At 38.0% G+C, this 144,179-nt stretch overlaps 1 protein-coding gene across 1 annotated transcript; it reads left to right on the top strand.

Annotated features, from left to right (window-relative positions):
• The first annotated feature begins 22,791 nt into the window (after positions 1-22,791).
• LOC140305675 (voltage-dependent T-type calcium channel subunit alpha-1I-like) lies at positions 22,792-141,955 on the top strand. Its single transcript, XM_072384632.1, has 36 exons — positions 22,792-22,898; positions 29,056-29,189; positions 47,212-47,309; positions 58,990-59,149; positions 66,324-66,666; positions 67,842-67,934; positions 74,338-74,677; positions 74,769-75,175; positions 81,279-81,430; positions 83,601-83,786; positions 85,114-85,231; positions 85,619-85,774; positions 87,976-88,063; positions 88,682-88,848; positions 92,114-92,184; positions 92,358-92,853; positions 94,105-94,205; positions 96,534-96,657; positions 97,416-97,484; positions 101,959-102,137; positions 104,359-104,485; positions 105,220-105,345; positions 106,329-106,418; positions 107,715-107,907; positions 108,980-109,131; positions 111,086-111,195; positions 112,987-113,120; positions 115,320-115,390; positions 120,190-120,268; positions 120,562-120,683; positions 121,575-122,027; positions 128,727-128,867; positions 130,471-130,605; positions 132,910-133,084; positions 137,192-137,406; positions 138,954-141,955. The coding sequence occupies exons 1-36, from the start codon at positions 22,806-22,808 to the stop codon at positions 139,617-139,619; spliced, it is 6,564 nt and encodes a 2,187-aa protein (XP_072240733.1). The 5' UTR covers positions 22,792-22,805; the 3' UTR covers positions 139,620-141,955.
• The last annotated feature ends 2,224 nt before the right edge of the window (positions 141,956-144,179 follow it).

Raw genomic sequence — 144,179 nt, 5'->3', positions numbered from 1 at the left:
CATAGATTATTTTTAGAACGAGGCTGTTACCTTCAGAATTTGGATATTCGTTGAAAATAAAAGGTTGTTCAGACCTACATTAATAAATGTCCCAGAAGGGCCTCAATGGGAGGAAAACACTTAAGCATGAACAATTTATTTCCACACCATTAAGAGTTTAGGCAAAAAGAAAATAAATTAGAAACCTACTCATGTACTTTTTGCAGCAAAGGAAGGGGTGTAGCTCATGTCTGTAGCTGATTCAGTCAGTGTTCATCCATCCTGCACTGATGCTGCCTGCTTAAATGCTGCGTCTGTGTAAAATCTAAAACAATGCAATCTCAAGGTGAAAACAACAGAACAAAGCCATACAGTAAAACTAACATTTTAGATCCTTTTTTAAATGTTTTTTTTTTTAATTTTAGATTGTGCTACTTTTGATGTAGCATTGTACAACACACTTTTATGTCATGATACCATTGATGCAATGATTACTTTGCCAAATGTTAAGATTAAAAAACCCCCCAACAAAACAAAAACATTTCCATTTCCTGTCCCTGCCATGTTTTAGCAATGGAACTCAACACATTTTAAATGTTAGGAAGGTATTTCTATTGCCTCTTTGTTTTGATCCTTCCAACAGGTGGTAATTCTAATCGAGTGATAAATGCAACAAAATACAAACATGTTCAGCAAACACATCATGATTTACACTAATTGTGTGACATGCAGGTGTGCACAGAGCTGTTATCAGAAGTCTTCCCAGAGCACTTAGTTGCGATATTCATTTTTAAAAAGTCTTAATTTCCTCTCTGCTCCTCACCAGGCTTTCATGTTAATTTGTTCTGGGATTGTTTTCCTTCATTTGAGATGTGATTGGGGCTCATTTACTGGCATAATCATGTTGTGCCCTCTGCACTCAACTCTCAATAATTGCATGAGCATAGTGAATTTATGTAATTTTACTTAATTTTCTAAAGAGAAAAAAAAACCCAGTTGTTGGGAAACCCAGTGTTTCCACATAAGCAATCTTGAAAGGCATTTCCCTGTCTTCCGAAGCCATTGCAACTCCCTGATAACCTACTAGTAACACAACTTAACAAAGTCCACGTGAAACAGATACTAAGTCACTGAAATGTTTTTCTCATACTTCTTTCCTTCCACTTTTATTCCTATGGCAACATCTTTTTGGTGTTCCACCTTTGCCATTTGGGTTGCATGTTTGTCTTTAGGGCAATATCGAAGATAAAAGAGATTTTGTTATTGTAAAACTCGCTGGTATAATTCCTGTCATTAAAATAGTCCTGCCTTTAGTTTAGTAATTAAGTCATTTGAGATAAATTTACCAACGCACACATTCTAAAACACAGGCAAAGGTTTTATTCGGTTTGACCCTTTCGGCAAGTACTTCAGCTCAGGCTGATACATTAGTAAGAAAGTTTTATGTAATGCAATTTAATATAATTATCTCAGTGTGAAAACAGATATTGAAAAATATGTGCATGAACATAAGTATCTTGAGAATTTGGCTCCATTTCAAGTAGAAACTGTTCTTATTTTAAAGGTTTATGTTGCTAAAGAGCTGAGCTATCTGTCCAAATCCACTGCCATGTATCATCTCAGATGTTCATCTTTACTTGGCAAAGGGGAAAAAAAAAGATTAATAGAACATAGTTTAATATATACTTATTCACATAAAAATTTAAGTTTGTGTGTGTTTCAAATTTAGAACTTTTTCATTCCTTTTTTTGGAATATTTTTTGCTTGTTTCATTGTGTTGTAGCAGGTTTATTGTCAGCACACAAAAACGTGCATGCCCAGAGGACATGTCATTATGACAAGGTGAGGAGAAGGAATGACGCTGTATGCTTTAGGCTGTGTTTCTGTTAGTCACAGTAACTCTTTGAGGTGATCAGGCTCTTTTACTGGTTTAGAGCTGACTTTGGACATCTGCCTGACACAGCAAGACAGTCGTCTTCGCAACTTGTCTAAAAAAGATTTTAAAAATGAGAATGTATAAATAGATAAATCAACAGAAAAGTAAATTTAAATTTGTCTCCCTTTGTTCTTGAGTTCTCGCTGTCAGTTTCAAAACCTCCATGTGAGACACCATAGGTAACAGGCTTGTGTTTCTGTGAAGAAAATGTGAGTTTTGACTATTTACGTTGCCTCAGCCACAGGCTTCTCAGAGATAAATTGGCATATACATCCGAGTCTTGTCCTCCCAATTAATGCCAAGCTGAGCTGGATCTGATTAAAACCTGCATCTACTGGTCCGTCATTTGATATGAGACTGAATGCCAGTTAAACATTTTCACATTGCACTCAAAAGCTATTTGTTAGCTTCCTTCTTTTTTTTTGTTTTAAGTGCAAAAGACACTTTATCTGTCAATGAGCTTTTTTGTGAGTTTAAAGTCTCTCCCCATCTGTTCCGTTTTTCTCTTTTAAGACTGTTTGGTGGCCATGACGAGCGAGGAGGAGGAGGGCCCTGGCGTTGCAACAACACCATCGCCAACAACACCATCGGCAGCAACAATCTCCAGGGTAACAGCAGCCATAACCGGGGGTAGCCATGATGGTGCCGTCTCATCCTCGTCCCCCGGCAGGCCTTCCCCTTACCACCTATCATGTCCCAAGGAGAAAGAGGAGAAAGAGGAGGATATAGAAGAGGAGGGGATTATTCAGGATGAGAGGACTGAGGAGCAAGAAAAGGAGCTGGAGGTGGTGGAGGAGTGTGAGCAGGATGATGAAGATGATGAGGATGGCAGCAGGGATACCAGTGTATTGGTTGTGCCCTATCCTGAGCTGGTGCCTGTGGTATTCTTCTGCCTTAAGCAGACAACCTTTCCCCGCAGCTTGTGCATCCGCATGGTCTCCAGCCCATATCCTTTAAACTGAATCTTGTGAAGGATGATTGTGTTGGTGGTCTCCGAAAGTTCTGTCTTTCCATTTCCTCATCCATTGTTGTGTCAGTATCATACTATATCTGGGGCTAAGGTTAGAGTTACACTAGAAGTTTATTTCCATAAAGTTTTGGATGTTGCAGCTAGTATACATCAGTTAAAAAGCAGTGTGTTCCTTTTGAATACATTTCCCTCAACTTGCCTCCTATGCTGGAGAAGCGCTCATATGTGGCTGGAACTAAGTCAAGGTCCAAATTTACTGTCATCTTTATCTTTTTTATATTAGTTCTAAAACACTGTGCCCCAGAGATAAGCTGGTTTTCTAAGACAAACACACCAAGCTACCGATTTATCATTTTAGCAAGTGTTTGCAAAATGTTCCTCTGTCCTGGCAGCATTGTCATTTAGAGGCTTTGTGTGTTTACATTTTTTTTCAAGGTTACAGGTGAATTCCTTGCTTGAACTAACCTAGGGTGTTATCCTGATGTTAAGAACACACATCTTTATGTATTTGTTTTTTTTATCACACAACAGTATCCACAAACACATTGAGATTACAGCTATGCCTGCATGACAAATGACAGGAATGTTAAATTACACACCAATCTGCCTCCCGGTCCAGCAAGCGCTGCTTATCAAGCTTCTTAAAGTGCACCGTTTACAGTGTGGTGATGTGTGACTCACACTCAGTGTTGGTATAGTCTATCGGAAGAAACACAGCCAAGTATAAAAAGTGAAAAAGAGCGTGGGGAAACCCAGATATGACTGACCAGTTGAAACTCACTGAAATGGAGAAAGGGGAAAAAAACAGGAAAGTGGAGAGATGGACAAAGTAGATGTGGAATGTGTCAGGTAGTAAGAGAGGAGGAAAATTAAAGAATGAAGAGAAATATAAGGAAGGTGTGGAAAGCTGGCATTTGGAAGGCATGAAAAGATAAAACTATCGAAGAGGTTTAAGAAACAGGGATGATATTACAGTATGTACAGTATGTGAGTCTGTGGTCGATGATTAACTGCTGGATTCTGTTTCTGCATGCATGTGAGCATATGAACAGTGATCAGCGATGCCTTTGTAAATATGCACAAAAGCACGATCTTCTGTTGTGAAAAAAATAAGCTTGGAAGAAATGTACTTATTGTGGACATTCTAATGTCTTTCCATTAATGAAGTATCACATCGGCATCTCATGGGGAAAGCGTTCAGAGCTGTTTTCAGTCATTCAACTCAAAATGAAACATTTTCATTATGAGGATATGGTTTTCTCCATTCTTTTCTCCTTTGTCTTAAATTCTTTTGAAATCTTTTCAGCTGTCTATTTTTGTCTCTGCCACAAGCATCTGAGCATCTGAGCATTGTTCTGCCTCTCGCATGAAAAAGCTCACAGCTGAATTTAGTAAAATTTTGTCATCATGCTTAGATCAGCCACACATTTTAAGTGACAATCTTGCACCACACGTGGAGCCTTTACACAGACGAAGTAGAGGTAGTTGTGTTAGGAGAGCAAATAATACAATCTCAGTTGAGGCCCTGCATTCTCATAATGAATATCTCAGACCTCAGCTCTCAGGTTCTCTAACCCTAACCCCTGCTGTTTTTCTAAAAGTCGGATGTTTTCTAAGCTAACGTGAGTCAGAAAAGGCATATTTTGAAGTTATAATAACGGGCTCACTACGAGACACACTATGTCGTTGAAGTAATATGATTTAATTGTTTAAGCCTGAGCAATTAAATCATGCCTTTGCTTTATTTTATTATTAGTTAGGACCTTTGAACATTGCTGTTTCCATTTTTATCACAAGTTTTGATGCTGTGTGTTGTACCCTTCCTACATCGCTAAAGGGGTGTGGTTTTAGACTTTCTGACGAGTTTCTTTGGCTGTAAAACATCTTAAAAGGTCCTTTGATTTACTGGTTCCGTTCTCATGCAGAGCGAGAACAGTCTGCACATCCGAGTTACACACAGCTGATGGATTGCACGTCAATCTCGCAACATTCAGTCAAATGACTACAAGTGAATGTGGGGAAATTTGAGTGAGCATAGGGGTGTGAGCTTGACAACTTGTGCTGACGTGATTGTAAGTCCATTTAACTTCCCGAAAATGAAAGGCCTCGTATTGACCAGGTCCACTCTCCCACATTGAGTGGTCAGATTGAATAGTGCGGTGGATTGATTTGCAAGAGAAGTCCTCTTTGTGTTTATGAATCCATGCAGTCCACTACAGGAACTTCTCTGCATGTGTGTGTTGATGTATTTCATTTGATCCTGTGGAGCGGTGGACTGGCTGAAGTCAACCCATTTTCTTTGGAACCTAATTTCTATTCGACATATTAGTTAGTTTTGCTGATAAACGTAATTAATAATGGATTAATGCTGACAAAACATACTTTGTGATTTAATATAAATAGTCTTTTTTTTCTCCCTAATATATTCTGATGAACTGACTTCATAGTTTGGGTGAATAAAAGGCATATATGCACATTTGGATTCAATTTTGAGAAATGCTTTATGAATTAAACCAAATCGAGATATTTCCCAACCAAGTTATCAAGTATCTTTGAATTTACATGAGCCTTACATTAATAGTATTGCCCATTATTGATATTATTTACAATAGCAATTTCCTTGATTAGAAAATATGTTCATGCATTTTACTGCTTTCAAGAAATGTTCTAATTTAATGTGTATTCTTAAATGTATTGAAACCGCAGTTTCAGCTCTGTTGTTCGCAATTATCACAGATTATGTTCTTACAGACTTTTCAGTTAGCCTGTGATTCAAATTTGGAATAAATCCCTTTACTATATTGTTATTACAACCTTTATTCTAAGCTTCTGACACCAATAAAAAAGACTAGATCAAATCATTAGACAGCCTGAATCTCCAGCATGACATGAATAACATCATATCAACCATGCTTACATTACATTGACTTTGCTAGAGCGAGGCACACAAACATCAGCATAATCTGAAAGAGACATATGCATATATATTGCATCCAATCTATTTTGGTTAAAATGCCTCTTGTATGTGTTGTAAGGAGGCATGGGGTAGCTGAAGTGTAAGGGTGGGAACTGAAAATGTAATGCTGAGGGAAATCAGAGGGCACCAAGAAAATCAGAGAGTACACTTTAAAAGAAGCTTGGTTTTATCAGTGAGATAAAATGGTCATTCACATAAGGATGTGTGCAAGGAGATGAGCTAATGGAAAGAAGCATGGAACAGCTGAGTGTGGGTAAGGGTCTCCAAAAAAGGCTCAGTATTTTAAGGAAAAAAGGAATTATCAGAGCTCAAGGTTTTTTTGTGGTAGCAACTGGCTCAGCTCCCTTCTTTACCTCTCTGATGCAGTCATTCTTGTTCAGTGTTTCTCCTCTGGACAGTAGATCATTTGCAGTTTTCCCTATTTTGAATCACTCAGAATGTTCACAGAGACGATGCCAGTTCAGCAGCCTCTGGCAGTCAGCAGTAGAAAGATGGAACAAACTGTCCTTTTTTTTAATTTCAGATTTACAAAACAGCCACTTTTTTCTTATCAAAGAAACTATCAGAGCAGAATTTGAGAGGGAGATAATGGAGGTCAGTTCTAAACCAAAGATTTTAAATGCTGCTGTCCACATCTAAACCTGCACTTCTACACTGTTGAAGGCTGAAGACAGAGTGTGAGACTCAGCAGGCTGTGTGAAGACAAGCAGAGCATTTGCGGTTAGAATACATTCCGCTCCAAACTAACTCGGATAGGAAAGAAAGGTCAGATTAATAGCTTTCAATTCACTTTCATTTGCCTCTGGACCAACACATGTGGCCCTCTGTTGCACATTCTCACAAAACCTCACATTCATAGATATCTACTGATTTATACACACACTCTGTCATATTTGTTTTTTTAATTTTTTATTTGTTATTCAATGAATAACTGCTTGAAAAGGAAAATCACAAGAGATCAGTTTGATCATCATATTTACTGGTCTGTATCAAATACATCTGCTCACTTTAGACGGATATTTTTAAACAATCATCTTTTCATCAGACTCAATAGTAATGAGAAAAGTTTTATGAGTGTGCTTCTGTTAAAAAGTCATGTGATATAATGTCTGGCTATTGAATGATTTGGCAAATGGCAGCAGTTTAATGACATGAGACTTTGCCACTAAAATGACATGAGCTTCAACGTGCAAACATATTTCAACCATCGGTTGACTATGTGGATGGCTGGTCTTATACTGGTCTTATACTATCAGGTTGTGTGATGCATTTTTTCTCTCTTGTTGGATTTTTCCAGTAGCTGATTGTCAAGAAAATGAGAATCAGCTACATTTAATGCAAATTGACAGCTCTGGGAAAGAGGATGAGATGTCCGTTGGGTGATATGATTAAATAATGATTGGATTAATGCAGCTAAACTGGACTATCTAGTAGAAGTTGTCTGCTCAACAAAATGAATATAATTGCTGAATTAATTTCCTTCTGGTGGCTGCAGGTGTTGCTTCTCAGGATGTCTGATGGTACATTTTTTGCTGATCTTGTTACTTTGTGTACCCTAACTCCAACAAGAACCACTGAACAAATGTATGTTGGGGTTTTAGTCATGAAGAGCCATAGTTGGCATACAGGTTACCACTCTTTTCTAGGAAGCAAATTTGTACATTACCTCATCTGAAAGAGCAATAGCCCAAATAGCCATGCAGGTGTATTTGTGGGTGATTGTAGGCGACACTTCTTTTGCCCCCGAGGCTACTTAAAGGAATGGCTTTTGCCATAGTATTCTGATTAACCTTGACTTGCAAAGCTGTTCATCAACATTGTGTTGCAGGAACAGAACAAAAGTGACTCCAGCTGTGGAGTAAACCAACATACAACAAAACAAAACAAGGGGAAGAAAAAATATTTCAAAATAAGACAGGAAGTTTATATAAATGAATCAACCGTATCATACTGTTAAAAAAAAGTATTGTGATCAAACTTTGTGTTAGGTGTGCGTGTGAGTATCTGTACTTTTGAACTTTTTTGGGGGTTGAGTTTGCCGCCTCTGCATCACGAGACACCCATCCCCATCAAAACTCAAATCTCCAAGTAAAGGTATGCCGTCACTGTGTTTGTATGCAGCGGTCAGTGTTTTCACATGTAGAAAACCAATAAAAATGGTTCTGCTGCCGGTGCGAGCAGAACTGACAGCTAGAATGGACATTGATGAGGCTGTCCACAGCTGTGATGGATGTTCTGTCATGATCCCATTTCTTCAACATCATTACTGTTCTTCAGTTGCTCTTTCTATTACTGCCTCTTTGGCTTTTTGTGCTGCTTGACAACATTCCTTTTTGTACTCTGTTTTGCTGTCTAACCATATATCTCCTTGGTCCCCTTGCTCTCCCAGCCATGGTGCTTATGGTAATGTCATTATGAATAATTATGCTAATTTGACTGTTAATCACTATGCAAATACCACTTTAACTCACTGTCAGACTGGTGGAGAGAGAGCACAGAAACCCTGTGCTTTCTTCTTTTTTTTGCTCTCTCAATTAAATCTTCCTCTATGTTTTTACATATTCAGTCAATCATGAAATATCAGCAATGCTTATTTTGCTTAGTTATTTGACATCATGTGCACCCTATGAATACAATTTTTTCTTTAATTATTGCTTCAATTTATTTACTTTTCTTCACTTTCTGCCTCACTGAACTGAAACTGAAAAGTCACTGCTGAAATTGCTCACAAGCTAAAAGCTTTCAGCCAAAACCATCCTCCTTTTGGGCAAAAATGCACTTATTGTAATACCCAACCAAACAGGCACCAAATGTCACTCCTCTTTGTTTTGCTTGCTCATCCTCCGTTTTTTACCGGCTCATCTTCCCTCTTCTTCTTCTTCTAAAGTGTTTGCTGACACATGTAGTGTGACACTAAGAGTATGTGAACTGTATGATGTATATTTTTTGTCACGATTTTGCTTTTTGAAAATGAAGATGAGGATTATTAATGCTAGGGTGTGAATATGTTCAGAAGGTGTTATGTTTAATATATGAGAAAATGAAAGCAAAAAACAAATTGATTTCTCCCCATGTGTCGTTTTATACTAAAGTTTCTCAGCAGTAAGATGTGCGTGTTCACCTCTGTTTACAGTAGTTAGGTCCCAAGAAGAACATGACTTGGAAGTAATTTCACGATGATAGAAAACAAAGAAAAGGGTAGGACATGCAAATGAGCTGCTTATTATGCATTTGAGTAATTTGTACATGAAGTAAACTTGATAAGTGCTTCCAATTGTATTCTAAAAACTGATTCCCATTCAGTTTTGAATTAAAAAGGTAGAGTATAAGGAAGAAGAGCAGAATTCAACATGAATTCATGCAGCTCTCTTTGACTGGAGCCCTGATTTGTTACAATATTAAATTACAGTTGAGAATGTCAACTTGTTGTCTATACATGAGTTTTGTCTAAAGCTGCTTTATAGAGAGAGGAGGATAACATCTACTGGAACATCTGGGGGCTGGAAGAATAATTAGATTCATTATAAACTGAGTAATATTCTATTTTCTCTCTCTGATCTTAACCCCTTCATGAGATTATCAGGTTGGTGTGGTTGCTTGTCTGTTTGCAGGTTTATTATTGATGGATTTGAGTGAAAATGTTACCAGTGGTTGAGCATGGCCCACATGTAAAACTTACACTTATCTTACTTTCATATACTGTCACCCAATTCACAGTATATATTATTAAAAATAATCATATCTGCCATGACATTGGCAGATGCCATTGTTTTTTTCTATCAGTCATTTTGTAGCAAAATGGACAAAAGAGTTGAGTTATAAGTAACATTCAATGTGTGATTGGAATTAGTAAAGCAAATAAACAAACAAACTAATTTCTTATTTTATTTTTTATCTTTTATTTTAAAAGATAACACTAGCTCTGACCAAAAGGAGTGAATTTAACTAATAATAACAAAACGACTTTGGGATTGGGGACTTAAAATTTCATTAAAGAATTGAACTCATGTGCATTTTTTAGTGCATCAGGTTTATTTTCCAAGTGTTAGACAACTTATTTTACACAGTTAGAGTATCTTCAAGTAGTCACCTCACACAGAGATATTGACCTCGTAGATTAAATTTATTTTTCTTCTTGGCATGTTAATCCATTTTGCACTTACCTCCCATGCTCCAGACAATCCTGTGTCGTTGATGTCACGCATTGCTCTTCTGCCTTCATGCTGGTTGCTGCCAATACATATTACTGTCAGTGTGGCATCGCCCACTGAGCCTGCAGGTGCTGAAATAACACAATGGCTCCTGTGGAGAGATGGCTACAGGGTGTGCAACACCTAGTTTTGTGTAAATAGGTGAGAGGTCATCCAGAGTGAGCAGAGTCCTTCAAAGAACCAGAGACCCAGTAATTAGCACAGCAGGCTCTGTATAGCTTTGGACGTGTGCGTGTCAGCATCGCTAACATAACCGTTGCTGTTTTCCTCATCTGCTTCCTCCTTCATCCCTCACTTTAGCTGTCCTATACCTTACAGCAATCTCCATCACCATGGTGATGGACATAAATCAGGTGATTTGACCTGAGGTCCCTGAGACAGGGGATGTGTGTTTATGTTTTTGATTCGGAACAGCCTGTTTGGCTATCATTAGATATTCAGTGTGCACCTTTTTTTATTCTTCTGAAAAACACAAAGCTTTACTGTAACCATTATGCATTTCAATTTTGTTTTCATATCATTCAGTTTTGGATTGCAGCTGATCTGCAGCAGATAAACACGGGTTAGAGACATTAAATGAGGAAGAAAACAATGGATTAGGTACTATGATTAAACAAAAACTACAGTAGTAGATAACTGATCCTCATTAAACATCTAATTGCTGATAAGGGCTCAAATTTATTTAAATAAACTTATTAAATTAAACAATTAAAGTTGATTAAATTAATATAAATACATATATATATATAAATTGATATTAAGTTAATTTAATCAAAGTTGTACAACAAACAAACAAAGCGCAAAAAGAAGGAATCACTCCATTATTCACTCATTCACTACTCCTTATCCAGCAATATATCTGCCTTAAAAAAACTATAGAAGTAAGATGTTATGAACAGTTGTAACTTTACATAATTTCTCATAGTTTAAGTGTCAACCAGCTATAATATTTGCCTCCATCCGGATATCAAGATTACAACTCAGTTTGATGCTGGACACAATATTTAGGACTGTGAGCAGAAAGTAAATTACACGTATATCAATGACATATGCCGGATTTAATTTTTTATTTAGAGTGTACATTTAACACATACATTGCACATTTGAATAATGGAGGGAGGAAAATATGGAGCAGCAGGAAACAAAAGTAGGCAGAGTGTGCGATGTGAAGATGAAAATAATGAATTTAGGTGTCATTACACCTTCCTCCACACATATTTAGCCAATGTTAAATATGTGCATGTGAACATGATCAGAGGAGATTTTATAGTGCCTTTCTCAGAACAGAAAGTTTCATATATATTTTTAGATAATATATTAATAAACTTCAAGATAAGACAAAGTCAATGAAGCCATTCTCCTAATCTTAGTAAATGATACGCCATTAGTCAGTCATTAGCAGTTGCCTGCAATGATTGCTATCTGCATGGCACTCTTGGGAATGTTGAGGACTCAGATGCCATAATCAGAAATAGATACAAAAATATATACCCAGTGAAGAAACTAGTATGCTGACAAATGCAACAAAAATTAAATAAAAAGTAACTTCATGCAAAGCATAGTTTTTTAGCATGTGAAATAAATATAGATATTTCTGCTTTCATTTCCAAATGTATCAATTTGATTTTGTGCTAGTTTTAACTCAAGTACAAGTACTGTTTCTTATTTCCATTTCTTTGTTTCTTTTTTTACATTCCCACATGCATTTCTGCTTTATCACACAAATGAAGGTGGGCTGTAATTCAGAGTGTGTCTAAGGAGGCCGGTTTTCCAAAACAGCCTCAGAGATCACAAGTGAGGAAAGCTAATGGCTTGCTGAACTTGCAGTAAGAACGATGTTCTAAAATTAGTCAGCTATGTGTAGTGTAGAATTTTGTTCTGATTCATTTAAGAGCACTTGTACTTTGGACAGATCAATTTGTGACTGTGAGAACAAAAGCTGTAGCAATCTATTGAATAAATCTATTAATCTATTTTTGTTATAGCTGCTTGACAGAAAGTACTATTTTTGACACTTCCCGCCTTTTGCTCAATTCTGCACTCTAATGATCAGCCAGTAGGTGATAAGCTGAGCCCAGAACACACTAAGGGCATTGAATGTGCCTTTGCCTACTTGTGGCTGTTGTTGAGATGTAGAGTTTAAAATGGCTTCAGTAAAGTCGGACACAAAGACGAACTCAAGTAGTTCACAACTGTGGTTGATCTCATGGTGGGTTTTAGGGACCTTCATCTCCATCTTAGCAGACACTTCATCCTGAATACATTCACTTGTGTCCTCCTCAGGCCCAAGCTAGAGAAGTCCCACTCTCAAAATGCTGGCTGAATATCAGCGAGAGCAACATTTGAGAGAATGCCATTCTTTCTATAGTCCTTTCTTTAGATTACCATCAAATTTCTTAACCAGGGAATAAAGTGAAAACTTATTGGCAATTATAATATATATATAAACAGATCTGAAAAGGTATTGCAGCTACTTCTTTTCCATTCAAAGTAGCCTAATTGCTATCCTAATCCTATGTATTTCACTGATTTCTTAAAACTGCTCATCTCAAGACTAAAAACATAGTTCATGATCATTCATGATTCTGTGAATGAATTGTTTTGTCTTCATAATCGTGATATTGTGCATATTGTAAATTTTTTAAAGAATAGATGTTCAACAGTTTCAAGCACACAAATTTCTTTTTTTTGTTAGTGTTAAATCTATTTTGCAGAAACCTCTTACGAGAATGAACATTATTATTAGCCTCAGCGTTGATTATTATTTTCACAATGAAGCAGAAATGCATACAGCAATGCAAAAACAGAGACAGAGCAATGTAAAAGAGAAACATGGAAATAAATGTGCTTGGAGAAATAGAACGAGTATGAAATTCAAGTAAAAAATAATAGAATAAAATGCATCTATAAATAAAGGAAAATTACAAATAAGAAATGTATTTTCACACAATACATTGATTCTTGCATAATGTTGCTTCTTTTATTTGGGTTAGATTTATTGGCATGTTAATTTATTCATTGAGCCATGTATATATTTTTGTTTTTACTTCTCATTACGACAGTTTCACTCCTCCATACGGGAACTGTTGATATGCATGTGTTAATGCGTTGATGTGTTGTGTGTAAAGGTCCATGTTTGTGTTGTACTGTGAAGTGAAATAAGCTTCTCAATCTAGAAAGCCTCTCATCACTGCTGAAAGTGATACTTGTCCCTATAGACCCCAGACTTTGTTCTTTTTATTGAAATAATGAATATTCATATGTCACCCTCTTATGCATCAGCCAGATAACAATAATGGCAAACAACACAACAATCTGAATAATTTTAGATACTCAGTCTGACAGACTGTAGGATGGTAGAGTAGGTTAATTGGTGTCTCTAAATTGACCCAGAGAGTGAGAGTGAGTGTGGATGGCTGTTTGTCTCGTTTGTCTCTATGTGACCCTGTGATGGACTGGGTGTGTACTCTGACAGCTGGGCTAGGCTCCAGCCCCCTGGAAGTTGGATAAAGCGGTTGCACAAAATGAACGGATGGATGTTAGAGTAATGAAGAAAGAAAGACACCGTGGAAGAAAACTTACCTATTAAAAAGAGCTGAAGCTTATGAGATTGTAGGAAATTTAAGTTGTTTCTTCTGTTTCAATGTGACATGAAATTTGAATAATTTTTAAATCTAACCTGAATATGCCCTAAATCATTTCTAAGAATAGAAGCAAATTAAACAGTGAGACTACTCAGAATGATGATAGTATATCTGACATTACTTTAGCATTTTAGGTGCATTAGTTAATCACATCAAGTCGTAAACTGTGGTTTTCCACAGTTTTACAGAGCTTTAGGGAGTGTTTTGAATTTGGGTAAAATTCCAAGTGATTGTTTCATTCCTTGAGTACATGGCCTGAATGGACATTGCGGTATTTTTTCACTAAGATGTTTAAGATGTTGATTGGGCTAATACACAGTAAAGGGTAGCAATTCATCCATTTTCCAGTGTACCATGTTATGCATCACTGGTTCATACTGATTCTACTTCTTTCACCAGAATATTCACAGCAAGAACAGGTTGTTGATTAAGAAAGGAACTATCGGGGGTCAGTGGTACCCCTCATTATCTACCTAAATTAGATTTTGATGGTCACTGAAACTTGTGTGGTGATCTGACAGTTGATCAAATTGTAAATCATGGCTAATTCGTAGAACTCTAGTTTTGTAATCTACAACACAATAAATTTCCCTTATTCTATGTTACTATATATGTTACCACTGGCAGAACATGTTCTCTGCATGTTAGGCACATTAAGTATTGCATTGCGTAACTGGTGGTCAGTTTGCTCATTCGGATTTTGTTGTCAGTTACACAAGCATAGCAATGCTGAGAGATGGAAATAGCGAATGAATGTGGTCGTGGGTAGAAGAGGAAGCCTACACACTTACTGGCTGTATCATATTATCACTGTACTACATCACAGACAGTGAGAAAGTGATAGAGGCAAGAAGAAAAAAGGAAAGCAAAATGGAAAGCACAGCAAATCCCACCAGCTGGTCTAAAAAAAGATTCTCTGTGCTTGTTTGGGTCTTTTCCTGTCTTAATTATATGCTTCAATCTGTAATAGCACACTAAGTATTTTCCTATAACTTCCATTCCACCTATCTCACCATCACTGCTTAGAGACACCTTAGCTGGTAGCTGTTGTAAACCAGTAGAACTTTATCTATCTATTCCCCATGCCTCCATGTTGCTGCAGTTTATTGACTTCCATCCATCTCCAGGAGGTGACTGACCACCGAATTGACTCATATATCCAAACCACAGATCTCCCTTTTGTCTGTTTAGTTAAGGTAAGGCAAAGAAACTAATTTTGGACTTTTAGTATGAACTAACTTCCTTCACTAGTGCTATCTTCTCATACAAATTTTACTGATAACATATCATTAAACAAATTGTTACATGTGAGTGAAGGAAAGGAAGCCTCTAACGATTTTCCTTTGCAGACAAGATGTTAGATGATGAACTGAGGATTTGATTGGTCAAAATGTTTACAATACAATTGCACATACAAATACAACATGCATGTATGCACACATCTTCAGGCTCACTGGATGCTGACTGCTGGTACAAGCCTGCTGACTACTTTAAGTGGCATTCTTCTCCACTTTAGCACTTTGGGTTTTTACCATTTTCATTATTCCCTACCTTACTGGTGCTACCTGCACATTTTCAGCAAATATCTAAAGTGTGCATTAAAGCAAGTATGCCTTGAGAGCAGGCTCTTTCTGTGAATGGTCAAGAAGATCTTCAAAGAACATGCTTGAAGCATTTTCCAATGTTACAGGGACATTTTTTCCTCTTAGCCCAGGACTTAAGCGCAAGAAAAATGCAAAAAATGCAAAGCAACAGTGTTTTTTTTTGTTTCCAAAAATGATGATGGGTGCAGCCAGACAGTTCTCTGGAGCTAAAGTAGTGTATGCATGAGTAATGCACACATAACAAAGAGGTTCTTAATATTTTTACAGCGCTAGTTTCCACAGCAACAGGGCTGAGCTTGTCTCCAGGAATCCTCCTGTATGGCAGCTGTGCACCGGCCATCTGCGAGAGAATTGGAGCGGGAGCCGCAGACAGAAAAAGAACTCAGTGATTTGAGGAGGTGGAAAGTTGACATGTTCTTAAAAATAATATATTATATGACTAAACCTCTTATTTTATTTAACTGAAAAGAGTTAAAATGGGTTGGCAATAATGAACACCTGTTTCTAAACACTTTGAGTTCAGATTTTTACCAAATTTGACAGGTTCAAAGAGCTCTCAGCATTTTAAAAGGAAAATACAGCCTACACTTAGAACCCACATTTAAACTCTGTTACTGGATCTCGTTTCCTCTTTAAACTGTAGGGCGATTATTTGAATTATATGTGTCTTTGGCTGCAGGGCCACATGTACAAATGCAATTAGGAGTTACTGAGTTTAATTTAGAGTTGAGGGATATTTCAAACTGCAGCTGAGAACTATTGGAGGGCAGTGTATGGTTCGCAAGCCAGAGATAGATGATGATGGATTATATGTAAATCCCACAGTGTGTTGGTGTACAGGATTTGTTTAAAATGCCTGACTAAGTTGAGGTGGGTTATAAATAATCAGGTACACAATGCATTAATTTTTTAACATGACAGTGATACATTAAATACATTGACAAGTGCACATTTAAAATATAATCTTCAAAGTCTATTGGAATCAACTGAGGGTAGAAACACAAATATATAACTGAATCTATTAACTCAGTGTTATGGTGTTAAAGGGGAACTCCGGTATTTTTAAACCTAGACCTTATTTCTGGCATGAAATACGTTCATCTACTCACCGAGAGCAGTTTGGTGAAAGTCGGCGTCCTTCAGAAGATATTTAGATTCCTCGAGATCCATATAACGGAGTGAACGGGGCTTAGATGATGTAGCCACTAAATAAGGCATTATCTGTCTTTATTTCACCAATACTTTAAGACAAATTAATGAATGAATGCGTTTATTGCACTGCTGATTGCTATAGTCTGTAAGTATCGCAATATTGTGTTGCCTTCCACTCATTAAGTCCTTACAACTGTTCAGTAAACAAAAACAGACAGCAGCAGTATTTCCTTTGTCATTTTTTATCTTTTTTTCCATATGTACTGGCCCTTACTGTTGGTATTATTTGGCAATTGAAGCCCGTTGTTCAAACAAAACTCCTGTGAAAGAGTTCATGGGCATGTCTTTGTAACACACAATTACTTTTGGTAATTTCAGCCATGGGAGCAATGGTCAGATTTTTTAATGATAATTTCAGCCATATGAAACGTGGATTAATGTGCTAATTACTTATAGTGTAAAGGCTTCATTTCATGTCTATGTTTGTTTGTATGGGAGCAGTTCTCTGACCTGACAGCTTAGGGAAAATCTGACATGAGATGCTGTGAAGCATTACCGCGTGATATCCCATGACATTTACTGTCCAACACACACACACACACACATACACACACACCACCCTCCACAAATACACTTCATTCTCCCTTTATCCAGTCAGCTGTAATGGATCGAAGAACCCCTGATAGAAATTCCAGGAAAGTACAGATTTTTCAGCCACTCTGAAAATGATGAAGAGATGGAGAATAGAATGGAGGGAAGAAGAAAAGGAAGAAATGGAGCCAATAACTGAGCCAATGAAAGTTAAAAATATACTTATGTGAGGAGAGATAAAAGTGAGCCATCTTCAAGCAGATGGGATGCTGTTTTGAAAGTAAATCTAAAAGAATGGAGAATGATAACATTTACAAATCATATAACCTTGTACTCAGTTGAAATGGTACAAACACAACATTTCAGATGACAGCTAATGTTTTGTTGTTGTTTGAAAAATGTATGCTAATTTTGAATCTGAGGCCAGAAGGATGTTGTGGAAGAGGAATATTTATGAGTGTTTTGCATCACCCACAGCTTCAGAAGTTCAGGGACTTCTTTGTGATAGTTTTTATTCCATAATGCCCTAAAGTGAGTAATGTGTGTGGATTGCAACCAGGCTAGCTTAGCAGCTCTTTTACGAAGAGACCATGTTGATGTAACACATCCATAATGTCTTACTTATTTACATACCAAAATTAGTAAGTCTTGCCCTGAAACCGACGTTATATTTTTCTCAAAAATAAAACGGGCCACAGGACAATTTTCTACTTTGGCTGAAACATATGCAGGAATGAAAGTATTAGATGTGATGGAAGCAAACTTGCTAGGAATTTCTAAATTTCTAAATTTCTAAAAATCATCTGAATTTATTGTTCAGATGTATTGTAAATAGTCAAATGATGAAATGTTAATTTACTTATATGTTGAGATTCTGCTGTGCTACTTGTGCGGTAAGTGCACATGTGACTCTGCAGATTTGTTGTAGAGTAAGACAGCTGCTTTGTAAATAAGTCAACAATAGTTTTTCCCTTTGTTTGTTACAGGACCATTTATGTTGAAAAATCCAAAATACTTGCAAAAGCTCACTTCTAAGATCATTTGGTGTTGCACTATGTCCTCTTACAGTAGGTTTCAATTTTAGAGTTGTTTCACTGTCTGACAACAGAAACAGAAAGCATTATCTAAATGATTAGTGAGTTCATTGGTTTCCCACATTTGACTTTCAAAGAAAAGGTGCCTTGAAAAAGCATTCATTTGTCCTGCAGGACACCAAGTTGGGATATAAAACCTGTCCTTATATCCCTGTCTTTTCATTTCTAGTCTTGCCCTATTTTTTTTGACAAATTTACTTCATTTGATAGTCGACTGGTTGCCATAGAAACCAGAAGTCGTTTGCCTCCCATGTGTCTCTTTAGAAACAATAAAATCAAGAGAAGGATGGTGAGATAGAAGAAAACAGAGACACTGAGGAAGGTTAAGAAAGAATGATACCATGCAGTGAGGTATTAAGAATTCATTTAGCCCCTGCTGCCGCACACTTTCAGCCTCCCAGCTCTTTCCAGCTCTGTCACACTGATTCTTTGGGTACAATCGCTTCTGGCTGGTAATGGTCCCCAGTTCCACTGAATTCTGGCCTTTTTAAATCTGGGATCTGCCTCCTACCAGCTCTGTGATGTACACAAACAAACTTTTTTTCTGCAGGGTTGAATCAAACTGTGTTGTACCTTTACTCTGCAGGTGTGGAGAACTTAATAAGGTTTCAGGGCTGAATAATCAATACATTATTTACTCTGTTAGTCTCTCAAAGTTTGTTTTCTTGAATAGATAGATTCTTGTCCTTCATATACATGAATGTTGCAAAAACCGTGTTTCCAGGTGTTACAATTTGAGCTGCTCAGTGGCCCACAATCTTGGTATTCCCATGAGTTTGCAGTGGTGATTGACAGCTGCCGGATGAATGCGAAGCAGAGCACGGCATACTAGAAAAGCAGCACACTATTTTGCAATCACTTCTTGATGAGAAAAAAAAAACAGAAATAGACTTAACAAATATTGAGGTGAAACACACATACAACTATTTATGATGGCTACTATCTTTATATACTATTTATAATGCAATCTCTGAGTTAATATTCTTTGAATGTCCTCCCTACAATAGAGTTTTGGACTTTGCAAATAGCTGTGCTCTGTCTGTGTTACAAAGAGAAAAAGACAGCACCAAGGCATCTACACTAATTAAGTAATTTTTCAGGAGTGGTGAGAGACTTACTGAAAGTTTGTTAAAGACTCCTCATGTATAGCTTGCAGGCATCCAAAGGTATTTGGAAATCTGAGCGTTCTGGCACCTAGTGGCGGCTGTTTTTGAAGACTGCCTTTAGCAGTAGAAATAACCCCCAGATAATCCTCAAAGCCCCAAGGCTGTCATCATTACTTAAAGAAAGGGTTGACCTACAGTTTTATCCAGACATTCCATCCACATTCAAATATGTTTCAACCCTGAAAAGCTTGGCTTTGGTGGTGTGTAATGGTGCCAAAAAGCCTGGAGGGTCTCTCACAAGCTCAGTGGCACTTGCACAGATATCTGTGTGTGTATGTTAGCTTGCATTACGTTCCTGAAAACTGAATGATGACATCATTTGAATTTCAAAAAGTAAATAAAAACAGAACGCAACAATTGCAAATCTTGAAAACAAACATTTAGCTGACAATAGAAAAATATCAAATGTTGAAAGTGAGAAATTTCACTATTTCATAAAAAGATATGAGCTCATCTTAAATTTAATGGCAGTACGTGTCTCAAAAGATTTGGGACAGGGCCATGTTTACCACTGAGGAGCATCTCCTCAAATTGTGGAACAGTTTTAAAATATTGTTTATATACAATTTAAAACTGCTGAGCCTTCTATAATCTATAGTTATCACTGTCATCAAAAGATTCTGAGAATCGAGAGACATCTCTCTGTGGAAGGGATGTGGCCGAATGTCAATACTGGATCCCTGTGATCTCCAGACCCACAGGCAGCACTGCAATGAAAATAGGCATGATTATATCTGTCACTGAATGGGCTCAGGAACACCTCCTGAAATCATTGTCTATGACCACAATTTACCCTGTCTGCCATCTACAAAGGCAGTTGAATTGTGCAGACATGAAGCAATTTGGTAATACCATCCAGAAAGGCTGCCATCTTCTCTGGGCCATAGCTCATGAACGGAGGCCAAGTTGGAAATCCCACTGTGGTCAGAAAGATTGAAAATCATACACACCTAGTCTGGGTGCTTCACTTGCCTGCCTGCAGTCCTGATATTTCAACAACTGAAAACATTTGGCACATCATGACACACAAAATCTGACCCAGGTCTGTTAAGCAGATGGAATTATATATCAGACAAGAATGGGACAACATGTCGCTATCAGAAGTCCAGCAACTTGTTCTGGGAATTGCAGAGTGTCCGATAATGCCCAGGCTTACCTGGTGTCCTTGGCTCCCAGACATTTAAAGACTATTGTTAAAAGAAGAGGGGATGATTCACAGTGGTAAGCACGGTCCTATCCCAACTCTTTGGAGAAATGTTGCTGCCATCGCATTGAAAGATCGACCATACTTTTTCATTAAAAAGTAAAATGTCTCACTGTCAACATTTCATGTGCAATGTTCTTTTGTAAAAAAAAAATAGATAAATGTAAGAAAATTTCTGAATGAGATTAGGGACAAAATGTTCTATTAACCCTGGTTAAATTCAACACTCCCTGTTCATAGATCCACATTCACAGAATGAGGAAGAAAGCGATGGTCATTCCCCAAGCAAAACATGCAATATTTAGGAGCACAGATACGTTTTTAAGAGCTTCATAACGGTTGGAGTGGGACTTCCCATGCCTTGTAAACTGGTTACAACAACAATAGTTTAATTAAATGATATGATATCTGGCCTTACTATTGTGATGCTGCTCTGTGGGTTGTGCAGGTTTTTTTCCGGTAAGTTTTCAAACATGACTTGGATCTTCTTCTTTTATTTTATATGAATGTAAATGAAAAGTCTGAAAAATGTGTGCACATATTCTGCAGGCGAGCGATCAATTGTTTATTGTGTGTTTACTAACTGTTGTTGCTTCTATGTGTCTCTCGCTGTGCTGTTGATAACCAGGCAGCCAGGGTTTTCAAAATATCATTCAGAAAGTGTAATCCATTTAAAAAGGTATCCTACTGCGATGTAAGGTTTGGCACTGTGGTGTGAGAGGTCAGGCTGGATAAAGGAGCATTATATGACAAATTTACCTCTTAACCTCTCACAAGTCTACTTTAGCCTGTGGGACATTAATATTAAGCATGTCTCCCTGCAGGGTTGAATATTTTACTTTAGATGATGCCCTTAAGCTGACACACACTGATATAATATGAGACTCAATGCATCTAAGTGTGTGTGTAAGAGAGAGAGAGAGAGAAAGAGTGTGAATGTGTGCTTAGGTGTGGGTGGGTGAATGTTAGCGTTTATGTATTTGAACCTGCTGGTTGTTTTTGCACGTGTGTGCTTTTCTGCTCTTATGAGTATTGAGAAGTGGGTGTTTGCGCATGTGTTTATGCGTATGCATGTGTTTTGCCCACTCATAACCTATCTTTATCCATGCTGCGATATCTACAGTAATCCATTCCTTTGTTGGAAGGTTCAATCAGGGCCAAAAGAAACATGTTGAGAATCCTATCTTTTCCAGGAATTCTGTCTGTTCAAACCTTTAGTGTCGTACGATGAGAGAGGAACAGCTTCCCGATTTTTCTTCTTATATTTCTAGCTGAGGCTGCTTCCCTCCTGTAGGTTGTATGTCGTAGGTAGCTGGGGGTGTATTTAAGCATCTTGGGCTGCATGGCCTCGGGGAGGGATTGGGCCTCCTGGGTTATTGCAGCAGATCCTCCTTCACACGCTTGTTAGCCAAGCAGTGTCCTCCCTCCCTGCACAATGTGTACTGAATCACTCTGTAACTCCCAATACTTTTTTTTTTTTTTTCTGACACACAGCTTGAGACCCCTTGCATGTCTTGCCCACTTTGTTAACTTCTCCTCTAAATAAGTGCTGTTCATGCCCTGGTACTTTCAGAATATTTGTCGTCATTACTCTTGTTCTTTGACTTTTGCTGCACTGCATTTAGTCAGAGGGAAATGTGATTCTCCTAATAGGAACCACTGAACCAACAAGGTTTCTTTGTCTCGCTCAAACACACTCTGAGAGAGGACACGGTAAAATTCAGATCTCTGAAATGTACCTGTTGCATCGGTAATAGCTCATTTATATGTTATATTTGAGGCGTATGTGAGAGTGTCTGGGGACTGATAAAGTTAAATAGGAAATTGCTTGCCTCATATTGTACTCATCAGAACCAAAGTACATTATACAGTAGGTGTCTCTGCTTTTTTCAAACTATGCCAATGTTAAAATATTTGTGCTCTCAGAGAAGTCATGGTATGCCTTAAAGCTTGACTTTTTTGTCTCAACCTTCATTGCTTTAATTTAGTTGGAGTTTCAGCAAGAAAACTTGTATTGACTTATAATAAGCTGCACTGGAGACTAGTCTCACTGGAGAGTAGTCTCAGTGACTGAGAGATCTGGTTACTGTCTGGCATTCTTCAGTCATATTGAAACTGTGGGACACTAAAGCAGTGGAGTGGTTCATGAATGCATTTCTTTTCATTAATTCTTCAAATGTTTGAAGTTGAGAGTATGTCTGAAATCCTTTTGTTTTGCTATGTGAACCAATATTATCTTTAACTAACTCTGTTTCTACATGGTTCGAACGTGTGAGTATGATGGTGATCCTGCTGAACTGTGTCACCCTGGGAATGTACCAGCCCTGTGAAAACATCGACTGCTCATCAGACCGGTGCCAAATACTGCAGGTACACAAAACACACGTTTGTAATAATGATTTTGCCATCAATGATCTCCCATGAAGTCTCAGAAGATGTATATCTGTGCAAATACAGTACAGTGCAAAAGTCTGGACCCTGCCTTCATTTTTTTATTGTATTACCAAATAAAGAAAAATAAAAAAGATCAGCAATACATAATAACATTTGCAAACATAAATGAAAATACAGTATATGCAGATTGTATAATTCTAACAAGCTTGAAAGTCAGTATTTGCTATGGGCATCTTCATTCTTTAACGCAGTATGAACCCTCCTAGACAGGCTTTATTCAAATTTTTTTGAAGTTGTCTTCAGGAATAGTTTTCCAGACTTCTTGAAGGACATTTCAGAGCTCTTATCTTTATTCTTTATTTAGTCTTCTTGATATCCAGCTCCTTGGAAGCAGAATATAAAGAAATGAGGGGTGGCTTAAGACTTATTTACTGTACTGTATTTCAAAACTCCCTGTGATGGACTGGCGACCTGTCCAGGGTGTACCCTGCCTTTCGCCCGATGACTGCTGGGATAGGCTCCAGCCCACCCGCTACCCGATTAACGGACTGTCGGTATAGAAAATGGATGGATGGATGGATATTTCAAAACTGGTTTATGTTTATGCCATTTTCTCGCTACAATAATTTTGAATTTTATAATTTGAACAGTTTTGTTGTGATTCTTAGGCTTGCCATGGACTACTTAGTATTGTTGTTGGTTCACTACTTTAATTGTCATTTTACCCAGAAAATGAAGATTAATGTGACTTCATTGGTGGCTTTAACAGACTTTTTCAGGAGCACCAGCACAAAATTTACAAGCCACTAAGCTCAATGAATCTTTTCAATATTATCCCAAATAAGGTAAATTACGTGTTTATTACCAAAACGTGTATTAGTTGTGCAGTTAAGATGGACAGAGATATTTCTGTATTGTCTTACATAGCTATTTAATTGGTTGACAAATCAGTATCAACTGACATTGAACTGCACACTTAGGGCTGCAACGAACAATTGTTTTCATGGATTCTTCTGTTGATTGTTGTATTGTTTTTTTTTTTGATTAGTTGATTAATCAAAAAATAATTCTGTCTTCACTTGATGAGAATTTTGGGTGATTTATAGATAGAATATGACCATAACCTCCACTGATTGTTCAACTTTTAATGGGCCTACGCAATTATGGCTAAAATCATAATCATGATTTTCCTGGTCAATACCATGTTTGTGATTATTTAACAAAATTGATGTCAAATTAATTTTTGGTCTTTTTTAAAGAAATTTGTCTTGTCAACATCAGTTCATTTGCTTGAACTTTAAACAGGTAAAATAAAACTATAAGCACCGACAAAAACAGATTTTTAGAAAAAAAAAGAAAGTGACACCAAGGTGTTGATGGCGGCGGTGAGAAACAGCTGTTATAATAATAATAATATAACAGCTGTTGTTCAAAAGTTGACAACAATAAATTGTTCGTGATCGTAAAGCCCTGCAGTCACTGGTAGTACCCTCCACGATCCATGGCCTACTACAGAAAAACTCTTACCAGCAAGTGCAAGTGCACACATCTGGACACATATCCACTTACACTGATATGCAGCTTTTTTATATAGCTAGCATGTGGTATTTGGTTGCACAGAGGCTAGCTTGCTCTTGCACTAAACCTCAGCAGCTTTCCCCATCATCTGGTAAAACCCAAAATCCCTTCGCACTAATGTCAAAGGTGTCTTGAGTGGGTGTAACATCTGTGAGCAAGCATGTGAACGTATGTCTTTGGTCTGTTGGTGTGAAGCGCTTGTTAAATCACCCTGGCATCCTGTTTTTTCTCACACAAGCACACACGTTGCGTTGTCGGAAACACCCACAGTAGATTGATTCAACTCTCTAAGGGGGACTGACTGTTGAGTTGAGTTGGGCCGAATAGAATTTCTCCTTCAGTATCTATAGACCCTATTCAATATCAGAATGGATTTAGCGAGCTGCGTTCCCAGAATCGATACCCTCCTCTCAGAAAATAGGCTGTTCAATACCTTGCTGTTAAAGCTGGCTTGCCAGCTAAATCTATGAGTTCTAAGAAATGTGGACTGAAAGATATCTGGGGGCTTAGATAGCAGTAAACTGGTGGTTGAAACTGGGAATTATGGTTCTGATAATAACTTGAATCAATATTCAATCCAAATCAGTCTATTTCAGTTTCATATAAATAGCACTAAATTCTGACATTGAAATGACCACAACAAGATTTTACATCATGACAGAGGGAAACCTGACAATTAGACAACAAAAGCATTTGGCAACAGGAAAAACTTGTAACAGGAAGAAATGTCCAGCAGGACCAGGCACAGTGAGGCAGTTATCTGCTCTGGTCAGCAAAGGTGAAGGATGGGTGGAAAGAGAAAATCTGAGCACTTAAAAAACAAAAGCAATTCAAGTTCAGGCAGTTGCAGCAGGTCCCAAACTTATACTTGCATTAATGTACAAGGGAGAGATGTATCCTAGAATAGAAATCACAAAATATGGCAGGAAAAACATAAAGTTAGTGCACTGTCCAATGCAACATTTTACCTTGCAGTTACACCACGTGATCAGAGTTTTACTGACTGCATGTATATTTTTACTGGTCTTAGGAGCTATTAAACACTGTTACAATAGTCAGAAAGGTCATGAACCATTTGACTTAGAGTCTCTAAATGAGGTCTGTACTTTTATAATGCAATTCCAAAATGTTTTCCCTATCCCTGTTGTGTTGTTTAAACAGTATGTGCAGGGTTCTGGAGACCATTTATAAAATGACCACCTGATGGTGATGTAACACCCAACTTTAATTGCACCTCTTCAGAAATTTCTCTCCCTGACCTACTTGAGAAACTCCTTAGTCTCCATTTTGCTGCTTGCTTAGTGGTTTTGCCAACCACAGGGCTTTTCACAACAGGTCTATAACATACTTAGGTAATTTGACTCTTATTGCACCAAGATTGCACATTCACTGACCTTATTCTGTAACAACTGTGTGTTTTCTGAAGTTAATTAGAAGCACCACATGTTAAGAGCCTCATAGCAAGGGGGTTATTATGTGTTAACGTATTGATTAACTAGTTAATGACTTCTTTGCTAAGCCATGTTCCTCCTCGTTCCACCAAGTTTCTTGAACGTTGGCTTGTTTGTCTTTTACATTAGGTTGACAGTGTTGGTCAGTTAGTCAGTCTTCAACTTTCCATCTACTGCACGGGTTAGTTTTTAGTTGGTCCCCACAGGATGAATCCCATTAAAGTCAATAATTTCATACAAACATTTCCAAGTGTCGGTGGTAACTACATAGTTTCCATCTCCCTTTGGTTGGTAAACTTTACCTGAGTTAGTATTGCATCAATCTTCCTGATATGAAAAAGGTCAAGGTTGCAAACTTTTGCTTATCCCTTCACATTAGCAGGCCAGTACAATCCTTATAATCCTCATGGGCCCCTTAATAAGATGCTTATTTTCTGCAGCAAGGTAGTCACAAAAGATAAGTTGGTTGAGATTCAGGTCATGTTGCGTACAGTTCTCCCCTTTGAAAATCAAATTACTGGCAACACCAAGCGTGTCAGTTCATCACTAATCCCCCTTTATACAGAGAAAAGAACACCAGCTAATCAAGGCTTTTTGCTCACAACAGAAGGAATATGCCATTAGCCAGCTGAGATCTTTGATTTATTTAGATTGTTTTTTTTTTCTATCTCTGTTCTTTCAATCAGATGTTTAATTAAAACTTGGAATGAGATGGGGGTGTCCATGTTGGGCTTATCTCTGATTGTTGTTCAAACAAATTATTTTCAATTATCCTACCATTTACAGCAATCTGCGCACTTGTCAGAAGATTTATAGTGGGCTCAGGGCCAAGAAGGAGAAAAGAAACAGAGATTTAATAGAGAGAAGAATATTGGGAGGGAGACAAAAAAGTTTAAAAAAAAAAAGCACAATGGTTGTAGGGAACAAGAGATAAGAGATTGAAGGGGAGGGGAGGGAATTTAGGGAGGAAGTCATGACTCCTTACGCTGGGATAAGATCCAAATCATATTTTTCCTGGTCCAAGAAATAGTCCAGATTTACCTCCAATACAGTCTTAATTTGTAAAAGAAGAACAACATGCTGATCAGCCAACTCATTCCAAAGATGGAATTGATATAATGTCATGGAAACTGAACTGGGAAATTATTATGGTTTTGCTGCTCTGGTTATTGCGTTTAAATTCCTACTGTAAATAAGCTTGCTCGCCAACCATAACACTGAAAAGAAAGGGAGAGGGTGGATCCTAATTTGTTGGCCGTTGTTGCTGTCCTGCACACATGCCTTTGCTAAATAGCTTGTCTGAGTACCACTTGTTGCTGGGAGTCAGTATGCCAACAAAGCGGGCACAAGAAGTTTTCTAGGCCTTGCTCCTTGAGTAGGAGGTGGTTTGTCTGTCTTAAACCTAGTTTAAGTAACACCACTGGTGCACATGATAAAAGAATTTTCCCTTTGGTATATGGCAAAGGGTGTCTGGACAGTATTAATAGTCTTTAACTGCAGCAGGAGGTAGATGACTTGTCAGGGGATCTGTGATTTGCAAGTTTTAGATGGGAGAGAGCATCTGGTCAGTCTTCAGAGGTTCTCCTCTATTCAGTGTCTTTTGTATATTTTAGCTGATAGGTTATAATTTAAATGTCTGTGGGTTTGGTTAGCACAATGGTATTAATGTTCATCAAACAAAGGTTAATGGCAGGTTGGGAAAGTTCAAATCACTTCAGAGAAATAAAAGTCAATTTAAGATGAAATAGCGTTTATCTCTTCCAAGGCTGGTGAAGTCCCAGCGTGTGTTTAAACTGGTGGGTTTCAGTCAACAAATCCAAGATAGGGATGTTAATGGGTCTCCCAGAGATTAAGCACCCCTTATTCCACACTGAGTTTGTTACATTTGTATAAGGCTGTAGCAAAAAAACAATTTTATGACTGCACAAAAAGGATATTAAGCCCACAACTTACTTAGGTCCTACAGTGTAAAAACATGACATGCTTTGGTTTAGCTACCACAGTACTACAACATCCCTCTAAATTATGTATTTTCAGCTCTTTTGATGGAATGTCAATTTGGCCAAAAAAGACCTATAACCTTTGAAGAATGTTATAATATATGATAGAGCAAACAGTACCTAGCCTGAGAACTCAAACTACCACACACCAAACTGATAGAAAAGTACTTGACTGGAAAATTCTGTTGTCTGCAGTTCAGTTTGGGTTAGTAAGGGTCCCAATTTTAAGTATAATCTTGTCAAGATTCATGTATTGAACTGGCCTTGGTGTTAAAACACTTTACCACAGGTATGGTTGCTAAAGCACCGTAACAGCTGCTTGCTGTCAATAGATGGGTCAAAATGTCACTGTAACTCCTCCATCACAAAGATATAAAACCATATATTCATTGTTGAGCTATTTCTTTGTGTGTGCGTTTTAGAGGCAACATAATTTTCCATTTGGTAGTCACTTCATACATCCAAATATGTGCCCTCAAGCACATAAAAATATTTATGTATATATTTTCTTCCATAGTATGTCCCTGCAAAATAGTTTGTAGAATTTGTACTTTAAGCTCCTTAAAAAATTATGAATCATTTGTTTGGAGAGCTGAGGACATTAAGCCAAGAACCTTTAAAGTTTGAAAGCCTAGAAGTGTGGAGAGGTCGATGTATTTTGGTTCAACTAAGTTCATATGACTGGAGCAAGCTCAGCGTGTTTTAGTGCCCACAAAAACAGCCATGACCATTTGATAAAGATCAGGCAAACAAACATGAAAGTTCCCCCGTACTTCTGTACAGGAGGCAAGACGCACAGCTTTACTTGCAGTTATGACTAGTATACCATAGCAAGCACCTACAAATGAGTGGTTAGGGTAGTTTTTTTAATCGATTGATTTTATTATGCTTTCATATAAGACGTTAAAAGGTAATTTGATGCAAACTAGAGAAATAAATTGTTTCCATTTGCCAATACAATTGCAGTATAATCATTTTTACCAACAACTTATTTTCAACCCCAAAGTTGATGGATTGTTTGCACTTTTGTCCTCAAAACAGGGAGAAATGACTTTTTTTTTCCTGTTTCCTTTTGAGCATGTTGTCTTTATATCTTTATTTCAGGCCTTTGATGCGTTCATCTACATCTTCTTCGCTCTGGAGATGGTGATAAAGATGGTCGCTCTCGGAATCTTTGGTCAGCGCTGTTACCTCGGGGACACATGGAACCGACTAGATTTCTTCATTGTAATGGCAGGGTGAGTGTTCCCTTTATCTGTTCCCTTTTTCTTGCATCACAAGAATCACATTATTGTGCACAGTGAAAGGTTCTATCATACAGCCACATCTTGGAAGGCTGAGAGATTGAAATAAATTTAGGATAATTTATTGTGTAAAGTAATGCAGAAAAAGTAAATAGAATTCATCAGCAAACACACATGAGGTGTTACATGGACTCTTAAGAGAATGGCATCCCAGAAATGTGTTGATTGGACCTGTTTTCAAGTCTTCTGTATATACTGATGTTTAGTTACATGTTGTAACTCCAGCTTCCATGTAAAACATGTTTGAATCAGTTGAACATTTAACTGTTGAATTCTGATTTATTGTGGGTCTATTTAATGGCCAGGCCCTGAATCCATTTTCCATCTTGACCTTCTCTTGGCATGGGCCGTTATGCTGCTGTGCATGGCTGATCGTATCCTTGTTAAATATGTAACATGACATTAAATATTGATATGTTGGTTGTCATTGGCTTTCACCTGGGACATTGCAGGGAATAACACAGTGATAATACAGTTCACCTGTGCTAATCGCGTTAATGCAATTTAATGAATCAGATTAAATTACCCTGTCATAAATTTTACATGGATTGTCACTGTTGCAGATGACCTGCATGAATATGAGCTGAAATCTTTGGCTGGTGGGATGAATTACCTTTTTTTTTCTATTATTCTTTTTGAGAAGCTTTAAAATATTTGATGCACTCTTTTGCCTCTGGATTTCTTTTTCTTGTCTTGGTTTTTTCTGTGTTTTCTTTTATTCAGTTTTCTTGTTTGTGTTCTTAAGATTTATTCTCTTTTTGTATTAATCTATTCTTGATTTTCCTTTTGTTTTTTTTATGCTCCCCGGTTTGTCTTACTCACTGTCAGATCATCAGATTAGGTATTTAGATTTAGATAGGTCTATAGTTTAAAATAAGTAATGAGCACATTGTTAAACTATTGCCCTGTGTAAATAAAAGCCTAGCTTTACTCCCAACCCTTGTCCTAACAAGAAGATAATGTAATGTAGCTTTTTATGAATCTTTAGGATTTGTCATTTAAGCTCCTATTACATCATATATCTTGCTCAGAGCATCTGTTATGGCCACCTGCTTCTATCTGTTTTGATAGCAGTAAATTGCTCCTACTGGTTTCACTTTTCTTTGATGTCTTATCCATTGATAAAGACCGTGACTGACATTTTCTCTTGCTAAGTGCAAGTCTGTATTTCAAACAGTACAAGTGTTTGAAATTTCCTGTCCGTGATCATAGTACTGCAACTTTTGTCAAAACACAGTCTGTTCTGAGATTTTTTGTTTCATTCAGGTCATTTGTCCAGACCAAGGTACATGGTCGTGGCAAACTGTTTGTTTCATGTTCACCCAGAGTTGTTCCAAAATAAGAAAAAAAAAAAACTTCAAGAAGAAAGCGTGATTATAGAGACTGACATGTCAGAGTACGCCAGTCTGCGTCATCAGTACAGTCACACCATGGAAGCCAGTCAGTCACATGGTCCAATATGGGAAAATCAAATTCTGCTTTGCTTTACAGGGCTTATTATTTCATCTTCACAAAGAAGCACAACACAACCTGACATTTCATGAATAAGGACTCTTTGTTTAGCAGAAGGGAGGAACTAACGTCATTTGCCTCAGTTCTGGTTGCAGATGTTGTAAGGATGGTCTGTACGTAGATTTTTTAAACAAATTTATGCTGATATTTTTCAATGAAATATCATTATGAAATATAGAATAACTCTCACTCTCAAAACAATACATCCTCATTATGTCTGATGCTGTGTTAGATTTTGCTGTTTCTCCAGTAAAGCCAGGCCCCCACATCTTTCCCTCTGTAATTTTGGGTACCACGGTGAGCTGAATCCTGGCTTACAGCTTCTCATTGTTGGCAACCTTGGGACTTAGCCCCCATAGTTTTTCAAAAGAAGCAGCCAGTGATGATTTTTCTCCTCTTTTGCTTCTTTTTTTCCACAGAGCAGCTGCAGTCTGGCTGTGACATGTGCATATGAACTGGTTTTATGTTTTTTTAGACAAATTCCTGGGTAATGTGTGGTCTTAAACTTCCAATATATAGTGCAATATTTTAAATTTTAATACAGTAACAAATAGCCACGTGTCAGGTGAGAATATAACGGTGTATTGATGTTCTTACCAGAGCGTAAGGCCTCTCTTCCTCATGTATTTCCTTCTCCTCAGCTCGGTCCATCCACACTTACATGAATACACACACATTTGTGTAAACACATTCACATCAGTGTCTTATGGAGCAAGCAAACATTTTTTTCGCTTTTCTTCCACTGAATAATGCAACTTCTTCATCTGAAAATACTCCCACAAACAGAGGGATGTTATCTGAGTGTAAGTTAACCCGTTTTATCAGAGGCAGATATGCGCTTTTTGAAAGGCTGCATCTTGTGCCTCTCTTTAGGTTTTGACTTTGTTTGTTTTGGTTGCTGCTCAAGTGCAACACAGTACTTAGGAGACATTTCACTCAGAATGTCTGACTCAGTGTGTAGCAAGATAAGAGAAACAGTACCACTGTTTGGCCTCTGCTATTCCTCCAAATGAAGGCTTTGTTTATCCCTCACCAAGCAAGATGCAAATGTGAAGTAGTACCCTGAATGTAGAAAAAACAAGAAAAAAAATGTGCCCAGTGCATTCAAATGTGGAATCCCTTGAGCTACTGACTGCATTGCTTGTTAGGATTCATGAGTGAGAATTAGGTGGAGAAACAGATGCTTTGGGATTGTGGAGTTTCCACAGAGAGAAAGACACAAGCACAGAATTCTGCTGATTCAAGGCATTTCTTTTTCTTCCAGATGTGTCTACTTATCTCCTGATAACCTTATGTGTCATGATGTTTGCTAAATGATGCATGCATACTACATTTTTCTTTGCAGCTAAACATGGAAGACACCAGTAGCACTACTTAATGTATTAATGAAACTCTAAATGTGTGCATTATTTTCACTGGTTTTAGGAATACAGAACACTGTAGTCTTAAAAAGCCACCATGGTAAACTGCCAATTTAACAAATTCTTTTTTGAAGCAGAAGAAGAAGAAGAAAATTAGAGCTGATAAAGAAATAATAAAAAAAGAAAAACAAAACATCATAATAAAAGCTCTGGCAAGAAACACACAGTTATTGCTACGCACGCAAGAAGAAAAAAAAAGTAAGCAACATGATTTGATGTCTCAAAACAATCAAATTGTATCATATTATTTCAAGAGATCATTAGCATAAAAAATAATACCCCCCAGGATGAGTAAAGAGATCTCAATTAGGAGATGGCATCATTGTGTTGTCAGGGGTCCATACTGTACCTCACATCTGTGTCTCTTTCAAAGATTTGTAAATAAAAATCCTGGAGAATTTGTCGATTATCATAGTAGTGTGAACATTGTAAAAAAATCTTATTGAAGGGTCGATTTAAAGTATCACTAGATTTATACATATTTCCTGGTTGAAGGAGTAACGACAAATTGCTTAGAAATACTTGAGACTTGATTGTGTGGATTCCAGACTACAGAGCGCATCTAAACCGCATCCTCTAATTTTAAAACGAAAATCCATTTTGCACTTGTACAGGCCGCACCGGATTATAAACCACAGGTGTCGTGTCCACATTGTAGTATGAGATATTTACACAGAAAGATGTTACATGTGAAGATTTTTAAACTTTTAATTAAATGCGTATGGTAACATAAACAAATGTTGTATGCCTGTAACACGCTGGTAAAAAAAAAAAAAAAGACATTAGCCTACCTGGAAGCCATTGATTCCCATTAACGCAGCACGTTAATGGGAAGTTCCTCAATCGTGTTGAGGAATGGATGGGGAAAATTTTGTTGTCTTTCGAGGCGGAAAACGAGTTATGCTGAATGGCAGCGACATGTCAGTGGACAATGTATGCAGATTTATTTGTCTGTTAGTCCCTGCTCAGCACACCACTTCCTTACATTTCTCTCAGAAAACCCCCGCTGTGGCGCTCCAAACTGATTACATAAAGCAGCGGAGATATCACCACACGTCGTTTTTCTCTGATAAAATCAGCAAACTCGTCCAACACCATTGTTTTTGTTTCATCCAAACTAAATTTGCGCGACAGGTAAGGCAAAATTTCTTCTCTTGTGTTTTACGGACAGCTTCCGGGTCACAACCAAAAAAAGTCACAGACCATAAATAAATATTGAAAATCTTCCCCGTCTTTTTGCGATTCCAAGTTTTCATCTTGAAACATGTGGTCGGAAAACAAATAACAGCTAGACTTGTTTGTTTGTTTTCAGTTTTTCATTTTGAAAATATGCTTTTATTATGGGTCATCGATAACAAGCCGTTTCCCGATTTTGCTTTTACAATATTAAAAGGAAAATCGGTTGGCCTTCATATATACGGACCCACTTCGGTGTTGCTTTGCTTCTTCGTTTGTTTTCCATGTTGAGTGTGAGTACAACCGATTTACAATAATTTAGCAGTGTAAGTGTGTTTGCTTTATTGTACAATGTCATTGGACCACTGTGAACTATTCGTTCATTTTATTGGTCTAATATTACGAGGCAAAACGTTTTTGGCGGCATGAAAAAAAAAAGAAAGAAAACAAACAAAAAAAAAACATGCACCAGCCTGCTCAAAGATTTTACGGTAATTGTGTTACCTGTAACACATTTTTCAAAGAATTTAGCAGAGCTCACTAAATAAATTTCCAAATGCTTACTCTCTCTGTCAGAACTTTACTCACTTTCCTCAACATCTGTATGACAAGTAGGTTACTGACTCAGAACTGCTTGGAAAATTCCCACTTCACAAAACACACTAAAGACCATGCTCACATGAGCATTTAGACTTTTCCCACATAGACTTTTCCCATGCTGCCTCAACTTTGAAATTCATTCATTTCAATATTTGTTTTAGATATTACATCAAAATAAACTACTATAATGAGCACAATGTCCCTTCCCCTAAGGCATGAGGGGCTTTCTCGCAATGTTTGATCCAGTTCTTTCTTTACTACTTTGATCCAACAGTTTTAGCTCATATGTCTTTCTTTATCCTTTTGCTCATTTTTCCCTCAGTTATCACCTTATAAGCAGCATCACTTAAATAGAGACCCGTCACCTCATATGTGTGCTAAATTCCAATGCTAAGCGCATGCATGGCAGATAGCATCACCACCGCCAATTACTCCCCCAGTCTTGCATCCACCTCATGCAGTGTTTGTAGTGATGGGGAGGGGGTGTGATAAAACATTGCACCCCTGGGATCCATGTGCTGCAGGCACAAACCAAAGGCAAGCCACTGGAATAGGATGAGAGTCAACATGAGCTCAGCTTTCGCTGCCTGTACAGCTGAAGCAGACCCTGCACACAGTTACATGACCAAGCTTGATGGTTTTACACATGGACTGGTGTGGAGTAGGCAGATGTCCAGTATTACAGTTAAGGTTTGCCTTCGTGTGGATTTTTCTTCAGGCACAACCACCTGCTGAATGTCACTCAGGATTTTAATCCTGACAAACAAATCTCCAACTGGGAGTTTAATTTTATAATTTTATGACTTAATGGTAACACTTCACAATGAGGGAAATATTATAGTTACCAGCAAAAATTCCTGGATTGACAGTTATTCAGGAAATACTTATGAATCAAGGACCGTATTTTGCGCACTATAAGGCTCACCTGATTTTTTAAGCGCACCCTCAATTGGGGGGTCCATTTCTGTACTAAACCCATACATAAGGCGCACCTGATTATAAGGCATACGTATTGCCTAATGTTCTCTCATTGTTTTATCACTGCTTTAGGTGCGCCTTATGGTGCGGAAAATTTATAATTAGAATTTATTTATCAAGTAAACAAGGTTGCAATGTAAAATGTTGCACATTATCATTCATCTGATGGTAAGAACCAAATTATACTTTAATATGCCCTGATTCGTAAAACCTACCAATTGATTGGAAGATAGTGTATGTTATTTTTCACATGACAAGGTTTTGCATGAATTTAAAATATACGGTGGATAATCTATGGAAGGCCTCTCGCAGGTGACTGTTGTATACACATATTCAAGTCTCAGGCGTGGTGATTTTATACACACACATATATACATATATACAGTATATATATATAAATATATATATGTACAGCCGCTCTTGCCTCTTGAATGCAGTAATAGCATTACATCCAATGAGTGACACTGATCCTAATATGTTGGAGCGTCTCACTGTTGTATTTGCCTGCAGCAGGGTGGATGCCAAGCGTTTGAGAGAGTGGGAAAATAAAGGACTAGGATACAAAATAAGGTATTAGAGTTATTGGAAGGAGTCTGACCTGTCTTCTGTGTTTATTGTTGTTTGGTTTTTAGAAACGTTGCTGAATATGAAACCACACTTACAGCACACAAGATGGCCTGTTTTATTATGTGATTCAGGATTCAAAGGTCATCATTATGCCACAAGTAATCGTCTAAAGCATTTCAAGATGTAGTCTCCTCTAATCTATTATAAAAGCATAAAGGTATACAGTACAAGAATGAATAATGTTATTGAAAATTTGAAATAGGAAACTTTCCTTCAGTGTGGTGGTTAGATATCAGAAGGTGGAGCTGGCTGGGGCTGGAATTGATGAGGTCTTTTACTATTTTAAAGGTAATTTTTGAGGCTTAATATTGACTTTCACATATATAAATCTGGAGGATTTCTTTTTCAGTCTTTCCTGATCAGTATAGCTACAAAGCAGTCCATTCTCACTCTGACAGTGTCGTGAAATTTGCCTCAAATAAATGAAACCCCAACGAATGGCACTATCTGGTCAAATCTGAAAATATGTTGGCATATCAAGACTAAGGCTCATGGTTTTCTTCCTATTCTGGATCAATTGTGAGTATCTTTCTTATACTTAAAATTCTGAAATTTTAACTCATATTTTTCTGTGACTCCTAGGCATCATTGCACATGTAAGGATAGGATTATTTTATATTTGTTACAGACGGAGGTGGAGGCCAGCTATGGCATATGAGGCCATGACTCATGTTACTGTTGAAACTGAAACAGCCAACTCGTACTTTAAAAACACTGAAATGTGAAATCTTGTTATTTTACAGTCATAATACTTTCTCACTGATTCTATTGTGTTGTTTCACAGTAACTCACTGTCACTGTAACGTAATCAGATGAATATTGTAAGGAAACTTCTACATATGTTACTCAGAAATGCAATGTGGCAGAATCAGCAGACATGGAAAATTTGAAAATACTCAAGTAAAGTACTTGTTCCACAGTTTTACATGTCAGTGCAGAACTAAGGAGTTTGGACCAATCAACTTCCACAGGTTAATTTATGCTCCAGATTGCAGCTTCATAGTACTGCTTCATAGAGACAGCAGCAACCTGCAGTCTAGTTTGTTGCTGAATTGATATATATACTATATATATTTTTTTTTTTTGTCAATTTTAGCTTGAAAGCATTTGTTGCTCATATTTTTCTACTTTCTCTGCTATTTGTGTTAACTAAAATCGAAATCGTTCCTTTTGTGTTCCACATGCAACGTCTCCCAGTGTTTGTGTGTCTGTGAGGTAATACATGTGCAAGCTGTGTCTTTAAAGGTGTGCATACCGTTTTATAAGTCTGTCTTTGGGGATCGTTTCAGAGAGGCTATCCGTTAGTGCAGGCTAAGCTTTGCTTCAACTCTCTCAGGATGCATTCAGTCTCCTCGCTCATTCACTCTCCCCTGACATACTCTGTCTCTGACACTCAGCTGAGAGAGAAGGTAAGAATATGCTTTGTGTTCAGTGCATCGGTAAATTATAAGAGCATCCTTGCTGAGAAAGGAAGGAACATCAAAGGGTAATCTCACGGCTCATAATTTTACACATTTTACTATGTAAGTGCATTTTTATCGAAGATAATGTAAGAATCACAACCAGGAATTATTATTTTGTTCAGACTGTGTCTCACTTCAATTCTACTTTTGCACTGACGATTACCCATGAAAGCTACATCACCACGGTTCAGAGAGCAATCCCAGTCAGCTACAGATGTTGGTTGCATGGTTGGCTCCTGATGGGCAAAGATGCACAGAAGTTCAACTTCGTAGAGTTTGAAAACAGTGGCAAATGCTCTGTTCCACAAATAATTTTATTCCCTCCCGAATGGAAAGGTATTCTTTTGGCCTTTGGTTTGGAGATATAGCATCGCTGAAGTCTTTTATGCACTGGAGAACCGCTGATTTAGTTTTTGCTCTGTTCTCAGTCAGAAGGGCTTCAGGCAAGGAAACATTGCCATGAACGTATGGAAACAAATGAGAAATAAAAACATAGTGGCAATTCTTTTTTTTTCATGCATTTAAAATTACAAGTGGTCCACTTTTATATGGTGTTTTATAACCTTGTCTAGATTCTACTAGGTGCATTACAATATGTTTCTCAGTCACAAGTTCCCACAAACTCTTATACAGAGTTTGTTATACATTTAGGCACTTATATTTTTATTTTCTTTCTTTCTCGACAATCACAGACTGATGAGCTTACTGTGGGCAATTGGGGGCAATGCCTTTATTTATGGTAATGGTCTTAAAGCAGGCCACCAACAACCTGCCTGTGACAATAGCATTTCCACAGTCGTTTCTGATGCTTACGAAGGCCTTGATCGGAGCTTCAACACGGCCGCAACTTATGCCATAGTAGCTGTTTTATTTATCCAATGCTTCGTGTAGAGTGTCTTACATAAGTGTTACAATATCCCCATTGTATTCTATTCAGCAGTGCATCTTCATTTGGTCATGTGGTAGAATCATTTAGCACACGTTCACTTCCATCTCGCTAAAAACCTTTGCGGTTAAGCCGCTCTAACTTTCAATGGATGAAAACTTCAGTATTCCGACACACCATCAGACACGAACCATGCCCTGGACGAAGACAGGAGTGTGTTCTGCTATATGTGAGAACGACTCCTTCTGAAACTGACACAGTGCTGATCAGATGAGTGCAGACAGCTGTAATTTGTAATGTTTCACTCATTGGAGACAAAAAACACCCTGTTACAGCAGAATAGAATAGACACCCGTTTTCTTCCAGAGCTCGGGGCATTTCTAACAGTGAACAGGGATATCATGTGACCAGAACGTGTTGCTGCCTGCTGAGTGTTTATTGTTCCAGTGTTTACTATTACTGGTACTTCACATATGACCAAACTTGCATATGCACAACTGAGTGCACCTTTTTGTTTACTGTGATAAGCGCTCAGCTCACCTTCCTTTTTGTTGCGATGGACACTATCAGATTTATGGTACAAAGTCTCTCTGGGACTCACAGCAAGTTGAATCACATTCTCAATGATACAGTATCATGTGGGCAGACTTTGGAAGAATACATATTGCCAGCTGCAGATAGATTTTTGTCCGGAACTTCAAACCCTGGGCTGCATCCATCTGTTGGCTTTAAGACCGGGTTAGCCCACAGGGCCCCAATGTTAAAAATGTAGCTTGTGTCTTGACCAAAGGCACTTTAACTTTTGTAGGTGCTTGGGACTGAACCACTGATTATCCAATTTAAAGAGGACTCCTCTAAAACACAAAATTGTCAAGATAATTATTAGTATTTATATCACCTTAGAACTGTCAAAACAGGGATCCAGAACTGTGGCTGCTTCAACTTAAGTACACTGTGTTGTTTGCTTTACTGCCTTCCAGCAATTTATTTGCTGTTCAAAATAAGAGCGTACTGAAACAGTAATTAAAAAGATTCTCTCAGTGGTGTGTATTGTATGTCATATTTTTTGGTTCCAACTTGTGTCTGAACAAATTGCACCTTGTTTTTCATCTTTCCATCTGTTCACACAACTTTCAACGCTACCTGAATGCAGCATTGTACATGCACTTAAAGTGCACCTGCGTAGTATAAATGTCTGTATTTGAAGCATATGCTTGAAGATTACATGTTAACAGTCTCACCCATACTTTGTGAGCTGTCAAACCTTTTATCGATGAGGGGCACAGATGGGAGGCCATAACTGATCCTGACTGGCAGTCTGGGGATTAGAACTTTTATGAAGCTGGGATTTCTTGCGAGACTCCTGTATTAAACACCTGCAAGTGCACCTCATAAACTGTCAAGTCACTGCACACTGAACTCGGTGGTGATAAGACTTTGGTATCACATTGTAAAAGCATCAAAGATGGCCCCTTACTGACTCACAGTAAAGGATTTTGTTATCTTTAAGTCACTGATGAAACATGAATAGTTGTTTTAAACTTCATAGAATAATTTGACTGCTTCCGTCTATCTCTGAAAATTGAACCAGTTGAACAGTGGATAAGAGTTCTCTCTATTGAAGAATAGGGAGAAGATATCATGCAAATGTAAACATAGTTTTATTTAGGAAAAGTGTTGATTCAAGTCCTATGTACAGAATACAGTATTTAGAATGAAGACATAATCAACACCTTTGGATAACTTATATTTGTTTGATTGTTGTTATATTGTAAACACAAGCTACACCAAATGAGTTTTCATGACAAGCATCACACCTCAAAATATTTCATTCTGTGTGATCAATAGATATCAATATGTGTCTCTCATATGGTAAATAATACCTATATTTCTTCACCTACATTACAATAAACCCAAAACTACAGAGAAGTAAAATAAATAAGTGTCTTCAGCAAGATGAATCCCTGTGACAGGTGATTTTGCCCACACTGATTCCTGATCTTAACATCACAGAGTCAGCCTGGAGTTACAGGAAGCTGAAGAAGCAGCCATAATCCACAGAAGACTTGATGATTGCCAAGATACCTGCTTTAACCTGTCTGCCAAGAACCTTACAAAAACTGAGTAACTCGGAGATTTGAAGCAGTTTAAAGACACAGAGTGATCTCACCAAATCTTTATTTAGTTTCAGTTTATTTTTATTAGCACAATTTGCTTTAAGTTGAACAAGAGGTAAAACTATACGTCAGATTCATTTTGGAATTAGGCGGATTTCTTCAATGCCTGGATTCAACAGCGTCACACTCCGAACTGATTTTTGAAAACAAGCTCGTACTGCAAAAAGTTTTACAATAAGAGAGAGAACAACGTGTGATCGGACTGCCCATGGTGGCACATCATTAAAACCTGGCCTGGCTGTGGCAGAAAAGCGTATTTTTTAATTCACCCTCTGAAGTTAACCATAACTTTCCGTTTTCACTTTGACCTTCAGATTTAATATGACTAAAATCTCCCACCATGGAAATCAAAATCAAACTAAATCAAATAGCCAGATTTGTCATCAGCATTTATGGACTAAGGTAGCTATCAATATAACAGAGATGAATTACTCTGATTAATCATTTGTATCTGATGTTTAGTCAATGCAAAGTATTTAACTGTGAAAATGCAAAACTAGGGGTTAGTGTTGCGTCATTTGCTTGTTGTTTTGTCATTATTTTTCCTACATCAGCTCTACTCTGAAGTGATTTTATTTTATTTATTGTATATTTTTGTGTATTTGTTATGTGAATGCTTTCACAGTTACGCTGTGTTTGCTATATCCAGACACTGTGCCTTAATTAGTGCAACTGGAAGATGATTCGTGATCTTATTGGGTTAATAACCCTCAATACTTTATGAAACAAAGCATAGAGTAAATGGAGCATGGGAATCAGTGTAAGACTGATGTAACAGATTAGTGTGTATTTGTAGTTGATCGTCCCATTTGCTACTATTGAATAAGGATTATCTGCATGTGATATCTTGAACATGTGTTTATCTTTTGCATTTTTTTGTCAGTCCTTGACTCCTGTCATTTCTCTCCTGTCTGTACAATAGGGGGTTTCCTTAGCTGCACGGAAGAAAAGCGTTTACATGTCATTTTCTATTGAGAAATAACTTCCTTGCTGTTTGCCACAAAAGCAATATTGAGCCAATAAAAGCTAAGTCATGTATAAGTCATTACCAGTAATGACTTATTCTAGTTAAATGATTTTTTATGAAAATGTTAAAGATTACAGGCTGTCCTGGAAAAAGATTATATAACTTACATAATTTAAATGCCCTTGGGTGTTATTTGCTTATTTTTATGCTGGATACATTTTGACTGAGCTGCGTGTGGAGAGATATACAGCCTGGGTCAGGATGTCAGTAAAGACTCAAAGTCTGTATTTAAAATACATACTGTACTATGCAAAGGAGTTAGGAGTAGCACCTCAGAGAATTGACAAGTTTTACTGTATGTGGATTTAAGTTGTCTCAGTAGCTTTTGTCTCTTCATTTGAACCCAGGCTGACTCATTGACATTTAAATTAAAGGAGTGTGGGGGCTACATCATATTTTGCAAATTTAAAATTTTTTTTCCTTTTAAATATTGTTCTTTACAGCTAAATACATCAATTTTACACTTAATGCACTTTGACAAACCTGATACTGGTTTCTTCAGTCAACTGTCTAACTGCATTTTATAAAAGCTGCTTGTGTGTATCTTACTTAATAACAATGTTATCAAGTCAGAGGCTTGGATTTGATGTGTGAAGAAACTAATTGCAGGAATATGGGATCGGACACATAAGAAGAGCAACAGCTGGCTCTTATCTTTGACATGATGCCATTTTCTGTGCATGTAACATGCAGCCATCAACATGCTTATGAGGATCCGTAACCAACTGGTTGGTGTAACAGAAGCTCATTAGATCTCCAACACCACATGACACATAGTTTGAATGTTAGAATAGAACATAATATGCACAGAGGGGGAAGAAACTCAAAGTGCAAAACAGATTGACACAATATGAAGAAAAGTATGGAGATTTAATTTCAGTGATACAGACAGATGAGACAGCAGAGGGAGTTTGTCGGGTATAAAGTTAGAAGTGAGGATAGAATACAAGGCCAGGATGGAAAAAGTAAAGAGAGAGTAGAGGGAATTACAGCTTTTGTCAGTGATTGTGTGTCTGTTTTGTGCTCACAAATCTTTGTGCATGTGTGTACCTCTCTATCTATTCTGACTTGCTAACCACTTCTGGGACAGAAAGTGTACTGCATCCATTAATCTCATTTTAATAATTGATGCCATCTTCTCCAGAAGGAGTTTAGTCTGGACTGCAGGCATAAAATGAGACATTTAGTGTTCTGTGGTAATTGCCATATTAGTTTATTCTTCTCTATTTGGCCAGTGGAATGGCTCAAATGTACTAATACTATTTAGTTGTAATATTGTGCAAGCCAAGGCCATCTACTGTCTGTATCACCAATTAGATAGCTTTCTGCTAATGTATGTCAGACTTCATGAGAACAGAAACATTTCCTGTGAATGCTAGGGAACTATAATATGTTATATCTGCATATTTCAAGTAGTTGCTGCTAATAAACAACTAGCTTCAAAGGTTTTACTCTTAATTTAACAATTAATCTTGTCATCAATCACATGCAGGACGAGCTAGATGTGAGGCATGAAGTGTTAGATGGCAGTTTTAACTCAATGTTTTCCCAGAATATCAGCCATTCTGTTTATTGATGGTGTAAGAATTATTATAGTAAGTAGTTTAACCTGCAAACCACACTTACAAGTCTATCCCCACTGAGCATCCAATGTGGCCCCAGACTTGTAATTGTAGCTACACTTTATTTTAACTACTGATTTTCACATTCCCTCAGGTTTTTAATTCCGCTCGTTCTTACAAATGTGTGCACAACACTAATTTTGGCATATTCAGAAGACTATAACTCATATAGAAAATATAGTGGAAAGGGATATCTTTCTCTCAGAAAATGCTTAAAAGCAGCGGCAGTTTATCAAAGCAGTTTGATTTATATTTAACAGTTATAAGTAATTGCACAAAATATAGGAACAGAGAACTAAAAACGCACATTAAAATGTAAGAAATAACTGGAAATAATAATTTTAAAAAAGCATCATACTAACTAAAGCATATTATATCCATCACTCTGTAATGATGGAATGCATTTTATGACACCAAGTGATGTCAAGATGACTTTTGAAGTTCATTGTACCTCGGTAGAATAATTATCACTGTTGGGGGCTCCATGTCCATTTAATTAAAAATGAGAGTGCTGTGAAGAGAGGTGCCACACAGACACGCACCCTTATGTCAACGTTTTCACTGTTTTCATCAGGCTTGTCACACCTACAGGTACTCGACAAAAATGTTTTGTGTTTTTTTTTCTAGTTTGAATTTAAAACATCCTAAATGTGAGAATATCCTCATCAAAAACTGATCATGGGCATTTGCAAGTACTGGCAGTTCTAATTTATCACAGTTAGCTGACCTGTGAAGCTACTCCTAAAGAAATGTTCATTTGAGATAAACAAAAACGAAAGAAATTCTACTTTACAATATGAAATTTTTCCTTAAACTAATAAGAATGATTTTTTAAAAAAATGCTCTCCTGCATTTCAACACCTGCTTCCAGGGACAACCCTCCATGGGGGCAGCCCTTGAGGAAATCTGTCATGCTGTTCCATTCTGATGGCACCTTTGATAATTTTTCATCATGCCAGCTAGTGACAGTGTTTGAATGTTTGAGGCGGAGGGGGGTTGAAGTAAACTGCAGAGACGCAGCAGTTCCCTGAGGAGAAGACAGGCACAAGAGACTAAAAACCCCAAATAAAAGGGACGACATTTGGAGACATGAGACATTTTACAGAAAATAAATAAATAAAAAGATAAAAATCCACATTCTCCCATCTATGGCTGCTTGGAAACAGAAAGTAATCTGGTTACTCCATTAAAATATTCATGAAGCTGTTTAGTCTGCCATCTGTCCTAACTCAAACTCAGACACTAAATTTAGTTTGACTTGTGTGTTTGTGTAAAGGTATATGTGTGTGTCTGAGATAAAGGGCCAGTTTGTGTGTATTGTTTACGTGTATGTAGGTTAAAAGCTTACATAACTTTGTACGTCAGTATCAAGTAAGTGTATTTTAGTGTGCAAATCACAAATTGGGATCTACCCTCTGCCTACTGGTTTGACACAGCTTTGTAAGTTTTCATAGAGCGTCGTCTCTGCTCTACGTGTGTGCTTGCATGTATGTGTGAAACTGGCAGAAATCTGCTCATTGTGTGAGAAACTAGGATGTATCTGGGTAATGATTTTGTGAGGTGTTACGGCCCCTGTGTGTATAATGGCCCGGGATATTACATGTATGTGTGTATATCATTTTGTGCGCATGCATGATTGTTTGTCTCTGTGTGTGCATTTTGCTTGGGAGTAATCTTATGTGTTTGTGTGGCCAAAACGATATGTCTTATCTAAAATTACCCCAAAAAGTGCTGAAAAATGACAGAATCCCATTATGTCTCCCACCTCACAAACACACAGAAGTGCACACACGAATAGATGGTACTTGTAGAAAATTTCCAGTACAGTTATATTTACTTTCTGTCTGTACTTTCATCTTACACACACACACCCCACCCCCACCCCCAGCATAATGTCATGACCTCACACACATGCTCAGTGTCTGTTTTGTTTTTTTCTTTCCTCTTGGAAGTAGAGGATGTGCTCACTCACTGTGCAGAGCACACCTTAGTTTCCACACACTGTGCCCCATTGTGCACTCTGACCTAACTTTTGGTCACTGTGTTTTATTAGTGCATTTTTGTTTGATTTGTGGGAGTGATATAGCAAAGTGAGGGCTCAGCTGCCTCCTGTCACTGGCAAGGTTAACGTAATTCTCTGCCATCACGAAGCGATTCATATTTCATGGTTCACTCAGTTAGACCCATGCTTTGAAGATGCTTCTAAGTAGAGATTTGGCTGGGCTGCTGTTTGTTTGTCAGACAGCTGAACATGAAATAAACTGCCTGATTCACAAGCTTCACTTTTTGCTCCATTTAAAAGTCCTGTTTAGCTGAAGCTCTGAACTTACAATCTGTTTACACGGAAACGTGTGTGAATATGCATATTATTTATTTGCTGTTCACCCAGCCTAAAAAGTTGATTAACATATTTGTTATTGCTGTTAGATATGTTTGGCTCTATGTTTTTCTTGTTTTAAATCTTCTTGAACAAACCAGCTCAAGTAAACTAATGTAAGCTTCAACGAGGCCAGGAAGATGCAGTTATTGTTCATGAATTGTACTTTAATCTCTTCAAACCTATTGCCAGTGGAACTGTGTTTGAGTACTGCTTTAACACAGACTAATTGAACTTATAGCTAAAATACCAGTCACAGAAAGTACCAGCACAGGTGACAGGCCAGTTTTTATTGATAGTGGTATTGTGCCTGCAAAGTGGTGAAAATGACCCTTTCCTCCCAGAAGTCATGTTCTCTATCACTGCGAGTCAGAGCTGGACAATAACCCATGATTACTTTGAAGTCATCTTACCTGAATGATGCTGATTGTACTGTATATTCCCTTTTTCAATACACATAGGTTGGTCTTGGGGAGTCTTTGGTCATGTTTTTTTTTCCAGTTTCATTTTCCAGATTTTTAAATGTAAGAACCCTTCTTCTTCCCACCTTAGACATTTCATTGAATTTGCTTCTGACTGCTTGTACTTTTAGAATCCTTCTACAACTTCTCGGGTCACATCCTTACTGTATAAGTAACTTTATCGTGTTTTTAAACTTTGAAGCCCCACAAGATTCCATTTCAAACTGTGAGACACTTTCTAAAACACCAGAATTACGAATGTCTGTTTCTGTCCATTTGATTGTTATTTTACAGCTGTTTTTCTGAAAAGACTCCTCTCCAAGTTTGGAGGTCGAGAAGTCGAGAGCTTGAATAACTTGGAAAAAATCAGCGGGTGGGCTCTTCTCACAGAAATGAGCTTGTTATCGTGAAGTGCTGGATTATCTTTGGAGGAGTCTAATATCTGTGTCAAAAGTCTGAAACTTGGCTCATTTTCCTGTACTTTTCTTTTGCACAGCAGTGCAACCCCCACCTCAACCCCCCTTTCTTAGTATGACAACAGCATTTCTCTGTTCAGCCAGGTATATTCTTAGTGCTCATTTCTCTCTATGGCTCTATGTTCCTAAAGTCATAATTAGTTCCAACACTTGACAAAAGCCTCAGGCTCTCTCTGGCTACCTCTCTCAATCTGGCTTTATTGCCTTCATTATATTGCACTTACTCAGCTTCTACTCAGGTAGGCTTCTGATCTCGCCCTTGTCTCAAGCTTTTTTCATCTCCTGTCATCTTCTTTTTCTTTCTTTCTGTTTATAGCTGTCCTCTTCCTTGCTCTCTTAACTCCAGTGATCTTGCTTTCTGCTGTTCTTATGGCAAAATAAATAAAAATGTTTTCAATGTCATGATTTGATCAAAAATAGGTGAAATTTCAAAATGCTTTCTCTTTGCCTTCCCTCTCTCCCTCTCTTTTTCTGTTATTACATACCTAGTTTTTCTTACTTGTGTACTTCTACCACCTCCAATCTTTGGCCCTTCACAGGACTCTGCTTTCATCTCAGATGACTGCACATTCAATCTTAGGCCTCACATGCTTGTACCTGCAAACCAACAGGATACACTTTGATGCTGTCATAGCATGTGTTAAAAGCCAGCACAGTCAGTTTCCAGGAACCCAGGAGGTTTTCTGCACTTATTCTCTTATGGATTGACACCTGCCGTAACACTGTCAAATAAAACTACACACCTGCATGCATTGATATTCATTTTCGGCCATAAACTAATTAAAGTTTAAAGATATACAGGCAGAGTTGCTTCACATACACAATTAAGATAATTTTACAGAGCATTCCTCTGACCCATTGTGAAAGCATTTCATTATAAATTACACATATTCCAGCTCATTATTCATATCAAGCTCAGCACAGCAGGATCCCAGCTGTGTGAGTGGGTGTGAATATCTGTCTAGGCTTTCAATAGGAACAAATTTGGAGGGAGGAGCACAATAGATTAACTGATTGTGCAAGTTGATTAAATTACTGAGATGATCACATAAGTTAAAGTGTATATTTTGTAATTGATTTTAATTCTCTTTAATAAAACGTGCAGTAAGTATTTGTGTTGTTAATGCTTTTGTTTGTGCTGTGTGTTTTTCAGGATGGTTGAGTACTCTCTGGACCTGCAGAACATCAACTTCACAGCTATCAGAACAGTGAGGGTGCTGCGACCTCTCAAAGCAATTAACAGGGTGCCAAGTAAGTCACAAACCCCCTCCATCAGACTGGGTTTAGAATACGAGTAGTATATATTATTTTAATATAAATAAAATAACAATATAGAACATATAGAATTTATTTATATTATTTATTATTTTTCATTTTTATTTGACAGAGGAAAAAAAACTGTCTAAACTTTAATCTTGTAATGCCATTTATGGCACTCATTCAGGACCATGGACAGCTGCCCACAGATTACTCATTGAGCTGGAAATACACCAGCTGTGAACGTTTTTATACTTGCTATACTTGCTGCTTTTATTTGACCTTGAGTTAATTGGAGTTGTGATTATTTTAATGACATTAGTGCCATACTTATTAAGGTTTATCAAATACCCTTAGCTAACTAAACCCAACCATATATTCCCCATATCAGAGGCACATTATCTTTAAAGTGAAGAAGAAAGGCAGCTTCAAAGTGAAAAAAATATGCGAAACAGTCAATGGCCACGGTACACACACCTGAATATACATTAAAACTTAAAAGTATTTTGCGTTTTCAAGCTGAACTAAAATAGACTGAGAGGGATTCACTGACCTGTAATTTTGATTACAATCCCAAAACCAACTGTTAAACAGATAAATGTGGAGCACTGACTAAAAAGGTCTAAGAGATTTTTTTTTCTGTGAGTTGTTTTCTAAATGTCCTCGTCTGGTGTGTCGAAAAGGTGTTTTTTTTTCTTTTTTTCTTTTCAAGTTTGTGAAATCATGTTTCAAACTTTTGATATTCCCTGGGTGTATAATGATCTTTGAGCCAGGTTTTCACATCTCTTGGCATACAAGGTGTAAATGTAACAGAACCCATGGTCAGAATAGACACAATACAACATATCATCAGATTAAAAACAAAACTAACAAACAAAAAAAGACATTTGAGGTTGACTTTTTGTCGGCTGAATTAAGTGCGGGGTAAATCAGTTTTCTAATTAAATCCCATGGATAACAAAACAATTGCTAGTGTTGTTTTGCTTTTTACCAAAATATTTTTTTCCTGTTTTTTTTTTTCTTTTGTAAAATAGTAAATCTCAATGTAACTATTCTGATCCTAGATTAATATGTCATTAGTAAACTGAGATACTTCAGAAATATCTTAAGACAAGATGACAAATATGTTTGAAGTACATGTGAGACCCATAAAACCCATGTAGACTTCCATCCACCCATCCAACCATTTACTATACCCGCTTTATCCAATTCAGGCTGGCAAGGAACTGAAGCCCATCCCAGCGAGAAGCAGGGTACACCCTGAACAGGTTCCTAGTCCGTCACAGGGTCATCACAGAGACAAATGTGACAAACAACAATGCAAACTCACTAACAGAATCACAGAATCACCTATTAACTCTTACAGGATTTTGATTTTACAGTGATTTTCTTGTTACCAAACTGTATAAAAATATTTTGTATTGTATGTATGTATTTAAAAAAAAAAAAAAAGATAAAAAACAATCAGATAAATTTACTTTCCACATTATTATGATGCACATTCACATCTGATATAGAATAGAACACTAAATGAAAAGGAAGAGGTTATTGTGTACTATGACTCATTTGGCATCTGATTTAGACGTTCACCCAAAATCTTGATAAGACTTCAACTCAGATGTCAGTCAAAGGATGCTCAAAAATGTATGAACAAATAAGGTGCTCAATATAAAAGGAAAAATGATAGGGAAATGATAAAACCTTCCTTAGAATCATTTTGGCTTTAAATTGTTGATCATCAGTGGTTGAAGTGTTTTACTGGCTTGACAACTGTAAGGCCATTCAAACAACCTTGATTTCTTACTGAAATATAGTAAGAGTCATTAGACTTGGGTCAGCTGGGTCAGAATGAGATTTGAAAAAACACCTTTAAAAAAAAACAAAAAAAACTTTAACCCAAGCTGATCATTATAACAAAGAACCACAACAAATTTGTGCTTGAATTTGTACAAGCACAACAAAGTCTACACGCAATTAAGTCAAAGAAAGATAACACTGCCTCTTTAATCAGAATGTGACATGCTTGGAAAACTTTAGAATATGGTTGTGTTACATTTTACAAAGATAAAACGCACAACCAGAAACAGCCCTATACTGTGTTGTGTGAGTGTTTATAGCTCCATTGTGCTGACAGATGCCTGTCTGTATTATTTGTGAACACAACAAATGTTGCAGTACTGACAGTGTGCCACGGCATTATTCATTCTGAAGGAAATGGGATACATGAAAACAGCCCCACTTCCACAAAGCAGACGGCCAAATGCAGCCCAACTGCTCTGCAGTGTTTTTTTTTTGTTTGCTTGTTTTTTTTTTTTTTGGCTGTAATTATGTCATTTTGACTGTGTACCTGTTGTCTTTCTGAGCTAGCCTGGTGGTTTATATGAGCACTTTGGTCTGTTAGGATAGTCACTGTCATGCTATCTAAAACAGAGATGGACAGTGCCACAAAACAAACTAGAAAAAGCTGTTACTGCGATAAAGCAGTGAGAATGCTGATGAAGTTGAAAAGGGATAGCTGACAATGCTAAAAAAGTGGAAAATCTTTCAGTTGCTGAAAATCCAGTTGCCGAAGTCTTGGTTTGAATTTGAAATAAGAATAGTGGAATGATTTAAACCTAATGGAAGTACAGAAAATTTGATGAAAGGGCTAAAAAAAATTTAGAAGTTTTTTTCATAATTTTTAAACCGTTATATTTCAATATTGGATTAATATTTGAAAAAGCTGCACCAATTGGTAGTAGTTTATAGTTAATAGTTTAAAAAGTGTAAAAGTTAGGGTTAAACACCAAAAGTCATATCTTAAATCTCCCGAAGGAGCTGAGCGGTTTGATACCAAAATTGTAGAAATTGTTGAAAGATTGCAGGAGTAGTTAGGTTGAAAAGAGGAGAAAGAGTTGAAATGTTTCCGTTTTTTTTAAACCGTTATATTTCAATATTGGTTATATATTTGAATATATTTGAAAAAGCTGCACCAATTGATAACAGCTGAATGTCTTGTGACCAGTTTAAAGTTTGAATGGTGTCTAGCTGAAATTCTGCAGAAGTTTTTGAAGAGTCGAAAGCACTTTGCATTCATTTGAATGAGGAAAAAAGTTGAACAGTTTAAAAGTTTAAAAGTTTATGAACACCAAAAGTCATAGCATAAATCTCCTGAAGGAGCTGAGTGGTTTGATACCAAAATTGTAGAAATTGTTGAAAGATTGCAGAAGTAGTTTGCGGACAAAAAACTTACGGAATAATAATAATAAAGAGAAACAGGAAAACAATAACGAGAATGCTTTCCAGCATTCTTAGAATGCAATCAAACAGAAACCCCCAACATATTTCATCTCTCTTAAGCCACTATATGATTTTTTGTTACTGGTAAATTATTTCATCCCGTATGAGGAAACAAACTCTTTTTGAATTCCCTAAAAAAGAATTTTGTGCAAAGCTGTTCTAATTAAGAAATAATAATTTTGGTGCAAAATTTTTGAGCAACCACAACATCTTTGAAATGATTAGCATGTGTTTTAAGCTCTCCAGCCCTGTTATAGCGACCCTAGAACTACTGCTTAGTCTCTACCCTTTTTGATGGGAACGATCAGAGCTTCCAGCTAGTTGCTTTTTCGTTGATGTGTCTAAATTGCGCTTAGCAGGCAATCATTTTAAGGGGCTACGAGTACTCTCTAAGCTGGATATGCTGCCACTTGAAGTTAATGTTGTTTTGCTTCCTTGATAATTGTCGCTGTATACCTCCCACTGCTCATGAATCTTCCACATAAAAAGGAATATATTTTTTGCTTTCTGAAAGCAGGTGTAGTAGATTTGGTGATGGAGAAATGCATGCTGATGCCTATATGTGGTACTGAACATAAATGATTCTTTTTTGTCTCTTTGTCCCTCGTTTTTGTATATTTCCATCATCTCTTAATAATCTATTCGAGACGAAAGGATAGTAGACGTTTTTGAATATCCTTTTATTTTCTTTTTATCTTATTTCCCTGTGATCTCTCATGTCTCTCGTCCTCACCCTTTATCTGTCTCCATATCCCTTTTGTTTTTGATTAATTTCATGCTTTGCACTGTTCAGTCAGGGTCAGTGTCTAATGATGACTTTTTCCCCCCGTCTACTCTTCTTTCTGCTTTCTTCACCTTTTTTTCTTCCATATTCTCTGCATCTGTTCACCTCATTTATCTCTTCCTCTCTCCACAAGCTGAGTCTGAAATCGTTCTTGCACCTCTCTTGGGAGTAATTTGTTCCACTGGGAAAAACAGACTACACTCATGATCTCCTCCTTTGAATTCTGAATTCTGAAGTCCGGGAGGAAGTGCTGATCAGCAGGGAGAGCAAGATCACAACCAGACAGTCTCATCTGGCGTTAATGCATGTTCTCACTTCTTGGTCCACGACGTGATGGTAATGTGAGGGTTTAGATTCTGAAAGCTGTTTTCAAAGCTTTTCATTATTCCAGTCCTTATGTTTACTCTTGAATCACAATAAGGAATGAATGAAAAAGATAAAAGAAGAAATGAAAAGAGAGGAATAGGGTGAAAGAGCATTCAATATAAAAGTAATAATAACGTAATGACTAGAACATGTAGAAAATAGACTGTACAATTCATCTTTGTACCCCTACTACCTCGTCTTTCTAGGTTCCTACTTTCCTACAATGCTGCTTTAATGAGCTCAGATATAGTACAAGCTGGCTGGTGTTCTAGTACGGCGTATCACCCATAACCTGTAAAATCCTTTTGCAGTGTCTCTTTTATCTCTGACTTTGATCATTGTATGATCTCAAACTATCTAACTTTGCAGACCTTTGAAATCCACAAAAGGACAAAAACGCAAAAAATTCTAATTGGTAATACAGATAGAGAAGGTTGCCCAACCTTTGCAAAACAATAGTCAAAATGTTTCACAAAACACATGGTTGTTGTTCCAGCCCTTAACAATCTCTTGCCAAAGTTCAGCCTGAAAATGTCTGTAACATCAATTGTCTCAATTCTGGGGGGTGCTTACAAACAATCCTGGAATGCCAGTATGGTTGCCTGATCAAAGAACAAATTATTCTACCAGACAGAGCATTTCTACACTGTCTTCAGTTTTATCTACCAGAACAGGCTCTCTTTTATTTCAGCTAACATGTATGTCTGTATCATAGCTGTACGGCCATGTGGTTTAGCCTTATTTCATTTTAACTCGTATCACTGTTAAAGCTCCCTTTGTGTTTGCATTTCCTTGAGATGCAACACCTAGAGGATAGTAACACAGTCAATATTATCTTGAGTCTAAACCATGTTTAGTGCTGTGATCTGGCAGTTCTGATTTATTTAATTACTGGGTTATTTTCATTGGATTTGTTTATCTGTTGTAGATGTGATGAAAAAATGTTCGAAACAATAGCTATGAAGGAGACGATAGGGTGCTTCCTTTGTGGTTTGAATAGCATAATTTCACTCAGGACACAGCATTTGGGTGAGTGAAAGTTAAAAAGAAAAAGAAGAAGAGGAGAATGGGGGAAAAAAGACAAAATAGATAAATGAAGCAGGGGAGATGGGATTATCTAACTCTATAAAGGATGGGTGAAGATGAATGAGAGGAAGAAGAGGAGGATGAGAAGAGAGATTCTGGGAAACTCACATGAGAAGGCGATTATGATGATAGATAGAGCCAGGGAAGTGCAAGAGATGTGGAGAGCCATTGAATGGATAGAGATAAAAGGAGGAAGGACAGTATGCGAAGAAGTGGAGTTAGGAGGATGAAGAAGATATAGAAGATAAAGAAGTGATTACATATCACAAAAGATAAGAAGCAATGCAGCCACTGCTATCTTTTTTATTTATTAATTTCAAATGGACATATAAGCATTTGTGTCCCAACACGTATTTAAACACACACAAATGTGAGCACTTTGGAGACACTTTTGGAGACTATTTGGTCGACTTTTGATGCATGTGAATGGGGCAGTGCATCCCTTTGTGATATATAGTAAGATAGTGAATCGTGTGTGCCTTGTTCAGCTTTCATGCTTGAAACAGGAGGTTTTTTTCTGATGAATTCAGAAAAATTCTTTGAATTCTTTATTCTTTTGTTTTTTTCATGTTTTTTAAGCTATGCTGATAGCATTGGTATATGCAGGCATTTGATTTAGCCTGAGCTGTCTGGGTCTCAACCCCAACACACATGCTTTCTTATCTATTTGCATATATTTAACAATATATAGTTTGACATTTTACACAGGCAAAGCAGCATTATCCTAAGGGCACCATTGTACTAAATAGTCACTTCTGATACTGCATTGCTTGTTTTAACTACAACCTGAAGCATTTATATTGCATTTTAGATGGTGTTATCTTCACAGCTGCATAACTGATAACTCATACCCTTTGCCAGAAAATAAAAATAAAATCTGTCTTGTCAGAGTAGGAGAGGCAGAACTGTCCCAATAAGTTAAGATATTGTATGGGAACAAGCAGAAGCAAAGCCAGTGGCATGTCAAAATGTCTTCTAAAAAATCCATGTAAACTTTAACCAAAACTTTTGGATGGGAATGGATAAAATATTGAATTTCCTAATGATCCATTATCAGTACCTCATATCAGCATTTATCTGTATCTCTCTTGAAGTAGAAATCAATAACTCACTTAAGCTTTATTAAGTATTAACAAGACAATTATCAATATAAATATTAAAGTGTTGGGTTATTTTGTAAGGTAACAGCCAGTGACCTCTGGATAAAAAGGTTGGTATTTTAACAAACACTGTTTATATTACAGCAGCACTCTCTTCCAAAAGCCAGTTATTTCACTCCTCTTTATTTGTTGAATGAATAAAGAAGCAATTCCCTCCTTTATTAAAGACAATTTACCACAGGGCTCATCTCAGGGGTAATTTAATCTTCGTGCTGTGGGAGATACACCATCACAGTCATAGAGTGGTTTCACTCATGCAAACCCACACACATAGAGATGAACCGATCCACTTTTTTTGGGTTGCAATACAATTCTGATACATGAATTTTTATATCTGTTGATGCCGTTATAGTCCAATGCCAGGGTTATTTTACATGAACTATGGGATATGGGGACATTACCTTGTTTTAGTTGTAAGAGGATAGCATATACAGGCATTAAACCATCATATAAGAATAGAAAAACAAGATAATAGAATCAGACATATAAAAAAGTATTAACAATGATATTACTACAAAGTCAACACTATAACATGAAAAGAAGAATTATATTTGATTGAAATAATTTTTTTTTATGGCATTGTTTGTGGTGTTAGTGGTATTGTGTAAGGTTACATGAGGCTTTAGTGAAACCTACTGTTTGCTATACCATAGCAATACTCACCAGTATTTATAGCTGTATTCATATTTAAATCAGATGATCACATTAGGAGCAACGGAATGATCCTCTTTCACATCCCTGTCAGCTGCAGAGCTTCTCTTTCCTCTCTGCCACTGTGAACAGATAGATATCTTGTCAGCTACCACATCAACTTTAATTAGATCCTCCAAAATTAGGAGCAAACGCCACACTGTGATCATGACGTTACAGTAATACAAACTGCAGAGGAGCTACTTCTCTGTGCAGGCAGTGGGGGTGGGGGCAGTGTGGCAGACTGCATAAGGAAAAACACGAGTTTGTTCAGAATGTTTCCAGACAGTTTTAACCAGCTCTGTATTTAATGGTCTGAAATGCTGTTAAATCCAGTGAGAATCTTGGACAGTTGGTAACAGTGTTATTCATTGAGCGTCTTGTGTGAGTATGAAGGCCCTGGGTTGCCAGTTTGGAAAGACAGTACAGTCTGTGTGTATTTGCTGGATTTTAGATAAAAACCTACCCAGGTTCACAATGACACGCTTACATTTGCCTGTACTGTATGTCTAAACTGTAGCACTTTTAGAGACACAATAACTACTTGGTAAATAAATTATTTTATTAATGGATAAGTAATGAGCTAGTTCTACCACAGCATTTTGGCTGTGAGCTTAATTTTCCACTATGACCTTCTGTAGTTTGTAACGCCATCAGACTATGAAGGGTCTTGGTCCATGTGTGGATCTGGACATGAATCACTGACATAAGTCCAATATTCAATCTGTGAATGACATCAATATTGGAGCCTGATGCTGAATTTTGATCGGTTTGGGTACAAGTCTGCCCACTTTTATGTACCATCAAATGCACACACTCCACCTCCAACTTAGCTCCAAAGCTGAAGCTGCAAAATCTTGCAAACATGCACCTGTAGGCACAGAATGACGAAGTGACTGCACACACTCTCAGCTGAGGATGTGTGTAGTGAGTCAGTTAATGGTGCTAATGGAAATTTTCCACGTCTGGCTCCCACTGGTCACAGCTTAAAGGCTTGGGTCTGTTTTCTGCATTACCTAAAGCCCCTTTGGGAGGCAGTGTATTAGCAGCCAAGGTAACGGTCATCAGCACATTCTCTCTCTGTTGCCATCTTTTCATTTGCATACTGTTTACTCCCTCTTCTAATCTAGTTTTCACTTTCCTCATTTTTTTTTCCCCCTTTGCTCCAAACGTTTTCGCCCATCCATCTGTGGCTGCGCCCATAGACAACTGTAACTGTTTCTAATTATTAAAGTTGCATTTTATTTAAAAGAAACACTCACTTATAAGTTCAGCCAACACTTGACATCAAATAGCCAAACTAATCATATTTTTACATAAAGATATGTTCATATCACTTTTTAAATAGGACCATTTTGAATATTTTCAAATAAATCTCAACCTTGGGTAATAAACAGTCAAAAACTCTTGCTCTTTTTCCTGGCATTTTTTCTATGCCTCCCTGTATATAGCATTTATGGTGTTTCTTTCGTATGTTGTTTGTAAAAAACTGTTGATGAATTGTTGAATTTTCACATTAGGGTGTCTTATTTTATACTCCATCGCTGTAAGCTGCTACTGACTTCAAACAGACTTAATCAGTGTGAGATGTGTGTTTCAACATTCTCAGAGGAAATCACAAGCTCTGTTGTTTAATATCTGGAACCAGTACTGCCTGGGTTAGACTTCCACTGCAGCTTAGCTTAGGGACATTTTGTTAGATTCACATCAGTTAATTTGATTTAACAGGTATTTAGCACGTTTGGTAAGACCCAGTATTCACAGTGGGGCCACAACAAAGTTATAGACAGAGATGCACAAAAAAAGAATATTTTATACATTTCTTTCCATAAAGATGTTTCTCTGACTGGTTCTTAGAGCAAACTATTTTTTATTTAGCTCACACCCAAAGATTGATGAATTATTAACATTAAAAAAAGCAATCTCAGCCATGCATTGTGTTCACCAAAGGTTATGTGGTGCGTTTATACAAAGAGGATGGAAGAGGAAGAAGATTTTTTATTTTTTTGCCAACAAAATGAAAATCTCGTTCAAAGTTGGATTTACTGTATATTCATCATGAGAAATATGAGAAATGTGTATTTTTTGTGACTGGACACATAAAACTAATTTTATAAAAGGCATTTTTGTAATCACTCTTAATAGTGACTCTTTCATGTTACTTTTTCATTGAAATTCATGGTAACTTTATCTGTAAAGGCTGATTTAAGCGTCTCTGTCCTCTGCTTCCTCAAAAATTGGAAGTAATTGGAACATTTAGTGAGATCCCCGAAAGAAGGTCCACGGAGCCCCTGCTCTGTTATCCCTGATTAGTCAGCAAAACACTGCATCAATGCTCAATCTCTTTTACAGATAGAATTTAAGCCCCGGTTAAGTTTAATCACAGAGCTAAAGTGATGGACCGTTTGATCACAATTAGGATGGAGATTAGTGATTTATTGGCTAATTATGATAATACTATGTGTTATACGGAAATGGAGTGTAATTTGTTTAAGTTCAGCATGAGAAAGAGAATGAGACGCTTGAGAATAATTTGGAATAAGATAAAGCCAAAAGTTAGGCGGAAAGATTTAGTTCCTGAAAGAATGTTTGTTTTGTGTTCACAAATGTGTCCTTGTGTAGTTTTTTTTTTCATTTTCTCCAGAAGTGGGTCTCAAGACTCTGTTGTTTCTTCTCACTTTATAGCATTTTACATGCACAAAACAACAGCACATTGCTTTAACACACCCAACACTCCAGCCTCACACAAATAGCTATATTAGGTAAGAAAAGCTCTGTAGGGAACAGGCTTTTGCATTTATGAAGGTGGTAGTTTGAAATGAATCAAGCACGTAAATGTCATTACTGAAACTGAACCTTCCAAACCTCCCAGATCACAACCTGATTAATCAGTGAACACACATCAAAGTTGTTTTTTTTTTTTTTTTTTGTGTTTTCTGGACTGTTCAGTCATTGTTCATGAAAGATGGAACAAAGCATTGTCGATTGAAGTCAGATTCTGGCTTGGATCAAATGTTCTACCACTTGTAATAAATATTTCAAAGAGCTACTTAAATTCTGCTGTTGTTATCTGATCTGATGTTGATGTTATGTTTATGTTTATGCATTTAGCAGACACTTTTATCCAAAGCGACTTACACTGAACTGGTCTTCACCGTCTGACTATACAAATAATTTAAGCAAACAACAATAGAATTTTGTTGGATTAAATATTGAAACCACATCTTGGTTATCACATATCCACCTTTGTGTCAAGAGCTGAAAGTTGTCATTGCAGATCTCTAGAAATGACTGAAATATGTGGCCTTAACAAGCTGGGATGTTGGTTGAGGTAATATATGTCAGTTGTTGATGTGGGTGACCTGAGTTCAACTCCAGCCAAAGACTTGATGTTTTCACCTCGCTGCACCTTGGACATTACAGTTAAAGAATCTTCTACAGAATTTACATTGTTTTTGTTTGCTTTGAATTTTGCTCTCTCTCACTGCTCAGCAAAGTCCAACCAGCAAAACTACCTATTAAAGGGTGGAAAAAAGTTTTACAAAAATTATGTTTTGATCTAAAAATTATTTTGAAACCCTCTCTTTTGGAGTGACATTGTGCCCATTTGGCTGCTCAAATTATATGGTGAATGGACTGCAATTATACAGTGCTTTTCTAATCTAGCTGACCACTCAAAGCTTGTTACATTATTAGCCAAATCCACCCATTCACACACACGCTCACAGCACATCTTACTCTATGCAGTGCTTTTTCCCTATCACACACATATGTACGCATCAGAGGGAAGTCAGGGTTCAGTGTCTTGCCCGAGGACACTTTCATATGTGGTCTGGGGAAGCTGGGAATCAGACCACTGACCTTTGAGCTGGAAGACCACACTTGCTCATGAGCTACAGCCACGCCACAGCTGCACTATTTATGAAAATTGGAAACATGGCTCATAAATGTTGAAATAACAATGGCAACACTTTCTCTGACCAGGCTTTCCACAGCTCGCCAAAAGGTCCACCCAAGATGTTTTACTTGGGATGGATAAAACTATACATTTAAGAACAGCTCCACAAGTGCAGTTTTGTTCCAGGCTCAAGAGGATGCTATGGTACACTTTTAATTTGATTTAATTTGAGGATCAAACGCAGGTATTTACAGCTTTCCTCTCAAAAAGACCATGAAAAAAGACCAAAAAAAAGAAAAGCTCTTTGGCTGCACATACACAGAACTATCCACTGCCTGATTTAAGGTTTAAGATCAACTTAATCACAGTGTGAAGTTTCAACATGAATGTTTCTCCTGTGTCTCCCTGCAGGCATGCGTATCCTGGTGAACCTACTGCTCGACACTCTGCCCATGCTTGGCAACGTCCTCCTGCTCTGCTTTTTCGTCTTCTTCATCTTTGGTATCATCGGGGTGCAGCTGTGGGCAGGGCTGCTGAGGAACCGTTGCTACTCAGAGGAGAACTTCACGCTGTGAGTCACCGCCTGGTCTCTGTGTCAGTGTGTGAAAAAGAGTATGAGACATCGTGAAGCTCAAGAATCAGTGGCATGTCAGTCTGTCTCAGTCCTGTCCACATATTGTCACCTCTGTGCATCTACTTGAAACTGCAACAGTGTTAACATACACTAGTTGTAGCTTGTAAAAAAGTAAGTATTCAAATATCAAAATTTACATTTTAGCTTGAATTTGTGTATTACAGACTAGTGCGTCAGAGTACTTGTGCATGGATATCTGTCACCTTTTCTCTCATTACCTGCCAGTGTAATGTGAAGTCAGTGTGAAGATTAATCACATCATCTCTTCAATTTACTGATATCACCATAGAGAGAGGGAGCTGAAAGCTCCCTCATGCTTCAGTCTCTCAAGTGGTCATATAATGAGACTGACCTCGTTGTGCATCGCCAAGATTTACACAAAGCAAATATAATTAACTCAAAATCAAGTCTTCCACTTCATTAAGAACTGTCACCTCCTTTAACCTCTGCTATGTCAGATCACAGTAAGCATTATTATTTCCAGCTTTAGGGATTTTCAGTTTGTTGTGTTGTTGAAGAAAAAGGCGAAACAAAAAAAGAAAGCGAAAATGGAATAGATAATGATGTTTACCTATTAATAACACTGTGCTGGGTAACTTTTTTGTTCTTTTGGGAATGATGGGAATGATACAGCCAGGTCAGTTAGTTTCTCACTATAATACCAAGGTAACAGTAATGTTTGTAGTGATTTGACTTACATGGGAAAGGAGCAGATCTAACACCCGCAATGGAATACACAGATTTTCTATTTTAAACGTCAGATTCAGGAGTGAAAAAACAAACAGAAAGTGTAGATATCCTCCACAGTGTTCGGTAAACAAAAACAACATGTCTGACTGTTTGCAAATGTTGCAAAAAATACTCAATATAGTGCAACAGATATTACCCCTTCTGGTGTGTTGTGTTGACCTGGAGCTTTAGACTCCAGAGCTACAAGATGATGTGGCTCAGCTGCTAGCTTATCGTCATCTAGAATATCTGTGAAGAAAAGCAAGACAACAGTGCTTAACAAAGGCTTTGTATGATGCTAGCATTATGTCACGCTGTTGTTGTACAAAAATCTGCAATTCTTTTACAGCAGTGATGTTTTGTTTACTTGTGGAACTGCTCAGAGCTGCTCCTTCAGTGAGGAGAACAGCAGCTGCTAAGTTACAGCTGCTAAAATGAAATAAGATAGGATTAAAGATTTGCTCATTATAACACTGTGTTTGAAAGTTTGAAAGTTTTTTTTTTTAAATGGTCTGGGTGATAATGTGATGCTATGGGAGACAGCATGAGCCTACCTTTTTATTTGCTCTCAGAGTGGAGAAAGAGCTGGATATAAACTGAAAAAAAAACTTCTCAAAAGCAAGTTAACATAACACGATGTGACATGATTCACTGAGTGAACACATTGATATAAAAAGAGAAGAAATCCCACTCACGCATCTGGCTACTGACGTTTTCAGCCAGTGATTGGTCAATTTTGGGCAAAACTTTTCAGTAAAGCTTTTTATCTGTGGGATCTGATGATTCCTGAGGTTTCAAATCCTGTGAAGTCAACAAGCATTACAAGCAAAAAAGTGGACAGTAGGAGTGTATCATCCTAAAGTTAATACAGGAAGTGACCTAACTGAAATCCAAGATGAGTTTATGACAATCAGCGTTACAGACATTCATTGTTACAATACATTTTATATTGATTACATTGATGTGAGAAATCAATACTAATGTTTGCTATCAAATTATTAGATTTTTGAGATTTAGTTTTTTTACATTTAGCTTACCTTTCTTTATGCCTCCTTTATAAGAGCCACTGATCCACTTAAAATTCGCCATGGTCGGAGCCATCTAAATAAGCGTGCATTGCAGATTTTGCATTCTGTTGTTTTCTTTTGTGTGCAGTTGTACAGTTGAGCTCTTTGAAGTATGAGTAGCCAAATTTTATCAATAGATATTATCAAATGACATTTTCTTCTAACAGGCAAAGCCTGTCTTATCTGCATTCACTTTTCTTTAGCGCATGAAAAGCCATGAGATCTATCAATAGAAAAGACACACTTACATCCAAGCAATTTTTCAAATACACCTTAGTCATAGTCCTGAAATGCAATCCCTGTTTAGAATCAAGCTTTATAATAACACACAGCAGTGTAATGCAATATAAAATACAGTGAGATAATTCATTTTAAACGTCCCTCATGTCTTTAGTCTGTTTGGTACTGATAATAGGATACCATATGCAATTACTTAAATTGACCTAGATGTGTTGACTTTCCAAGCGATTGGTGGTTTCCTCAAGTTTCCTCAGAGAAATTGCTCTATTTAAAGATAAGTTAATGTTCAACCACTATTCAGTTCACGTTATCTGGTCTAACTACTGGTTATTTTGGAATTAGAAAATATGAAGTGTGCTAAGTGAACACCACATCCTTTTTGCCTACTCTTAATTATTTATTCAAACAATTATAATTTATCTCTAGGAAAATTTGTGGAGCAAACATAAAGTGACCATGTTAATGTGTTCTAGTTACACCTCACTTTTATTCACTATTCAGTTGTATTGGCGACAGTAGGGCAATTTCAGTTCTTTACATTGACAGAAAATAAGATATTACATGTAAAGTAATGATCATATATCAGTCATAAATGAAAACAATTGTATTATTTTCCGTGGTAACCACTAAAGCAAATGGCAAGTCCGAATGAGGAGCTGGAAGTTTAACAGGTGGGGTTTGTACATAAACAGCATATTATGAGTACAGCTTACACCACTGTGGCGTGCCATCGCCTGTGGAAAACAAATTAATAGTCGAGCACTTGATTAGGCTGGTTTTGCTGGGTGGGGTTTGAGCTGGATGGCAGTTTGCATTGCCAAGTCTAGAAAGAAAATAATGATCTGATAAGCAGCATAGGGGTAGGCCATCACCATAGCAACCATGTCATAGATGAGTTGGAGATTGGAGAGGGAAAGCTGTCATGGGTTGCCCTAACCCTAAAACCCTGTGAGTTAAATTCAGTAGTGTCATCGAGTGTCATTAAAACATGCTTCTTTTTTTTTTTGTTCTTTCCTCATTTTGACAGAAAACTGTTAAAAATAATGTGCCGGCTGTAAATCAGACCACATAGTTTCCAAGAACAAAGATACAAGGTATGATATCTATAATATCTCTGGATGGTACCTCTACTGATAAGTGTCCAACATCTTCTCAGGTGTGAAATGACTGATGTCTGTGTACTGGTGAACATAATCACCTTCGTATAGACATACACACCTCATGTGTCCAATCTGATAACGAGCGAGACTGAATGTTGGCTCAGTAACACTCAGAAATGGGGACTTGGTGTTGGTGTGTGCAATGAGAACAAAAGTAAAAGAGGTGGGTGGACTGCTTCAATTTTTTCTGATGTTTACTCACTGTTGCCAGACCTCTGGTTCGCAACGAGAGTCACAGTCAAAATGGTAAGAGTCACAGGTGGTCCCCAGGAAATCGTGTTTAGGAACACAGTTCTGTTCATGCACACAAACAACAGCAATGCAGGCTCCATCTTCCCGACACATATGAAGTGCCAAGTTTAACCCGAATACATAAATTGCCATAGAAACCAGAGATTCGCTGGTCTAATATATGAAATGAGAGTGCTAAACTGAGAGCTAAGAATAGACATTTCTCTTAGTAGTAATGCTAGGTTATCATGAAACTTGATTTAATCTCTGCTAGTTGATGAGCTAATATTCTAATTTATCTCCTATGATAATAATTTGTCAACTTTGCAGTTAAGTTATGTGAGATCAGAGGAAAAACTCAAGAATATTCAAGGTCAGTCACATAGTCATAGATGTACACTAGCTGAATCTTCTGAGTAATTCAAATACCATACATTAGCAAATGAAATTTGTAATTGATGGTCAACCAATTAGTTGCTAGCTGTTTAAGTTATTACCTTTTGAAATAAAAATACAAATAGTGTTTTTACTGATTTGGTTTACGATTGTTGTATGTAGGAAATGTTAATTGTAAAATTGTTTTAGGTTCACAAGGTTCACAATCTACTGAAGTACAGAGTACTCACAAGAGTTCAAGCAGGACAAAAAAGACAGGTGGAATCACCTGTGGTTTTGTAAAAAGTGTGTCTTCACAGTCTGTGGTTGTGTGATAAAACTTCCTGGCCATGCCCATGCTGTTACTGTAGACTTATTTGAGCTTCACATTTTGGCTGGATATTCAAATTTAAAATAGAATTCCCATATTTCAGGGTGGAATATGCCCTTTTAAAAACGCACTTGGTAAAGTTTATATAGCACCTTTCAAGATAAAAATCCCAAAGTGCTTGACCATGAAATACAGGAAACATGAAAAATATAAAAATATAACAACAAAAGCTAATGAAAAGCAAGTTTAGTTTCCAGCCGAGTGTGCTGCACAGCCAGCAGGTCCCGATCACATGACCTCGGGCACCTGTTGGGGATGTATAAACGGGGACGCTGTGCTGCAAAAGTTCTGATGTATTGGTGCTTGTCCATGTACAGCTCTCTCTCTCTCTCTCTCTCTCTCTCTCTCTCTCTCTCTCTCTCTCTGGGGAGCCGGTGCAGTTCAATTAGCAACAGAGTGACTTGAACAGGACTTGAAGCTCTTAAAATTTCCCTGAATGTGACAGTCTTTTTAACAGAGGAAGGTGGTTTGGTCAGTTGAGAAAAAGCCTGCTCTTTGTTAACTCTGCCATGTGTCAGAAAATGATCAACACTGACTCTAAATTGTCAGTGATTGGGCTACAATTTAATGATTGATGTTATTTGCAAAGAACTGAGAAGTGCGAAGTCTATTTGTCTTTCTGTCACTACATAAAGGCCTTCACGTATGATACAACCACAAAATCTGCACAAATGAAAACTTACTGACCAAATACTGTGTTGCTTCAAGTTGCTCTTTATGTTCTGGAAAACTTAAACTGACACAAAATAGCTTATTTGGGTGTCACGGCATCATACATGTGCTTTGTGAGGCACATTTTTTGTTTGTTGTTTTTTTTTTTTTTTTATCGTGCGCCACAATTTCACATCATTTAAAAAAAATTTTAATTTTTGTCCAACTCATAGAAGTAAACACACATTGTGGCCTTCACATTGCTGGTCCAGGAACAGGCATTAACTTGGGGAGAAGTGCGCAGCTAGCATCAGTTTGCAGACTGGATAACTGAGCGGCTGCTCTGTACTGGAAACAGCATGAAAACATTCCTTAAAATATCACTTCGTCAAGTCGGTGCTCATGTGCTGCTGACAATATGCCCATGAAATCCCATTAAAAGTAGGCATCGCAGCAAGCTTGCTGGCTTTTTCTCTCATTTGATATAAGACTGACATTCTGGGAACCAGACACTGACACGCCCCTTCATCTGTTTCAGATGGACGTGACCTTTCTGATGTATTTCCTTCTTCCCATTTTTCCGTTTAAAGAGTCTCCATTCACATCTCAATGTTAAAGTATACAAATATTATTTTGTTACTCGAAGCAGGGGACAACATAAAGTGATCGAAATATTTTTAAATTTGCACAATTTGCACCTGAGAGAAAGTAGTCAATTTGTCATCACTCTAAAATGTTTAAGACTGGATTTCCAGCGATGACAAATGAACCAAATTAGAGAAAAGAATTGCAAAACAAAGAAAATCACAATTAATTTTAACAGCTTTGTTTCAGGCTTGGGATACAGTGTGAAATCTTGGCTCGCACTGGCTTTCAGCTTCCAAAAAGTTTGGCAGCTTGTGCTTGGCTGTCTACTGAAAAGAAGGGATGGAAGGATAAAGGTCACATTAAATGGGTGAAATCAGTGATTCAATAGACTGAGCAGTTGGTTTAGATAGCTCTGTGTCAGGCTGGCTTTGTCATCAGTGTAACATAATCAGTCTGATTGCAAGGAAAATGTGCAGAATACAGCCAACTGTGCTGGGTCCGCCACAAAAAGAGCAGAGAATTGTTAACAACAGAAACGATGTCTGGCAAATGGTGTCAGACATCTGGTAGTTTCAGCTTGGTGTGTCAAGTTTAAAGTGTGTCAGTACCCTCTTGCACCTCTGACTCTCTCTATCAGGTGTAATTTTGTTCAATTTTACCATTACAAACATAATCATCTGTCTCTTACTCTCTATTCTTTCATCCACTCGTGTCTCTGTCTGCGATCATTCTGCGCTCAATTCCAATCTCACACCACACAGATGTATGAAATATCCATGAAGGACAAAAGAGTTTTGTTCTCCTTAACATACTAATGACACACTGCTTTGCTCTTTGTATTCCATATCCCTCTACATATGTTTGTGTTTGCGTGGAAGCACGTTGAACTATCACTTTTCCTCTTTCCTCTCCTAATTTTACTTATTCAAGCACTGAGGACTTCATCTTTTTGTGAAGTCCTATACATTGACAGGAAAGTTAGTGTAGCTAGTGTCACAGTCTATGTTTTATCTGTCACAGTTTATGTTTAATCATGTCTTCAGTTATGTTCTAGTCATGTTTTTCCCCTGCCACCTCGGTTCACTCAAGTCACCTGGCTCATTGTTCACAGCTGCACCTCATTCACTGATCACTCCCTCCACAGTATTTAGTCTTCTGGTTTCCTTTCAGTCATTGCAGAATCCTTACCTCACTATCCCTCCATGCTTCGCCACAGAGATAAGTCTGGTCCTGCTTCCTGAGTACTGTTTCTTTGTTTATTCTTGTTTTGTATTACAGTCTTGGTTTTTTTGTCATAGTTAAGTATTTTGATCCGGCCCTGCCACGCCTTTTGTTCTTGTCTTTTGCTCCCTGCTTGTGGAATAAACCCTTTTTGTGAACAAAAAGAACTGCATCTGGGTCCTACCTCTCCGAACCGTGACAGCTAGTGTAATCTTGTTTAAGGATTTTAACCATTTAACACAGTCAATATCTCAAAGTTCACTTTCAAAGACTTCAAAATGTGTCCTGTATTGTTTTCATGTGTTTTTTTTTTTTTTTATCTTATTTGATAACCCATTTTACTTATTTCACTTTCAGTCATGAGCTCACTTCTTTTTCTTTTTTTTGTACCATTGAACATTTAAATTTTTAGTCCTGTATCAGCTAGTGCTAATCGTCATCCCTCTCAATACCTCCAGCACTACGGGTATCAGCCTCCCTCGCCCATATTATATGGCAGATGAGGATGACGAGCGGCCTTTCATCTGTTCCCTACCTGTCGACAACGGCATCATGTCCTGCTCAGATGTACCGACCCGCCGCGAAGGAGGCAGGCCATGCTGCCTGGATAAAGATGATGTCCTATACCGCCAGTCACTCGGTCTGAGCCCCGAACCTCTGAGTAATGGCAGCATCAGTGTAGCAGGGTTGTGTGTCAACTGGAACCAGTACTACACAAGGTGTCATACTGGAAGCAGCAACCCGCACAAAGGTGCCATCAACTTTGATAACATCGCCTATGCCTGGATTGTCATCTTTCAGGTGGGTGTTCCAGTAAAAATTGTACAGTTTAAGCAGAAAACCAACCAAAATGCATGCGAGTATATGATGGAGCTTCTTGGCTAAAGTTTTTTTGCAGACAAAATGAGTAAGAAAACACTTTTGACATTATGTAATTACACAGAAAGGTCATATTATCTTTGGAAAATGCACTTTTGAATAAGACCAGACGGTTCACTCTTCCATAATTATTTAGCTCTGTACACCACCACAAAGGACTTAGAATGATCCAATTGAGATGTGATTATAATGGAGACTTTCAAAAATACTGCTTTAATCATTTTATTAAAAACTGTTCTTTACTTGGTAGGCTCAAAAGTATTTTTCATAACTGCCTTAAAACCAGAACTGATTGAAATCAACAAATGTTGTTTCCTGCTTTAAGGTACTTTCTGAAGCTTTAGAAAAACACTTATTTGAGGGTCTCTCTGTCATCAGTTTTGTCTCCAGCAACTGAAAAGAATGGTCATGTGACTGATTTGGTCAGTATAAGATAAGAAATGTATATCTATCTGACTTAAAAAGGTCTTCTTTTGCTCAAGTGATCTGTACTGTATTAGTTTATTTTGGATTTGGCAGCATTATGCAGATTCTTTAGCTTTGTACACCTGAGCATTCATATGGCTACTTCAGTCATTTAATTAATAAAAAAAAAAGGAAAATATTACCAATAATATATTGGTAATATGTGGAATAATTTAACGTTTACCTACGTTACACTGGAAATGGAAAACAGCCTGGCTCTGTAGAAATGTATCATCACCAAAATAGCACGATAATCATGATGTATTAAACCAGGTTTAAAAACAATTTTGCCATTTTACTGGGGATTATGAGTATCAGTTTTTTTGGCAGGCAACCAGTGAAGGCTCTCCAGTAATTCCTTGCCCAGCTAAAAGTCAACAGCATAACCCTTCTGGATGTTGTTATCTTTAGACGGAGCAGACCAAGCTGTTATGCCTGTTTCTGGCCATATATAGAGCAAAGCGAACCAGCCACTCACTGTAGACATGAAATGTATTTTGATATTTAAATGATGGTATTATGAACAATGGAAAAAAAGATGATATCCCCAAATGTCTATACGTTTGTTTTAGTCCAGTATTTCTGCCAACGTATGTCCTGTGTTTTACTGTTATCTGTCTTCTTGACTGTAGGTGATCACCCTGGAGGGCTGGGTGGAGATCATGTACTATGTGATGGATGCTCATTCCTTCTATAACTTCATCTACTTCATTTTGCTCATAATAGTAAGTCATGGATGGCTATACTTGTGTGTTTAGATAGCATACATTTAATAATCTGTATCTAACAGGTTTTGGTAAAAATAGTGCAGCCTACACAAAATCAAGGCAATAATTTTTTTTATAACTCAGTATAACTGGAAACTTATACCTTGTTAACACGATATCACATGACTATGGAGTAATCCTTTTTTTAAACTTAAAAACAATATTGCTATACTAGCCACGACACATGCTTTGTCTCTTTTCTCAGCTGTCTTTCTGTTTCTCAACTGCATGCAGACCTTTATGCTCACACACACACACACACACACATACAGACACACAAACTATTAGTGTCACAGTGAGAGCTGAGCTCAAATCTCTGAGGAATCCCCCTTTGTTCAGATAAAACACTTTTAATTCCGGTCTTTTAGCGTCTTTGTGTGTGCTTTTGTGTGCGAGCGTTGATGTGTATTTTCTTCAATATACTTTTATTTTAGCCCATCGTATGTGTGTAAGTGTTATCATAATGCAGTGACTTTGAACCCTAACAAACCTGGTTGCTGTCTTGTCTTTTTATTACACTTTTAATTGCCCACATTCAGAGTCAGACACAAGTTGTTGGGTTTTTTTTTTTCCACCAACTCTCCCTTCGTAATTACAGTGTCACATCTTCTATTATCCCTCAATCTCCATAAATCTATCAATCTTTCCTCCTTATACTACCCTCAATGAATAAAACAGCTCTACTTCCCCCTTCTCCCTGGTTCATTTTTGCCTCACCCATTGCCCTCTGAGTCTCACTCCTTTTCTATTAGCTCCACCACCTTCTGACTGCCCTCTTACTCTCCTCTGCTGCTTTCATATTTCATCTCCTCTTTCTCACTGAGCTGTACACTTGGCACCATTCATGTATCTGTCACTCTTCCCTTTATTCTCAGTCAAGCAGAAACACACATACCCTCAGAAACCGGCACACATTGATATTTATTCACACGTACACACACCCTCATGTTGATGCCCACACACACACAAAAAAAGGACACATACCCTTGCTCCTTCTCAGATTTGCTGTTGGACATTATCCTTCACATCAAGCCCCTAAAATTGCCTCACTACAGACAATTTGTGAGATAATGGTTGTCTTTTGATGTGGAAACATTGCTGATGAATGTTTGAGGGAGGAGAAGGGAAAGTGAAGAAATAACCGAAGGCAAGAATAAGGGTTTGTTGGAAAAAAAAAGAAAAGGGATAAAAGATGTGAGAAAACAGTGGGAAGCGAAATAGGTATGGAAAGTGGGAAGAGATGGCAAGAAAGCGTAAAGGGGCAGGTGATGAAGTGGGAAGGATGGATGGGAAGGGGACTGATGGATCAATGAAGAGAGTAGACCACGAGGTGGTGGTGACTGACTGGACTGTCTGCATGAAATCAGACAGAGGACTGGAGGACGAATGAGCGGAAGCGAGCACTCTCTTTGATGTTAAATGAAATGTTATTAATTTGAGTGAATCTCGCGGCATGTCCTCTAGGCTCACATGGTTTGAGCAGACATGCTGATCACAGGATCAGGTTTAGCAGTGTCATACAGTACCGTGCATGCCAAATCTTCCTTTAATATTACATCAAGGCAAATGGAGGCAGGGAAATATGTATAATGTATGTTTCAGAGACAGGCATTTACACATCTTTTATGAGGCAAACTAAAATGTAATAATAATCATACAAATTGAGATTGAGAGGACTAAAGTCATCTAATGAAAAGAGGAAACAGACAAAAGAACATAACAGTCTAATGCAAGAGGCCTAACACATGTTCTACAAACTTATGTGTTCGTATGCAAGTCATTCAAGTCCAGTACATTAAACTATTTGAAGTTTTGCTGTGGATTTCAGAAAGAGATCACACAGTGTACCAAGAAGTTTGGAGTGTGTAGTGGTTAAATTTTTCACCTTTTCACAAAAATTACTACCAGGCAGACCATCCCCTTTTAACTCACCCCTCCCCTTGTATCCCCTTATTATCTATACATATATTCCTTAAAATTTAATGGGAAAGCTAACGATAGCAGTGCCTATTGCTGGGGTGAAGTTTTTCAATCCAAAAATGCATTTGTTCACATTAAACACTACAGGATACAATCTATATATCAGACGGAATTACAGACCTAACAAATAACAGTGGTATCGAGGCATAAACTACATGACTAGAAATGTATCACAAGTATTGTGTTTTCCCTTGGTTTCAATTAGTGAGTTGAAAAAGATAAAGGTAAGCACCATAGATGGATTTTCCTCCCCGTAGTCGTTGCATATGTCTTTTCCTTTTGTCAGATTTGTCACAGCCTGTTTTAAAGCTTGTCCCAGAAATGGACTTAGCTAAGTAATTTAGGTAATTTACTATTCAGATGGTAAAAGTTCTGTTCAAATCCTAGCTTGTCTCACTGACAGACAGATGGAGAGTTTTAATCATGTTTCGTAGAATTATGCATGATACAGAGCTCCAAAGGATGGAAGGCAGTAAGCAATAGCAGACCAGAGAGAAAAGAAGCATGAAGGGAAGGAGAGAGATGTTTAGATGCTTTGACAGTTTCGCTCACATAACATTCATGCAGATCAAGTGTGGTAAATTGAACTGAGATAGAGAGGTAGAGTCAGATGAGGAGTAAGTGATATGAATGAGTGCTAGAAGGGCACTAGATGATGACAAGAGAGAGTAACAAATGGAAAGATAGATGAAAATAGGTGTGATAAAGATGGGGGGAGATATTTATATAGTGTTTTATAGTATTTGTACAGTCCTGAAGGAGTAGAATTATAATCTGTATGTGGAAAATAGCTTGATGCTATTCAATTAAAATCAAGCATCCAGAAGTGACATCCTCAACCTATGTTACAGAGCCTGTCTATGATAAGCCTCTTGGTTCAACATGGTTTAATCCCCGAATTTGCTCTCAGTTATGCCTGTAATCTGCATACAAGCATATCTTATCATTAATTTCAACTTTCCACTGCACATCCATAGTAAATACTGACAGCAATTTTATTTAAAGTTTCAAGATGCACATACAATAATCTTGCAAGGACAGAGTTGATTTGGTTACAACTCAAGTTTGCTACTGTATTTATACCAAGAGTAGCATGTTTTCTTATATATATTTTTTTTAAGTACACCTGCTAAAAGAATATAAGCCTTTCCCACTGTGTGATGTTGTGGTTTAAAGCATACTGGAAGCAGGGATAAAGCATACTGGAAGTGTCTATCTAAGTGTGTCACTCACAGAAAATGAACTTCCTTGCTTCCTTGTCAAAATATTGATCAGTGCAGCTTTAACGTTTGGGACATATAATCAATTGTTCCTCTGTCATTTACACGTTTTCTCTCCTCCAGAGTGACTCTGCTGCAAACACTAAAAATATAAAGACACACACACACACATTCATTATAGTCTAACTGCATTTCAGCAGCTCCTACAGAGTGTGAGTATAAATATTTGATGGGACCGGCAAGGGTGCTGAATGGGTGCTGCGACCCACTGCCTTCTTTTCAGTCCACAAGTCGTGAAAAGCTGGTGTGAAAACCAACCAGTCTGACCATGATTCACTACTTTGAATCAATAAAGAACTGCTTTATACTCAAAACACACTCCTGTACACTTTGCATACATTTACTCATAAGCTTTGGGAGAGCTGGGAAGCTTTATTAGGCTTTCAGTCACTATTGATCAAAGCCAAGACTACACCTGCCCCTCCCCTGCCTTATTGCTTTCACTCTCCTCACCTTTTCCTATGTCAGCTCTGGGGTGACCTTGACCTTTTTTCTTTTTTTTTTCCCCCTCTCTCCTTCTATATCCATTATCCTGCCGAATCTCACAGAAAGTGAGCGTAAAACCTCAAACGTGTAGAGCAGCAAAACAGTATAGACTTCAGCTTTCCACACACATTTGAAAAATATCAAATCTAAGACGGGGCTGCATGAACATTTTTTTTTTATATTTTCTTTGATGCAGTGACATTTAGGAACAGTTCTATTTTTTAATCAAAAAGAATCCTTGTGCAAATTATGAAAACAGACAGAAAATTGTCAGGAAATTATTTTATTCTTAATATCCTTCTTATCCTTTTCCTCTCTGACTTTCAGTTCAACCCTTGGGTACTTGAGCCCCACCAAGCAATCAGTATTCATGCTGAATGATGTTACTCATGAGTTTTGGTTACTCATACCATGATGTCTCTAATGTTTGATATGTAGTTGTAGCCTCTTTAGTTAATGCTGGGTTAGCAGTAGGTTTGGTTTCATTCAGAATATTAAAATCATGGCAACATTACTCCTTGATTGCAGCAGCTCTTCTAGCATCAAAGTGTGCCTCATCCCACTGCATGACAGCTCAGGAACGGCTCATGGAACATGACAAAGAGCCCAAGGCGTCAACCCATTCTTCAATATCTCTAGATTTATTCCAGTATCTGCAGGATGTGCCGGAACAAGCCTGATCCCTAGAGCCCCCAACCCAGACCTGACAAGACCCAAAAGATCTGCAATCAGCTTCCCAGTGCCAGATGCTTTTCCAAAAAAGCTTTTTATTTATTAATCCACTGTTGTGTAAGATTTTCTACATTAATCTGGAGTTACTATCCAGTGGCAGGAAGTTGCTGTGCATCATAGGTAGATCATAGTGGTGATGTGCAATGAATCTAATTTCATTCCGATCCGATACCAAAGTAAAACCAAAGGTAATTTTGTTGATACTGAGATGATACTTTTTACAAATGCTTAATGCGTTAAAAGAAGGGAATTTTAAAAATGTAGTCTTTCAAACTGTAGCCACTCAATGACACCAAAAATCTGACTATCTTTCTTTATTCATAGAGCATTTTCAGCTGTATTAAAGCTGAGGAATGATGATATGAGAAATCAAAACAAAATGATCTCCTGAGAACCTGTATATTAATTTTGAATTATGGTAACTGACCTGCACAATGAGCAAGCCAAGATGTAGCCTAACCCTACTTCATATGTAGCGTCGTGTTTATTTTCAGATGTAAAAAAAGCTCCACACATGACTACACTTCCGCTCAGCCACTCTCCTGCCATCAAACTAGCCGCCGTGTATCTGTGTGTCTGGCATGGATGCTGCAGCGACTACATTCTATTGTTTTCATGTCATTTGATTTATCGATTTCTTATCATAAAACTTGATTTACAGACAGCTGTGAGGTGTAAGGTGGAGCAGACTTCCACCAATCCATCTGTGGGCAAGATGCATAATCCTAAAGTGCTACATATATTTATATATTTATTATCATCATTGTTTTCGTTTTATCAAGAATACTAAGAGAAGAAGTCCATTTAGAGGGTTTCTGAGAGGTTATTATTGGTCAATAATGAAACCAACAGAAGAGTTTTCTGACATTTTAACAACTAAAAAAGAAAGAAAGCTAAAATATATGTACGAGTCTGAGCCATAGCATCCGTTTTCCTGGTTTTACAGATGCTCAATTCATTTAAATTCAATTCAAGTTAAAGTAGTTTGCATAGCTTCTTTGAGGTGGACTTTCTGTGAAAGGTGCGCTGTAAGTAAAGGTTATTCATCATGTTAATCTATTTAGCCATCAAGCGTGTGGTGTATAGTATCTGTAAATCCGAGCCTTCAGTGGAGTTTTAATGGTGGTGGTACAGTTGTAAAGGCCACTGCAAATGATATTTTCTAACCCTTTCCTAAGTAGCCCATTAATAAGGATGTCCTATGTATCTGTAATTGATGCAAAGCTCATTTGTCATTAGTTGTTTTGCTGATGTTTGTCAAACACTGAGGACAACACTTATCAATACAGATAAGGCACAGACACACAAGTCTCCACCACTGTGCTTACAGTCTTGAATTGGCTGTAAAAGTCCACACATGTAGTGAATTGTAGCTTATTGAGTAAAATCATTTAATTACAATTATAAAAATAAGTATGCGACTAACAAAGTAGCCAACAAGACTTGATGTAACATATGTAACATTATCAGAGCTTTTATTCTCAGAAAAGAAAGACCAATCTATATGTGAATCCCCAAATAATATTTTTTATGGTTTTTTTTCTTTCATTTTTTTTTTAAGTTTAATTTCATATTTTGAATAGGAATGAATGGGTTTGAAATGGGTTTAGGCATCTTTTCCTCACAGTTTAGTGTTGATTTGTCATTATCAGTGTTGAGACTGATAACATGTAGAAGTAAATTTGTGAAATCCTGCTACAACTTTACAAGAAAAGAACAGTTCACATCTAAATCAAATTATTAACAAAAATCGAATTACTTCAAGGCAATATTGGGAAGCACTTAATCAGTTATTAGTACATGCAACAGCATTGAACTGTCAAACTACATTCACCTGCAAGCTCTGTCTTTATAAACTGTATGTATACCTCTTATCCTCCCAGGTTGGTTCCTTTTTTATGATCAACTTGTGCCTCGTGGTCATCGCCACTCAATTCTCAGAGACCAAGCAGCGGGAGCATCAGCTGATGCAGGAGCAGCGAGCTCGGTGTTCTTCCTCCTCCACACTGGCCAGTGAACCGGGGGACTGCTATGAGGAGCTCTTTCAGCTGGTGTGCCACTTCCTCCGCAAAGCCAGGAGACAAACTGTAGCCCTTTTTAACACCCTGCGGGGTAAACCTCGTGGCTTTCATGGTGTTAGAAGAGGTAGAGTAAGAGGAGAGACAAGAGAGAGGAGGGCCAATGGACGGGAAGGGCGTGAAAGGAGAGCAGTGTTGAGACATGGTGTGTAACTGCAAACATTACAAAGGAAGCTGTATTTATGTGGATGTATTATACAGTCACTCTTTAACACTCTCAATTTGCATCATGTCAGGTCCTCTGTGTCCTCATCATAATAAACCAGACCACACCTCAGGAGCTGAGCCCATGGCACTCACCGCTGCCTCTGTCACAGATGGCTGCCCTCAGTGTGCCACGGCACTGACACTCAAAGACGGGAAGGGGCCTGTCAGCAGTGTAGCCAGTGATGAAGCAGAAGAAGGAGCCTTGCAAGAAACAGACAGGGAGGATGACCCGTCTGGGGGTAAAGACAAGGACAAGAAAAGCCATAACAGCACAGGGAACTGTGTGGGCTGTAGTCCTAAGAAGCAATTCAAGGAATTATGTTATGTGACGAGGATGAGGCTGTGGGGCATTGTAGAGAGCAAGTACTTTAACCGAGGCATCATGATCGCCATCCTGATCAACACCATCAGCATGGGCATCGAGCACCACGAGCAGGTATTACTGGCATGTGTTCCATTATTTATGTTTGAAATTCTTTGCTGTTTACTCCTGTTCATTGTTTTTCTCTTACATTTGTGGAAGTAGTGAAATCGCAAATTGTGATTTTGATGCATGTGATAAGGTCATGACTCTTAGAGTTATTTATGTTTTTTTTTTTAAATTATGAAAATAATAAATATCCATATACTTAAGCATTCATGACCCTTCTTTAAGGAAATTAAGTGAAAGCAAATTTGGCAGCAATTAAAGCCTCAAGTCTGAATGAATCGTCATTGCACATTTTTCCTTTGACGATTTCACACAGATTTCTTTACAGAATTGTTCAAACCCCGGATTTTCATTGTGGCTACTGTCCAGAAAGTGGAGAAATAACCATGACCTTTGTCGACTTTTGTCTGTTGTCACCCAAACCTGAGAGCCTAAGCAATCTAGGAAATGTTTTCTCTCACCACTGTATTTTTTTTCTGCCAAAAGGACTGGTAAGTTGTCCAAGATATACAGGCAGAGAAAAACATCCTCACAGAATGATACTGCCATCACCATGTTTGACAATTGGGATGTTGCTAATGAGGTGATGCTTAGATCCTGGAATCACACACTCATGCAGGAGTTGTAACCAAATTTTTAAATCTTTATTTCATAAGATAAGGCTTACGGCAAAGCCCCAGTGTTCAACTCATGGGTATTTTGGTAAGTTAGTGAAGTGTTTCCAGCTGAAAACTCTTCATGCACTTCTGCCGAGGTTACTTAGTTTGGATGCTCAAGCAGATCTAGGCAAACTTTTTGTGGTTCCAAGGATATTCCATTTGAGAATGATGGAGGATTTTGCGATATTTGACATTTTAAGTATTACAGAAATATTCTTATGTCCTTCCTCGGATCTGTGCTGTGCAAGAATCCCTTCTCACAGGTGTACTTGCAGTTCTTTTGACCTCAAGTTGGCTATCACTCTGACATGCACCATCACATACGATACTTTATAAATAAAGCTGTGTGCTTCAAAGGGATGTCAAATTGATTCAATTTGGCAAAGTTCAACTTTAGTCTTGTTGTAGAAGCAATGACCACTGAAATAAGAAGAATAGATGCACCAGAGCTAAGTTGTTCATGTCACAGCAAACATTTCTTTGACTTAACTTATTTCTTAGAATAGGCTGAGGCCTTTCTGTACATGAACTGGTTGGGGTATCGGGCCTCTATTAGGGCCAGGCCTTTTTTTGATTTTTCATTTTCTACAGTGCCTTATACTATTGCCCTTGAAAAAAATATGGAACGCAGGATAACAACACTTAGGCCTTGTTACGTGTTCATATGCAAATAAATCTGAAGTCCATTTATTCCTATTGAAACCCATAATCTGCCTTAGGTGTGAAAAACTTGTAAATCCATTTTTTCTTTTTTTTAATCCACCAGAATTCCCATGAAGCACATACTAAAATTATATCTCTTGCAGTGAATTGTCAAACAGGCACCTTGACAACTGTTAAATCTATCGATCCAACCACTCTCCATACCAATCTCATCCTGTTCTAGGTCATAGCGGGGCTGGGGCCTCACCAGGCTGCCATTGGACGGGAGGCAGGATATACCCTTGCCAGGTCGCTAATCTATTAGTGGTCAAAAACAAAAACAAACAAATATCGCACGCTAATATTAAATTCACTACAATAAAAGCTCATGATTATTTGTCTTTGGAATGAACACTGTGATATCGGTTAGCTTAAAGTGGCCTTGTCTCCAATTATTTATCTTGATCTTATCTTGAGATCACAAGTTGATTATTCTGTTACCTCAAGCCAGCAAAACCCATTTTTCAAATGATTAAAGGGATTCAACTGCAGAAGAAAACAAACGATCGGCTTGTTCAGTACTTTTTTTTTATCTATCTTCTCAAGCTGCTGCCTGTCTTGCTGGCTTCAGTCATTCTATAGTGAACTGACAACCATGTTGCTCCAATCCACGGTCTCTTCATTTCTCTGCCTGTCACTCTATGTGTACACTCCTCTGCAGTGTAAAACTCTGAATCTTCCCGCCCGCACATCCATCTCTTCACCTTTCATGCCCTCTCCTGCTTTTGGCTTTATCATCCCTGTAAAATATGATTTCCCAGCCGACAGTACAGACAGGTCGAGGAGCAGAATTTAGGCAGAATAATGAGGAAAAACTCCACTTACATTCACCAAGCTTCCCAAGTAACAACATTGATGCTCCATCTTCTCTGTTAACTTGTTTTAAAAATAATTTTAACCCCTGTTTCCCATCTCTTACTGTCGCTCGGCTTTGTGAACTCTTTGTCTTTCTATCAATATTTCTCGCTCTCGCTATACCATCGCCCACTCATGCCTGCCACCGCCGCAGTGGTAGGTCGTCTCTCATCCCAGCTGCAGCTAAAAATAGAGAGAGACAGAAGGAAAGTGGCAGAGGGAGACTTTGCTGTGTTAATAGGGAGGAAATAGTAAGCTGGGCTGAACATCAGAATCAGAGGCTTCATCTCTGATCTTCTGCTCACCTGTACTGTTACAAAATAAATAAAAAATGCATAAAGGAATTTTTAGTAATCAGAACCTGTTTCAAGTTTAGACCCTATTTTAGCACTAATTATGTTAAGACAGTCTAATTCCCCTGTTGAAAAATAAGAATTACTCAGATGTGAATACACTTCAGAAAACTCAGCAGCTGCTTTGAAATTAATAATGTATCAGCTTGATGGGTACTTTGGAGATTAAATAGGGATGAATGCAGATCAAACAACACTGCTGAATGATTGTTTTTCTCTGCCAAAAAGTCAACATCAATAACGAAAGAAATTGACTTCACTGATGTTGTAGGAGAAGTCACGGCAGATATGCAGCGTCACATTCTTTCAAACGTTTAATGACATACGCCAACTATGTTTGGTCATCGTGAAACTGGGTGTTCAAATGAAAATAAAAATCTAATTTAAATGTGATGTTTGAATGATAATATAGTTATTTTTTATTACGAAATACAAAAAGTAGTTGTGAAGACTTTCATCGACAGCTTGATGCTGAAACATCAGAAGGCTCAAACAATAGGGAGCATTTTACTCAGAACAGGTATCAAATTAAAAAGATAATGTTTATTAAATGTTTTATTTGAAACTGTTGTTTCTGTTGAAATTTGCCGATATTAATAAAAGCCAGCAGTTGATTTGTGGCTGATCACGTGGATGTTAGATGAAATGGTTGAAAAGGTTTTAATCTATATTCAGTGCCAAAGGAGTTACAAGGAGTTAAAGGCTTAGGTTGTTATTAATGGTGAAAAAAGCTTGAGATGTCTGCAGATCCCCTAAAAAGTTTTAGCTTCATTGGACAATTTTAAGAAGTTCTATATTTTTTTTTAGTTTTTGTCTGTTTTCACTTTCTTCAGTGTGTTAAACCGATTTATTTTGCATGTATAAGATCTTTAGTTACAAAGTCCAATGTCCACATCAAAGGACTCATTGTCTTTGACAAAGGACACTTCCTGAAACCTGTTGTTTGCAGTCCTGGTATTTATTCAACCACAGTATGAAACACATTTGAATAATGTCTCAGAATTCCAATTTTGACCAATCTGAGCAGATTGGTCAAAATCAATTCAAGGGGATAGCCTTAAAGATACAGGAGCCAAGACCGGTTATTTCAGAGCAGAGTTGAAAAGAGTTGTTGAAGCAGTGCTCACTATGAGAGAATTGTTCTCTTTTTAAAAAGGAAACTCTTGCAAAGAAGATGAGAGGAAACTTAGTAAGTTTTTTTTAATTTGGTTTTATGACCACTAGGAGAGAAACTCTGTCCTCTGCTTAGCTCATTATAATGGTAGTATTTAGTTATAATAAATGCAGACTGCTTACTGTATAATGCCATTGTAATAAACTGGTGCTGAAAAGAATGTTTCTGCATTAAATCTTCTTTTAAAATTCCTGTACCTCCCACACTGTCAAATGCACTCTGTACACAGGCAGTGAGATGCGTCAGAACAGCCATGTTACGTTTGTATTCGTGTACTTTCAGTGGCTTTAGTTTAATCTTCCAATGATAGAATAGTGATAAATATTCCATTTTATTTAACTGACTCAACAGATGTACATTGCTTATTTTCTTGAATCAACTGTAATCAGTGTGATTTCAAAACCCCACTTCTGTAATTGACTCTATTCACCAGCAGACCAAAAACATTTTAGATTTATTTCCCAGGTCTGCGGTAATGAGACAGCAGTAATGGATCTCTAGAGGCTGCTGGCACTCTTCGGCTTGTCTGGACACTGGTGGGCATACATCATTAGTCTATGTATTTTCACTGCTAAACACTCATTAGGAGTGACAAATACACTCTGTGTAGCAGTACAAATGGATGCCCACATGTACAAACAAAGACATGCTAAATGCTGTATACACAGTGTTCATTGATTCTGGGGCATTGAAATGTCAAAACTGTCATTGCTGAAGTTACAGAAGAGCTCTTTGGAATAGTGATGTGGTGGAAATCCTTTTGCCAAATTTAGCCCTACGTGTGTGTATGTAGGCATGTGTATATTTGTCCTCATATCAAGCCAAAAGAGAAAGATAGCAAGAAGACCATGAACCCAAATTAGGGCTGTTGAAAAGGTAGATACTGATGCACATTAACGTGAGACTGACTGGAACCAAAACCAAATTAAATGAAAGGCATATGTGGAAGGCAAAAAATAAATATGACTAAATATTTCTGCTTATATTTAAGTGTTAACAAGACCGACTTAAGTTACTGGCAGTGCGTTCAAGTGCTAATTATTGCACTCACAGTAAATGAGAAATTGCTTTGTTGGTGTAAAATCCGGGACTAAATGGCTATATATTATCATTGCTCTGCACACCATTCCAGAGAACAGTTTTTACTTAGTTTTTAAGCCTGTCTTTAAGATTAACTGAATAAATTTAGTGTGCATTTAATAGTAGCATCTGCAACATTCATACACAAGGACAAATTGTATCTTATCATAGTGAGGTGCATTACATTGCATTACAGTACAGCAGAAACTTTGAAAACTTGTTTGCTACTTTGGCTGTAAAATTCAAAACTTGCAGCCAAGATGTAGGGTCTTCATACATTTCGCTGGTAACAATCCAGTAACTAACCTGAAACTCTTCACAATGGCCACAAACTTATGTGAAATAAAAGTTATATCCTGTGATTTATAGTAGTCTCTGACTCAAGTTTTCTTTTAGAGACAAAAAATAACTAGAATAATCTATCCATTCAATTTGTTACCTTCTTAGTATTCACTTTGTCATTATTGAACTTAATGTTTTAGGGTAGAAGTATGTGATTCAACATCTTTATTATGTTTTTTTTCTGTCAATGTTCCATTGTATACATTGATACCTAATGGTTCTTCAAACTAAGATTGGGTTCTGTGCTTTTTAGCTATCACTAAATGCTTGTGTTGAATGGCAAACTGATCAAATAGCAGGTCTGTTTGTCTTTTGTTATTTTCTGGAACATAACTTAGATATTTTTTGTCCAACACATACTTCAATTTGTTGTTGGTGGTGACAAGAAGAGCTGTGGGCTAATCCCTATCCCTAGGCTAACCTCACAACGCATCCTATCTGTGGAATATTCAGATTAATATGACTATGTATTCAGCCAAATGTTTAAAACGCTGTCATGCGAACATAACAGCATGCTAACATAAGAGTTAACTAAAATGTTTGCACTGGTGTGCAACTCATTAACCTATCTGACTGTCAGACTGACTTAGAGCTTAATGTGACAGACGTAGAGCTTTGTCAAAACTGCTTTAACGGTGAATCCAATGTTACATTCTGTAGCAAAGAATGATGAACACAAACTAACTGCATGTAAGGGAGAAAAGGCTGCTATTCCTATTTTTTCTAATCCATGAAGCCGTTATATTTTCAAAGTATTTATTATGTCTTTGGCTGTTATATGACACTACTGTGAACTTATAAGTGATATTTTTTGCCTTTTGCAGCTTTAACCTACACTTATTTTCCCTCGATTCATCTTGCACTTTCCTTTTTCTTCCTATTTTCATGCTCTTCTCTTCTCTTTATTTTTTTTTTTTGTTTTTATTTTTATTTGTACATGTCAGCCTGAGGAACTGACTAATGTTCTGGAGATTTGCAACATCGTCTTCACCAGCATGTTCTCCTTGGAGATGATCCTCAAGATCACAGCTTTTGGCTCCTTCAACTACCTGAGAAACCCCTACAATGTCTTTGATGGAGTCATTGTCATTATAAGGTACAAATGAGATTTTCTAAAGCATGTACTTTCTGTAATCTTCCCCCCACCTATAATTAAACAAATTTAGAGCCAGATATAGAGTATTGTCGCATATATGCTTATGTCTGGAAATCATTCAGTTTTTAAAACATAGATACATAAAATGAATTAAGTTAATTTCACATTTCATTTATCCACACTATAATCTGTATTCTACTATTCTAATTCAGTTCAAAAGAAAAGTAGGAGTGACTGTTGGAGGATTGAATTATTGTGTTTCTCAAAAACAAATTGTCATAGTCTATGCGTTCTTATACGAATGCACAAATTCACCACCTGTATAGATTGGGTTGCCAAAGTGTCAGACAGCAGTAAACAGGTTTTTATCTTTTGTTCAACATGCTTAGAGCTTCAGGTGAATGGCTACGCCTTTGATCTAAATTTTTTTCCCCAATTCATCTGGTTAGAAGCCTTTGTCAGTGATCCCCATTATAAACCCGAGATCAAATACACATCAAAGCTGGTAAAACTGAGCAAGATCAAATGTACAACCCGTCACAGAAGATACATGTTGATTGAACATATCTACATCTGTCTTCTTATCTATGCACGTTGACCAATTTACCTCTCTCCATCAAGCTGAATGTTCTCAGCCATTTATACAGAGCTGCTCAGTAAAGTGCGCCTATTCAGTCATTGCCAGTTCAGAGCAGGCAGTATATTGATGTCCTCAGCGAGCCTCTTGATAGCTACTAGTGTTTTTCACCGGGTTCTCTGTCCATGCTGCACCTGAGGGTTCAGGCACCACTTGCTCCGTTGCCCTTTACCCTCTAAAATTCAGAGATTCACAAAATGTTTCAATAGAGAAGGAGGAATATGCAAATTACTTCCAGTCTCTCTTTGTCTTTTTCAATATTTTAATGATGTTCTGGAGAACCTATTACTATCTGTGCTCCTCAAAGACCCAGGCGTTTTTGAATACTCCTTTGTCCCAAGTCATAATTAGAATTACCCGTTTACCTCCATTGTTTGAAGTAAAATCAATTGAGTAATAATAGCAATGAAAATAATTCATTAATACCTCTAATGCTGCGAGCCCAACATGTAAAAGTGGATGCATGTTAACAAGTTAAACTGAGCTGACTAGACAAAACAAGAAATATCATGGGTACATACCTTCTGCAAGTAAACAAAATTCCAAATTACCAGAATAATACCTTTTTTAGACACTCCCAGCTTTTTCTCAGTTGAGAAGGAAAGAGTGAACTTATGTTATCCCACTTCCCTCCAAGTGGACATTAATTGCTGGTGATTATGATCATTATCATTTTGACCAAGAACTTGTTATCTGTCCTATTCATGTAACTCAAAGACGGAAAAACTTTAACTAAATAATCTAACAAGCATGACGTCTTTATAATCTGTAGACATGTAAAAGGTCTAATGACGAGCATCACCACAACTGGCTTTCTAGTGTGTTATAGTCCATCAGAACCTCAGGTGCATTTTATTCAGGGCCATGCTAATAAGCTGCTTTAATAATCCCACACCTTTTACTTGGCATTTGATAAATTTACACCACTCAATATGCACATAGGTCTAATGTCATTATTTAACACCACCACATGAAGTGCTGAACGTTCTGTGTATTTAGGCAAATTGTGAAGTTGTGGAGATTTGGAAGTTTATGGAGTAATGCTTGGACTTTCAAACAGCAGACCTGAGTTTATGTCTTGTAAGAGATGTGTAAATTCCAAATTACACATCCTTATTAACCCAGACAACAATGTTTTAGTAGCAACTGGATGAGTTTCAAAGCCCTCAGTATGTTTCATGCTTACTTTTTTCTGGCATTCAGAAAATGTAATTATTATCTATAATAGTTTCCATTCACAGATTTTATAGAAAGCAAACATTTTAACTTTAGTTTTAGGTGTAAAAAAAGTTTCTTGTCCACTTTAGTAAGGCTTTCTACGGCAGTCTGTTTGCTTTGTTTTTTTTTTTGTTAATTGAGGTCAACTACATGCCAACCTTATTGTCTGGTAGCACACTTTGAATTTGAGGTGTCTGTCTGTTTAAACACAAGATAAATTAAGACTACTTTTAAGTTTTTTGATAAACTGTTGAGTCTCGCAAACTGAGCATTGCTTCTCTTGCTTGGTGGCTTGTTTATGTGCGCTTGCTATAGCGTTTGTGAGATTGTCGGCCAGTCGGACGGCGGTTTGTCTGTGCTAAGGACGTTCAGGCTGCTGAGAGTACTGAAGCTGGTGAGGTTCATGCCCGCTCTCAGAAGACAGCTGGTGGTCCTAATGAAGACAATGGACAATGTGGCCACCTTCTGCATGCTACTCATGCTCTTCATATTCATCTTTAGGTAAGGTAAAGCATTCTCTATATGTGGTGTGTGGTGTGCTTGTGAGTGACATGTGATGGTGCAGTTTACAAGATTATCTGCAAAGGCATCTTCTGCTCGTCATCATGTTTTTTTAACAGTGTTCAGTCGTTTTCTGACAAAGACAAAGACCATGAAGGGAGAGATCTTAGTTTCATCCTCTGCTTTTATGTGTATTTATGTGTTTGCATCCACTGGCTTCTGTTTTTTTTAAAGATGTGAAAACCTACTTAACAGCTACCATCAAAGCACAAAGGGTCACAGGGTTCTATGGCAACTATTAACCCCAGGTTCAAAATAACAAGCAGACACTTGAACATCTGACACATTTGTAGACGTTTAAGCACTGACACCGGAGCAAAATCCTCAATAACTTCTACTAAATGATAAAGGTCCACGGTTCAGGTTGTTGTTGTTTACTTCCTTCTTTCTCAGCATTTCTTGCCACCCATCCAGTTTGTGTAGTTTCATTTTGAAAAGTAAGGTTAAAATGACCCAAATAAGTTCATCTGTGTGTGTACATAATACATGTATTATTTGACAATGGTTAAGAAAATATTCATCCCCCTCTTTTGCATACTTTATAGTTTTGTAGTTTTTTGAGGATAAAACTGTAATCCAAAATTTTTAACCCAAATTAGAAAAATTACAAAACGTATGAAAAATTAAACACAATAAAATCATAACATTCTGAATCCATTGTTAGTACCAGTCTACAAATGGTAAATGGACTGTAGTTGTATAGCCCTTTTCTCATCTAACTGACCACTCAAAGTGCTCCTAAGACTACATGCCACATTCATACTATGCATAACCACCTGCTTCCTACTCATTCACACACATTCATAGACCGATGGATGCATCGGTAGGCAACGTCGACTTCAGTGTCTTGCCCAAGGATGCTTCAACATGTGGCCCGGGGAGGCAAATGCTCTTCCTCCTGAGCTACAGCCGCCCTGATATAGATCTGTAATGAGGTTTAAAGATCGTTCTTTTGACTTTTTTAAAATTGCATGAACTGTTGCGTTGAGGAGAACAACCACAATTAAAAATAATGATTACTTCAGGTATTGGTGGAATCAGGAACGTTACTGTTCACTATTATTTAATGGAATCTATCTTTACACCGAGGATGTCATGTCATATAACGACTGTGTGTATTAATTCCTACACACACACATATGTATATATGTATGCATGTATGTATGTATATGGGCATAAATTATGCCTCTCAATAATTTTTTGCAGAGATCCACATTAATCATCAGTCTGATACATTTTGAATTGTGTGTGATATGTTGTGTTACAGTATCCTTGGGATGCACATCTTTGGCTGTAAATTCAGCCTCAAGACAGAGACTGGAGACACAGTACCAGACAGGAAGAACTTTGACTCACTACTGTGGGCCATTGTCACTGTTTTCCAGGTAGTCAGCGTGTCATTATACAAGTAGATAAGTTACACATATCTCTTGATGAGTGCATGAACATGTTTGTATTAGACACAGTATTAGATACTTTGATGTCTAAGTTCAATACCCCAAGACTGTGATGATAACTTGCATTTTTATGCAAAATTTGTAGTCTCAGTGATGCAGTACATGTTTTTATTGTTTAATACCAACATGAGAAATGCATCTCAATATAAACTTTGAAGTATTCTGAAACTCTGATAAAAAAAAACAAAAAAACAAAGTTAGTTTGCTTAATATATGTGTACTGTATCAGTCATTGCTGATCTAAACTGTGGCCAAATTGTACTATTGAGTATATACTTAATTTCCCTTGTGGGTTTATCTGTCCAATTCTCCAAGATTCTGACCCAGGAGGATTGGAATGTGGTTTTGTACAATGGTATGGCAGCTACCTCACCACTTGCTGCTCTTTATTTTGTGGCACTCATGACCTTTGGAAACTATGTCCTCTTCAACCTGCTGGTGGCCATCTTGGTTGAGGGATTTCAGGCAGAGGTAAGGAATTAATCGTTACCACAAGTATCACATAACCCTCAGAGTGAATTATGTAAAATGTTTCGACGATAAACAGATGTTTGCAGTGGTGTTGAAGTATCTCAAATTTTATGTTGTCTCTAACACTAACAGGGGAATGAAAAAAAAACCAACAACTTTTAGTTACTCAAAATATGTGCTAAACTAATATTATACAAGATTGGCTAATTATTAAATAAGTAGTTCATAGTTTTCAGTTGTCTAAATTGACAGTTGCGCACCTTCAGTAGCTCACACTTACACAGTAGGTCCTGCCAAACAAACATAGATTTTATGGCGATAATTGTCAAACTTTAGATGTAAACCAATAAGGATTAAACAACAATTGTAGCCTGTGATTTTTAAAACATTTTCAGACTTTCTCAGTTCTTCTATGTTTAACTCGTCCCCATCTCCCATCCTTCCGTTCTCTGCATGGTGTCCTCTCCAGTTAGCAGCTGACATCCATCTGTCTGTGTTGATTGGAGTGGAGACTGCAACCTTTGACAGAGACCTTTGTGGCTAAAATAAGGCTAGGTCTTGTGCCTTGCTGTTTTTCAAGAAATGACATCTGAAAGAGCAGATGTAACTCTATCTTAATCAATACAGCTGTCCACAGGCCACATGACAGCTTACATTTTACCTCCACTATTTGGTATGGTGTTAAACACAACTCAAAGTAGATTTGCTTGCTTCAAATTTGTCTTTAATTAGATACACATTACTATAATGATAGTGTTTTATTATTTGGATGCTACCGAAAAGTGGGTTACCAACAACTGAACATCAAAACCCACCTGCTAGTATTTTCTGATTAATCCCTTGGGGGTGGTGCTGATATTTAAGGGTCAGCAGGGTTGCGAGCAGATATCTGAAAAAGAAATAATAGGTAGCCTAGCCAAAGCTTCATGTAAGGGGTAAATTTAAAAAGTTTAAATTATCATGAGACTATTTCTAGTTATTCTAAGATTGCAATCTGCATAATCATATGGATAAGTGGATGGAGGACTAATACGGGAAACCACTACATCTTCATCCCCTCATATTTGATTTTTTGAGGACAAAAAAATCCTGCGTTAGCTATTTATCATGCCAACTTCAGCATTTCGTCAAGGCAATGCACAGATGTTTGCTAATATTCTTACAGCTGTAGCAATAACTGCAGTTACTACATTGGACACAGTTATCATCTTTATCAATAGCAATTAAAACATTCTTATCATTCATTAGTAAAATCTTTCTGAAGCGCTCTCAGCTGAAACCACTAGTGATTTTATGCTGTCAGTCTGCCTCAGCTGTCATTCTCACAGAAAGTATCAATGGAAAATTGTGGTACAGTTGAGTAACAATGTTAATATTTCATTATATATATATATATATATATATATATATATATATATATATATATATATATATTGATCAAAGCATTAGCATACATGTAGCTATAATGTCTTACATCATGGCAGTGGGGCTTTTGATCAATCTTTTCACAATACTGGGACAAACCACAGCCATCAGTCTTTCAACCTGTCTATCTACTTTTCATCCTCTATTTGGTGTCACTGTCAGTCCCCCCCCCCCCCCTCTCTCCTGGCTTTCTCACCCTCCTCTCCTCATCCTCTATGTGACTACTGGTGCTACACACAAGGGATTATTGAACCAATTTGCTGTCACAGTGAAGCCTGTAGGGGAAATCCCATCGGCCCTAACCAAAGATGTGAGGGTTTTTTTGAGAAGTGTGGTAAAAGTTTCAAGCCTTACTGATTTAATCTGAGGAAAGGACCGTAGTCTAAGCTTATCAGGTCAGTGTCCTGACATTTGATTTCATGTTAGAGCTTGTAAGTCCTCAGTATTTAAATAAACAAATTTGTTCATTTAAAAAGCACTGACAGAATTTGTACCTGTCTGTTGAACTAACTGAACACTGTATTGTTGAAGTAGATAAAGAAAGCCTCATCATTGTTATTTATGCTCTGCTGTGTGCTGTACCTTATCCTAGATGGAAGCTGGATTTGTTGAGATTCTACTTTACTTGTGAACATAAAGGGACTACCAATAACACTTAATTGTTAAAGAAAAAAATGCTAAAAGTTGACGTTATATGGATAAAACAACAAGTAACATTGTCCCCTCCCTTTTCTTTTGTTTGTGTTTTCTTGTTTTTTTTTTTTCTGTAACTACAGGGTGATGCTAATTGCTCTTATTCAGACGATGACCATTCCTCTTCCAACTTTGATGAGAGTGAGAAACATGAGTCCATAAAGTTATCCGGTGAGAACTCACTTCCCATCCATCTTATAAATGTTTTCATCTGTTCATCCAGTCACATTGTAAATGGTTTGAACTATCACAAGAAACTGACCTAACAACAGAATTTGAGACATTTCCCAAACCGAATAATGTCTGTAGCGTAGATAAGTAGAATGTATATTTTAATAAGTTTGAGAAAGTAAATATTTCTATACCTGGGAATTGTTTTCTGTAGAAAGAAAACCTTTTTTAGATTGGTTTGTTTGAGGTTTTAAAACTGAATCATTGGAATTCTCTGACTGTTAGAGTAATTTAGCACTAACATCACTGTTCAAACCACACGTTATTCAAAGGGAAGCTTGATGTGCACAGCCCAAAAACTAAAAGTAAGACAGATGTAGTACATGCCAAAGGCGAGTGTTCAAAAGTGAATGAGCTCTGCCTTTTTGCAGGGGTGGCAATGAACCTGTTACACCAAACATAGTTTTGATATGTGATCCCTGCAGAGCAGAAAAGGCAAAACTTTAAACACTGCAGTTTGTTTTCTCATTGATGGAAAGGGTGCAAAGTGCACCCTGTCAACCCACATCACACAAACAAACAATAATCAAATGCTCACTTTGTTTGAATTACTTCCAGACCCAAGGATCTGCACTCTGACACCAAATGGCCACCTAGAGCTGGGTGCCCTATCAGGGGCTAGGGGATCCTCTTCTTCAGAAAAACGTAGCTTCACCAATGACTCCAGAAAGAGCAGCGTGATGAGTCTGGGCAAGAGCAGCCTGGAGAGACGCTCCCTTTCTCTGGTACTTTGTCGCTGTGTCATCTGCAAACATTCATCTATTACTGTCAACTCCATGTGTTGCAGTGTAACTCCTAAACATGAGAAAAGTGTTGGTGGTGATTCTCAACTCTATCATAAAATCAAACCACTGAATACCCACTGATTGTAGTTGCTCTGAAACTTTGGCACACTGTACTCTGACCTCCATGATGGAGTCCCAGCTCTTCATTACAGCTTTACTCTTCAAGATATCAATGTATTACTCTCTTCATCATTCATCTGCTTTTAAAGTAAGCAGCCAAAGTCATGCAAATTCTGGCATACAGAGAAGATGCATAGCTAGCTTTTGTCAGATTCAGCTAGATGGCATGATTGGCTAGTTCAAGGCGAATTCATTTAATAACATGACAGTGTTACAGTCGGGTTTTTACACGCCTTTACTACTTTCTCTTTTTGGGCTCCACTGCGTCACAGAGCTCAGATTTGAGATAAGCACTAAGAATCCTGAATAGAAAATCAATTTCAGTTTCAGTCCAATCCCCAAATTCACTAAAAAATAATTCTGTCTTTCAACATGTCTATTGTCTTACACATTTCCATGCAAATCTCAGAATTTTCTGTATTAAGACTGTAAGTACTTGGCAAATTAGCTCAAGGTAAGAGACTGTTATTATTTTGTAATGATTACACTTTATCTGTTCATAGGTTTATTAAGATAGAGGAGATTATGTATAGTTTGGGGGTTCGTATAAAGTTGCTTTTATAACAGCTGCTGTATAACCTGGACTCATTAAAATCAAACTTTTAACCCCGTACAATGATACAAACTATACAGTATATCTTGCTCATTATGCCTGTGTTTACTGAACCAAAACCTTATGAAAGAAAAGCCAAAAGAGATCTGTAAAGTTTGGCTCTACATGCAGTTGCCATGGCAACTTCTATTAATTGACTGTTCCCCTCCTTTGTTCAACCAGAGAAAAACTGTGGGAGAATTACTTTAGAGAGGAAAGACTACAGTGCAACGTTGAGAGAGGAAAACACAACAGAGAGATGGTGATGCAGTGAGACACAGAGGCTGGCACAGTAACAGGAAGATAGAGGGGAGTGAAACCAGAGAAATGATAAGCTGCAGTTCAGCAGCACTTTTAACGCAAAGGTTATAATGTTAAACATTGTGGGTGTGAGATATCCACTTTGCTGTGAGGTCTCCTCCTCTTCTTTCACCGTTCTCCAAGTTTATCAGTATCAGAAGGTACTGGTTACGTCACTCAGAACAAAAGACATGGGATAATGGATTTTTTTTTCCTGTTTTGTAAACAGTCTTTTAAAGTCTGTTCTTCTTAGATGAAATCACTATGAATCAGTTCCCTCTGTTCTGTTTCACTCCCTATCAGATACTTCTGATTTGACTCAGTTTGATGCAGTGCTGTGATACAATTAGAATTTCACTTTGTGCAATGCATTTTGCAGCTTGCTTGTTGGTGTTTGTGCCTGACAGTGACAGAATGGTGATAAATTTAAGATGATTAAGAACTGAGAACAAGGGTTGAAGCCCCTCCCTCACTCCCACCCGCCCCCCAATTCATGTTTAGAATTACAAAAAAACTGTTACAAAGCAAGTGATTTATACAATAATGTAAATCATATTACAGAGTTTAATTAACCTTTATAATTACCTCATCATTTTTTAAATATTTTTGATTCATAGCATTATATGTGCTTTTTTTTTACAGATGCTGTATATTCAATCATACTGTAAAGTATTATTTAATGCATGTGGTATGCATTTAATTTGAGTAATTGTATGTTGATGCTGTAACATTATAAGTGAAAGCCATGACTGATGCTGCCAGCATAGCAGTGAATGAAAATCCAGACAACATTTAGAGTTAGCTTTTGTTTGTGATTTATGCCAGATAATGTGGAACAAATTGTCTTGACAGTAAATGTTTGTCTAAAACTGACACAAACACATAGTCTCTGTTCCTCTTGAGTGATCGGCGGTGCAGTTCTGTGAGGACTTGAATATTATTTAACAATTAGCCTACACACATCACTACAGTTCCTATACAGACTGATGCATGGTTCTCAGGCTCAGACTTTAACTGGCAATATCTGTTGTACAAGGTAAAACGTATCATTGGGTCTATCAGACTCAAAGGATCAGTCATGTGCAAAACAAACAGAAGTGGTCTCTTTTGGTGGAACTAGCACTTAGGGGGTGGCATTAAATTTGTGCACCACGGTCTCATTTGGAAAAATACACTTAGCTTTTCATTTATTCAGCCATTTGAGTGTTGTTATATTATCGGCGGCTGACATAACTTTGCAGCACTTCGGTGCACTAGTTAGTGCTTTTGATTTATAACAAGACGGCTGTGAATTTGAACATTCTTGCCAACTGAGGCTCTTCTGCATGGAGTGTGCATGTTTTCTCTGTACATGTAGGGTTTTCCATGGATGATCTGGTTTCCTCTCACAGTCTGTAGTCAGTTAGGTTGGTTAATGATTCTTAATTGACATTGGATGTGAGGGTGCGTGAAAGCCCCGTAATGGACTTGTATCTAGGGTGTGCCCTAATTTGTGCCCTGTGTTAGCTGGAAAAGGCTCCAACCTCACTATGACCTTCAGGAGGATAGACTGGGCACACAACATTCCTGGAAGAATGAATGCATTTACATAGATTTATATGTTTTAGATCCACAAAGCTGCATATGAACATAAAATCATCTTGCATTTCAGTGTCACCATGGTTCAACGTCTTGCTCAAGCACATCTCTACTTGTTGATGACCACTTAGTTTCTCCTTTTCTGCAAATCTAAAGTATCTGCAATTGACCAATAGATACTCTATATTTAAAGAGTATAAAGACTCTTTTTTTTTCTTAGTGTAAGCAGTAGAACAAAATTGGAATTGAAAAGAATACGAAGAAGAAATAAAGAATACATTAACACCACAAAACAAAGTTTTGTTTAAATGTTTGTATTACATTTTACAGATTTTCTATGCTTCATTCACTGCAAACCAACAACCTCACAAAGTAGGCAGAAAGGATTCATGTATGTGTCTATTTGTTTATCTATTTATTGGCAGCAATGTAAATAAACAGAATTATTTTCCTTTTGCAGTTTTGGTTTTGATTTTTCTTTCTACTGGGTGTCATGGTAATAATATTGTACTCATCAAGTTAAATGCTAATTACTTTTTTAAATTGTTTTACTTGTGGCCTACAGACCTAAAAGTGGCTCCATAAGCACTATGAACTGCTTTGTTTCTATTGTAGCGCCATGGTCGCAGTTTCAACTACCACAACTGGGGGCGTCCTTTCCCTCCACAGTCTGGATGGAGTCGCAGGTAAAGTTATTGCCTTCATGAATTCTTAATTACTTCATTAACCCTTAACTACTGCCTTAAAATATTCAATATACAGAATAGTTTAGGTTTCCTCTTGATTTATGCAGCACAAATAATACATGAATATTACATGTATTACCTTTTACCTGTACTTTTATTCTTCTGCTCTGCAGGTCGAGCTCAAACAGTCTTGGTCGGAGGAGTTATGGCTTTGGTGGGGCACCTCCAGTGGGAGGCAGTCTGCGTGTGCGCAGCACCCGCTCCCCTCATTCTTACAACTATGCTTCAGAGCAGGAGTCTCTTCTTTCTCAACCTCTCCACTCCCACCACCCTCTGCCACCTCATCATCCACCCCCACCACCACTATTCCTTTCTCGACATTTTGGTGCAAGGAGAGATAGAAGAGCTCTGTCCCTGGAGCTCCCAGAGCTGTTCCAGGCTGGCGGACCACCCCTGGGACTGCCCCCAGTCCAGATTCCAGATCCCGGGAGGAGGTGTGCGTCGGGGGCAGGGGGGTCCTTTATAGGAGGATCTGGACCTGGTAGTGGTTTGGGAGTGGAACACCGGGACTGTAATGGCAAGGCACCACACACTCACCTGATCACTGAGGTTTTCCCTCAAGTTAGTGCACGCAAGGAAAGAGCTGACCTCGATGAAGAAACCGACTATGTGAGTTGTAGAAACTCGTCTGGTGTCACTTGATGCCTGTAATGACACAAGAGCTCCATCATAGAACAGCACAGTCCACACCCTGTGCAGTGTCACTTCAATGCCAAATGATTCAATATCACTTTAGATTCACTTCTAAGTTAAAGAGTAGGATATTTGCTTTGTGAAATCTTAAAAGCTAGCAAGATTGCAAAGAAGTCAGTAGACCAATGATGCTCTCCTGCCATTCATGAGGCAATTTTTTTTCTTGCTTTTTTCTTGGAGGTGCTGTTTTCATCTTTTTTCTCTTTAAATTACTTCAACAATACTCTATATCTTTAAAATCAGGTTAGATACTTGGCTAGGTTTTCTTTATGATTTTAACAATGTGCTTTGAATCAGTATGACACAATACTATTACTCTTCTTACAATCCTTTGGAGACTGGGAGTAATTTTGTAAGCCAGTATTCTGGTATATCTGCAGCCACTCATGGCGCAATCTCATCATGTTAACCCCTATTCAACTGTGTGGTTCCCACCACAAATAGCTGGAGCCCATCTGGTCCAACCAAATTTATCTCTGTGTCATCTTAGTAGTGATGAACCTAAGTACTCATCAGTTATTTAAAAAATACTCTTTGGTTATTTATTGGGATAGTCATCAGGCATCGATAGATTAGTTTTTAATCATTTTTACTGAAGAACAAACAGAGTTTCAGGTTAGGGTTAGTGTCTTTCACATTGACCTCCTTGGAAATCATAGGAATACTTGATTTTTTTTTTCCTAAAATGTTTGTTTTTGTTCGTCAATTAGAAGAAATGCAGTTATTGCAAGATGATGCAATGATTTTACATTTACACAGTCCACAGTGGTGTCTTAACTTGTGTACTGCACTTAGATGTGTGTGTTTTTGTTCCATCATCATCGTTTTTTTTTTTTAAATTAACTTTAAGGCTTTTCTTGTGAATTCTTGTGAATGCTGCATGTTACAGATACATTGAAAATATTTGATATCTTTCACAATGGTACAAACTACAGAGAGACAGTTGCAAACCACAACAAAGAAAACTCACAACAAGTCATAATCACAGAGGGGAGTTCTGCAGAAGAGAACCTTCAAAAATGTTATAGAAATATGTAGAAAAAAATGTATAATATCAAACAGGTATACATATATGTGTGTGTGTTTAATAACTTCTGAATAGAGCGGTATTCTGCTGTTTTCTCACCCAGTTATGCACATTTTTCTCAACTCTTGTCTTCCATGAAGAGTTTGTGCTTCCGTATGCAGAAGATGATGGAGGTGTATAAGCCAGATTGGTGCGAGACCAGAGAGGACTGGTCTGTCTATTTGTTCTCTCCTCAGAACAAGTGAGTCAACAAGTTAAGATTTTTTATTTTTTATTTAAATTAAAATATTTTAATTTATTTTTAATAACAAAAAATATTTAAATTTATCCCTGAAAAAAAAGCATGTCCTTTCAGTAAAGATGAGTCGTTGAATATTAACGTTAACTTGATTTTGTATATCTACATTATTTGTCATTGCACTGTGCATTGCGTCCAATCAAATTTTAATCAAACATCGTTGTCCTATGTGGCGTGGAACAGCCCAAATAATCGCCTCATTTAGAATTTGAATGCTTCAATGCAGCGACTAATGAAAATGCCCTCAGTTCTTTGTAGGGAGAATTCATTTCAGCCACACTGGGTATGAATTCTTCTTTTGATACTGTAGCCAACTCCCTTCAGTTCAGATGAGATGCCATACAAACTTTGGCAGCAACACACCCCAAAACATCAAAGTATTGTTAAGCACTATTTGTTCTGTTTTGTAAGGTGAGGTCATATTCTATTCTTTGTCAACTTCAAGATCAAAATATTCAACATGAAATGTCGTGTCTGAATGTGTGCCACACCAACGCAATCCTCGTGGAGAAGATTTGAATTTTTTTTATGTTAAACTTTGAAATATACTCAGAGATATTTTCTTATAGCACTTGTTGCTCATTATTCAAAAGACTTTGATGCTCGAAATGCATATATAGACTACTGTGTAATATAGAAACACTGGTGGTTCTCCGCAGTAACCGTAGGAAAAGTAAAGCTCACTGACTTTTGTTCAAGCCAGCGGTAATTGAGTTTAACGAAAGGTGTAATTGCTACAAATGTAACCTGTCAGTAGGAAAACAAAGTAATATAAGACATTTTGATTCATACTTGTGATAATCCGCTCTAGCTTCAAAGCCTCTATGTTCAGCGTTGAAGTGTAAACATTCCAAGCTTTGTTCAGGTAATATGGAAGGACAGGGGGCTGCATAGTCAATCACATTTGTCTGTTCACACAAAGAAAACAATCTTCAGCTCTCAGATAGCTTGATAAAGTGGTTGCGCTGTTCATTTCTCACATGGCATTGCTTTGTTTTTTTTCTCTCTAGACAGTGGAGTAGTCTGTGTTGTATTTTTCACCTTCCCTCTATTCATTGCCGGTTTACAAAAAAAAGCCCCTGAAAGAAACATGAAAGAAAAATCACTCAGTCATCCTCTCGCTCACTCACCCGATTCCCTGCGTGCTGATAGGCACTTAAGGGAAGCCAGGCCCCAGGGCTATGCTTTGGCATCCTGGCAGGTGCCATCTGTCAAGCAGTGGCAGTGTGTCTGTGTGTGTGCACTACAGTTAGGCCATATCTCCAGTAATATCATGTCGCCTGTTCGTACATGTGTTTGGATGGCTCTGCATATGTGAGTGTGGGAGTGTGTTAGCATATGTGCATCTTTGCCTCGTTTATGCCTAATTCCACTTTATATGCTAACTTTTGTGTAAACATATGTGTATGTTTGTGTGAACTCTAACACGTCAACCTAGGAGGAATAAGAAAAAGAAAAGCAACCAAATTCAAGGAGGAACAGGCCAACATAAGAAGTTGCATTTCAGTAGGGATAAGTACCCAAGCCATTAGATCCACTGGTCATGATCAATACTAGATTAGAATTATAGATAAAGGGACAGCGTTGGCAGGTCTGGAGGAAAAGCAGCAAGATTAGCTCATTGATTTCCTCACCTGGAGAGCAGGTGCTGCAGTAGGTATATTCTGTTCCCTTTATAGTCGGCAAATGTGATGTGATGCGCAAGAGCTTCGCTCAGGAGCAGACAACTGCCTCTACTTTTCCTGGAACTGACGATTTGACAGCAGTCGCAAACGCCTGAGGTTGTTTAAGTTTATTTGGTCCTCCCAGGCGCCTGCTGTGCAACCACTTACTATAACGAAATGTTTATTTTCGACCTCTGTGTGCCAGTTGCAAATGCCTATGCAGTGTGAGCAGTGCTTTCACTGAGAAAAAGAGAAAAGTTAAAAGCAGATTAATAAGCAGAAAGGCGTATCGGTGATATAAACGCCAACTCTGTGGAATGCAAAGAAATAAATGTTTTTTGTGTTTTTCTCTCTCTGGTGATCATGCCCTTGGGTTCAGACGTTTGCCTTTCGACAACTTGTGTCACATTCCATACAACAAACATGTTATTGATTTAGTTAATCATGCAAGGAATCTAAAGCCTTTCCTCTTAGGCTGATTGAAAAACCCTTAGCTACTTGGGATATTACTAAATGAAAACAAACCCTGAGAGCGAATTTGTGAACAAACGTTCTTCTGCATATCTTCAGCTGACATCTACCAACCCTTTTGTTTCTCTCAAATCAGGTTCAGACTGCTCTGTCAGTCCATTATTGCTCATAAGCTCTTCGACTATGTGGTCCTGGTCTTTATATTCCTCAACTGCATCACAGTGGCTCTGGAGAGGCCCAGGATTCTGCAAGGAAGCCTGGTATGAACAAGGATTCCCCACATGACTTATCATTTTGTAGGCACTGAACATGTTTAAGAACAATCTACAATATATGGTAATAACACCCAGTGTCAAAGTGTAAAGTTACCATTTTGAATATCTGTAAATTATCACCACATGTAATGTCAGAAGTCAAACACTGTTGACACACCAGCAACCTTTTGTAGATTTTGTTGCGGAATTCGTCATGTTGATACATACTGAAATAACCCACAATATGTAAGATTACAGTCTGAGGCAAAGTATACCTGGTTTACAGAAATGAATGCTGCCAATATTTCATTCAAGTGATTGAGCTCAGTTGTAAAAAAAAAAATGAAAATACATTTCCCTCATGGTCAGGCTAGCATTTAAATAAATTCTGCCACAGAGGCAATTTCTGCAATCAAGCAACACCAATTTTTTAATTTTAAGCATATTTCAAAGCATGTAATCAGATTAAATTAAAGTTTGACGTTTCTATATTTAATTTGGAGGCACAGCCTCATTTAAATTGATAACAAAACACAGACAACTGCAGTCAGAGAGCTTCTGGAAAGTGCTGCAAAAGCCTAAAACTGATAGTTTGTCTTGACTCATAGCCTGCTCTGAAGGTTCTGAGGGGCAGGAAATGAATCAGACTTTCTTAAACAGATTTGTTTTTCTGCCACAATCTTTATTTCTTATTGTTAATCGTTCTCTCCTTCTTCTCTGCCTCTGTAAAGCTATGTTTCTTGTGTCATGTCTTTTTACAACAGGAAAGACTATTTCTCACAGTTTCCAACTACATCTTTACCGCCATCTTTGTTGCTGAGATGACTGTCAAGGTAAAAGCAATACTCGTGCATCTCATACTGTATATCCAGTAACTCTATTAGCTCTTCCAGTTTCCCTTCCCTGCAGTTGTTGTCACTTGTCCTTTTTAGATTTGTAGTTTTTGTCTCATCCATTACTTTTCTCCTCTTTTTCCTATGGTGTGTTCTGTCTTGTTTCCCTTCTCTCTCTTTATCCATTTATCCATCCATTCTCTTTTTGCCTCACCCCTTCTTCTCTCTTATCTGCATTTCTTTTCTTTCATCTCTATTGGCCCCTCCATTAGATCTCCCTCCTCCTTGTTCTCCTCCTTACTTTTTTTTTTTTTGCGTTTTAATCAGTTGCACATTCGCCATTTGTAATGGGCAACGAGATAATTAAGTTATTTCGAAGACTATCGCTCTTCAGTTGGCCTTTAGCATCTCCTGGACTTCCCACCAATAAACACACATACACATACACACATACTCTTTTTAATCCATGAATCTGCTCCCTAGAAGACATGGCATCATCCATTATTAAGGCCCCCTGTGTCTTCAGGCTTTTTTCACACTGGTAGAAATCCTATGTTGATTTATTTATGAGTAGGGATAATGAAGACATGTTTAGTACAATGATATGTAGCTCAACCCAGTTCTGAGGTGGTGCATAGTTCACATGTGTACAGAAATGCAGCTGGCCCCAGGTTGTCTCTTTCTTATAACTGTCTCGCCTCTTTTCTGCTTCCATTTGTAATTTCATCCAATGATCTATATTTTATTCTAGTTATCTTTCCTCATGCTGCTTCATTTGCACGCTCAAATGCCATTCCAGCACTCACCTATTGCTCATAATTGTATGTCTAATATATGAAACGCAGTGTTGGAGCTCTAACTACGTCAGTTTAAAGCTCTGACAGTTACAGTTCAGTCGTTGCCCTGTCATTGAATTATCAAAACTCATGGGACTGATCTTTGGTAATTTGCCCATCTTTACATATTTTTCCAATCGTGTTTGTTTGGTAATCATACTGTTTATCATCTTCAGAGTAGCTGGAGCAGTATCTGCTATGTAGCCCAAAGCATAGATTGGATAATAATATAAAAGGGATGACTGAGGAGGCTTTGTTTTGTGATGCCCTCAGTCGGAAGGTTTACAGACGGTAAGAAAAATATGAAGAAAAAAAAAAAGAAAACATAACTGTCATCAACTTTCAGCATTAACTCGTATACTTACTTATTATTTCCAAACATATTGTCAAAGTTAAACTGGTGGTAGTTTGGTTACTTTGATATAGCAAATACTGAAAAATACTCCATAATTTACTTTCATTCTCAAGCAGTTTATCTGGCAACATGGGACACCTCTCTTCTGATTATCAGGAATAACAAGGAGATGCATAGTCAAACCTTTTTTCTGTTCACTGTGAGAAACCCGCTTCCGGTCTCACAACTTGCTTGAAAAAGAGGTGGTACTGAGTAAAGATCCTGATTCCCTGCTGTGCTGTATTTTTTCTTAATACTCTCTGATTTCTAGACATATGAAATATATCCTTCTCATACCTTCTCTTGCTCTCAGTCTTCTTCTTTGAGGCACAGCTGCCTGATTTCATTCAGAGGAACTGTAAATAAGCAACCACACTAAGAAGAAAGAATTTAGTCTTTGAGAGACATTACTTCAAAGATGAGGACTATTCTCATCAGCTGTCCACTCACACACACACAAACACACACATTCCCAGTGTGCAGAGTGGTAGGGATCAGTGTGAATCATTAGCTGCACATAGTAGGTCTGACCCTGACTATCTGTCATCATTCACCTTCATCCTCCCTTTCTCTCTCACACAAAGGAAGGGTCTTGTTTTCATTGCTTTAGACATTGTTTGTTTTATGACACGATTATTGAAGTTCCATCTGTTGAACCAGCTTGTTAACGGTAAAGAGAAAAATCTGTCATTTTCAAACATGCAATTATTTTCCTTTCCATTACTTATAAGATAAGCACAACAGTGTCACAGTTAAACTCATATGGAGCAAGAACACCAACTGATAAATAGATACACTGGGTTGTAGTGCTAGAAATATTACGACACAACTTAAAAGTACTTGTATTTGCCAGCTAACGAGTTGAGGTAGATTAAACCTACATTAAGCTTACCCTAAACCAGCCATCTTCAAGTCTTAAAATGTGCTGATTCATGTAATGGGCTTTTGTCAGTGACTGTATTTTAGTTCTATGGAAACCATGACTTTTTAAAACTGTGGTATACTTTAAAACCAGAAACCGACCGTGCCTATATATGAGTATGCTTTGCAAACTAAGTATTTTAGCAGCTGTTTCACTGTTTTGAATGAGCTTACTTTGTTATCATACCCAGTTAATAGTAATATTCAACCATTTCCTATATTTTCCAATCTCTGTTTTTCTTTTTCTTTCCCCAGCTCTTGTCCTTTATCTTTGGGGCCGTTTCAAGCTAATCATGCACGAAATAGCCAGAGACAATTATAATTTTTTTCTTTAAAATTGCCTCACTATGTACAGCGACTGAAGTCCTCATCATGGAGTCCTTTTGTTTTGTATGTTTTCCAAGTTATTATATTTTAATCGTACCAATAACTGCTAATGCTTTTTTTTCCTTCTTTTTTTCATACATGTCATCGTGGCCTGATGTTCAGCAATGAAAATAACTAAATACATGGATAACTTCCAGTAGGACTTTATCTAAAGAACTGTAGACACAGGCCCATTAAAAGATAGCTTTAAAAAAGTTTAGTGTGAACCCATCAGAGGTCATTTTTAGTATTTTTTTAGTCAGTTTGTCAGTGTAAGCAGAAAAATTCCAATTTTAAACATCAGATCCCCAAAATGCTGCAGCAGCAAGTACTGTAATCAATGTTTTCTGAAAAAACCTAATTGCAAATGGAGTTTGAATTTAATTTAAAATTGAATTTATTGTGGCATATTTACTCTGCCAGGTAGCTGAAAGCTGGGATTGTGAGAGAAGAAGGGTCAATTTTGACACTGTCGGTACTGACCTGCTATAGATTCCCTATGCCTCATGCTTTATCAGGGTGATGTGTGATCCTTTTAATTGATGCCCCAAGGTATTCCTGTAGTTCCAAAGGAGATTTAGTGCAGACAGTTGCCTTAATTAACAGAACAGACATATCATAACTCAAAATATGACAGGCCTGCATTTCTTTCTGTATCAACAAATTTGGTAGCTGCAGTTGAGAATTTTCTGAACTTGTTCAATACAACTTTTCCCCCACTAAATGTGATGAAGCTTTTATGTTCAAATATGATAAGGGGTAAGTAAAACGTTTTTGAGCCAGTTTTTGAGTTAGCTTTTCCAATTGTCATTCTGGCCTGTATACATGGGGCGGCTGATCAACCAGTTGAGCTACATGACACCAGTTATGAGTACAATAAGTGTCTTATATCCTTAGAGCCCTTAGACTTGGTAGACTTTTTTAACAGTTGTGAACTCTGTACTGACTTAACATGGATGTTTTAGAGGTGGCTTTAGAGGTGTACAGTCGTGTATATTTTGCATATTTAGCCTTTTCAAAATGTTCTATAAGTTTTTTTTTAAAGAAATTGGTAATAATTTAGTTTTTTATTAACTCTTTGCTGATCAGATTAGTCATATTACTCATCATCTATGTGATTAGAGGTAAACCAGAATGACATTAGCACCCACCATGACATGAAAGTGGAATGAGTTGCAGGGGGATGTTGCGTCGCTCCTCCCACCTTTGTCATGACATTTTCTGCAAAACAAAACAGGCAAACCTGCTTCATCTCACAACTTCTGCTTTGACATAAAAACAACACCGAGTTATATGTGGTAAGTGTCAGATGAGAGTGCACGTCATGTGCCTTGCAGCTTTTCATTCAGCCGCCCCGACTATTTCTGATCTCAGAACTTGCTTCTTTTCTTCTTTTTTTTCTGAGCATGACTTCTTTTCTCTAACTGAAATTATGAATCCCCCCCCCAAAAAAAACCGTGAACTCCTTTTGTTAAATTTTAATAATCTACATTTCTTTCATGTGTGGTACGGTAAGCAAGTCCAGTGTCAACATTAAAAAAAGTGTAAAAACACATTTTTCACACATTTATATCCTTCATTTGATTTTAAACCTCTGTTTTTCCTCTTATGCTCATTACTTCTTTTTTTAAAACCCCAACCCATAACCATTTTTCATCTTGTTGTTTCTTCTCACTCTTTTTTGCAATCATTTACTCATAATGGACATCAGTAGCTGTTGCTACTGATAATTGGAATTGTAACACTTAAAGCGCTTGTTTTTAACCTTTAGTCACACTCCTCTCTACCCGAGTGACTTTCAAATATCCCCTCTCTTTACCTGCTAGGATGCAGCTGATATCAAATTGAATGCCTGTGTGAGAATCTAAATAGCAATCTGAATATCAAAGCGAGTGCATGTGTGCCTCTGGACACTGTCTTTTACCTCACTGGAATCTGTCTCCCTTCATCTCCCCAGGTGGTGTCCATGGGTCTGTATCTAGGGGAGACGGCGTATCTGAGGAGCAGCTGGAACATTCTGGATGGCTTCCTGGTCTTCGTTTCCCTGATTGACATTGTGGTGTCCATGGCGGGTGGGGCTAAGATCTTGGGGGTTCTCCGTGTCCTCAGGTTGCTCAGGACACTACGTCCTCTCAGGTTAGAGGAAAGAATGATCATGTTTTAAATTTTGGCCTCTGCACAGTCAAACGGGAAAGATTTGCTTCAGAATTAGATCCCAAAACTAGAGCCACTCTCATGTGTCACTCAGATGAACACAAAGGTACATTCAGCAGCTAGATTAGCATAAACACTGAAGATAACTGCCCAACAGCACATCATCCTTCTGAGCAGTTGCCAGGCAACGTGCGGAGAGTCCAACTACTAGTCCCAGCCAAGCAAGCGATAGTCTGGGACGTAAACCCTCTGTCAACCAGGAAGCTGTCCATCCATCCATTTATTAGCTTTGCCCACTTAATCCTTTGGAGGGTCATGAAGGGCCTGGAGCCTAACCAGCTGACACTGGGCCAGAGGCAGAGTTCATCCTGCCCAGTCCATCCCCAGGTCAACACAGAGAGAATAGTCTGACTCACCCAATGTTAACTGTAATACCCTGTCAGTTAGCTCCTTATTTCAAACAGTGTACCCCCCTTCAGCTGTGTTTCTGTTGTTTTTTCCTGCCTTCAGGAAAACGGCAGCCTGCAAGATGAAAACTTTCATGCTAAAAATGATATGTGGTTACAAAGATTCGGATTTTGCAACAAGGTGGCCTGGGACTTTTGAAAAACTGTTTTATAAATCTGCAAAGATCATTTTTACATTTACTGCACTGCCCAAGATGATTTTGATTAGCTGGAAAAAAGTTTCTACAGTCAAATCAAAGTCACCGGAACGCTGGAGTGTCCATACAGTATGGACACTATATACAGTATATACTCCACACAGACAGACCCCAGCAGTCCAGTAGTTTTGGGTCAGGGATATTTCTCCTGCAACAGTGTTAACAACTTTAGCAGCATTCCATTGACAAATATTCTTCACTTTTGAACTTGAATTGTTGGATAGATAAAAGAGAGACAATATAATACCCATTAAGTCAGCGTTAGAGGTGCTTTTAAACGAATTTCATTTGTCCGGATGTTTTTAAGACTAGTTTCATTCTGTTTCCAGCTAGCTGCTTACATAATCTTTATGCAAGTGGTACTTCTTCTCTCATTGAGCTCTGTATCAAACAGAAAATACACACATTTTTCCAACAGTGTAACTATATTTCTTTAAGGGTGTTAGTCCCTAGAACATACATGTGTGTATTCTAGTCGTTATTTATAACGCCTTGAAAGACACAGATTGCAAACAGTGTATTCAATGTATGAGTTTACATTCACTGATTTTTCTGCTTGTATAAGTAGTAGCAATTTAAAGAGGGAAATTGTGATTTAGGTCTTGAAAGGAAAGCAAGAAGTATGAAGCAGATCGGTCCCTTTTTAGTGCACAAGATTACTTGATGTACCAGCCAAGATACTAATGGACTAGAGGCCATGAATTAAATGGATCTATGATAATTTCAGGGTTTTTCTCTCACTGTTTATCCTTTTTTTAAGTGCTGTACAACTACATAATGACACCATGTTCCAGTTCTACTCATCTCCCTGGACTTTTCCACTGGGAGATGAGTAGAACCTAACCACGCCTAACTGAGCCTAACTGAGCCAACTGAGCTCACCTGTGCATCATTAGTCTTCCACTCTCCAAGCAAACCAGTATATAAACTTCCCCAGTTCATTCACTCCTTGTCGGATTGTCTTTGCTGTGCCTATGCAAGACCTTCCAGCCTTTTCCCTGGTTTGATCACCTGTTACCCACTGTGCCTGTTTCGGATACATCCTCTCTGTCTACGTCCCGGTAAAGCAACCTGCCTTCTGCCTCTGACTATCTGCCTCTGAGTATTGCATTGTGGACTTGTCTCTGCATTTTTGGAGCTTCTGTGATTTTGACTGCTGGCTTTCCTCTGTTGGCCTGTTTCAACCTGTGGAGTTTTCTGCCTGCTTGTTTTGCTAATATTTTTTGGACTTGTTTTCCTGCTCCTTTCATTCACAACTGTTGTCGGCTATAAATTATATTGAGAAATTAGTCAGCTTGGCAGTGTGCTGCAATTGGGTCTTAACACCTCCCGTTACACACCAAGTGAATGCATATGAGTCAGTACTTTCATACCCAATCTAATAAAACTGTCCTCTTGTGTATAATGTATCAATTGTTTTTGCTCTTTTTTTTTAAAAGAAAAAAAAAGTTGGAGCTGACATACTTATGTTCTACTTTGAATTGTAAGTAAATGTTCTTTCTCTTGTTTATTATTTCCCTCACTCCATATGACTCTCAGGGTGATCAGCAGAGCTCCAGGACTGAAGCTGGTGGTTGAGACCCTGATCACTTCCCTCAAACCCATTGGCAACATTGTACTCATCTGCTGTGCCTTTTTTATCATCTTTGGCATTCTGGGTGTTCAGGTACAGTCGATTTCTTTGCAAATATTTCACCATGCTACCAAAAATAAAACTCACCCTAAAATAATGATAGACTTTTCTGGAGAGGGCGTCGCATTACTTAAATATCTAAAAGATAAGGGACAATTTCATCGAGACACAAACAAAGTAAAACAATCTAGATAAATCTTTCCCAAGCGAACCTCCTTCACTGGATTGTCCAAAGTGATTTCCCAAACCAAAACAAGCCAATAATATCCAAGTCAGTCTTCATAATACTCCCACACAAGACCATATAATCACTGTGTTGTACTCATTAATTTTTTCAACAGGCACATTCCTAGGTGTAAACATGTAAAGCTTTGTTTCAGTTTCATGAGAGAATTCCACATTTTCTTTTGCATCTTGTTGTCAGTACCACCCTGTTCTTCTTCACCTCGTTTCACGTTATCATTCTCTCCGCATCCACTCTGTTGCATCATTTTACTCTTTGATTTGTTCTAATGTGATTGAGGACTTAGAACCTCTTTTCTTAGGTGGAGGAGAGCCACACTGTTGTTATCAAGTGTTTTTGTAATTTTCACTTTGGCACCATCCGCGCTCTCATTACAGACACTAATTACAAGATCACTTCAAAAGCTGCGTGAAAGAAGAGATTCAGCACACAAGTGTTATCACAGCTACATCAGAATCTTTGTCTGACTGTTTTTGTCACTCACCTCTCTCTCTGTGCTTGCATGTGTGTGTTTCCTTCCAAGCTCTTCAAAGGGAAGTTCTACTACTGTGTGGGATTCGATGTGAAGAACATCACTAACAAATCTGACTGCCTGGCTGCCAACTACCGATGGGTTCACCACAAATACAACTTTGATAACCTAGGACAGGTACAAGAGGAAAAAATATATAAATCTTAATAACAACAATTATAATAAGAAGTCCATTGTCATAGAAATGTTTGATTATTCACAAATTGCAACACAGTAAACAATGAAACTGCATGTACAAGTTACAGAGGACTCAACTCTATTCATGTATGTAGCATCTTTCTTACTGGCATGTATATCCGAGTGGTTCATAAAACATAGTAACGAGGAAGAAGAAAAAGAAAATGCAAACATTCCTACATTAAAAAAAACAAAACAATAATACCACAGATTCACTCAGATAAATGAAAATCAATGCGAATTATTTGGCAACAATTTCAAAGTGTGAAAAAAAAAAAGTTTTTAAATGACATGCAAAATATAAAAAAGAGAAAATGACATACAAACCATTGTTTGTTTTTTAAGTTAGCATTTGTCAATGTCTTCTTATACAGCTGCTTGTTTTTTCTGTCACAGAGCCATTAATTCTTTTTTCTTGCACTGAAGAGTAAAAGTCTTTTGTACTTAAAAACTTTTTTTTTTTTTTTAAAAGCCTCATTAAAGCTGTAGCACGTAATTTATGTACAACGATCTGGCCGGCGCCTCAATATGACATACAGCACAGTGTAACCCTCATTTCCTGTGTGCCAGTGCAGGAATGTCACGACACCAATTGCAAAATGAACAAATACTGAAAAGTACCGCGATGTGTTAGAGGAGCCGGCTCAATCAGCTTTGTCTCATCTCCTCTTGTAGTGCCTTGAGTGAAACGAATATTTATAGACATGTAAAAGTTATGCACTGCAGCTTTAATATTTTGTTTGGAGGAAACAAAGACGTGTTTTTCTGTCAATGACACTGAAATTATTCTAACGAAAATATTGATCAAAACCATGTTAAAAGCTGTGCAAAAGATAGACAAATCCCAACATAGATTTGATTGTCAGGGTTTGTCTGTATGTTTTCTTCATACATGTATGTTTGTGTGCATCTGTGTCTCTTAGGCCCTTATGTCCCTTTTTGTGCTGGCATCAAAAGACGGCTGGGTCAACATCATGTACCATGGACTGGATGCAGTGGGAATTGATCAGCAGGTAACAACAAACCCCTTTCTGAGTTTAGGGCTTTACAGTGTTAGCAGACTATGAAGAAATCTGTTGCTACATCTTCCTACTCCTGTTCGGGAATCCCACACTTTTTGTCCAGATGGGAGATGAATTCCCTCCTTCTGCTTGGCTGACTGTCCTCACAGTTTGATGTCCCCTGAACTACTCCAGGGAAGCATTTTGGGAGCATCGGTATCAGATCCACTAAGCACTTAAAATGTCTCCCAAAGAAGTGTCGACTTTTATTCCACCTTTATCACAAATATCCACTTTTTGATTCATTCTCACGACTTAAATGAAATTGTATGAATTAATGTTGTCTAGAAAAAGCACCACAACTGTTTTGATACCATTTTTGTTGTCACATTGTCATTTTTATGGTCTTATTTTCAGATCACAGCATCCGTATCAAGCTTTCCACAAAGCTGCAAAATATAGCTTTGTCACCCTGACATAGAATAGGCTGGTTCAGAATTTAGAACTAATTAGTCCTTAATCTTGTAAATAATTACACACGTCCTCACAGAACGTCAAAGTCCACTAATATAATGTAATTTAATCAATGTAATGGCTACAACGTGAACATGTTCCCTGTGGAAAAAGTTTATTTGAAAATCTGTTGAGATTGAGAGCATGTATTATTCTGCACAAGTCCGTTTCTCCGCCTTAGGGATAGACCTTGCTGCAGTCCAGCACCGCACTGAGAGTGACTAATCCCATTTACACTCCGCCCTGTGCTTTCAACACCCGAATTGTAAATGTGACTCTCCTCTCTGGCTTGATTACACCTGAACTTGAGTTTTTTTTTAATGACTCCCTTTATAATTACCTCTGCACCCAGTCATCCTCAACCTTTCTTCACATTGTCTCCCTCTTCTGCCTATTCCACTGTTTCCTGTCATCCTTTGTGCCTTATGGCTGCATCCAGATTTTCAGACTGTAATGAACATGAAGTGGCCCTATTAGAAAAGTGTGCAAGGGTCCCATGTAAATTACAAATGTTTCCCAGAAAGGACAAACGAGATGACTAGCCCCCTTTTTTCTTTTCTTTTTTTCTTACAGTGGCAATCAAATCATTGAGCTAATTTTATATTCACTTTTCTGGGTTTTACTTTCTTCAGTCTTTGTCACATAATGACTGGGTCCATCTTTTGTTTCTTCACCTAACATCTCCTGCCAGTCATCGTTTTCACTTTCTCACTTCCCTTTAAAAGCACCTCTTTTCTCCTAATCCTTTATCGTCTCATGTCTTTTTTTTCTCCCGCTTCCCGTCTCCTCCTTCAGCCAGTGACCAACAACAATCCATGGATGCTGCTCTACTTCATCTCCTTCCTCTTGATAGTCAGCTTCTTCGTCCTCAACATGTTTGTGGGCGTGGTGGTGGAGAACTTCCACAAGTGCCGGCAGCATCAGGAGGTGGAGGAGGCTCGGCGGCGGGAGGAGAAGCGTCAGCGTCGCATGGAAAAGAAGAGGAGAAGTAGGTCCTGGATAAGGAGAAAAAAGGAGAGGGAGTAGTAACAGGGAGGGAGTTGAGGCCTTGAGGTTGAGGAATAACTGATGAGGATTATTGATAAAAAAGACAAGAAAGACTAAGAAGGAAATTTAGGGCATATTGAAAATATAATGGAAAGTTGAGTACAAGGGAAAGAGTTACTGATAAAGACACACAGAAAGAGTCAAAGTAAATTGAGACAGATGAAAGCGTTGATGGGACTGATAAACCAGAAAAGAGAAACATGAGAGTGAGGACTGTGTGAGCAGTGGAAAGGATGATGCAGGGATTGGCCTGAGGAGAAGATCTGTGGAGGGGAGCAACAAATCAAGAGAAGAAATGTGGTGTAGAGGAGGGCATATATATATATATATAGGTGAAGCATTGCTTCAGAATATTTATAAATCTAAGTAGTAATATCTTTTTCTTGGATGTTTTATATCCCAGAATGCAATTAACTTCAGCAAGTTTGTCATGTAAAATATGGTTATCCTGGACTTAAAGCGAGATTAAATCCAACAAGGAGTGCACCCTTTCAAAGCTTCAAGTTTTCATTCAATATAACTGGGAATAACTCATTATTTCCATTCATTTAAAACTACTTAACCTCTTCTACACATTTGACAAACCTTTTTCTCTTCATATTACCTTCCAGTTCGGCTCATTTTTCACCTCTTTTGGGATAGATAAATACCGGAATAAATTGCCCTGTTTGCAACTTGCATTACTTTTTTGCAAACCCTTACTCTTCTTCCTTAATGACACATGCATTATAATCTCTTTCTTTTTATGCATATATTGAGAACAAATATTTGGGTGCAAAGTAAAAAAAAATATTTTATTTTGCTTTACACCATATATACTTATATACCGGTATTGACTTTTTTTCTTATATTTTTTTTACAATATTCCCATTTTTTAGCTTCCTTTTCTCTCCTTAGATAATTTTTTTTTACCTGCCTCTTCACTGATTCCAAATACTTGCTTGTCTTGTTTTTTAATTTTTTAATTTTATTTTTTATGTTCTGTTGTTTTCTTCATTGTCTTCTCTTTGCAGAGGCCCAGAAGCTGCCATACTATGCTTCCTATGGTCGTGCCCGTCTGGCTATCCATGCTCTGTGTACCAGTCACTACCTGGACCTAGTCATCACCTTCATCATCTGCATTAATGTCATCACTATGTCCCTGGAACATTACAGCCAGCCACAGGTGACCACACTTCTTGGTTTCTCAATGTAACTCCCACACCTGGCAAACCCCATCATCTTTGTGTCTGGATAATAGATGTAAATAATGTGGTTCCAAAGGAGAAGCTGATCGACTTCCAGAACAGCCATGTGTCAGAGATTTTTTTTTATTTGCACATGCACAAATATTTCTGTCAATAGTAAGTTAAGGGTAACAGCAACAGCAGAAAATTATTGTTTTATTATAAATTGCCTCAGATAGGCTGTGTCTGGAGGAAGAGAAAAAAACTTCTCTGAGACATGTTCACTTTGAAATCTTCTGAAAAAAGTAAATGACCAAAACATTTATCAAAGTGTTGGAATAAACACAGTTTGGCAGATTGGTGTGTAAGTTTAGTAAAATAATTCTCAGAGGGAGCGATGCCCTTAACCAATAAGCAGGGAAGGGTAACCCTTGTACTGATTGTGTCCAATAAAACACCCACATACAAATTCTAAAATGTAAGTTTAGCTGAAAGTGGTGGGTGGAGCCCGATCAGGCTACAGGAGCTGATCAATCAAAGCAAATTCTGTAGCAGCCTCCCTCAAAGCTTACCTGTGTATCCTGAATGAGTTGAACGGGTCATGGTTACTTCTAACACTTTGGAGATCATTCTCTCAAAATTGTAAGATTTTAACCTAAGTTGTTACATATAAACAATCTAGAAATGTTTGATTAAAAAAAAAAAAAAAAAAAATTGGCTCAAAAAATTTTGAACCAAATCTTCATTTTCAGGCTGTGTATGAAAACTATACTAATACTGACAGGCTAATTCAACTGTCTAACCACACGTCAGACTAGTCAAATTATGATTTTTCTTTTGCAACTTGCTCGTCCAGGAAAAGCAAGTTGTAACATCTGGAAGAACATGTTTCAGCTGCTTGGGTATAAAGAGACATTTTTACAACTTTGTTTTTTCTCAATCTGAGACAATTTGGTCTGAAGGAAATATCTGTGACATGCTTTGGTCAAAATGACACGAGACACAGTACAGCAATTCCTTTTCCATCCATTAATGACACCTCTACTCAAGAGGATCATTATAGGGTTATGAAGTGACCTGTTCGACTCTACTTTGCGCCTTTCTGTCTCTGAGTCGGCCTCTTTAAACTGCTTGACTACCTCTGATTTTTTCAAATGATGACAAATTTCAGCCAGCACATCAAATTATATAGAGTATTACATTTGTCTTCTCTTCGTATAAAAACAAGTTTCCCATTATGTTAAGCTGTCTGCTTCCTGTTTCCTACCTATGACTTATAATTATGATAATCTACCAGTTGACATGGTATTGTTCTTCTCATTCATCTCCCTAAAACAAATATTTGCATATTTGAACCTTTTACATTTCACTGAGGCTTGACTGCTTCTGAAACAGACTCTTATTAAAAATGTATTCCATTAAAGACTGGGAAATCATTAGCTTGATATGCGATAGTACTCTAGAGACTAAATATTTTAAATCCAAAATGCTATAGAGACGCCAATACAAACTATTTAAAGGGTAATGTTGTGTATTCTATTATGTGATTGAAGTCAGTCTGGAGAATTGCAAGCTTCTGTCCTATTTTTTTATTAGACTAATTATTAACAATGTGGTAGATAAAGATGTCCTTTGTTCCTCCCCAGAGTCTGATTTAATTTAGTTCTCCGTCTTAATGAAACATTGTACTATTAGAGGAGATTCATTGGAAAGATGCTTTTCACATTGACTAAACAGAACTGATCAATTCCCATTACAAATTGATATGTTATTTTATTTCTTCCACTCTTAACTAATACCGAGGTTCTTTTATTTACCTGAAAAAGAAACTACACAACAAATCTTTATTCTAATGATACCAGCAATGGAAAAGACGGAAGATATTAGATACATTTTACTGATGCTGCCTTCTCTTTCTGACCCGTGTGCCTCTTCAACCTGTGTTATTTTTAGTCTTTGGAAACTGCACTGAAGTACTGCAACTATTTTTTCACCTCCACCTTTGTGATTGAGGCCTCGCTGAAGCTGGTAGCCTTTGGCTTTCGACGCTTCTTCAAGGACAGGTACACTTTCAGCTACAATATATATATATATATTTTTTTTTTTATGTTGAAGTGCATAACACTGCTGATATCTGCGTTACAGGAGTTTCTACTTGCTGCATTCAGACAGTCATTGCACATTTAACGTATCTCAGTTCTGAAACAGTAAAAGTGGATGTATCTTGATGTACAGATGCTTTCTAGATGATTTTGACTATGTCAGACACACAATATTTGACAATATTCAAACACCCATAACATCAGGCTATTAGGAAAAATTTTCTCTCATGTAATAGTTTGGTAATCATCGGGAATGAGGTTGTTATATAATTAATTCTGATGTTCAGAAAAAGCTTATTACTTCTTACAATTGCTAACATCAAATGAATAATATGAATCTGAGAATGTTTCTTTCAGACTGCATCAAATGAGATTGTCATGTGTAAGTTATGATGTAATGTTGCCACATATGTTGATTTCAGCTATATAAGCACTCTTTATTAGGGCTGCAGTCACATTTTGGTTTATTATTCACTTTGAAATGGTAAACTAAATTTGGAAATTTCTTTGTCATTCTCTGTCTTTGAACACCAGTATAAATATTTGTTAATACAGCCAACACCAATATTTTACTAAACATGGTACATGTCATGTCTATTGAATTATTAGAATAAGAATATATGAGATGTACAAGGGCAGAAATCCATTTCCAACACTTTAACAATTCAATTCGGATTCGGATTGACTGAGTTATTCTCTCAGTCAAGTGTTCAAATCTGTTGCTTCGGTTTCAATGACATACAATACAAACACTAATTCTGGTGAAAGACAACGATCCTTTTGCTGCGTTTTGTTCCTGTGTCTGTTTATCCTAATTCTCTGTGAAGCTCTTGAGGTTCATATCTGATATCTGTTCCTGAAACTGCTTTGGAGCACTTATACTGCAGTTCACAACATCTGTTTCCAGTGCTGCACTGCACCATTTTGCTTTACAGTACCACATAACACACCACACTAAGATAACAACATACTTTCACCAAAACGATGTGGAGAAAAACAAAACATATTAAAAAAATCCCAGAACAGTGAAGAAACCCAAGACAGAGAGGAGGAGGGGAGGAAGTAAGGAAAAAAGTGTATGTAAGTAGTTTAGTTTTCTTTGAAACCATTCAATATCAAAAACTCAATATCACTGAGATTGAGTTTTTTTTTTTTTTTTAAGTCTGGTTTAACTTTAATAAAAATAATAACATAATATAACCTGAAGTAAAAGAATTTACCACATGTTGTATGGTTCTATATCTTTTGTTTTCCTCTTCTACCACCCCTCAAAACCCCAAACGTTGAAAGCAGCATTCCATGTTGATCACATCCCATGCTCAAAAACTAAATTGAAGGCGTACCCAGCGTACAAGGCCAGTTGTTAGCATGTGATGAGTTAGCAGTTAAAATGTTTTTGCTTGTAGCATTCCTAGTGTCTCGCTAATTGCCTCTAAAATGCAAAAGACAACATGAATTTAATTAGACGTTTTTTGCGACTGTAGGTTCTTTACATGGTTCTTCTTCCAGCACTAGTATAATTATTGATGACAGGAGCAGGCCTTTGGATAATTGTGTGCTGTTAGCCATTCCTTTTCCAAGTTAGTTGTGGGAGAGTCATGCAAATTATGCACAGAATCCATGCAGATCATTAATATTCATAGGCAAATTAGCATAACATAGACTTTAATGTGTTTGAAAACACTAGTGTATTTTGGCCAAGTTCAATATATTTTGCTACATTGAAAAGTTGCTGTGTGTTCCTGTGTGTAGATGGAATCAGCTGGACTTGGCCATAGTGCTGCTGTCCGTGATGGGAATAACCTTGGAAGAGATCGAGATCAACGCCTCACTCCCCATCAACCCTACAATAATCAGGATCATGAGGGTGCTCAGGATAGCAAGAGGTATACATGAGCACACAAAAGACAATTGTGGCATCTCATTTCCTACTAGCTTCTGTTGAGAAGAGGGCTGTAAAACCAAGATTACATGTTGTGCAAGTCTTTAATAACCTCAAACGTATTTCCTCATAGGGGAAATACGTTTTCACTGGTATTACCAAAAACAAAATGCAAAATCTGTGTGACCTGCTGCTACTATGTTTTATTTGCAGTTAAGACAAATAATTATTTTAGCCCAGAACTTAGCATCTTTTGCTAACACAATAAAAAACTTGCTCCTTGTGCATTTCAGTTTTGTTTTTTGTACTTTAATACTTTAATATCACATGTGTTGTTCATCTGAAGCTGTACAACTAGCTCTAAGAAGAGGTAAAACCAGTGTGTTGCAATACATAAAACCATATAATTTAAAGCAGCTCAACTTGCTGTTGTTTTTTTTTTTACATTATTGTAGGTGGTAAAAGTTGCCATGGTGTCGGTAATAATTCCATTTTGTTTCTGTTTATACGCCGGCTTCGCACAGTGTGAAGATTTGCATTTAATGAGCTCCAAACATAGATAGAGAAAAGGTACATTGTAAGAAGATATTACAAATTTTCTATCTTATGTACCTGTAAAATTGACATTATTGTTGGCTTCATTGGCTCTGAATAAAGGCAAATGAACACATCTTTATAAATGACTCGCATTTAGCCCCTTAGCTATTGCTTTTGGAGAAAGTTGAAGCAGCCCTTTGGGCTGCAACAATTTGTTTTAACTTCACACTGAGGAGGGTGAAGAGTAATTACATCAATCACACTTAATCCTCGCCCTCATACCATCACCCTCTGCCCTCCACTACGTTGCTCAGAGACCGCTGAGTGGACCCATGGGTAATATGCTAATCAAACGGCTGCAGCCAGTGCTAATTAAGAAGCAAAAGGAGTATTTGAGGGTGTGAGGACTACAAGTGGCTTTTAGATTTTTCTTTACCCTAATCATATTTCACTATTCTGTACGAGTGTTAACTGTGCGACCATGAGAAGCAATACTAAAATGTTTCTTAATCATCCAAACCTTTTTTTTTTTATTTACGAAAATAAGTAGTTAGTTTTTTAAAAACATTTTAAAGTATAAATATATACAAAGCTCCTCTGTTGGATAAGGACCTGGTTAATTTTCAACTTTAAATATGACAAAGCTATGTGTTAGAAAATGTACTCACCTTTAACAATACATTCTACAGTAAGCTGAAGTATCTCTGAGTCAGCAGTTGATTACTTACCAGTGTCTGCTTTGTCACTACCATCGGGTGTATCATCAATCATTCAGCTGGTGACTTTGCAATCAGGCCAATTGGTATTTAGCAAGTTATCTCATCTGATGACATCTGCAGAGATGCTGCCAGTTAAATAGAAACAAACACAAAGCACTGATGAACCTTTTCACCTTTGCCACGACAGAGAACCATTATGGAAGTCATTTACTGCAATGCCTCACAGGCTGTAGCAGTGTTGAGACTTATTTTTAACAATTAATGACCTAAAGTAAACCTTACTGTAAAGGTTCATTAGCCAGTTGAAAGTGCGGTTCAGGAATCTTAATGCAGCCAAGTCCTTGTACATCGTTAGGTTTCGGAGAAAGAGAATGCTTCTGAAAGAGCTTAGGTTTCCAACTGTAAATATACATATATATATATATTCAAGATTTTTCTTGCCAAATAAATGCAAATGTCACAAAAAGCTTTCTATTTTTAAGTAATACTATTGTAACCCTAAGCATACACTACTACCACCACATCCAACTTATCTTTTACACACATATGCATATCTGCACGATCAACCATCTGTGGAGTGTCCACATCCCAGGAGGTTATATTATCTGAGTGGCCACTGCTGCTGAATACACATGGGGTTTCTCACTCCACTACTGGTTCCTCCAGAAATTGGACCACTGGGAATAGTGGAGGGTCTTTGCGAAGAGACTGGAAACCAATTCAATCTATTGATTGTTCTGTCTCTTTCTCTCTCATCCTACTTCTTTCCAATCTATCCTTGTGGTGTATTTCTGTCTTTGATTTCACTATATTCTGCTTTTCGGGACTTGTTTGTTGTTTATCACCCTAACACACATGTCCAAAGTATCTCATGCTCATGCTGAAGTTAAAATTGTACAGTTTGTGCTGTGGTCACAGTTGATACATTGTCTGTGATCTCTCTGCAGTGCTGAAATTGTTGAAAATGGCAACCGGGATGAGAGCCTTGCTTGACACAGTGGTCCAGGCTCTGCCTCAGGTATATGTCACCCCACACACACATATACACTCTGAGCTTATCACAAGGACACCCAGGAGTTAATTAACATTTTCAAAATGATAAACGACTGGCATTGATAAATGCTTTGTGAAAATTATGACTTTCAGGAGGTCAAGTTATGACTAGGTTTTTTTTTTTTACCCCCAATGCCACAAACACCCTGCTAACTTTCTGCGGCTCCTCAGAGTCGAATGGAATAAGAAGTTTTCTGCATTCATTTTCAAGTTTTATTCCCACTGCTGGTAAGAAGTAAAGAGCATGACATTTTCTACTCCCTAGGTACACAAAAACACTGTTCTCAAGCAATTGCCCACATTCACATTCAGTTAAGTCTTGGAAATATTTGGAGAGTAGCACTTTTTTTTTTTTCACCAAAAAAACATTCCACAGTGATTATTGCTCACTCTCAGCTTCATTTTGAGGTACTTGCGTCCAACTTGGAGCAAGGGGTTTGTAGTGATTTAATGGAGGGCAGCCTTGCTTACGTTAATGTCTGATCACATTCATGAGGCAAACCACAGCAGTTTGTCACGAGATGGCGGTGAAGTGCAGAAAACTCGATAATATTCTAAAATGGTTACAGCATTTTTCACAAGATCTACTTTTTGTCTGTGTCCTTCCCCATTTCTTATAGCATTTGTTTACCCTTTTGCTTTGTCTCAGTTGAGACAAAGTTGGTTTAAACAGTAGTCTCAGCTTTCCAATGGACACTGTGACTTTTTGTGATGAACGTAGGTTCAGATGGAGTTGGTAGCAAGAGTTTTGCTTGTTTTGGTACAATTATTTTGAATATGGTCTAGCTGAGCATCATTAACTTGGAGCACTCTGTAATTTAGAAATGTCAGTCCAACACAGGACCTTTCAGAGATGTCACACACATTGCCATTTAATCACTCAAATGATGGCAGTGCTTTTAGTTGGTGCACTAAAGGCGAAGGCAGCTGACATTCTCCATCTACATTCCCAGAAATATGTACATGTTTTTAATGTAGCAATAAAAAGGTTTTACCCTGTGAGGCAGCTGAAAAAAAGACCTCTAAGGTTAGAAGCATGTGTCCTCTCAAATTCGATATTTCATCCATTTATCTGACAATTACAATTTTAACATGTCTGCCCTGTACACACTGTAACTGTTTCTATGGGGCATCTCCCACATGGTTCTGTATAACAAACTATCTGAAGCTTTAGGTTTGAATGCTTATATCCTTAGGAATTGTTTTCCAAGGGATTTTTCCTCGATTTAGTAGTGAATATGTGAGGCAAGCCGGTGTTTGCAAAATCCATCGAGGTAAGATTCAGTGGCAATGTTCGCTGGGAATTAAAGGATCCATCAAGTCTTCCAGTTAAAGTGACCCAATAGGTAGTTTGTTCATTGGCTTATAGGGGACATGTTATTTATTATTGAAATCATATACGGGGTGTCTAAAGTCGCTTACAACTGGGAAAACACAGCTCTGGCATTTTGAGCTGTTCAGATATACCGGTGAAACCTGTTGGAACAGATGGAACAGGTGCTGTTCATGGTCTAAAACAAAGTATTAGAGAATAAAATTTCCAATCAGTTATTTTTCTGTCAGGTTTGGTCTGAGCTCTCAGTAATATTGTATGTGAGAGCATACAGTAAATAGCCTGAGTTCCAAGGGTTATTAAAGCAACACTAAAGAAGTTTGTGAACCACATAACTATGTGCTTCTCATTTGGAAGTCATTTTGGGGCAAAAATTGCCATGGAGTGTCTGGGACTTCGGTTTCCAGTTCTGCATACCACCGTTTGGCCTTATGGTCACTTTATGTGGGATTTTTTTTTTGTTGTCTTTGTAGCCTTTACAACATTGGAACAATATTGTACATTTCCAGGGCTCATATTGTTCTCATTACAGTGATGTGACATTACACTGTCACCCTAATGGATTCCATTTTTACACTCTCATGGAATTGCTACCACAATCACTAGAGCTTGCATATTTTTTTATCTTAATTATAGGTCGTTTCTTCTTCATGAACAAACAACCCACGGGGTTGTACTGATGAGGAGGGGTCTCAAATTATCATGTGACCCCATTTCTACATGAAATGACATTGAGGATCTTTATGTTCTGGATGAAAATTTACTGAAATTACTCAAGGGCTGCACGGTGGTGTGGTGGTTAGAACCTTCGCCTCACAGCGAGAGGGTTCCAGATTCAACCTCCAGCTGGGGCTTTTCTGTGTGGAGTTTGCATGTTCTCCCCGTGTGTGCGTGGTTTCTCTCCGAGTACTCTGGCTTCCTCCCACCATCCAAAAACATGCATGTCAGGTTAATTGGTGTCTCTAAAATTGTCCTTAGGAATGAATGTGAGTGTGCAAGGTTGTTTGTCTCTGTGTGGCCCTGTGATGGACTGGCACCCTGTCCAGGGTGCACCCTACCTCTTTCCCAGTGACAGCTGGGATAGACTCCATCCTCCCCCACCCGCTTAATCCATCAGCTGGGTGTATAGAAAATGGATGGATGAAATTACTTGTGATTTGGATTACGTTTCACTTCTGCTCTGGCACTTCCTTTGATCTCAGCCACATACCTGTAAAGTTTCATAACTGGATTTGGCACGGCTCTGATAGTATTGCTGCAGGGATATGAACAGATGCCACATTATATAAAATATATGTGTCTCTACAAGCAGATGACAAACAGACAATCAGATGGACTCACAAGGTCAAACAACACCTGGTGTGCCATCACAGCTGGGAACTGGTATTAGTTCAGTCTTTTACAGCAGTCCTTAGTAACAGTGGAAAAGTGAAAAGCAGGACTTTTTAAATGTTACATGCAGAGATAAGATACCTCAGATTTTTAAAAAGAGATTAAAAGGGCACAACCAAATGCAAAGTTGCCTCTTTCCTTTTTCTCTTGATAAAGTAGTATGCCATCATTCACCCTCTACAATCCCATTGGAGTGCAACATATCTCACTGCATCATATAAAACAGGAGTTACTTATATTTTTTTTCAAAGAAATACAAGAAAAAAAACACTAATGGATCTGGACTGACTGCTCTCTTCAAAACAGCTCTTCATTATATATGTAGTATGAATTAATGGCGAGATTTTTTTAATTTTTACCTAATCGATTCTTTAGTCGGGCCAAAAAAATAATGATAATTACAATATCACACACAACCACAGGGCATCACCGGTTGATAGGAAATTAAAAAGGAAAAGCAAGCTCTGAAAACCAGTACAGATATCAAAGAAGATCCTAAATCACAAGCAGTGTTAAAACATATAAACAAACCATGAAATACCAAATTTCATGGTTTGAATGAAAGAAACTAACAAGGAGAATTCCGCCTTTATGATTGTTTAGCATTTTAAAACTTAATAGTACAATTGGTCCTCATAGTACTGCTCAGCAGTCCTACAGTGCCATTTTTCTTTTTTTTTGTTTGGATCTGTTGTCAGGACACTATGCATTTCACCTATTAGTTTGTTGCTTGTCATGTTTAAAAGAGCTCAATGCATCTATTGCATTTTTCTTTAATTAAAAACCATGTTTTTATTTGTCTAAAACTGTAAAACCCCCATCTTTACTGCTGTTGCAATTTCCTAACTAGATATCACACTTTCCTTCAAGTCAGACCTTTAGGTCTTGATCATGTAAGCAAAAAAAGACATAAAGCGACTATAAAGTCGGAACTATTTAGAGTTTTGAGTGGGTGCCATTGCCTCTCACATGTCAGTGTGAGCTTTGGCACATTACCAAAGATGCAATTGTAACAGAATATGCCCCACCGTGACACAGATTACTGAGTCAAAATTTCAGTAGTCAGAAAATAAAGTAAAAAGTTTTGCAGATCGGAGCAGATGTGTTGGCAATGGAGATCAAAAGGTACAAATAACTAAATCGGCTCTAACTGTGGTTATTGCATGCTAAAGTTACCCACACACCAGCCTTGGTACTCCCACAGCAGTAAGCAATGTGTGTCTCGCAGAACAGCATCCTCATCCCTGTTGTGCACTTTTATTCTCTGCCTGAGGGATCTCAACACATCGGTTAGGTTTGAGTTACACACAGCAAACTGCTTCAGGCCTTCGGGTTGTGGCATTTAATATCCAACAGAACATATCAACATGCACAACTGTAGGGAAGAAGAAAAACTACCTTTGGGGTTTCTCCTACTTCCCCACTTTTCTCCTTCATTATTTCCTGTCTTTCCCCCTGTTTTCTTCTCCTCCAATAAAGACTACACATCTTATTCTTTCCTATTCTGCTGGCAGTTTATTTTCCTGTCGAAAAGATTTATACACGTCACGTATTCATTAGCACCCCACTGGCTTCCCTGTAAAGTGACTTTGCTAATGGTGTGCTGCTTGTGCCTTCTATTGAACTCCGAGGGGTTCTTTTACCATTTGCATTGCATATCACTGTTTGTAAATGTTTTGAAATTTTATACGATTATATTCACATCCATATATATTATATGTATGTGTATATATATATATATATATATATATATGAATGTATATATATATATTATCTAACAATTGAAACAATATTCAATCTTCAATTGAAATTGTCAGCTGCACAGAAAGCAGAGAGACGCAGTGGGGAGTTCGGTTTGTTTTAGCAGGAACAAATGAACAACTCTGCCAACAAAATGTGATTCATTATGTTGTCTTATTTTCAGATCAAGCTAAATCAACCTTAGTTTATGATGAAGAGTTGCATAAAAGTTTACTCAGCTGCTTATCCAACATTCAATTAATAAATGAACATAACAAACGTTTGTCTTTGTGTGTCAGGTGGGAAACCTCGGTCTGCTCTTCATGCTGCTGTTTTTCATCTATGCTGCTCTAGGGGTGGAGCTTTTTGGAGAACTAGGTTGGTCTTTTGGAAATATTTCTTTTGAAATTCTACTCTTTTTAGGCACTTTAGCTAACTGTCTGATAAAAAGCTCATGATTGTATTTATTAATTCAATTATTTATTTATCTATTTATTGAGTGATTTTCTGCCACAGTCACACTGCTGAGTTCAAACTTGTTTTAGTTTGACTGGAAGGTGGATTTGCCACAGTTCTATTCTGTTTAGTATCTTGGTCCATAGCATCTTGTAACACCTTCTAAGCCTCTTCTTTCTGTCCATGTTTTTGTACCTCATCGTGTCCCCACTTAGTGTGCAATGCTGACTATCCCTGTGAGGGCATGAGTCGCCATGCTACATTTGAAAACTTTGGAATGGCCTTCCTGACACTCTTCCAAGTATCAACTGGAGACAATTGGAATGGCATCATGAAGGTACATCAGTCTGGGTGAATTCAGTTGGATGTATTCATGTTGATATGTTCACCTCTGTCATGTCATATGTACTGGGCAGTCTAATTATCTAAGATGGCTGGTTCTCACTGTCCTTACATTGAATGGTGACAGCATGGGGGTCATTCCAAATGGTATCTGCCAAAAGCAGCTCTTCATTATATTCCAGGAATACACATAGGCATGCATTCCTGTTTTTTGAAACACCCACACACCAATCTTACCACAGAAAGAAGCTAATAAGCAGGACTGTAATTGAATGACTTCAGTTCAAATTCCTGGGTCTGACAATATTTAGGTGGGAGAAATGAGCTTGTTTCTAAGCGAAGGTGATGTTGAAAAACAAATGTTCGCTCAAAGCCTGCAGTGAATAAGTAAAGTTTAAAGATTAAGATTTAATTTTACAACTGTATTTGATCTTCACCTCTACCAAGTCTTCCTCAAGCCCTAACCCAACTGCTAATCATTACCGAAGTGGCTAGTTTTCAGGACTGAATACATTTGACAGTGTGCTTTGTGACATTATTACAATTGTCTTCAGATGTGCAAGAACAAATATTTTTCATTGAAAATAGAATTGCCTATGAAATGGTTCTCAAATTCAGATTAATGTACAGTACCAGCCAAACTTTGGAGACAACAACCCAGTTGTTTTGCATGATTACTTGTGTCCAAATCTTTCATTGTTACTATAAATGATACATAAACTGATGCTAAATGTTTCACAACAATATGGCTCCTCAGATTAAAGGATTTGCTTTCACCATTCTCCAACTTCTCTCCATTTTATCCAGCCATTTAATATGTGATCCTGCATTGGGCTAAACTTGATTTGATTCTTTCTTCCTTTTCTTGAACTCCCGCTTCCATCAGGACACCCTCAGGGAGTGCCCACAGGACCGTCCAGGCACTGACTATGGCTGCCACAATGGACTGCAGTTCATCTCTCCAATGTATTTTGTGTCCTTCGTGCTCACTGCACAGTTTGTGCTGATAAACGTGGTGGTTGCTGTGCTCATGAAGCATCTGGATGATTCCAACAAGGAAGCGCAGGAGGACGCGGAGATGGACGCAGAAATTGAGCTAGAGCTGGCTCAGGGAGGCCTCTGCTGCATGATGGGGGGCATCGGAGCCATTGCTGGGGCCACAGGTAGCGCTGTGAGTGGGACAGCCGTGGGCAGCACAGCATCTGGTGCGATTACATCAGGGACAGCCGGGGGTTCAAGTGGTGTAGTGATGGCACCACAACGAGACGGGGGAGGAGGAGGTGATGCAGCTCATGAAGGACACATACACCATCGATGTCGACTGTATTCTCCTTCTCAGGTAAGTGGACTTTCAACCATTCAAGAGCGTAATCAGTGCTGGTACAGCCGCACTTTCAGTTTCAAAAACCTAGACAAGGGTTGTACAGACAGAACCTGAGCTAAATATATGATTTGAACCACTTTACAATCCTACTTATAAAGATCACTATATATATATATATATATATATGTATTTATTTATATATATATATATGTATTTATTTATTCTAAGCGTCCTTTATTTAACTAAATATTTCCATGGATATTAAAGAAAAATTGGAGTTAATGAGCATACTATGAACACACATTACAGCAGTGAATCACTTTAAAAAACACATTGTTTCACAATGCAGTGCAGTCACTGAAGTGCTGGTAACAAACTGAGGAAGAAGTTAATGATGTGGGATTGCAAGCAATAGGCTGACCAGCTCAGACTGTGCTCATTTAAGTTTCCTTTTAGCATGACATTCGTTCTTATTTGTGCATTGTAGTACCCAGTAAATTAGTAATAAATCAACAATTACTGAGCAACAGCCTCCGCTTCTTTTTATTAAAAGATCACCTACTTGGTCACGCACTTGTTTTTTTCATATTTTCTGGGCTGTATTGTGATGCCACTTTAGTCTAAGCTAGAGAGGTATGTCTGCTTCTAATGACTGTAAAATCATTTCCTAGGGCACTTTGTGTTTCATGATGCACCAAATTTTTTCAGTTGGGAAAACATCTGGACTCCAGACAGGCCACTCCAGCACCCATACTTATCTACAATAAAGCCATGCTGTTGGAAGAGACGCAATATGCAGTCTAGCATTGCTGAAATATTCAAGGCCTTTCCTGAAAAAGACAGGAGCATATATGCCTGTAAAACCTGTATGTAGCACTGATGGTGCCTTTCCTGTTGGCAGCTCCATTGGCACTATTGTGCCCCCACAAATTCATAAAAGCAGACTTTTTAAGATGAACACTGTTAACAAGCAGATTCTAGATTTTCTGATGGGATCATTTTCCTGTTGTATGACCCAGTATCAGCCCAGGTTTAGCTGACAGACAGGACTTCACATTTTACACCATAATACGCCGGTATACAGATGAGTTCATGATCAAGTCAGTGACTGGGAGGATATGAGGTGTTTGTACAGATATGCTGTTTGTTTTCCACCAAACTAAACTAACTAAATTAAAGACTGGCTGTAACTGCCAAACTATTAACAAAACTTTGTATAGCTTAGCAAAACATTGCAAGAACATCTTCCCTGGTAATTTCGAAACTTCAGTAACTTCATCTGTGGCACCGGTTAGTGATGCCCAACTAGTCAGCCTCTATGGGACTGCACAGCAGCTGGAGTTGTTTTTATTGACATGAAATACTGCCGCCCTACTTGTGCAAACAAAAGGTGTTGATGACTTTTACAAACATTCACAGGAAGATGCTTTAACACACAAACCATCAGGCAAAGACCCATGCAGAGGAGCCCTGTGCTCATATTTGCAAAGATATTAAATGGCTGCTGTCGCCGCCGTTCTAAAAATACCATCCGTGGAGGCATTTGCTGTGTTGGCTCTCATTCCTCAGCTGCCTGATTGCTGCAGCTCAAACAGAAAGTGAGAGCAAGCTACACTCGTATACAATTATTGCACCTGCAGTGAGAATTTTTAGAGGTGCGCTGGCAAATTGATTAAAAAAACAGAAACAACTGAAAAAAAACCCAAAATGATATGTTAAACTTTTTAAGGAATAAACTGAAAAATTATTACAACAGAGGGTGGCAGACAGAAGAAAAATGGAGAGGATTACTTAAAAAAGTGACAAAGTAATTGTTATATTAATAAATGAGCAAGTTGTTGAATTAACAAATTCTTCTGCCCAGAGGAGTGTTTGCACCATGGAAAAACTGTATTGTGAAGTTTTTTTGCCAGTTTGTTTGGTTGGCTGACGGTAGTAAGAAGTGATCCCATTAGACATTAGCTTGAAACACAGTCACAGACTTTCTGCAGCTGTGCAATTCAAAATAGATGTAGTCTTCAAATGATCAGAGACCTTTTGACCCATTTTTTTTAAAGCCCTAATACTGAAACTATTTCCCTCTCTCAGTCTATGTAACCCTCTTAGTCCTGCGCTTTTACTTAAAACTTACCAAAAAATATTGTAATTGCTTGGGTTCATGGAACAGAAGCTATAATCACAAAGCTGATGTACAGTTACGCACAAGCAAATTTTGGTCTTCACCTTCACAATTGCTAACTGCCCCTTTACTTAATTTTCATTTGGTTTCAGTGTTTAGCTGTCTGTCATTTGATGGGCAGATATTGTACAATGGCTTCATCAGAGTGTTTTAGCAGAAAACAGCTGCACGATGCAGGTGAAGAAGATTAACAGGAGCTGAATGAATAAAAACTGAAAGAAAATAAAAAGTAAAGATTAGGGGACATGCAGAACTGGGTGATTATTTTTGGATCAGTTTACTCCTCATAAAACTCATTCGCTTCACACGTAGCCACTTTACCTTCTCCTAAATGTGGAAATACTATAATTATAACATCTTAAGTTATCCTGGCTAAGACACTCTGCATTTAAACCCACTGAACTGTGCTAAATTACCTAAATTCCAGCCTAAGCACATTGTTCTCATTTAATGTTTTCTCTCCAGCTTAATGGATCCTTAAAGGTTACTTTGGGCTCAACCAGAAACACAGAGAGGAAACTTGATAACAAACTCAGATTTGTTGCATTCCAGAAACACAACTATGTGCAATATGTATTAAAGATTTGCTAACAGTGCTACTAGCACGTTTGTCTCACTAAGTTTATTAGTTGATAATATCATATGCAAAAATGTAAGAAAAAAGAAATTACACTTACCACACTGATCTAGGATTTTGCAGGCATGCATTCTGGTTTTCCCTAACTGACCCTGTGAGTGTTTAGCCCTGTTTTAGCTAAACACACTTTGACTAGGCAACATGTAGCCTACAGGGTGGACCGCACCTCTCATCTGTGTGGAGAATATCCACTTATGCCTGATCCACTCCTCTCAAATGGACAAAATTGTCACGTTTTATACCAAACTAGTTAGCACCGTCGCCTCACAGCAAGAGGATTCCAGGTTCAATCCCCGCCTGGGGCCTTTCTGTGTGAAGTTTGCATGTTCTCCCCGTGTATGCGTGGATTCTCTCCAGGTTCTCCCCGGGTTCTCCGGCTTCCTCCCACCGTCCAAAAATATGCATGTTAGGTTAATTGGTGACTCTAAATTGTCCTTAGGAGTGAGTGTGTGTGTGCATGGTTGTTTGTCTCGTTTGTCTCTATGTGGCCCTGTGATGGACTGGCAACCTGTCCAGGGTGTACCCCGCCTTTCGCCCAATGACTGCTGGGATAGGCTCCAGCCCTCCCGCTACCCGATTAACGGATTGACGGTATAGAAAATGGATGGATATACCAAACTATTCATTCCCCCTCTTCCATCAACTAACACTGTCACAGACTTAAAAGAGCTGGTGTAACTTTGTCAAAAGACTCCAAAATTATGCCAATGAATTCAATTGAGTCTAGTTTATTCATTGACAATATACAAGAGCACTTTGAAATTAAGTAAATAAGTTTTATTCAAACCCAATTGAATACAGTTCAACCCCAAAACATGTGTTATTCTTTTTAACTATAGTTACAAAAGCTTGAATCAGATTCCTCCCCATCAGCAACAAACCCTGTTTTGTTGGTAACTATGCCGTGGGAACTTAATGAACCTAAATAATCTTTTGTCCTTCGGTTCATAGGGAGGGAAATTAACACTGTCACCCATCTAAAAGAATGACATTGAATCAATGGGGGTGTGCGCAGAGGATGGGGAAACAGTGAGAGATGCTGACACTGGAGTGGTAGGAAGAAGCAATGAAATTGTGAGTGGGTGGCAGGCTCTACCACAGGCTCATTGTGTTTATATCTCATTGTCTGTAAGGCTATTGGTATTTTTAACCAGGAAACGAGTAACAGGAGACATGGAAGTGAAAAAGGAAGGAGCTCTTTTTATGTGCCTTTAAAAGTACACTATTTCTAATCTCCATTCTGATTAACCAGCAAATGGCTTTCCTAGATTGAAAGCTCAGCCAAGGGCCTTTTCGTATTTGCATTTATAGTGAGATTTTTTTTATCTTTTATCAAGGAGCACATGGATGCCAAAACACGTTTAAAATACGCAGAATGGCAAAAAAAAAAAAAAAAAACTGCTAAGAAAATTACAACTGATATATAGTATGTAAGAGTAGCATAGCATTAGAGAAGTATAAAACATTTACAAACACACCTAAGTGTCCAAAAACCTCATTTCTAATGCAGTAAGACGAATGTGTGTCACAGAGCGTCTTAGTCATATTTAATTCTCAATTAATTTCAAGAAACTACTATTTGTTTAGAGCTTAAACCAACATGTCCCGACCCATTACATAAGGACATCACATATTGTCTGAAACTGTCACCACAAGATCCTATGCATATGTTGTTGACTTGTGTTGTAACTATCGCTCGTTTCCATGGTTCCATGGCGTGGGAAAAGACCCTAATAAAAGCTTGATGCTTATTGTCTGGATTTGTGTGTACAAACAGGACAGTCGCATTATCTCTTTTTTGTTTAACTTATTATATCATTTTGTGAGATTATTTAGGATCATTGTGGAGGCTGTCAGGTAAAGTTCTGAGGTATAAACTGATATTCAGCACATGTGAAGAGGTCTACAATTCGTAAAAATAGTGACTGTCAAAATGTCCTCCTTTTTTCTATGCTGTGTTATAATATTGACGACATGCCTTATCTGCAAGAGTCCATTGTCAGTCCATACTAAAGAAGACAAAAAAGAAAATATAACAAGTGTAATAAGTTCATTCCCAACAAAAAAACTGGTTACTGTACAAATACAAGTTCTTGAACATGGTGTTTTGTGTACATACCATTTAGCAAAAGGATTACCAGTTATGACACACACAAGTTGTGATTAGTTAGTATGAAACTTTAAGGGCACCGATGTACTAATATGATAAATTATTTTACACTTTCAGACAGCCTTTCCTGGGAGGCACATTGCTGTAATCACAAATGCACAGACACAGCTATGTCAAGAAAGAATGCAACTCAAACCTTCCATTTCACCCAAGTACGCCTGGACAGTTGGTGTGTTGAGAGGGTCTTATTATCTGCTTGTTCATCTTGTGTGGTACAGGGCAAAGGACAGGGCACTTCTAAGAGTTAGAAAGGAAATGGCAGTGAATCAAACAGGATCATGGGCACCATTTACCACAAGCAAACCCAGCCTAGTCAATCAGTCAAGCTGCCTCACCCCTCACTGTGCGTCTTACAGCACTTAAAACAATGCATACTATGCTCATAGTGAATAGGTGGGTGCTGCCAGGGACTTAGCTGTGGTCAAAAACGGGGAAGGAGCACTTATGGGAAAAAAAAACGAGCAATCTGAACTTTAAAAGTTTGAGTGGAGGGAGAAGAAGAGCATACACTGGAATAATGTAACTTTTATTACTTGAGAGAGACAAAATGTCTTGTCTCCAGGGAAGCCATATTAAGAGCAAGAAATTCTAGTAAAAACAATGAATGAGGAAAACTATTTCTTTTTATTGGTTTAGCCTCTAGGTGTCGATATTTTAACATCCTTAGGTGTTATTTAATCATTATTTGCATTCAAAACTGTTTTCAGTTATCACAGTGAAAACTGAAAATATACCTGATTAGATTGTTTTTTCTGCACCTCTTCATTTTTAGTCAAGCTTTAAGACTTCATCTTCTTTTCCATCTAATTTATTTGTCACATCCATTCCTCGCACAGAAATCTGTCAACCTTAGCAGGTTATCCAATACAAATCTTTGGGCAGTTCGAGCCCTCTACAGCTCACCAAATGTAGATCAGTACAGTTTTTTCCCCCCGTATAGATCAAACAATTAGCCTCACCACATTGACATTCCTTTGCTCCTTCGGCAGGGCTTAAAGCAGGCAAAAGTCAGTGGTATCTGTCTTGCAGCTGTCAACAGCAGCTGGAAATAACACTGGCTTCAACAGATGGTGCTTAATTAAACAACACATTCCATGATGTAGTCAGCGTGTTGTGCAAAAGAAGTAGTGATGAAAGAGAAACATGAAAGAAGAGAAAGTAGAAGAGTTTGAGATTTCAAACAAATGAGAAGGTTGAGACTGACATAGAATCAGTGACAGCTTTTTTCCTACAAAATGTATGCAACTGGTTCAAGGCAGGTTAATGACTACAAGATGTGCATGAGCTGAGATGGAGGTTTGTGAAAGGATGAAATATGTCCACAGAATGTAAGAGATTAACAAAGTGACAAAAAAAGTCTTTGACAGAGTGCCAGTGGTCTTATTGAGAGTCATAAGTTTGCTGAATGTTTGCCACAGTTTTCATTATTTGCTTCTGGCAGTTACAGTACGGTAACTTGTTTCATGACAAATGTTGTGTTTGCAGTTTGACAGTAGCAGTGACACATGAAAGTTATCGTACCTCATTTTGGAAATTGCATTCCATGCCAGCCTTTGTTACCCGATACAATCGGTACTACTCTCTTGTCTTGTTAAAACATATTTAATAACTAGTTTATTCCTGATATCATGATAATAAATGTCCATTGAACTGTGAAAGTAGCTGTTTTTGCTTTGTTCTAGCAGCCACCCAGACGGTCAAACAGTGTGTGTTTGTGTGTGTGTGCAGGAGAGCCAATGGCTGGACAGTGTGTCTCTGCTGATTAAGGACTCGTTGGAGGGAGACTTGATTGACAACCTCTCTGGTTCAGTTTTTCACCACTACTGCTCTTCTCCTGTTTGCAAGGACTGCAAAAGTCATCCGCAAGAGGTGAGTGCTGGGCATTCAAACATAGGCATAACTCCCATTCTGTCTTTCTATCAGGCAAGGGAGCTATAAATAACCATCTCATTTTGTTGAGCCTGAGGAACACTGACATGGTTGATTGTTTTTAGTCATGCAGCCATGTTAATAAAGGCTTTTGATCCTTTTGTTCACCACAGAGTCTGGTGCTTTGATTTATTTCTTTTTACTGACATTAGTATTTAACTGACGAGTGGTGCACTGCCATAAAATCTTAATAGCATGATTTAATGCACTGATAAATTTAAAGTCTTAATCAATAACAATATCATATGAAAAGTCAAAGGTCAGTTTGATTGAAATAGTTTTAGTGATTGTCATTGCTTGAATTACATACTGTAATTATCACTTACACAGAGACCGACAGTGATGCATGTACAATGTATAATTGTCACATTGAGAAATAAAGATATTAGCTCACTGTTGTAGAAAATAAACTGCTTAAATGAGAGTTGGAAAAAAGTATATGTCTACTAGCACAGAGAGCCAGATTTCAGTTCTTGGCTGCATTGCTTAGCACTCCATCAAAATATAGTTTGATAGAGTATAAGTTATTTCTATGAGAAGTTTTTATCAAAAAGATGCTAAATAAATAGAAATGATCCCTTTAAACTTATTGAAGTTAACAAAAATGCAAATGTGCACCGAAAATTTGTCAAGACAATGCATTGCTGTAATGCTATTTTCACAACAGTTAGTGGGTAATTATACCTCCAACTGCCTTGGAGTGTCTTTGACCTGCAACTATTTTGATCAGGACAATAATGTGTGAAACATGTCGAAGCCTAGCAGATGAAGTCCAATGTCGAACCCTTAGGGTTTCAGGATATATGCGCTTTAAATGATCTTCCTCAAATTAATTTTTCATCTGATTGAAGTCTACTCAAAACAAAATCCAGATACAGTGAAAATGTGAATTAGTTTTCGTAATGGAAATATCTATATCCAGTATTGCAGAGCTTAGCTGTTAGAATTTGCACTGTAATACTTTCTCTTGTGTGAAGAAAGGTGTGAAGAAAGGAATATTGTGACATTTTCTCTGTACAATCAAGCCATGTTCACTCTTAAAGGTCCAGTTACACTTTTCACTACCAGATGATACTTACTTAAAACACATTTATATGCCGTTCACACTGCAATTTCACCATAATGCAGACAGATGTGAATTGATCTGTCTTACACTTTTAGTATGTGCTGAATGGATATTTATTTATGTAGTTTTGTGGTTTTGCTTTTTTTGGAGTACACAGAAAATCTCCACCCTGTAGCACATGCTGAACTGTATTTGCTGTCATACCGCACGTTATACAAGTCTTAAGTCAACGTGGATTAAAACTGCAGCTTTTGTGGAGCATTTTCATTTGTGTAATATGTGCTGAAACGCATTTTTCATCTTTTGCTGTTACCGTGTCTTTAAAAAAAAGGTTGTTTTTGTCATGAGATTTTGGGAGAAAGTAAAAATATCTATAAAGTAATTTACTTACTGGATTTGCGATTCTGCCCCTCCTCACATTCTGTCAACACATTTTTGCCCCACCGTGACTGTCTGGGTTGTGCGTGTGTGAAACAGATCCGACTGGCAGAGGTGGAGCAGGCATCGCTGATGTCAGAGCAGCTGTCAGACAAATCGTCGTCACCAGCTTTACCTGATGACCTAAGCCTGGATGAACACAGCAGCTACCAGCTGCTTGTCAGAGGCAGTCAGGTATGCCCACTCATTCATTCATGTGAAACAGACTTTTACTGTTTTGAGATCACTTGTACAAATGTCTTCTACGCAAGATACACATGTCATATGACAAAATGGATTCTTACACTCCATATACAGACAGTTGAGATTCTTTGTTGTCTATGATGGGCTGTAATTCAGGATTTGTGCAAGACCTTAACCCTAGAACCTAAAGCAACTTGGTCCATTCCTGGGATATGGGCATCGCATGGTGAAAATCACCAGAGGTTAGCTTTGTCAGGTTAATGCAGTAATATTGAACTTTGTCCCTGCGCACATGTGGTGCAGGAAAACTTGTTGGACTTCAACAAAACTTTGACCTCAACCGCATCAAAAACTTTGGGATGACCTAGCTGAGATACTGACTGAGAGTCAGGCCTCAAACAACATCAGCCTCACTGTCTTCTACTACTGCCAAAGATGTTTTAATGCTGTGTAAAATGTAAATAAAAAGTGAATGCAATGATTTGCAAATCTCATGAAACATAATTTTATTCACAACAGAAGATAGAAATATATCAAATGCTGAAAGTAAGATGTTTTAATTTTTCTTTCGAAAATGTCAGCTTATCTTGAAAATTTGATTGCAGCAACATGTCTCAAAAGATGGGACAGGGGGAACAAAAGGCAGGAGAAGTATTATTACAACTGAAGAGAAACACCGAAAGGAACACGTTGCAGCCAATTTGGTTATATAATTGGCAACAGGTCAGTGGCATGATTGTGTATAAAGAGCACCTTAGCAAGGCAGAAGAGAAAATAAAGCTGCATCTACAAGTTGTGGAGCAATTACAGAATGATTTTTCTCAACCTATCATCAAAAGATTTTGATAATCTAGAGGCGGCACTGCATTTAAAAACAGGCATGATTCTGCCATGGACTGCACAGGCTCATGGACATGTCCAGAAGTCTTTCCCTGTGATCACTGTCATCAACAAATGCAGGTTTTTAAAGAAAAAAAACATATGTGAACATGCTTTATAAACACTGTTGTCATTTCTTTTCAAAGATAATAAAAAAAAAGGGACTGAGACAAAGTGGAAAACTCTGCTGTGGTCAGATGATTCAAACTTTTTAATTCTCTCTGAAAAATCATGCATGTTCTTTGAACTAAAGGGGATCAGCCAGCTTCTTATCAGAACTCGGTCGAAAAGCCTGAAAAACATTCGGCACATCATGGAATACACCAAAGAAGACCCAGGATCATTGAGCTTCTATAGAATCCTAAATCAGACAAGAATGGGGCAATATTTCTCTCCCAAACGTCCAGCAACTGCTCACCTCTGTTTCCAGACGTCTGTGGTAGAGGTGATGTTATTCAGCGGTGAACATGGTCCTGTCGCCACTTTTCTTAAAATGTGTTGCTGCCATCAAATGCAAGATGCACTGATATATTTTCATGAAAAAGTACAATATTAAATGTTGTCTAAGTTATGTTGTGATTAAAATATCAACTTGTTAGATTTGCAGATCATTATATTCTGTTTTTATTTACATTTTACGCAATGTCCCAACTTTTCTGGAATTGTAGTTATATTATTCTAATTCTTATGATATACGATTAATGTTATTACTATACTAATCACGGAGCCCCGTGCACAGTGTATGTACATTTGAAACAGTCATACATGAAAAAAAAAATAATTTCTGACATCAAAGCCTTATAAGTGTAAAAAAAAAAGAACATTAGCCTTGATTTGATATTTTTAGGACCTTGAGGAGCCACATGCTATATCACCCCACTTCCTCTATCTTCCTAATCATCATTAACTTTTGACATGCTTTACTACATGATTAAACAGCCAACACACAATGCCAGTGTACTGGAATATGTTGGTGCTAGACTGTGTGTCTTTCATATTTCCATCTTCTATTGAACACTGTGCTTTCAGTTCACAGTGGTTCCACCTGGCCTGTTTTATTACAGCGATATGGACGAACAGTTCATTTGATCCTGTTTACAACCAACAACAACCAAGCAATTTGACACTTTGAAGACTGCCATTATTTTCTTGTTACCATGTGCAATTTCAAATCAGACTTGTATAGATGGATAAAGGAAGGTGCATGATGAGAGAGCTTTTTGAAAATGGAAACAAATTGATTTCCATTATGACAAGGGGAAATGAAACGCTTCAGTTTGATATCTTCCCTGCTCCAGTGAACATCGGCACACCTGGATGCTGTGACTACTCTTGCTGCATCTCTATCTCCTCTCACCTTGTTCACTCATTTCTTTGTCTTCAATTTCTCTCCTAATTCTCCCATCTTGCTCTCAGAGGGGCAGCAGTGACTCCCGTAGTTCAGAGGAGTTGCCCACACAGGGAGGCTTCAGAGGGCTTCATCCTTCCAACACAGGAAGTGAGTGTGGCGTTCAAGAACAGTTTGAAGAGAGGATCCATCTCCATTCGAATCCTCCCTTACTGGAGCAGCAAAGTCCTGCACGTAGCAAAGGTAGCAGAGTAAATGCACTGGTGACACAACTTAAAAGATGGAGTGTTTCATTATTAGGGTACTGCCACTGTTAACTTGTTTGTGACATACTTGTCCATAAATCATCAAATTTTTATACTAATTATCATTGTACAAGTACATTATTGTACATTCAGAACTTGGCTCACTTCATACTTGTTATGAACTGACACTTGGTCAGGAGCCCTTAGTTTAGGCTTATAAGACAAAATGAGCTTTACTGTGGTGACTTACAAAAGGAGGAGAAGCTTTCGACAATAAAAAGTTGTATTCAAACTGATATCCACAATGTTTACCTTAACCAAACACCATAGTTCCATGCCTAAAACTAAACCGTTGGAAAGCAAGGTTCACTAAACAGCAACAGAGAAGAAAAATATGAAAGCGATGGACAATTAGGTAACATTTGGCATCAGGACTCTTTAAAGCAGCTCTCTTGTTTCGAAGTCTGGTGACCAGCTCTGCCAAGCATGTCCAACTAACATAAGCTGCTATCGTAAGTCATCACCTAGTAACAGGCACTTCACTGTAGATCAATTGCCAGTACTTAAAATAATTACAGTATGAGTGGAACTTAGTGAGTACAAATCTGACACCAGGAGTTTCTGAACCATCATCAGTGTGTGACGTGTTGGCAAAGAAAATTTGTCAGACAAAATGCAATAATAAAAGCAAGAGCACAAGGGTAGCTCAGCAACAACAAACAGAAAACAGATCGACAAAACTGAACACAAAATAATACACGAAACATGTCTTATTTAAAATGTTTCATTTGTTCCTACTGTTGATGTTCTAAATAGAAAGCAGCAGTGTCTTCACTGTCCACATATTTGCAGAGCCAGACATACTTCAGTCAATAAGTAGGTTCCCCTTCTATGCGTGTGCACTGGGACAGGGACGGCCTTTCTGCCCAATTCAATGGCACTTTTAAGCTGAAACCACAGTTTCTGAACTGTATTGAAGGCTGACTAAACTGTTGCTGTTGGCAAATGTAACATTAAAATGTGGCTCCACCTCATTTGCCCAGAAGACAAAGCATGATCATTTAAGAAAGTGAAGTTCAATGTTACAAGTCATTTCCAGGACAAAGCAGTAACCTGGAGAAGTAAAAGGTTACCGCCACCCGATCCCAAATGCAATGGATGATTTGATAAAGCCCCTGTTCTGCCCAGGGAGCCTGAATGTTTCTCTGACGGACATACAATATGTACAAGGACAGAGAGGATATTGTTTTATAGGAATACCCCGTTTGTTGCCATATAAGCTGAAAATCCTGCTCCTGTTCTTTCTCAATCAGCTGTTGAAACAAGAGGTAGCTTTTAGAGTATAACAAGCCAAGAGAAAAGTAGCATATTTCAATTACTCGTGAAATGTTTGTCCTGGTCATTTTCTGGTATTTTTATCGGCACATTAGGTTTAAATGTTCCAGGGAGTAAAAAATCAAGAAGTAGAAGTCCCACAGAGCTGGTGCTCAGGAGCTGCAGGAGACAGACTGAACTTCTTACTCTAATTATGCCCTGATTTGGTCTGAAAAAATAATTTTATGACTCACAAATAAAATGTTGAAACAATAAAACTAACTTATTCTTTAAAACGTATTCAGATACAGGTAAACAGACCCCTTGCTCATCATTAGTATATCAGAGAGGAGTTACATGTTTACTCTGTGGTGTTTGTCTCCCTGTTATATTGGAAAACAGTAGAATTTACAGACAATTCTTTTTACAGACAACTTTTGTCTTTTTCTTATCTCACTGATGACAATGAAAGAACACAGAGTGTTGCAAGAAACAGAATAGGAAACTGGCATCGTATTGCATTTCCTCCGATTATATCGTTAAACTACTTTCTCTTTTGGAAACCATTTCTCTGTTAGATTAAGCAGCTAAGGAGCCACTAAGGAACAGATAAACCCCTGATGTGTTGATATTCCATTCACTGCTGCTGGTTTCTGGCTGATCTGGACACCTTGAGTCAGTGACAGTTTTTGTGTGTAAACAAAAGATGGGGGAAGTAGAATACCAAAGCTGACCAGCAAATATGATCATAAACAAAGCAGATTTCTGCATACAAGTCAATTTTGCAAATATCTGAATACATTTGAATAGGAGGCACTTAATTAGACTTTTGGAGCCTCTCAGTGTGGGTCCACCACACACTGTATTGACGGATTCTAAATTTGCACCAAGAGTGAGCATGATGTGGTTGTCAGTCTCTCAGTGTTGCTTATGTAATGGACTGGCAATCTGTCTAGGTTGTACCCTGCCTATTACCCAAGATGTGATACATTCCAGCATCTCACAATGCTGAGAATAATCAAGCATTTAAAAGACGCATTTCACTGAACCTAAAGAGATGCTCTGCATTTTGGTAAAAAAACAAAAAACAAACAAACACTGAAATGTGTTTGTTTTATTGAAATACCTGAGGGTAGCTTTCATATTATGCAGTTCATATGCACAGTCTCATTACAGATGAAATACCACCCTGTTCCCAAAGATGTTGGGATTCTGTGTTGAATGCAATGGTTGACAGATCACTTAAACCTTAAGTTAAAACACAGAAACTTGATTTAATCAGTTTAGCCTTTTGTAATCTGTTGGAGTTCAAGATCCTCTGGGAAGTATAAGCAAGAATTAGCAGAATTCTCTTTCAATTTGTTAACAGTGCAACAAAACTTCTACTTCTTGCTTTGTTTGCCCAACATACAGCATGTTTTTTCTAGATTATCAGAAATAAAGGACATGCTGAGTTTGTAGACTGACACTCTGTAGCAGGTTGTCAGAAACCAACAGGACACAGGCGCAGGGTTTTTCGGAATAAGTTAGTTTATTTATTAAACCACTTATATGTCTCCAGGTCAGAGAAGTCAATAGGCTATGGAAGACTAACACACTTCCCTCAATAACTACAATGAGGGCAGCGCGATTATAAAACTGATCAAAATAATATTCACTCCACTCCAGGAGGAAAACTGAAAGAGCTATAAAAGTTAAAAGAAGCACTCTTCTAAAGAGGCAATAAGAAATTAAACTCTCTCCTGTAAACGGGGGCACTATGAAAAGTTACCAAAAACAAAAATCTCTCCACTAAACGGAGGCACTATGAAAAATTACAAAATCGCAACCATTCCTTAAACGGAGGAACTATGAAACTTTATCAAACAAGGTCACTCCTTATGGAGGAAACAAAACAAGCTATGAGATTAGACGAAGCTAGACTATGACTAGGAATCAAAAGGTAACAAAACCACTCTGATGGAGGGAAACTCTTTCTCGCATGGACTTGGATTCAAGGCTGTGAATATCGTGAAAGGCTCAGATGATCGTACTCTCACAAGGATTGTAACGAACACACTGGCACGGGACAGAGGGAGACGCAGACTATAACACATGGAGGGAAATGGGGAACAGGTGGAAACACTCTGGGATCAGAGAAGACAATCAGACTTGTGACACATGAGGAGGGGCAAGTGACCTGTTAATCCTTCAAAATAAAACAGGAAATGACGAGACAAGACAGGCTAAAAAACAAAAGACCTCACCGCGGCGTGACACAGGCTTTCTCCTTCTATCAGTGGATTCACAGTGGCAAGCTCTGCCTGTACAGCAAGTCCAAACTCTGAGAAATTGAAGTATGCCTGGAGACAAATGAATAAATGCAAATGTGACACATGGGTAATTTACTAAGTTACCTAATGTATAACTAATTATTAACTCATTCTCCAAGTTATTCTCCAGGAATATCTTGGCTAGGCTGAAATTTCCTTAGATCATGTAGGCCTTTTATGATCAGTAACAACATCAGAATATGGAGTTTGGATCCATATGCAGATAGGGGCACAGTTTGGTGACATCTGTTTGATATCCGATACATGTTGTTGGAGCCTGATACCAATATTTGATTGGATTGGTCCCTACTCTACATGCAGCGATTGTGCAGCAATTCTAAAATCTCTGACGTTTTGGCAATTTTGGTGAACGCCCCCTCATATTATGTTTTAGTAGTAATGTAAAATCACAAAAGTAAACAAATACTCGAACCCTAGAAATGACAAAGCTGTTCTAAACTATAACAATCTTGTTTCAGATGACAATGGAGGAAGTTGCAGTGGTATTAGTGGGGTGCCTCCACCCATATTTCACCTACCTGCAGACTTCTTTCATCCTGCTGCTGCAGCTCATACAGATAGTCCTGGGGACAGTGTCAGCCCAGGAGACAGAAGGCATTCCAGGCTGGCCTCCCCAGCCTCCTGGGCCTCCCTTCGCTCACCTGGAGCAAACAGCAGGCCTCTGAGCTCTCAGGTATCATGGTCAGATGAATGGATTCATCTCTTACATAATTCAGTGAATCAAAGTTGTCATCATTCAAATGCATACACACAGAGAGATCTACTCAAGTAAGATATAACATAGAAAAGCCATGTGAGCCTAAATGGGTTGATCTGGAAGCCTGATACTGCAGAGTACCTTCGTAAATGGCAAGACACGGAACAAAAACATTAATCACTAACACAAAGCATTTATTTATTGGCATTATTACAGCTGTTGACAAAAAAGCATTTGACTTGAGAAGAAATCAACACTTCAGTGGATGTGACGTAGTTAGATGTATAGCATCAACTTCATGTGTGGTCTGTCATTAAGAAGCAAAATATGTACTGCAAAACACACGTGTAACTTTCCACTGATGCTGTACTGTAGTTGGAAACTTTAGGTAAGTTCCTTTAGGCATAATCAAAGTCTTTCCATACCGGAATGAACGCCTCCCCTCTGTTGGCTTCTGCATGAAACAAACAAGAATAAAAAGCTCCCTTTTTTAGTCCATTTTTTCCTTTTGTAACCATGGAAACAGATACTTCCTCTCTCCCGTACCTGCTCGGTTTGTTTAGCTTTTGCCTGAGTGCCTCTGTGATCCTCAGCTGCTACAGTAATGCTCTGCGGCACTCAGCTAATTAGCCTAGCCAGCCCTGAGCGTCACATACTGACGCTGTGCACACTGTTGTTCTTGGCTCAGGCTCTTCACATTCCCTCATGTTGCTTTTCTTCTGTTTCTTCTATGTCCCTCTGGAGTGATCTTTCTCTATTCCTCCACCCGGTCCTCTGTCTTTTGGTTCCACTCTTTGTAATCTGGTGTTGTATACTGACAGTATGAGAGTAAATCCCTTTTTGATATGGGGGGATATGTAACATTACTGGCTTCCTGTCAATCCGTTAATATGACAGCACTTGGTCATTCTGACATATCTCACCTGTGTTCTTCACAACACCTTTCCGACATACCTGTCATAGTGATAGTAAAACAAGTTTAGGCAATACATCAAGTTAGAAGAATACATGAGGTTTTTCCCATGTCTTGTTGTTACTGTTTGTTTGAGTAATGCGAACCAGTCGTGGATGGGATCAGTACCACTTTTAGTTGAACATGTGGTTGGATGACAGACTCTTCCTGGTTTTGTATCATTTACTGTTAATAGATGTAGTTGTTTTCAACTCTAGGAAATCCTATTTTATTTCCCCAGGGTTCATTGCCCTTTTTTTTAATTTTGCCTTTTTTTTGTTTCTGCATGAGAGGAAAAGCTGAACACCCAGAATAGAAAATGTAACATATTTTTCTCATCATTTATTTCAGCTGCTATGGAAAAAAAAAAGAACAAAAAACACTTTATTCACAGCATCTAAATTGTGGGGGGAAACAAGGTGTAGAAAAGTTTTGATATCAGGTTTATTCATTCATTCTTTTTTTCCCCTTTTATTCGTTGGTATGATCTAAAATACAGTAAAGAAATTACATTTTTTATTGTGGAGATGATTTCAAGTATTAGATTTAAGTGATCGTTCTCTCTGTCCAGCATCCGTCCCACAGTGACTCGTCCTTGGCCACAGGCAGTTCAGAGGGCAGCCTGCAGACCACACTAGAAGAAGGATTCAGCTTCAGCGTTTCTCCAGCTCAAGACCTGGGTCTCCCCTTGCCTCTCCTCTGCCCCAGTTCCACCTACCCCTTACACCCTCGGGGACCACCCTCGGCCGACCAGCGCCAGTCTTTGCTAAAGAGACGCACTCCGACTCTCACCCTCCAAGCTACACGAAGGCACCAGAGGAGCCAGAGCAGTGGAGAAGGCAGCACCAGCCCCAGCTGCCCCCAACAGGACTCCATGGACCCTTCAGATGAGGAGGTGGGCATGGAGACAGGGACGGAGAGCGTCCGCCAGGCCCACAACAGTGAACACTTGTCAGAAACGGTGAACAGTCTCTCCCTGACATCATTGCTCACGCCGGGCTCCCTGGTACCTACACTGGTGAAGAAATGTAACAGCACAGGTTCTCTAGACCAGTCTAAGCGTTCTGCCCGGGGTAAAGATGGTCGTCACTTCTATGGCATTGATGCCCGTGGCTTCTTGTCCAACCCCTGGACAGAGGGAAGGGCGAGAGGTGCAGAAGGAGACAGTGATATGACAGGCTTCAGCATGAAAAGCAGCAATCAGCCAACAGATACAACCTGCAGGAAAAAAAGATGAAACACCTGTTGCCTGTCTGTTATGGAAGTGTAAAACTTTGCATTTCTGGACCTTGAACAGAAAAGAGAGAGAAGTCTCAACACATGCCCTGTGAAACTACTCTTAAATTCTCTCTCTTTCAGTCGTCTGTACTTTCACATTTCTTCTCAGATTTGGCTGCTTGGAACAAGTCATTTCTCAATAGATTATGGTCGCCTCTGGGTTTTGGCACCCTTTTTGCACAGGATACGATTGCTCTTTGACGGGTTTTAACAGTAATCACAAGGGGTTTAGCTTTTAGCACAACCAGGATTTGGCCTCAAAAGATGTGGTATCCTGGGCTTTGTATTTGAACCTTCATCACACAATATTCAGGAAGCCATTAGAGAGACAGGCCTGAAAATAACTAAGGTTATGTTGAATTTGATTAAACAGGGCTTGCTTGACCTAATGTGCCCGCAACCTTTGTGCAGAACAATACAGTCAGTACTGGACACATGGCAAACTCTGAAGAACTGAACTTTGTACAGCTAGTCTTTTCTCTTTTTTTAATATCCATTGGTAACAGTAGCATCAACCTCTTTCCATCTTTAGCAAATTTGGTGGTTCGTGAAAAATTTAAAGGTGTGTGATTTTTTTTGTTTTTGTTTGTTTGTTTGTGTTTACTCGCCCGTCTCCATTGGTGAGAAAGAGGGAGACGAGGACAAGTGACGAGCCTGGCTTGTCTGAAAACTGACAAAAGGTCTCTTTGACATAAAAAGAAGATGTAACTGCTGCTGAGTATACATGTGTTAGCATGGCAGTGAAAGCATCGGCTCCTCTCAGTGGGCTGTTTTGACTTCCTACGAACACATGAAAGGGCTAAAGCGTACTGAGTGCTGACCTGGATCAAATAGTGTTTGTCTGTAATGGTGTAAATTGTCCGTATGGCATTTCCATTCCTTCGTATATCTTCTCTGATGCTAATCATACATGGAAAGATGCATCACTGAAGTGAACGCTTACTTGTGAAACTGAAAATCAGAAACTTTTGAAATGATGTAAAAACTGTATTTAACTGACTCAAACTTAATATATGAGATCAGGACAGTAAACACAGTGAAACACCTTCTCACTATCTGCAAGGTCTGTTTACATGGTTACCGAAAGTCGAGAGAAACTTCCTAACACAGAGAGGGTCTAACTTCTTGATAACTTAAACACAATGCCGTTATTTGGATGGGCTTTGCTTTTGAACCAGACATTTTGGCCTATTTACAACATAATCAGCTCATAAACATTCAGTTCCATCAGGCTCTCTGGTACAAGCCTTTGTTTGAGTGTTGTGTGGCAGGGCTAATTGCTTGCTTGTTACCATGTAAACAGACTATCATTTGTTTGAGTCTCAAAGAAGCACCAGCACCACCATTCACTCTGAAAGAAAAATACAGTTATTTGCTTGTGCTATTCTTTGGGATGAGTCTAGGGGTATGGGCCAAAAGCAACAATATTGAATGTAGTTTTAAAAAACCTCCACCCAGAATATAACTGAGTAAGTGCAGCATATACTTGTACACTAGTACACTGAAGCAGGATGCCTGACTCATCTGGTGAACACATGATATAGTTGTGATTGAGGCAGTGTTCAGTTATTAAAACCCAGCAATTATTTGACCCAGGTCTGCTTGAGCGTAGCAAGATATTAGAAAATAAGGTACTGTGGCAAGCAAAGTATTTAAAATTGATGTAGTGTATAACTTTGAGCACTTGTCATTCTGACGAAAAGCGCTGACCCGTTACCTACTGGAGTTGTGTCACAATCTCTGAAATCCCAACCAGGTAGACCTCAGGTGGACTTATATGCACTCACACAGAGCATCATATAAAGCACACACAAAGGTCATCGTACAGCCATCCAAACAACTGCACATATCACACCAAGATGTCAATGTCAAAACACTGCAGAGTGTTTCTGTGGTTGTTTGAGATGAGATCAAAGAAACCTCAGTGTTTATCTCTTTCTCCGCTTTGTCTTCATCACCCTTCTTATGCTCTTTCAGTTGTAACGCCTTCCTTTTTAAGGAAGCTCGAGTATTAAATTACTTATTGATTACCCCACCTCTATTTGAGATATGCAATATGCTGCAGTAGATGTATAGCTAGATGTATGAGAATTGTATAGATAGGCAATATGGTGAGAGAAGATTATATTTATGAATTCATGTATTAGAATAAAATGTCACTAAGATTAAAAGGTCACTGAAAGGAGGATGATGTGTTCATGTATTCCAAAGTGTGTGTTCCCTCTTTTTTCCTCCGTCACCTCGACCCAATTTTTATTCCCTCCAAAATGCATGTGTTTTATTTATTTATTTGTTGTTGGGTTTTCTTTTCTGTTTTCCGAAATGTCACTCTTGTGTCGTATAAAAAAACAGATAGCTTTTCAACAGCTTTGACTCCTGGTAATTTTTTCAAAATGCTAACTTTATTCTGTTTTTGTTCTTCAAAGTCGTGTCAGACTACAATGTGGGTCTCAATTGTATTCATAGAGCGACGTTTCTTTCAGCTGATTCAGACTGCAGTGGTATGGCTTTCAAATGTCAACCGCTAAAACAATGGAGTAGCTGAGTAAATGACCTAATTTAATTCTTTTTTTATTTTTCACATCATGTTTTTTACATTTAAGATGAGATGATTGTCTCCAGTTCTCTGTTGCCACCCTGTTCTTCATCGGTGACAAAGCCCACCACCGTGGAGTCAGCTGAGAGTTTCCAGAGAGGACGAGAGGACTCTGAATCATACCGAGGTATAAAAGTGAAGAGAAACTGTGAGAATCAGTCCCCTGTGGTGCTCCTGTGCTGCTGTTGTCTGATTGTCACGTGGTCAATAATCCACAGCTCAACTGCTCCTGATCAAATTGGGACCCGAAGCAATATTTAGTTTTGTCAATACTGACTCAAACACATACATTTCTGTGGATGTTTTTGGGTTGAGTTGTTACTTTTAGGGATACATGGTCAGTTCTTGCAGTGTTTTTAACATCACCAGCCTCCATCGACTAATATCTGCCACAGGAGAGAGCTAAAACTCAAGTAGCCAATAGAGAGACCGGACTCGCATCATGTGGGGAATTGCAGTTTATCATATGCCCAGATTTGTGCATTATTACAAGTAGCTGAAGCTACTTCTTGTTTTGTTACATTTTTCCTCTTTATTGTGCCGTATTCAAGTTGTCTTTTAGTGTCCATCTCTTTACCTGCAGTAGGGTCACACTGACAAAGAATGCAGTGAGGCATGCGGTAAGGTAAATGAGAGAGCTGAGACCTCTCCGCTCCCTCAAACTGTGACTTGGAGTATGCAGGTATCACAAATGATTTCTCTGGAGTGAGGTGGGGGACGTTCTGATCCAGGAGGTTGTGGAGGATGCATTCTCCAGTTCTTGCTGAAACATTTCCCATGACACTGGAGCTTTTTAGCCTTCTTCAAATTCAGCTTATCCAGCTACTTCTAGTCCCCAGTCCCCTCAAGGAGGGTGAGGCAGATGAGGTCTCAGCGTATCCCGATGTAATGGTGGTGCTCTTTTAAGGTTAATTGGCTTAGTCCAGCCTCCCATAAATCCGCTCCCTCCTCACCTCAAAGTCTCTGAGCTTTTTCATCCCCGACCACACATCTCTCACATTGTTCCTTTAGGAGCTTTCTCTCTTTTTTCCTGTACCATCCTCACCTTGCTCAGTATCATGGTGCATAAATCATGAGATACACCTGTGTGGCCCAGATGGCTAAATGAGCAGGAGATATCCACAGATAAAATGTAAAGTTTAATGCCGAGATGGTTTATCTTGTTCATCGCTGAGCTTGGAATGTGGCACCTGATTCTTGTGTAACTTGTGCTAATTTGATTAACATGTTTGTAAAAAAAAAAAAAAAACTTTCACAACACAAGATACTGTTCCGAGCTGTATGAGTGCTCCCAGTTGTCTTTTCTGGTGATTCTGAGAAATAATATTCTTTACAAATGATTTTACATTTTAAACTAATGTAAAACAAACGTTAGTACCGAACATTTAGTCATTTTCTTTTCAGCCTGGATAACTTTAAAAGCTTGGCATCTTTCCATGGATGCTGGGTTATGTTGCCTTGACATGAAGAAGAAAAAACTTCTTATAATTCTCTTAAGGGAAAAAAATGTGGTCAGAGCAAAAAGGTAAGTATGTAAAGTTAATCACAGCAGGAGTAACATAAAACAACGTCACGCTAGTATTTCTGAACGGTATTTCATACAGAAAAATTAATTTGTGCAGGTGCCACATATATGATCTCATTTAATTCTCTCCAACAAAAAACAACAACGAAACACTAGCACGTTTTAGACCAACACTTTTTCCAAGATTAAAGAATCTAAACAACAACCATAAAACTTAGTAAACAGCCACGATGTACAAAAGATGAATAGCGTTACAAATCTGTAAAAATTTGGTGTGATTCCAACTTTTTTTTTCACGTTTGGACGTGGTTTGGTTTGGCTCTAGCCAGATAGTTTGTCTTAGCTGTGTTTTCATCTGCATTTATATTTAGCATGAAGGGACCTACTGCTACAACATG

The sequence above is a fragment of the Leuresthes tenuis genome, unplaced genomic scaffold (genome assembly GCF_036924035.1).
Source record: "Leuresthes tenuis unplaced genomic scaffold, fLeuTen1.0.hap1 SCAF_4, whole genome shotgun sequence".
NCBI lineage: Eukaryota > Metazoa > Chordata > Actinopteri > Atheriniformes > Atherinopsidae > Leuresthes > Leuresthes tenuis.
This window is presented reverse-complemented; position numbering and strand designations above follow the sequence as displayed.

Excerpts from the sequence above, each read along its gene's own strand:
- LOC140305675 (XM_072384632.1), top strand. The coding sequence starts at position 22,806 with ATGATGGTGATCCTGCTGAACTGTGTCACCCTGGGAATGTACCAGCCC. Across the intron at positions 81,431-83,600 it reads GGAGTCATTGTCATTATAAG|CGTTTGTGAGATTGTCGGCC; the intron begins GTACAAATGAGA and ends CGCTTGCTATAG. Across the intron at positions 122,028-128,726 it reads GACTGTATTCTCCTTCTCAG|GAGAGCCAATGGCTGGACAG; the intron begins GTAAGTGGACTT and ends GTGTGTGTGCAG.